Source organism: Ovis canadensis, chromosome X (assembly GCF_042477335.2).
Source record: "Ovis canadensis isolate MfBH-ARS-UI-01 breed Bighorn chromosome X, ARS-UI_OviCan_v2, whole genome shotgun sequence".
In the NCBI taxonomy this organism is placed as follows: domain Eukaryota; kingdom Metazoa; phylum Chordata; class Mammalia; order Artiodactyla; family Bovidae; genus Ovis; species Ovis canadensis.
This window is the reverse complement of record NC_091727.1, coordinates 103144243-103288421: the sequence shown is the minus strand read 5'-3', so window position 1 is coordinate 103288421 and position 144179 is coordinate 103144243. Positions and strand designations below refer to the sequence as shown.

The 144179-nt window shown below is 42.6% G+C and overlaps 1 protein-coding gene across 1 annotated transcript; it reads right to left on the bottom strand.

The window, feature by feature from the left end:
• Positions 1-33740: 33740 nt before the first annotated feature.
• GPC4 (glypican 4) lies at positions 33741-141099 on the bottom strand. Its single transcript, XM_070290722.1, has 9 exons — positions 140185-141099; positions 69710-69868; positions 55346-55737; positions 43553-43718; positions 38301-38431; positions 38070-38216; positions 37244-37380; positions 36426-36601; positions 33741-36313 (listed from the first exon to the last, which is right to left on the bottom strand). Exons 1-9 carry the CDS (start codon positions 140342-140344, stop codon positions 36111-36113), a joined length of 1671 nt encoding a protein of 556 aa, XP_070146823.1. The 5' UTR covers positions 140345-141099; the 3' UTR covers positions 33741-36110.
• Positions 141100-144179: the final 3080 nt, after the last annotated feature.

The window sequence follows — 144179 nt, the reverse complement described above, 5'->3', positions numbered from 1 at the left end:
TATTCATACCAGAAACCAACTTACTTCTATTTATTCAGTCTGTATTTCATTTGCTTGTTCATTCATTCAGTCATTCAACAAACATTTACATGCCACATGAATGGCTCCTTGAAGCCTTCCATGACCCATGACTAATTCAAGATCCCTCCAACCTTTAGACAATGTCATCATGTGATCTTTTGATTTATCTCATTGCATTTACCATAATCAGAAATTATCTTCCAGTTTGGGTTACTATCTCTCTCTTCCAACTAGCATGTAAACACTCTGAGGACAGATGTCCTGGCTGTCTTGTTCACAGCTGTATCCTATTACCTATGTTTTCCCTTCTGACACCTAGAGGTTAGCACAGTACCTATTACTATCAAACCATTACCAAACATGTTTTTGTGCTCAGTTGCTCAATCGTGTCCAACTCTTTGCAACTCCATGCACTGTAGCCTGACAGACTCCTCTGTCCGTGGGATTTTTCAGGCAAGATTACTGGAGTGGGTTGCCATGCCCTCCTCGGGGGATCTTCCTGACCCAGGGATAGAATCCTCATCTTTTATGTCTCCTGCATTGACAGGCAGGTTCTTTATCTCTGACCCATGTGGGAAGCCACCTGAGACATATAGGAGACAGTTACATATCATCTGAAGACTGTGCAATGGCTTAAAAGAATTGGGAGGGCTCAACAGGCACCACCATGAGGCTGAGGCCGCTGCATGGCAAAAGCAGAGAAGTCTGCCTGGTCTGATTTCGTTTCAGTTTTTTAAAAAAATATTCTAAAAAAAACTACAGATTACATATGAATGCTAGATTTTTCTGTTTATACAAAAATTGCCGTTAGACTTCATATGGGATCTCAAGAGACTTAGAATATCCAGAGTGATCTTAGAGAAAAGGACAAGCTAGAGGCCTCATGCTTCCTGATTTCAAAACCTATTACAAAGCAATAGTAATCGTTACAGTGTGGCACTGGCATAAAGACATATAGACCAATGGAGTAGAGAGCCAAGAAATAAATCCTTGCATATATTGGTCAAATGATCTTCAACAAAGGTGCCAAGGAAACACAAGGGGAAAAGAATGCTTCCTTCAACAAATGGTGTAGGGAAAACTGGATGTCTGCATGCAAAAGAATGAGGTTGACCCTTTCTTCACATCACATACAAAAAGTAACTCAAAATGGATTAAATGCCTAAACTTAAGACCTAAAACTATAAAACATAGAGGAAACATTTCAACAAATTGGATGTGGCAATGCTTTGTTGGATAGATATGACACCAAAAGCAGAGGCAACAAAAGCAAAAAGACAAATGGGACTACATCAAACTTAAAAATGTTTATGCATCAAAGGAAACAACTGACAGACTCAAATGACAACCTGTGTAATGTGAGAGAATATTTGAAAATCATACATCTAATACAACTCAACAACACAAGCTAAGCTGATTAAAAATGGGCAAAGTACTTCATCAGACAATTCTCTAAAGAAGATATACAAATGACCAACATCAAAAAGATGCTCAACATCAGTAATCATTAGAGAATTTTTTTCTCTAAAGCCATCGTGAAATACCACCTCATACCCATGAGAACTGGAGAAGGAAATGGCAACCCACTCCAGTATCCTTGCCTGGAGAATCCCATGAACAGAGGAGCCTGGTGGGCTACAGTCCATGGGGTCGCAAGTGTCGGACATGACTTAGCAACTAAACCACCACCACCGATGAGAAGGGCAACTACCAAAAGAACAAAAAATAAGTGTGGGCAAGGATGCAGAGAAAAGGGAACACTTGTTTGCTGTTGGTGGGAATGTAAAATGATGCAGGTGTTATGGAAAACAATACGATGGTTCCTCAAAAAATTAGAAAGATGATTTAGTAATCCAGTAGTGCCACTTCTGGGTAGATATAGAAAATAATTCAAGGCAGATCAAAGAGATATTTGCACACTCATGTTCACTGCTTTGTTATTCACGATAGCCGAGAAATGGAAGCTTCCCAAATGTCCATTGATGAATGAATGGATCAACAAAATATAGAGCCATATAATGGAATAATGGAATATTATCCAGCCTTAAATTCTAGGACTTTCGTGGTGGTCCAGCGGTTAAGCCTCTGCACTTTCAATGCAGGGGGTTCAAGTTTGATCTCGGGTCAGGGAACTAAGATCCCACATGTCACGCAGCATGGCCAAAAATAATTAAATTTTTTTAAAAGGAAGGAAATTCTGACACATGCTATACCATGGATGGACCTTGACATCGTTATGTTAAGTGATATAAGCCAGTCACAAATGGACAAATATTGTATGATTCTATTCATATATGGTACTTAGAGTAATGACATTCACAGAGACAGAAAGGAGAAAGGTGCCCAGGCCTGGGTGGCAGTGGGGGAGAGATAGTGTTAGATAGGCATAGCATTTCAGTTTTGCAAGAATAAAATGTTGTAGAGCTCTGTTGTACAACAGTGTGAATATACTTACCACTTTATACTTAAGTTTATATTTAATGATTAAGATGGTAAATTTAATGTCAGGTGCTTATAAACACAATTAATGATAAAATTAAAATTAAAAACAAAATAGAAGGATTTGGATAGCTGTGAAAGGAATGGGAATAGGGGAATGAACAGAAATGGTATTTTATCTCTATTTATTTACACTTTTTTTAACAATGAAATTGTTTCGAGATATTACTTGTGTGATTGAAATAGTTGTTATAAGTTTTAGAAAAAAAAAATTAGAGAAGGCCTCTGCCTTGGAGGCATTAAGCATCTCTGAAGAAGAGAGACAGGTACACAAATCATGTGCCGGGTGGTGTGATGGGGGCTGTGGGAGAAGTCACAGGGTGGGGACGGAGGGAAGGCCCATTCCTTTGGGCAATGGAGGCATGGCCATTGGGCAGCTGACTCCGAAGATCAATAGGCATTTGTCTGGGGGAGGCTAGTCTAGGCCCCGGACACTACATCACTCAAAACCTTCCATTTTAGTTCCAGAGGCTCAGCTGCAATATATTCAAAACACACTTAGCTCAAATAATAATAATGCCATGAAACAGGCCAGGGTTGGGTGGTGTGTGGAGTGGGCAAAGAAGTCTTTTAAAGGTCCCTTTGAAAGCAGTTGATAAAATAAGTACACTAAACATCAAGGAATGCTAAAGCCCTAAAGCTTATTCTATGCATACACAAAGTGATCCAAAGCAGAGATGGGGTGTGCCAGACACCACAAGCTGGTTCCAAGATTATTTTCATCCAGTCATCAAGTTCAGCCTAACAAAACGATTAAATGGAACTCTTTGATGGATCCACTGAATCATTTTTTTTTATTTAAAATCCATATTTATTTGACCAATTGGTTTTTATACAGCTTTATACTGCCAATCTCCCTTTTCTTACATCTTTCCTTTGTTATTTTCTGTCTTCATGTTTTAATATCCTTTTGACAAACCCAATGGGCACACTCTGGTCCTGGTTCTGGATAGGATCCATTTTAATCTCAAGAAGCCATGTTCTCCACTGGCAACCAATGTTGTCAAAGGTAAACATATTCTGAGAGTGGCAAAGGTATTCAGAAATGTGTCCAGTAAATTACTGATACACGTGTATTGCTATGTGGCCAAAGGAGACTTTAAACAGCAGTTTAAGATTTTAGTTCCTCATAGGTCGATGCTTTGTCAATAGCATAATGATCAATTTGTTGTCAGTTTTCACAGTTACAGAATGGCTTTTAATCAGCGTATTATATTTTTGTCAGTGCACACATCTGCAGTGCTTGTGGGGGATGGAGACATTCGTGCTCTTTCATTCATCCAGGCATTCTAGTTTACACCATGCTTTTGCTCGTTTATTCATAGCCATGGGAAAAGAAATCTTTAACTCAACCATTGTCTGAAATTCAAATGGATGGGGTTTCCATCAGAGGGTCCAGCACGCAGTCAAGATATGTATCCAGACAGCTCTTGCTTAACCTCCTCACAAGATGGGAAGGGTTCACATGGAGCGCTAAAAGCGTTTTGCCCCCATGCAGCAATACAGTGAATTTTTCTTTTCATCATCTCATTTAACCTTTCTATTTGGCCTTCCTTAGGTGAAACAAGAAAACTAGTTTTCAGTCCCAGAATTCCCTGGATAACAAGACCTCACAGTCCCCCTGGGCTACAGCACTGCTGAACTGCTCCCAGGAACCGTGTGAACTCCTCGCTGCCTGTGACAGCTCCAGGGCTGGGCAGGGAATGCCAGCTCCCAGGCTCCTGTGCAAGGTGGTTTTTGAGAACAAATTTTACAGGAACTCTGAGGTCAGGGGTGGGCTTCCCTGGTGGCTCAGATGGTAAAGGATCTGCCTGCAATGCAGGAGACCTGGGTTCAATCCCTGGGTTTGGAAGATCCCCTGGAGAAGGGAACAGCTACCCACTCGAGTATTCTGGCCTGGAGAATTCCATGGACAGAGGAGCCTGGCAGGCTACAGTCCATGGGGTCAGAAAGAGTCGGACACGACTGAGTGATTTTCACTTCACTGAGGGCAAGGGCAGTCCTACTTTGGTCCAAAGATTTACCTCAGTAATTGCAGCCCTCTGGGAACCAACCCAAGCATAGCATCTTCCTGTAGGAGGCATTATACGGGATTGCCTACAAAGTTCTTCAGATTTTTCTATAATGTCTTATGGAAAAATCCAAATGAACTTATGGCCCAACTGGTGGCTCCATCAGAGTTTTCTCAAGTATCAGGAAAAAAGTCTTCAGTTCAGTTCAATTCAGTCGCTCAGTCATGTCCAACTCTTTGAGACCCATGGACCGCAGCATGCCAGGCTTCCCTGTCCATCACCAACTCCCAGAGCTTCCTCAAACTCACGTCCATTGAGTCAGTGATGCCATCCAAACATCTCATCCTCTGTTGTCCCTTTCTCCTGCCTTCAATCTTTCCCAGCATCAGGGTCTTTTCCAATGAGTGAATTCTTCACATCAGGTGGCCAAAGTACTAGAGCTTCAGCTTCAACATCAGTCCTTCCAATGAATATTCAGTGTTTATTTCCTTTATGATTGACTGGTTTGATCTCCTTGCTGTCCAAGGGACCATCAAGAGTCTTCTCGTGCACCACAGTTTGAAAGCATCAGTTCTTCGGTGCTCAGCCTTTTTTATTGTCCAACTCTCACATCCATACATGACTACTGGAAAAACCATAGCTTTGACTAGATGCACCTTTGTTGGCAAAGTAACGTCTCTGCTTTTTAACATGCTGTGTAGGTTGTTCATAGCTTTGCTTCCAAGGAGCAGCTGTCTGTTAATTTCGTGGCTGCAGTTACCATCTGCAATGATTTTGGAGCCCAAGAAAATATAGTCTGTCACTGTTTCCATTGTTTCCCCATCTATTTGCCATGAAGTGATGGGACCAGATGCCATGAACTTAGTTTTTTGAATGTTGAGTTTTAAGCCAGCTTTTTCACTCTCCTCTTTCACTTTCATCAAGAGGCTCTTCATTTCCTCTTCACTTTCTGCCATAAGGGTGGTGTCATCTGCATATCTGAGGTTATTAATATTTCAAGTACCAGGAAAAAAGTCTAAATAGATAGCTACAGTTGATGGACAGCCATTTTTCTCTAAGGTGCTTGAGAAATAGATGATTTAAAGGAGCATGGGCATGGGCCATGCCCACTCTAAAGATGTCCACAGCCTAATCCTCAGAGCCTGTTATCTTATATGGCCAAAGAGACTTGGGAGATGTGATGTAGCTAAGGATTTCAAGTTGAGGAGATGATCCGAGGTTATCCGGGTGGACCCATTGTCATTATAAAGACCTTATAAGACCTTATATACAGAGAGGCAGGAGACTCTGAGTCAGAGAAGGAGATATGACAATGAAAGCAGAGGTCAGAGAGATTTGAAAATGCTGGGTTGCTGGCTTTGAAAGTGAAGGAAGGTGTCGTCCACTAAGACATGTGGGCAGCCTCAAGAAGCTGGAAAAGGGAATAAAACCCATTTTCTGGTGAAGCCTCCCAAAGGAACACAGCCTTGCCAGTTCCTTGATATTAGGAATTCTGTCCTCCAGAACTTGAACATCATAAATCTGTGTGATTTCAAGCCACTGCATTTGTGGTAATGTGTTAACAGTAACATTAGGAAACTAATACAGTAGGTGGAATGCCCTCCAAGAGGACCTGTTCTTTTCTTCCTAAGAACTAAGTTACTAGATCATGGCAATGCTTTTACTCCTCCAAACTGGAATCTCAGAGGTGGTGGACGAGGCGCATGCTATAGTTGATAGGAAGTATCATCTGATGTCTCTCGTTCCACTCGGAACTCAGGATCTTCTTCCAGCATTCTTAGTGAAGGCACTTTCCTCCAGCCTCTCCTGCACGCTTCCCTAAAAAGCATAGCAAGCCCGGGCAGTCCAGTGGTTAAGACTGGGTGCTTCCACTGCAGACGCCGGGAAGTAAGATCTTGCATGCCTCAAAGAGTGGCCATACTGACTCCTCCTTACCCACCAAAAAAGTGTAGCATGTTATATCCTTCTCTCATTTTTCTGCTCAAAATTATTCAGTGGTTCCCCATCATCCAAGTAATAAAAGTTCAACTCTTCAGCATTCCATTCAAGCATCTGGCCCTAAATTGCCTTTTGCCTTTCTGGACCCCCTTTTACTGTTTCAAGCTTCCCTATACCCTAGGTTCCAATCACATGCAGCTTCCTGCTCTCCCTGGCCTTGCTCTGGTCACATGGCCCCATGGCCCTGCCTTATGCTTAGGCTGTTTTCAGGGGAGAGTGTATCCCTTCCTCCCTTTCTTGCATTAAGCTGAGGACTGGCTCTCCCAGTAGATTATCAATCATTGTTGTTTTAGTCACTAAATCGTGTCCCAACTCTTTTGTGACCCTATGGACTGTAGCCCACCAGGCTTCTCTGACCATGGGGATTCTCCAGGCAAGGATACTGGAGTGGGTTGCCATGCCTTCGTCCAGGAGATAAACACGATGAGGACAGGAACAGTGGACAAATAAATTCATAATTAGTAAATAAGCAAATTTCTTAATGATCTCTTCTCTCTAACCTCTGCCCCTGCCACCATGTTCCCTACACAGACACAGACACACACACACACACACACACACACACACACACACACACAGAGCCATACATATAGTAGTCACTCAATAAATGCTGAAAGAAGGAGTGTATATTGGAGTCAAACATGACAGAGCTGCAATTACTACTGTCCATATTTCTCAAATGCTCTTTCCACTCTGCTAAGGAGAAAAGGTGATGGGATGGACGATTAGGGGTTGGAGAGGTCTGGGTTCAAATACAGGCTCTGACACATACTAGCTTGTGTGACTCTAGACAAGTGTGCTGCTGTTTCCTCATTTATAAACTGGGCAGAATGACAACACCTTCTCCCATAGAGCTATGGTTAGCACAATGAGGAAATATATTCAAAGCCCTTACCACAGTAACTAGCATGAAGGAGACAGTATATATGTCAGATGTTATTGGCAGGCTGATGATAATGATGATTGTATTATTGTTTTAAAATTTTTGTTGGCATAGTGTTGATTTAGTGTTGTGTCAGTTTCTGCTGGACAGCAAAGTGAATCAGTTATACATATACATATGTCTACTCCTTTTCAGATTTTCTTCCCATGTAGGTCATCACAGAGTAGAGTTCCCTATGCTATACAGTAGGTTCTTATTGATTATCTATTTTACATAGTCATTTGTACACATCAATCCCAATCTCCCAATTTATCCCTCCCCTCCTTTATGCCCAGGTAGCCATACATTTGTTTCCACATCTGCACTTCTACTTCTCATTTGTATCCCCAAAGAGTCAGACACGACTGAGCAACTGAACTGAACTGAACTGAATACATATAAGTGATAGGGCTTCCCAGGTGGCTCAGTGGGTAAAGAATCTGCCTGCAATGTAGGAGATCCAGGTTCAATCCCTGGGTTGGGAAGATTCCCTAGAGGAAGCATGGCAACCCTTTCCAGTATTCTTGCCTGGATAATTCCATGGACAGAGGAAGGAGCCTGGCAGGCTACAGTCTAAAAGCTCCCAAAGAGTTGGACATGACTGAAGTGACTGAGCATGCACATAGCTATAGTCCAGTTCAGTTTAGTCGCTCAGTCGTGTCTGACTCTTTGCGATCACATGAACCGCAGCAAGCCAGGGCTCCCTGTCCATCACCAACTGCCAGAGTCTATCCAAACCCATGTCCATTGAGTCGGTGATGCTATCGAACCATCTCATCCTCTGTCACCCCCTTCTCCTCCTGCCCCCAATCTTTCCCAGCATCAGGGTCTTTTCAAATGAGTCAGATCTTCGCATCAGGTGGCCAAAGTATTGGAGTTTCAGCTTCAACATTAGTCCTTCCAATGACCACCCAGGACTGATCTCCTTTAGGATGGACTGGTTGGATCTCCTTGCAGTCCAGGGGACTTTCAAGAGTCTTCTACAACACCACAGTTCAATAGCATCAATTCTTTGGTGCTCAGCTTTCTTTATAGTCCAACTCTCACATCCATACATGACTATTGGAACAACCATAGCCTTGACTAGACGGACCTTTGTTGACAAAGTAATGTCTCTGCTTTTGAATATGCTGTCTAGGTTGGTCATAACTTTCCTTCCAAGGAGCAAGCGTCTTTTAGTTTCATGGCTGCAGTCACCATCTGCAGTGATTTGGGAGCTCCCCAAAAATAAAGTCAGCCACTGTTTCCACTGTTTCCCCATCTATTTCCCATGAAGTGATGGGACCAGATGCCATGATCTTAGTTTTCTGAATGTTGAGCTTTAAGCCAACTTTTTCACTCTCCTCTTTCACTTTTGTCAAGAGGCCCTTTAGTTCTTCTTCCCTCTCTGCCATAAGGGTGGTGTCATTTGCATATCTGAGGTTATTGATATTTCTCCTGGCAATCTTGATTCCAGCTTGTGCTTCATCCAGCCCAGCGTTTCTCATGATGTACTCTGCGTATAAGTTAAATAAGCAGGGTGACAATATACATCCTTGACATACTCCTTTTCCTATTTGGAACCAGACTGTTGTTTCATGTCCAATTCTAACTGTTGCTTCCTGACCTGCATACAGATTTCTCAAGAGGCAGGTCAGGTGGTCTGGTATTCCCCTCTCCTTCAGAATTTTCCACAGTTTATGGTGATCCACACAGTCAAAGACTTTGGCATAGTCAATTAAACAGAAATAGATGTTTTTCTGGAACTCTCTTGCTTTTTCGATGATCCAGCAGATGTTGGCAATTTGATCTCTGGTTCTTCTGCCTTTTCTAAAAGCAGCTTGAACATCTGGAAGTTCATGGTTCATGTATTGCTGAAGCCTGGCTTGGAGAATTTTGAGCATTACTTTACCAGCGTGTGAGATGAGTGCAATTGTGAAGTAGTTTGAGTATTCTTTGGCATTGCCTTTCTTTGGGACTGGAATGAAAACTGACCTTTTCCAGTCCTGTGGCCACTGCTGAGTTTTCCAAATTTGCTGAAATATTGAGGGCAGCACTTTCACAGCATCATCTTTTAGGATTTGAAATAGCTCAACTGGAATGCCATCACCTCCACTAGCTTTGTTTGTAGTGATGCTTCCTAAGGCCCACTTGACTTTACATTCCAGGATGTCTGGCTCTAGGTGAGTGTGAGTTATCACACCATCATGATTATCTGGGTTGTGAAGATGTTTTTTGTACAGTTCTTCTGTGTATTCTTACCACCTCTTCTTAATATCTTCTGCCTCAGTTAGGTCCATACCATTTCTGTCCTTTATTGAGCCCATCTTTGCATGAAATGTTCCCTTGGTATCTCTGATTTTCTTGAAGAGATCTCTAGTGTTTCCCATTCTGTTGTTTTCCTCTATTTATTTGCATTGATCTCTGAGGAAGGCTTTATCTCTCCTTGCTCTTCTTTGGAACTCTGCATTCACATGGGTATATCTTTCTGTTTCTCCTTTGCTTTTTGCTTCTCTTCTTTTCAAAGCTATTTGTAAGGCCTCCCCAGACAGCCATTTTGCTGATTTGCATTTCTTTTCCATGGGGATGATCTTGATCCCTGTCTCCTGTACAATGTCATGAACCTCCGTCCATAGTTCATCAGTCACTCTGTCTATCAGATCTAATCCCTTAAATCTATTTCTCACTTCCACTGTATAAGGGATTTGATTCAGGTCATACCTGAATGGTCTAGTGGTTTTCCCTGCTTTCTTCAATTTAAGTCTGAATTTGGCAATAAGGAGTTCATGATCTGAGCCACAGTCAGCTCCTGGTCTTGTTTTTGCTGACTGTATAGAGCTTCTCCATCTTTGGCTGCAAAGAATATAATCAATATGATTTCGGTGTTTACCATCTGGTGATGTCCATGTGTAGAGTCTTCTCTTGTGTTGTTGGAAGAGGGTGTTTGCTATGATCAGTGAGTTCTCTTGGCAAAACTCTATTAGCCTTTGTCCTGCTTCATTCTATACTCCAAGACCAAATTTGCCTGTTACACCAAGCTATAACGTGTGATATAATTGATAAGTTTTTTAAAGAGTGAGATGTTTTAAAAATAGTTATGTATTTGGCTGCACCAGGTCTTAGTTGCAGCACATGGGATCTTCAATCTTCATTGTGACACATGGGCTCTAGTTCCCTGATCAAAAATCAAACTCAGGTCCCCTGCATTGGGAGTGTGGAATCTCAGCCTCTGGACTACCAGGGAAGTCCCTGAGGGTTGTATTATTAACACAGTAAAAATAACATTAAAATGGTGATTGTATTATTAACATTATTTTTAATGGATAAGCCTTGTCAGCCTTGTCACCTAGTCCCTTCACCTTTGGTGAGCTGCCTCAGTTTCCTCATCTCACCATAGTAACAGCCCATACCCGTTTGCTTACCTTGAAGGTTATATTTTAATTATGTGGAAAAAATGCTTTTTAAAGAAGGTGTGTCAAATGGAAATATTAGGTAAATGTTAGGCAGCCCCAGCCTAGTTCTGATGTTCCTTTACCACATGCCTCTCACTAGCACACACTCCTCCACCACGACCAAAATGGAATCCCATCAAGTTAATGAAAATTAATTCTAATAATTTTTAAATTACAAAAATCATTTTCTAAATCATAGTCATTTCTAAATCTTTTCCTTACACTGTAGATCACAGTGAAATTATCTTTATGAGTACCCATTTTGTGAACAGCCCAAGGGCTTTTTTTTTTTTTTTTTTCTCCTTTGGGTTTTTCTTTTTAACACGAGATCTGACATCAGTCTCAAAATTGAGACCGGGTGGGAACTTTGTCAAGTTCAAGTCATCCCTGCAGCACTGCTGCTTTGCTCTGTTTTTAATGAGCTGGCGTCCTCCTTTTAAGACCGACTGAAGTGAACTTGGATCAGACCCTTAGTCCTGAAACAATGCATCCTACCTTTGTTGAAGCCCAAAGAGCTTTTCTGTGCAAAGGCCAGTGTGTCTGAACAAATGGCATTCCGCGCATTTTCGCGGCCTCGGCTCCAGCCTCAGCGGGATTCCAGTGCATTCTTGGCAGTCGGGCTCCTCTGCTCTGGCAGGGGGTCAGCCCGGGGCCAGTGGGGTCAAGGAACCTCCACAGGCCGCTTGGGCTCCTGTGTGCACAACTGACAGCTTCAGGCTGTGCTGGGGACAGAGTGGGCCAGTCCCTGGCAAGTGCACGTCTATAAGGAGGGGCTGCCTGGGGGGAGGGGCTGGGACTCCCCTTCCCTAGGAAGCCCTTGCAAGCAGCCAAGCTGTGGGAAACTCACTAAGACAAGGTTACGGCCACTGTGGTCTCGGTCCCAGCTGGCCCTCCTCCGAGTGTCTCAGGCCCATCAAAAGGCCCCGTGCAGGAAGGAAATCCTATGAGCAGTGCTTATGCTTGGGGAGAGGGCTTGTGGGTGAGTTCCTTTTCTTCTTTAGAGTCACTGGATTTTTTCATTGATTGTAACAATGACTGTACAGGTTCCTGGAATAGCACTGAGCCACCCCACCCCAAAAGGCCATAGCCCTGATACATTGTTACCCACAAAGTGATGATAAGGCGTGATTTCCAGAAGGCCTCTTTGAAAATGTGGGAATGTGTGTGGAGTGGGTCAGGGTGGGGATGGAGAGGGTTTTGCACGAGAAGCCAGTAGCACTTATGAACTACTGACCTGGGGTTGGAGTGTCTGCTTTTTCTGTCTGGAAGGCTGGACCTGGGGGCAACAGGCCACAGGAGAGAGCAGTTTGGTTTGTATGGGGCTAGGAAGGGAATGTGGAAAGCAAAAGGCAAAGGATGTGAGCAAATACTCTGTGGGTGTATATGTGTGTGTGTGTCTGTCTTCTCTCCAAGCAAGAGAATAGTCACGCTGTAAAGGAATAAAATGGTAAGGATCTGACATAAGAATACAAAGTTTTCTGGGAAAGTTTAGGAAGACAGACTAGAAACTGTACCTTCCGGTCCTGGCCCTGTTTCCTCATTTACAAAATGAGAAGGTGAGGCCCGCGCAGTGCATTCTCGGCAGTCGGGCTCCTCTGCTCTGGAAGGCTGTCAGCCCGGGGCCAGTGGGGTCAAGGTTGCCACTGGTGACGTGTGGCTGTTGAATCCTGGGAAGGTGGCTGGTCTGGACTGAGACGTGTGGTAAGTGGAAAATACACACCAGATTTTGGAGACTTACTGTGAAAAAAAAAAGAAAGTGAACTATCTTATTACTAATTTTTAAAATATTGATTACAGGTTGAGGTAACAATATTTGGGGTATGTCACCTTAAGGTAAATCTATTCCCAGAATCAAGTTCACCCGTCCCGTTTCTCTTTTGAACATGGCTACTAGAAAGTTGAAATTACACTTGTGGTGCACATTGTATTGATATGGGACTTGGGCAGCACTGGGATGTACAGTCATCATTCTTAGAGGCCCTTAAAATTCCCCACAGAAATATCACCCAATACAAGTCCCACCGAAGGGAGAGGTTTGGGGGAGGCTGGCTCAGAGCATAATCTGAAGCAGTCTGCCATAAGCAGGGAGTTTCTTTGAAATCTCATGTTTTCATTTTATAAATGCCTATGTGTTTGTTTTAATATAGAGATAACAAGTCTAAAAAGGGAAAAACAAAGGTCCCTCCCTGCCTTCACTTTCTAATTAATATCTTTAAGCAAGAGACAGGGTGCTCAGGGCTGGTGCACTGGGATGACCCTGAGGGATGGGATGGGGAGGGAGGTGGGAGGGGGGTTCAGGATGGGAACACATGTACACCCATGGCTGATTCATGTCAATGTATGGCAAAACCACCACAATATTGTAAAGTAATGAGCCTCCAATTAAAATAAATAAATATATAAAAAAGAAGACATACGTTTTCTCCGCTGGTTTCAAGTCCTATCCTGTGGCCAGCACACTGTCTTGGAGCCCTAAGGGTCTGCGGGCCTCAGTTTGGGAAGCATGGGCGGCGATGTCTAAAAGAGCCCGGCCATCCTTTAGTGTCTATAGGAGGCTCCTGAGTTCTTAATTGCCACATGTCCCCTTTTGTTCCAGGGTTCTCACCTTTGCTCCCCACCCCTTCAAGTTCCCAAGGCCTTGGGAGTGGATTGAGCCAAGTAGAAAGGACAGAAACAGCCTTTCTTTCTCTTTTGTAGCCAGAGAACTATGCACACAGGTGCCCTGTAAATACTTGGCATATTGAATAATAGTTCAGTAACCAGAACTGGGGGCCCAGCCTGCCTCCTGCAGCCTTGCTGGCTCCCGCTGCTGCTGGCAGTGTGAAAAGGTCTTTCAAAATGGTCCTGTTTGAAGATTCACTAGGGAAGAAAGCCGCCTCCGATCCTTTGGGGGAAGCAGATAGGGGCTAGAAACCAAATGATAAATAAGCCAGTGAGGTAAGAAATCAATTTGGAACCAGTACAATTCAGAAAATCATGGCATGTACCATCACCAAACTAGACCGTAACCCTTATCGAAGTTACACCTCCATCAGTGGAGTAAGTCAGGATGGCTCTCTCGTGGGCAAATTTCATTTTCTCTCTCCTCACCCTGAATGAGCTCTCCAATGAGCTTGGCCGCCTCTTGTTGACACCTTTTTCCACTTTAATATTCCCGTTTAGACTAACAATCCTAACTGCCCTTAACTTTCAAAGATGCCAACAGTGTCCAGCTCTGAGCCACTCACCAGGCTGCAGCTTCCCCCACCCTTGGTGCAGGGGGCTCCTACATCCTGAAACAGAACCCTTGGAAGTTACAAATATTTTTATCTGGCTGATTTGATAACTGGTCTTGAAATGGAGCATATACTAATTCCAATCAAGCCTGGTAGAATTTTCAGAGCCCTGTTTCCACCAGCAGGTGGGAACTAAAATTAGTGCCACTGCCCTGTGGCTTGGGCTAGCCACTGAGCACAGACAAGCTTGTCAAGCTGCAGTTTGTTGCTTCAACTTGCCATCATTCACCCATCAATGATTGTTTCTTTCTTTTAAGAAATATTAGATTTGTTTATTTATTTTTGGCCACACCACGAGGCTTGTGGAATCTTAGTTCCCCAACTGGGAATCAAACCTGGGCCCTCAGCAGCAAAAGTGCCGAGTCCTAACCACTGGATTGCTAGGGAACTCCCTTGTGTGTGTCTGTTAATCAGTCAGTCGCAACCCATGGACTGTAGCCTGCCAGGCTCCTCTATCCATGGAATTCTCCAGGCAAGAATACTGGAGTGGGTTGCCATTCCCTTCTCTAGAGGATCTTCTCAACCCAGGGATCAAACCCAGGTTTCCTGCATTGCAGGCAGATTCTTTACCATCTGAGCCACCAGAGAAGCCCAGGGAAATCCCTTAAGAAGATTTTAAAACAATTTATTTGTTCAAATCAAGATCAACCTCCAATTCATTCATGGCAATTAATTAATAAATTTCTTAAGACTTTTAAAACCTCTCAAATTCCCCTTTTCTCTTGTTTTTCCTCTTGCAATTGTCTTGTCCAGTTTCCCAGTCTGGATTTTACTCATGGCAATGTACTGTGTTGTTTCCTAGATTTCCTGTCAATTGAAAGTTAGAATTAGAAGCATGATCCTTTTGACCGATTCCTTCATAAGTGGTGGCTTGAAGTTCATCAGGAAGCACTCAATGCCTGGTCATTCTTATTATGATGCTAATGCAACTGATGATCGAGGCTTGGATTCATCAATTTATTAGTGGATACAAAATCTTGACACCTCAATTCTGTCCATCTCTCCTCATTTATTAGCTGGAATGCTTTCAATAAAACAAATCTTCCCCTCATAATATTGTTCCCCTGGGAGTATGGTTTATATAGAAAACAAAGATAAATGCTTGATTCTTTCTTACGATTCACCATTTTCCAAATGACTTAGTTACCTAATATCTTCAAAGGGGACCGATGAGTTTATTGATGTTTTGTTCTTTAAACTACATTACATTATGATACTATGTATAGTTATGGACTTAAATAATTATTGGTCTCCTAGCCTGTGTCAGGCATTGTTCCAGGACAAGCGCCTGAACAAGACAAACCTAGGCCCCTTCCTCGTGGAGCTGACTACCCATGGCTTACTCTATCACCTGCTTTTCCATTCTGCTGTTAAACAGGGGATATTTCACTGGAGGCTAACATATGACCAGCCACATGCAGAGCTCCACAAATAAGCTGAGGATTGCAGCATCATGGAGTCTTCCTAGGCCCTTCCCGGAACACTCCCCTGATTTTGGAGGCTCAACTTGTCACATCCCCTCTCCTTGCTAATCTTTCCTGGCTGTTCCTTTTGTTCTTTTTAAAGAAAGGGCTAGTTTATTTTTATTTTGGCCACACCATGAGGCATGCAGGATCTTAGTCCTCTGACCAGGGATCAAACATATGCCCCCTGCAGTGGAAGCATGGAGTCCTAACCACTGGACCACCAGGGTGTTCATTTGAAGCAGATATTATGCAGGAAATTATTAAATAAAAGCATAATTTCCTTCCCCTTGTGGATTTCCCAGAAATAGTCTCTGTCACCAATCTCTGTCCCACTCAAATGCGTAGAGGGTTTGGCTTTTTCTAGAATGCTGTGGCCTAGGCATCTGTGACCAGTCCCCATCATGTCACCTGCACCCCTCTTAGAGAGGATGGGGGTCCTGCTGTGCATCTGTGGGCAAGCATTTCTGCTAAAGAGCAAAACCCAAGTTGCAGGTACAAGACCCTCAGCGACCCAAAGCCATTGAGAGGAGTTGTTCGTCTCTCTAGTGTCCCTGGCTCAGGTCCCAACTGTAGCTGAAATGAAATAGGTTGAGGAGGTTGCAGACTGTGGTGAACAGATGATCTTTTAATTATTTATTTTGGGTCCCATACACGGTTAGAACTTCACTGCAAGGTCAAAGCAACAGCCCACACAAAAGTTGGCTAAACATGTAAGAGATGGAAAATGTTGATGGCAGTGACTAAATATAGACACACATATGGGTGGATTCCGGAAACGGCAAAGTGCTGAACCTGACACTGAGCCCCAGCAATATTCTGGCCCACATTCTCAAACAGGTGGCTTCTGCATATTTAGAAAAGAATGTGGAGCCCACACACCACTGGGCTTGAAAAGGTTAAAGAGGAAACCTCTGAGCAGCTCTAGTCAAAGAGCAGTATTTGATGACGGGAAGCAGGAAGGACCGTAGTGTTCATGTTTCCATAACAATACCTGGAGGGGGCGTTAAACACAGGACATCACGAAGATTATGGAAAGTATTGAGAATGACTGAACCTACAGCATGGATTATATTTTGCAAGACCTTTCTTAAGCAAAAATAAAACCAATAGCCTAGAATAGCTTAAAGTGGGTTTCTGATGCTGACTTTTGTTAATAATGCCTTCATCACTCACAAAGTGAGCAAAGCCCCTGCTCCAGATATTCTGGTTCAATGAGTACTCTTCTTTACTGCATGTTCAAAGATCTGCTGATCTTCTGTGCATTCTAAACTGTACTGTCTTTCACGATACTCTCATCAATAAAATGGTGAAATGTGGGTGGACGGTAACAGTTAAGGAGGCTTGCACCTGGTGCCTTACCCTTCCAGGGAATTGGGTGATGGCAGCATGGGTTTGGGGGAAGAGTGGGACCCTCCAGCTCTGTGTGGATGAACATTCCTTGTCAAGAGAAGTTTAAGTAGAAGCCCTTGATCAAATTGATGTATGAGCCCAAGCTGAGAGGGCTAGTTGTCCAATTCTATACACGTAAATACACACAAATTCTCACCCAAATCCTTCAAGAGCTGGAAGAGTTGACCTGCTCACATTCCTGCTTTGAAGGGGAGTCCCTGCTGGCTGAAGACCCCTCGCTCTTATCTGCTTGATCTCTGCCCCAAAGAAAGAGAGGAGTACACTCTTCTATAGCCCCTCTGTTCTCCCTCCAGATAAGCCCTGGGAGAAAACAATAGTGGATCAGTATTCATTTCATTCAAAGATCCTGGGAAAATGAAATTCTTCATAGAGATCATTTCACGTTAAAGCCCTACATACCATACTCACCTGAAATCTGTAGGAAGTCGGTGTAACAAAATACAATTTGAGCCCAAATCTCAACATTCTTACTCTAATTGTTTGCTCAATAACAAGGCGTTGCTCTCAGGGAATTCTTTAGGTCAATCCTGTTGTTGACAAATCCATTACTGAAAAAGTAGGCAAGGAAGAAATGGCAACCCACTCCTGTATTGTTGCCTGGAGAATCCTATGGACAGAGGAGCCTTGCGGGCTATAGTCCATGGGGTCACAAAGAGTCGGACGTGACTGAGTGACTAAAGAGCAGGCAAGGAAGACGAAGGGAATGTGAATGCAAAATGCTGGCTCCTCTAAAGCTGCCTCACCTTCAGCTGCCTTCTAGCCCCCAAATGACTTAGGTTTATACAATTTAGATATACCATGGGACTTCCCTGGTGGTCATTAGGACTCTCAGCTTCCACTGCAGGGGGCATGGGTTCCATTCCTGGTTGGGGAACTGAGATCCCCAAATGCTATGTGGCCAAGAAAAAAAAAAGATATTACATCCTCCCTTTGTTTCAGAAGCTACTTCAATGACTTTGATAAATCTCCTAAAAGCTACACGGTGCTTTTCAAAGAAGATTCAAACAACTCCTTCACTTGACTTTTGCAAATTAGCCCTCAAACAATGCCCAAGGAACATTGCCTGATACTTGGTTGCAGCTTATTTCTAAGAAAGCAGCAAATGTTATGAAAGGTTGGTTTGGACTCACTCACTTCTCTTTTAGTAACTTGGGTCACTAGGAAAGTCCTTGGGTTGAGGACATAGGAACACACACATTCTTCTCCCCTCTCTCTCCCCTCTGCAACTCCTTATTGAACAGGTGGTTATATTTTTACTCCTGTATCTTATCAGCACCTTATTTGCTATGGAATGAAGAAGGCATTTGTTCAAACATTTCTGTATATACTGATCAGTTATGAGGAAAGTTGTGCCTTAAAATACTCTGCCTGGAAAATACTTTCTAAGTCTAAGAAGACAAAGTTGGCCTCAATTTCAATTCTAGCTTATAGTTATAGTTATAGTTAAAGTAGGAAACCCTACTTTAACCTGTTTTGAAATCAGAAAACCTAATTCAGTTCAGTTCAGTTCAGTCGCTCAGTCGTGTCCGACTCTTTGTGATCCCATGAACCGCAGCAAGCCAGGCCTTCCTGTCCACTAGCAACTCCCAGAGTTCACCCAAACTCATGTCCATTGAGTCAGTAATGCCTCTGAACCATCTCATCCTCTGTTGCTCCCTTCTTCTTCTGCCCTCAATCTTTCCCAGCATCAGGGTCATTTCAAATGAGTCAACTCTTCGCATGAGGTGGCCAAAGTACTGGAGTTTCAGCTTAAGTCATCATTCCTTCCAAAGAAATCCCAGGGCTGATCTCCTTCAGAATGGACTGGTTGGATCTCCTTGCAGTCCAAGGGACTCAAGAGTCTTCTCCAACACCACAGTTCAAAAGCATCAATTCTTCGGCACTCAGCCTTCTTCACAGTCCAACTCTCACATACATACATGACCACTGGAAAAACCATAGCCTTGACTAGACGGAACTTAGTCGGCAAAGTAATATCTCTGCTTTTGAATACGCTATCTAGGTTGCTCATAACTTTTCTTCCAAGGAGTAAGCGTCTTTTCATTTCATGGCTGCAGTCACCATCTGCAGTGATTTTGGAGCCCCCAAAAATAAAGTCTGACACTGTTTCCACTGTTTCCCATCTATTTCCCATGAAGTGATGGGACGAGATGTCATGATCTTCGTTTTCTGAATGTTGAGCTTTAAGCCAACTTTTTCACTCTCCTCTTTCACTTTCATCAAGAGGCTTTTTAGTTCCTCTTCACTTTCTGCCATAAGGGTGGTGTCATCTGCATATCTGAGGTTATTGATATTTCTCCCGCAATCTTGATTCCAGCTTGTGCTTCTTCCAGCCCAGCGTTTCTCATGATGTACTCTGCATAGAAGTTATATAAGCACGCTTGGTAAACTCAAAACTTCATTTCTCTTTTCAGAGTCTCAGGAAAAAAAAAAATCTGAAGCACATGCACTGTGCCTGTACCTGATCTTTTTCCACCCTCTCCCTTTCCTCTTTATTTCTCAACATTTTTACCTACAAATATGACTCATTTCTTCTGATTTAAAAATGAATGGCTAATTATATGGGGATTTCAGTATAGCATAAAGAGACCAGAAAAGGTTTCGAAGGGTCTCTAAGTTCATTACTTAGGTTAACTTTGGTGACTTCATGCTAACTAAAGCATATTCATAGGTATATTTTTACCCACACATATATGCAAAGAGAAATTGTTTTAAAAGGTATACAAAGCACTTAACACTCTGTTTTCCCTCCCTCTGGTCACATCCAGTGCAGACTACCTTCAGATCCGTGGTCCTCCCTTAACAAGGAAGTGTCCTCCAAGAATGAGCTTCACAGGAGAGTCCATTGAAAGATTCACAACTAAGATCAAAATTCCCTGTTCCTGCTCCATCCAGTCACGGATTAGGAGCAGGACTTTTTAGTTGCTTACCAGGTATCAGAGAAAATGGCCAAAGAATGGTCCCCTAAGAGCACTGTGGACAGCACCTTTATAGGATTCAAGTGAGAAAATCAAGTACAATCCTCAAGTAACCAAAACAAGAACATGAGACCCCAGCCAGAATGAAATGGAATTTGAAGCAATTACCCCACTAACTCAGCAACAAAATTAAAAAGACCCATTCAGTTTCATGAGGGTTTAAGACCCCCAAATGGTCATAAACTAAATGGCCTCCAATCTCAGGTCACCTTTGGCTCCAGAGCCATGCAGTCCGACTTGAGGCTCAGCCCCACAGACTGCAGAGAGGTGGAAAGACTCCAGGGCATTTCAGTGAGAGCCAGAAAGCCACAGCAAGTTTGCTCATGCTTTTACATGAAACAAAGTGCCAGGGTGGAACTTCCCAGTTGGGAACTGAATTCAGAGAATCGTCTAGCTTACTGATGAAAACCCAGCAAGCAGATACCCACCTGCAAATTCATCGGGATTTGTATATGTCGGTGATTCTGTATTCACCACATTCCAGTAAATATTTGAGATCACTGTGTAAAATCTTGCAGGTAATTTCCCCAGTAATTCCATAGATGGCCAAATGTGGCCCAACACATTGGAAAATCTCACATTAAATTTATTTTCTTCATTGTATTTGTAGTCTTTTAATATAAGCTACAATCAAAAGTGATGCTAACAATAAGGGCCACCTCAAGCCCTTGGCTACCCTCCCCAGCTGTAGGTAAGGTAATCCCAGCTAAGGTAATCTATTAAATTGTCTTCAAAACACTGATGTTTAGAGCAGGTAGTACTTTAGAAATTGCATTCAAGCATCCAAGAGTTACCTAAACATAATAGTCCTTTTGATCCAAAGGAAGTTTCCAGAGTGGGCTGGTGGTGGTGGGAGCCCCACTATGCCCTCCTTCCAACCTGTCTGAGCTCTTACCTTCACGTTGATGGAACCAGCACATGAATTGCACCAACCCACAAAAACTCCAATTAAGCCCTACTTTGACCACTTGTCACTAATATACAATGAGTGTTGTTTCTCTTTAAAAATGATAAAATATTACAGATGAGATGAGATGCAGGGTATTACAGGTTTGGCATATGGATGGAAACAGCTTTCTGTTTCACATAGCAACACTTGGACAGATCACTTTCTGACTGATTCTGGCCTGCACTTGAATATACACTCACTACAGGGTGAAGATGAGAGTATGGTTTGCAGAAAGGAAGGAAATTCATTATTTAAATAATAACCAGGAGCCCTCACTTAAAACACACACACATACTCTTGTGTGAATGACCTCTCTTTCCATGGAAGAAGAGTTTATGGATTGAATTAATAAATGCATCAAGGGACACACTAATGAATCAACCCTACTTATAAAACACTCCCAGTGCACTATAGTAAGCTTTGAGAGAACAGTCTGGAGAGCCCTAGTGCTTGATTGGCAGTTGTGTTACCTTCTACTGTTATCATTTTCTGTGCATATTATGCCTTGTGTTAGCATGTAAGCCCCATCTTTGTCTCTCCTACATGCTTACACTGTACCTGGTGTACAGCCACCAGGCTTCAAGTAAGTTTATTTTTGGCCATACCTCATGGCATATGGGATCTTAGTTCCCTGATCAGGGATGGAACCTGTGCCCCTTGCATTGGAAGCTCAGAATCTTAACCAATGGACCACTAAGGAAGTCCCCTCCAAGTAAGTTTTGCAGCTGCTTACTCACTTGCCCCCAGGAAGCATAGGCACACTTGATGACCAGCAGGACAGAAATTGGGCTTCCTGCTGCTCTTCACCAGAGAAGGCAATGGCACCCCACTCCAGTATTCTTGCCTGGAAAGTCCCATGGATGGAGGAGCCTGATAGGCTGCAGTCCATGGGGTCGCTGAGAGTCGGACACGACTGAGTGACTTCACTTTGACTTTTCACTTTCATGCATTGGAGAAGGAAATGGCAACCCACTCCAGTGTTCTTGCCTGGAGAATCTCAGGGATGGTGGAGCCTGGTGGGCTGCCGTCTATGGGGTCACACAGAGTCGGACACGACTGAAGTGACTTAGCAGCAGCAGCTGCTCTTCACTCTGGGGCAAGGTCTGTAACTTGACGAAACCCGATATCCTTGGTAAACTTCAAGGAGCCCCCCTCAGAACAGAGGCTCAAGCAGGCCTCATCCTTAGTGAAGCTCCAAGCCCCAAACAGGCAGACTTTGGAGCCAGAAAAGCACTGTGGGCCTCAGACAATCCATTTTCGGGGGTAAAATGGAGAGTAAAATGGCAAAAGCCCAAACCCCACCTGTTTCCAATATGACTGTCTCTATTTCCAAACACATATTTTTACTTAGGTCTCAGATTACGTTGACTGTTGAAACAGCCTCCAATTCCTCACCAGCCCAGCCCTCTCCAGAGCAGGGATCCGCCTGTATAACCAACCTGCCTGGGCCACGGTGGTCTGGCTGGTATCCACTCATGTTGCTCTCCACCCTGAGTCCTCACTCAGCTTATCTGCAATCTGTGGAGGCACCCAAGAAGTCCGGCTCATGTCACCAGACAGGGTCCTCCTGCCTGTTATTTACACAGTGAAGTGGATGGGCCAGGCCTTCCCTCGGGGGAAGCAGCTGAAAGTATAGACTAAATGGAAACCATCTTTCTCTTGGCCAAGCATTACAAGGTTCTGGAGACCATCTTGGTGGCACGTTCTCTTGAGGATGGGAAACAGTACAGTGGCTGGTGTTTTTCAGGGCTAATGAGTGACTTGTGGAACTTGGAAGCAGCCTCCAGGGCCCTGCCCTTCCTTGCCACCCTCACCTCAAATCCCTCAATGACAATGTCATTGCTTCCACTGAAGATATTGTTCCCTGTCAATGTCAGAGCCCCTAGGGTAGGAAGAGACTGATACTTGGGAGGCAGAGGGGGCCTGGGACAAACCTGGCTTCTCTCACTAATTTTTTTGAGCTTCAGAATTTGTCCCTGAGAGATCACACAGATTGAGGCTCTGATGGGTCTGAGCACAGATCACACCAGTGGTAATTGCCAGAGAAGAAGGTCATGGGTGACAAGATGACAACGGCCAACCTTAAAGTGAGCTGGATAAGACCACCCAGTTGATAGGACCTCCTGACGCAGCCTCACACCAGCCACCATGTGTCCATAGGGTCATGCAATCTGTGACTTTTAACAAGAGAGCAGGACTTTCATTTCCAAGCATGCCAGCTCCTCTCGAGTACAGACTTGAAGCAACTGTTCATGTGACCTGCCTTCAGAACCTGTTTCTGAGAGCCATATGAGAAAATCTCTCTCCTTTCATAATCATATCTCATTTCTGAGCAAAATTACTTACCTTGACACTGAGGTCACCCTACGAGAACTTGGCTTCCTTGGCACCCATATAGTATGCAGAAGGATCTGGTTAGTGACCGATTCCTTTGGTCAGGGCATCAGACTCGGCCTTTACCAACTTCTGGCTATTAAAAAAATTTATATCCATCATCAGAGTTAGGAGGTGGGCCCCTAAGTATGCCACAGCCTAGGAAGACACTCCCCAATGAGCCACAGGAGCAGTGAGTGGCTAGCCTCTTGAGGGAGCAGCCTGAACAGACATCATTGGAAAAATGAGGACATGTCTGTTAAAGGAGAATGGCCCATCTGTGACTACTGGGAATTGGGAGCAATCTTCTGAAGGTTGGTTCCACAGGCTATGTGAAGCTCTTGGTCACTGTTAGAGAAGTATGACTCTGCCTTAATCATATTTCTACGAAGCTGAAACCAAACCCAAACCCCATATCTGAACATGGGGTGGACAGTCCCAAAGAAGGGAGGTGGAAGGAAGTAGGGTTTCTGCAAGGATAGTGGCTTCAGAATTGGTGGTGGAGGGAATGAACATGAATCTGGAGAGTGGTGAAAAGAGGGGGTAACATTAGAGCTTGACATAGCCTGTGGAGCCAACCTTCAGGAGATTGCTCCCAATTCCCAGTAGTCACAGATGGCCATTCTCCTTTAACAGACATGTCCTCATTTTTCCAATGGTATCTGTTCAGGCTGCTCCCTCAAGAGGTTAGCCCCTCACTGCTCCTGTGACTCACTGGGGAATCAACCTTGAAATATTACTTTTATTTCATAATAAAAACTCTAATTTGAAGAGATACATGCACCCCAATGTTCATAGCTAAGATATGGAAACAACCTAAGTGTTCATAAACAGATGAATGGATAAAGAATATATGGTACATATATAGGGTGGACTACTACTAAGCCATGAAAAGAACGAAATTTTGCAACAACATGGAAAGATTGGAAAGGCATTATGTTAAGTGAAATAAGTCAGAGAAAGACAAATACTATATGATTATCACTTAAATGTAGATCTGAAAAAATACAAGCTAGTGAATATAATAAAAAAAAGATGCAGACTCAAGGATATAGAAAACAAATTAGTGGTGACCAGTGGGGTGAGGGGAGGGGTAGGGGCAATGAAGGGGTAGGGAACGAATTCTAAAATAAGCTATATGGATATATTGTGCAACACAGGGAATATAGCCAATATTTTATAATAACTATAAATGAAATACAACCTTTAAAAATTATAAATCACTCTATTGTACACCTGTAACTTATATAATATACTGTACATTGACCACACTTCAGTTTTTTTAAAAAGTAATATCATGTCTCTGACAATGCAGGCACACTTATGGGCAATCTTCCCAGCTGGACATAGAGAAAATCTTTCCATAACATCATATTGAGATTTAAAAACAATTGACTAGAATTTATGACTCTGGTGAGCCTGGGCAACTTCCTTTGGTTTGATCAGGGAAGGGTGATCCATGTAGTCAGAGAAGAACAGTTATTAGGGCATTAAGGTATTAAACATACCTTAATCTCTACCCTAGAATTCCCTTGAGACATTGTCCTCAACTTCCACCTGCTGTAGCACAGCCATCGATGCTACCAAGTCCTTGAGCAGTCACGGCCAAGGCAGAAGCCATTGCTATTTCCCATTCATCTGAATTCATGTGAACACACCAAATACACTATCTTACTCTCACAGCAAGAGATGGTACCAGGGGAAATGACCTCCTCTTCCCCAAGGGACAACCAGGAGTTCAGCTAGGCTTCTCCAGTCTAACTGGGGCAGGAGCTATGTGGGACTCACATACAATGACTACTTTCAAAGCTAATACCACAAGGCATTTCCTTAAAACATTTCCCCCCAAAATGTTAGTTATTAGGTTATGCTATGGTCTAATCTCTTGTTAAAATTTAAACCAGTCAAGCCAAAAATGGGTTTGAATTATGAAAAATATCTACAGATCTTAATGCAGACAAGCCAAAATTTTCCCAGAGTTACTCAGTTGTTTATTTTTTAAAATATCTCTTGGCAACACTTATGAATCTGCAAGGAAATTTTAGTTAGAAACATCTGAAAACTTCCATTTCCAGTAAACACTAACAGCAACTTCAAAGGCTTTGCCACCTAATCACTGAGCAAACAGTACATATGTGGACACTCTGGAGTCGGCAGAAAACCCTTTCTAATACTTAGACCTGCCTAGAGATAACACCATTTGTGAAGCGGTGAGATCCCTGTCACTGGAGCTGTTCAAGCAGAGGTTGGGCAACCGCTTGGCAGGACTATCGTAGAGGACAACCAATCACTAAGGATTCAAGATTCACCTGGAACTCCTTGAAGAGACCCTGGGAATTGAGTTGAGCTGGTATGTCTAGAAGGTGAATTTATGTCTGTGTAGCTCTGCATTCTGGAATCCCTGAAGCTCCGTGAAGTTTTCTATCCCTGTCAAAGTTGCTGATGCCTAATGCCCTTTTGAATCTGAAGCTCCAATACTTTGGTCACCTGATGCGAAGAGCCAACTCATTGGAAAAGACCCTGATGCTGGGAAAGATTGAAGGCAGGAGGAGAAGGGGACAACAGAGGATGAGATGGTTGGATGGCATCACCGACTCAATGGACATGAGTCTGAGAGTGGAGGACAGGGGAGCCTGGCTTGCAATCCATGGGATCGCAGAGTCGGACACAACTTGGCAACCAAACAACAACCATGCACTTTGCCATCCTGGATGCAGCAAGAGCACCCTACGTGCCTACTGGTGTCACCAACCCAGTTATCTGCCTACCCAATAGCCATTCCTCTCGTCTTCCTTGCTGATCAGCCCCTAATTTGTTCAGGGTAGTTTAGTGTTCATCCTCTTCCCTGTGGCCATGTCTTTCAGATAAGACTGGACTCTGCCCAGGGCACGAATCTTGATTAGCTTAGCTTTCTTACTCAACAGCTCAAAGTTAAAAGATGGAAAGGCTCTGGATCCTTGATAATAATGTTGAGAAATAAGCATTCCTGGAGCTTCCCTACATCATGGCTTCTTGTTACATGAGATGATAAATCCCTTGTTGTTTAGATCATTTTGAGTTGGATTTATCCTTACCTAAGCCAGGATGGGCTTAACTAATACCACAGTCTTTGATGGGATCTTGTCCTCTTAACATCTCATAGAGATATGGCGAAATCACTCTTTAATCCACATGGTCTGGGCCAGAAGATTACAGGAAAGACAGAACAGGGGATTACTAAGCATCACCCGTTCCCTCCCATACTGGTCTTCCAAGAGCAGCTTGGATTCTTCAGGGAGATACAGATGGGACTTTGATCCTGGAAAACACTTCTGCACAGCTTTTTCCTTTCTCCCTGTCAATTCTGGAATCAGAGAAGCTGGGGAAACTTCATTATGTGACCAGGAGAGAAAAGCGCTTATTTACAACAGGATTGTTGCTGTTGTTCAGTCGTGTCTGACTCTGTGCGACCCTATGGACTGTAGTCCGCCAGGCTCCTCTGTCCGTGGGATTCTCCAGGCAAGAATACTGGAGTGGTTTTTCTCCAGGGAATCTTCCCAACCCAGGGTTTGAACCTGCATCTCCTACATTGGCAGGCAGATTCTTTACCGCTGAGCCGCCAGGGAAGCCCTTTACAAAGGAGATGGCAACTCTCAAGGAACTCAGTTTGGTGGGAGAAAGGTGGAGAGAAGTCAGGTGGGGATGAGTAATTAAGAGGCTGGACAGGTGCTCGCCTAAGTTTTCTGTCTGCCTGCCTCCTAGATAGAAGGCTTAGTGTGTGGAATTCTCCTCTAGGGGTCCTGGTAGAAGAGTAGAGATGAGGCATGTTTTGGGGATGAAGAACAGTAAAAGGTCAGGGTGATGGGAGGTCAAGAGACACTTTGGATCTTCCTCTGTTTTGAACCCTCAAATCAGAATATGAAGGCAAAAGGAGAAGGGGGAGACAGAGGATGAGATGGTTGGATGGTATCACTGACTCAGTGGACATGAATTTGAGCAAACTCTGGGAGATTGTGGAGGACAGAGGAACCTGGCATTCGGCAGTCGATGGGGTCGCAAAGAGTCAGACTTAGTGACTGAAGAACAACATTATTAGAAAGCTAGAATCTTTTCTTGCCTGCAAGAACCAGGCTTCATTCTCCTTGCTCATTTTCCAGAAAACCTCAGCCTAAGGCTTTGATCTAAATGCAGCTTTCCTGCTATCATTCAGCAATGGTCGGTGTCCAGGCCAGCTCCATTCTAAATGTGGATAGCATGCAGCCCACAACGAGGGTGCCAAGAGGGCAGACGGAGCCAGGATCTCAGAGGTCCTGCAGCTGGGGCTCCTTCCTGTACAGGCTCTAACCTGGGTCCCCTGCCAGAGGTGGGGCTCTGTGTAGGCCTTGGGAAGGCGGTCATCCCGCCTCCAGGAACCTTAGTGGCCATAGAACCTGGTGAACAAGGTTTTGTAAAATCGCCTCTGTTCTAGGCAAAGGCCTGTGATGGATGAAGCAGCTCCTGATTCCTCATCCCTTAGAGGAGCACTCCTTACCCTTGGAACATCACTGTGTTTCCAGCACCCAAAGTCTAGATGCAAAAAGCCCATAAAGAAGTGAAGTGGAGGCTTCGTAGTCTTCAAACTGATTGACTACCCCAGTGGTAAAGTGACATAAGCCACCTGGGATGGCAGGAGGCAAGCAGGCGGGGCTCCTCCTTTGACCTGAGAGATATTTGGCCCATTCATCCCCCTCACTGGTTGTCTAATGTTTCAGGATGTTTCCTCACTCCCTTGCAATCCCAGGTCTGTGCAGGATGCTGTCTGGGAAACCAGACTCCTGGGATCCTTCTCTGTGTTTTTCTCCAGAGCCAGGCCAGAGCAGAAGGGCGTAGCTGAATATACCTGGGAGCTCTGGAGGGCCTGGGGGCGGGGGGCAGGGCCGTGCAGGTGAGCTGGAGGCAGTGCTCAAAGAAATGGAGAAGACCTGTGCAGGTGAATGGCCAGAATGCCAATGTCTGATGGGCTGGGAGGAGCACTTTGAATGTGTCTGACTGCATTCTGAGCGTGGACATCCAAAAAGTACTCCTTGAGTGGAACTGGGATGTCATTACCAGAGAGTTCCAAATCAAGATCATTTGGGGGAGGCCAGAGTGTATGAGTTATGAAGGGAAAAGAGTCCTTTCATACTATAGCCCTTTCAGGCTATATAGTGCTGAGCATGTGATTAAACCCAAGGGCGACTCATACTTAGTTTATCTTCTTTATACACACTGGGCAACAGGTCAAGTCCTTTCAATAACTTGCATTAGATTGTGCCCTCCTTGAATTTTATACAAATATTTATTTCTTTAGCTACACTGGGTCTTGGTTGTGGCACATGCAATCTTTGATCTTCCTTGCAGCATGTGATTCCTTGCAGTTCCCTGACCGGGAATCGAGCCTGGACCCTCTGCACTGGGAGCTTGAGTCTTAGCCACCCCCTTGAATTGAAAATTGCCTTGCCTGGCTCCTGAGAGCTTTCTACTAACCCCACCCTTGCCCCACCCTGTACTAGCAAAACTGTCACCTCTGCACTTTACACACCTTTCCTTTCCACCTGCTCACTACCTATACCTATCACACTACCATGCTCAGAACAGTTAGTCCTACATCCCTGTGTCTCCCCAGGGGCTTCCTGACGAGGACTCCATCTTACTTACATCCGCCCTCTTGTCCTCCAACACAGAGCAAGGCCAGACGTGTCAGAGATCAGATTATTGCCTCAAATCCCATGTAATTTGGGAGGCCCATATACCCAGAGCCATTGGAGACCTCTGCTCACCAAGGGCGAACATCTCTAGGTATTTCATCTTTGGAGTCTGTTTCAATATTACAAGGAATTTCAAATACTTTGGTTGCACATAGTTCTCCAAAAGGGAACTTAGAGGACAAATTATACAATGTGGGGCACATAAGGATCCATCCAGCTCTGACTTGTGTGTGGGCCAGTGGCCCAAGGGGCAAGGTGAACACCAACCTCTGGCAGCCCCCACAGTCGCTGCCTCTACACCACTCCCATCCACCATTTTGTTCATCATTAGCCTACAGCACCTTTGGTTTAACCAGTTACATAAGTCACTATTCATTGAGTAAAGGAAGAACTCCTCTTTCTTCAAAATGGACTATTTACACATTCTAAGAAGACGGTTTGTCTTGAGTCCTAGGAATTTGCTCTTCCCACAACATCTGGGGGTGGGGGTCACATGGCCTCTCAGCACCTCTCTCCGTAGACAAGTAAGGCCTTCACTTGCCTTTCTTTTAGAGGCAGAGCCCTTGGTCCCTGCTGGTTTTCAATGACATCTCTCTGGACCTCGTGTCAAGGTTGAGAACAAACACCAAAGCCAGAATACCTCTAGAGCAGGACCCTTCTGAAGCTTTATAGCACATACTGCTTGATGGGCACACTTGGACATGTATTCAGGAAACCAACCCAAGATCCCACAACCAAAAAGCAGAGAACACATAGTCCCCTTGCACTATCGTCAAAGCTCTGATTTGAAGTCAGCTGAGCAAGGAGCCATGGTGTGTGGTTAGAAAAATGTTCAAGAATTGTCTCTAGGTGGTTCTCGACTTCTCGCCTTCTACTCGGGCCAGCCAAAGTCTGCAGCCAAGGTCTGCCATGATCCTTACCCTGGTCCTTCCACAGGACCAGGAGAGCTCTTCATGCAGTAAGCCTGACAAGCATCATCCCTTCCTGCTGATTCAGATGTGAAATAAAGGGGAAAGGGTAATAGAAGGAAAAATAGCGCCCGAGATAAGCAGGCCTTTGTGGCAGACCAAGCTCTTGTTTTTGCATTTTTTACCTGTCACCCCTAGGACAAGTCACCCAACTTATCCCTTTGACACATCTGCAAAATGGAAGGGTTTCTACTCTGCAAGATCCTGTGAGATCATGGCCGTGGCCCAGCTTTAGTACCAGGTACGGAGATTCATCCTGCCTCACTGCAGGTGAATTAACAGAAGTACAAATGAATGACTTTGTTTTTTACAGTCAATGTGCTGTTTTTTGTTCATTGTTGCTGCCAAAACTTGTTGCAAAGTATTCAGAACTCCAACATCAAGAGTAACAACAATTTTTTCCTTATATTTAAGTGAGAAGTGAAAATACTGGCTGAAAACTCAGCATTCAAAATACTAAGATCATGGCATCTGGTCCCATCACTTCATGGCAAATAGAAAGGGGAAAAGTAGAAGCAGTGAGATTTTCTGGGACTCCAAAATCACCGTGGATAGTGACTTCAGCCATGAATACTTGCTCCTTGGAAGGAAACCTCTGACATACCTAGATAGCATGTTAGAAAGCAAAGACATTACTTTGCCGAAAAAGGTCCATATAGTAAATGCTATGGTTTTTTCAGTAGTCACGTACGGATGTGAGTAGGATCATAAAGAAAGCTGAGCACTGAAGAATTGATGCTTTTGAACTGTGGTGTTGTAGAAGACCCTTGGACTGCAAGGAGATCAACCCAGTCAATCCTAAAGGAAATCAACTCTTAATATTCATGGGGAGGAACAACACTGAAGCTGATGCTCCAATACTTTGGCCACCTGACTCAATGGACATGAGTATGAGCAAGCTCTGGGAGATACGGAACAGAGAAGCCTGGTGTGCTGCAGTCCATGGGGTCATAAAGAGTCAGACACAACTTAGTGACTGAACAATAACAACAAGGGAAGTGAGAGCAGGGCCACTAAAGACTTTTAAAGTCAACTGTAGTCAGAGAGTTGAGATCCTAGGGTGTGTTCAGAAAACCACCTGCTGACCATGATTCTTTCTTTCTAGCCAACTTGGCACAAACCGCCCCATGCAGCAAGTCACCAAGAAGAGAGGGTTATGGGCAACTTGAGGCTGTCGATGGTAAGGCAGAAAAGCAAATCCCAGGCAGTGGTTAATCTAAGAAATTCTATCTGGAATGCATTTTATATGTGCGTGCATTTCCCACCCCCCCCCCACCCTTGGCAGGAGACTTACCTTCCTAATTATGTTTCCCTTAGGCTATTATTAAAATTTGTCTGCGTTCCCCAAGCATACACCACTGCCAGCAGGGAGAAGGCAGCCCTAAGTGACAGGGTAAAGTCTAACTGGGATTGTTTGAAAATATACAAATACACCTGTGTAGATACACACTCACAAACACACAGGACTTCCAACTCTCTCAGGTAAGAAACACAGCAACACATAGTAGGGCAAGAAAGTTGTTGCAAAACTTCCCCAAAGTGCAGGGAACTTTGATTAAAGTCTATAAGACCACAAGCTCTTTATTTTCTTTAATGATTTTTATTTTTTCTGCCTGTGTCAAAGAGGCATATGGGATCTTAGTTCCCTGACTAGGGACTGAACCCATGCCTCCTGTGTGGAGTCCCAACCACTGGACCGCCAGGGAAGTCCCAGACCATGAACCCTTTAGAAAAGCATCTTGTGTCATCACACATGTGTTGTTTCTCCAATTCTTTAACCATACCTTTCACCTTTTATCAGCATGAACCTGGCAGGATTGATGCATGAAAATCTTTTTCTTTCCAATGATCCTATACTTTTCCCCACAGAACTCCTAATGTTTAAGAAATATCAAAAGTAGAGTAAAATTGGACATTTAATTCCACACATGGACCCTCAAGCTGAAAAATGAATTTCAGAATTTTTCTGATTACTTCTGAATTTAGAAGTCACTTCATGCCCTGATGAGTAAAAACTTAATTTTACATGAAAACTGAACTTGGACACGTGCATATCCTAATGATTCCTTGACCACTAGACAGATAATTCATGTGGTATCCCAGACAATCTAGTTACACATTTCCCTAACACTCTCATCTCCTTCCTGTGTGGTGGCTGATGCTATTTCAAGGCATTTGAGCTTGAGGAAACATTAAGAGTACTTTAATAGAATGAGTCCACTCTAGGGCATGACATTTCCTTCTTGAACCATTTCCAAGCATTAACAGTGGTATTAATGTGCTGCGCGCTAAGAGGATCTATCCAATCGCATTGCCCAAGGTCTTCTTTGCTGGTGATGATACAGAAACAAAGTGCCAAAGATAAACCTTAATGAAGCGCAGAGAGCATCCTAATTGTGCACTCTGGGATTACAGTACTACAATGCCAAACTGCTCAACAATTCCATGTTTATTTCTTGAAAAATTACTCAGATTAATCTGGGCCAAAATGCAGTAAAAATGCAAATTGTGGTAGCACAGAGAAGCCATGCCTTTTGAACAGGAGTCCTTTAGGGTCTCCTCTTCCTCTCAATACTTTTGAACATTATGAGAAACCTAAACAAATATGAGATGATTGGGCATAATATTCTACCTTTCAGGTAAAGAGACAAAAAAGAAAAGCCTCTATTCATATTTGCTTGTATTTGTATAAAGGAACTTTGGAAGAAGACATATAGAAATAACTAATAAGTTTATTTAGGGTGCAGGGATAACTGAGCAGATGAATGCAAGAACAGGATAGAAACTTTCACTCTGTACTTTTGTAGTACAGGTTTTTGTTTTTAAACCCCGTCCATATATGACCTACTTAAAACCTCAATTAGACAAGCGATTATTACATGGCCATTAGCCTTACTGATGGGCTTGAATCGCTGTATTACCATGTCATCTTTCAGGTAGTTTTCACATATACAAAAGGGATTTTTAAAAGAAAACAATCAGGAGTTTAAAGATAGAAACTGAATTTTTAAAGTATATCATAGAATGCCAAATTATATTTTTCCCACTAAGTTCTACTTAGAAGATTCTTCTCAGTGCTTTTTTTTATTTCAAAAAGAAAGTTGTATTTGATAGTGTGGTATTTGCTTGAGAGCAAGTGCACACACACACAGAGAGGCTTCCTGTAGTAGATACTGTTATTAACATATAGCTTTTAGCTATGCAAATAGACATATTCTGCCAACACAAAAGGGAAAGTAGAATTGTGTGTAGCACCATCTATACCTATTTTTATTGTGGTTTTGTAATCACATTCAGTAAGTTTTACTTTAAAGATGTAACTGTTAATTTTTGTAAAAAATTATTTGTATACTGTTAGGTTTCTAACACCCAGGAAACTAAAGTTCAAAAATCTAAGTCCATTGTACAGTTTTAGCAAAATAACAGGTGCTAATTACTAGTTTTGAAATAAAATACAATCTAAGAGTCGTAACATGTTTCTTAAGGTACAGAGTGGGTGAAGTGTTTGAAAATAACCAGTAATTAATTAATGACTTTGTAAAGCACAAACTCTTCACATGCTGTTAACTGAGGCTTTGGAAAAGTCAGGTCTCCTCACAAAGCTTTCCTTCTACTTCATATACTGAACTCTTAAGATTTTTAAAATATTCAACTTGCCTGTATTTCTGTTTTGGGGAGAGTGGGGGTGTGAGCCTGCCAGCTGGTTGGAAGCCAATAGTTATCCAGTCAGACCTGAATGGAAAAATCTATGATTTGTTTATTTCATAGTTCAAGTTCAAAGGCAAGAGACAATTTAAATAATAAAAGAGTAACAGGAAAAATTGCAAAGAAAGAAAACAAATCATTTAGACTCCAGAAGAACCTTCAAGAATATTTAATTCGGAAAATGTTATTGGTTTCGAGAACTTGACTGAAAGAAAACAGCTGGGCAGAGATCAAGGTTTTAAATTAAAAACAATCTAACAAGGTCTATGGGGATAACTCTCTGAGCCACATTTTGGAGACCAGATTCATTTCTACCAAGTAAAAGTAATAGCAATCTAAGCTAAAAAGGAAATTCCTCACAACTGAGGTAGTTACTAAGTATCAGCACATTTTCCAAGTTCTCACAAGGCAGCTTAGCTATTTACAATCAATTTTTCCTCATACATAAATGGAGCGCCTTCTCAATTTTACGTCTTCTGTGATTTAAGAGAAACAAAACTTATACACATGAGCCAGAATATGCCTATTTTATTAACATCATGCTTCAATAAATAACTGGCTACTTCTAATAAAATTAAGCCTCTGTTTATAACAGCCCCAATATTCCATTTGTCCATTCTGCAGAATTTGGTGTAAAAAGCTGAATGAAATGTAGACCCTGAGCTATCAAGTAATTACGTTTCAATATAAAAATAGAGAATTACTCTTATAACTGAAGATTGAACAATAACACAAACAACCTCTCTGTGGGTTTCAGCTTTTGGGGAATGGGTTGGGATCTGAATGGCTGTCTAAAGCAAGAAGAGACTTTGCAGAGTGTAGTTCTTTCTGAAGACTTCTGGAACTCCTTTTAACGTGAGTTGTTACATTCTCACAGTTTTATGAGCTATCATTTGGTAAAGACACAAGGAAACGGCCCCAAAGGGGCCAAGGCAGTGGTTACTCTTTGGTCTGGGACAAGAGTTAATGGCCTTTGTCAGTTCACCTGTGTGGTTAAAGATGTGTTCTTCTCAGTTTTACCTACTCCCATTCCTCCCTGCCCCCCACTCAAACGCCCAACAACATGAGAAGAAAAATCTGGACACTCAGAGCTCCCCTACTGGGCTGCTTGGCTGATGGGGTAGCACACAGCTGTGAACCGTGGCAAGACCTTTGGCTTTCAGATGGGGCAGGGCTGGGCAAGAAAAAGACTCAATGAGACACTTTAGAATCTCTTTTTTAAAAAACAAAACACTGGGATCCAAAACCAAATAAATGCAAATACACATGCATGGACAAACACTTTGCTTGAGTAGTGATACTTACTGCCTGCGCCCAGGCTGTACCCCAATTCTGGCTAGCCCCCCAGATGGCTATGACTGGGTTTGGAATCTGGAACTAGAGGGACCAAGTGAGATTGCTAGACACTTACTTCTGCTGGTGGGACATCACTTCAAAGAGGGTGGTCTATGGCCATACTACCCTGAACACACCTGATCTCGTCAGAGAGGGTCAAGTATGGACACAAAGACCAGCACAGTGGCTTGCTAACTTGCCTGTATTAAAAAAAAAAAAACAAAACCACACCACCACCAAACCAAACCCACCCCCAAATTAAGTGTGATACCCTGGGATACCCTGAATGCCTTATATCTTTCGAGGGAGATTAAGAATCTTCTAGATGGATAAGCGGCTTCCAGAAATGGACTGGTCTGTGATTGAAGTTTATACAACCCAGCTCAACCAACATGGGTAGTCTGCAGCCTCTTCCAGTCACCAGCTATAAATGAAGTATAACCTTCTTCTTGTATTGATGCCTGAACACAACCTGACAAGTGGCTCAGAAGCCCCCTTGTGCCTTCACATTGCAGAAGAAAAGATACAACACCTCCTCTTCTCTCCAGATAAGGCAACTAAAACAACAGGGATAGATGGCAATTTTACTGCTTGTTGGGCTTTTTCTTTTAATAAGATAACGTGATAAATAAAACCTGCTTCTGTACAGCTATTTAATATTTCAGAAATACGTACATGTTACATGCCAAGAAAGGACCCTGGTTTTCTTGTAAGAAACAAGGTGAGATCATATTGAAAGGAAAAAACCCCCACAAACAGAAAGAAAACAAACAAACAGAGTGATAAAAATCACAAATGCACAACTAACTACAGTTCTGTACCTACACCGTTAGCCACATTTAACATGACTCTGAGGAGGCCGGACTGACCTTACGTACAAGTCCCCTTCTCCCACAAAACTGAATGAAAAAACAAAGTCAGCATCCTTTAAACCAGTGGCCACATAGTAAAAACTGTACATTGTTGTCCATTCATTTAAAAAGCAAAGTCACTAGGATGGTATAAAAGTGATAACCAGTGCCTTTGTAACTGACGATGAACACTTGTTCTCTAAGGTTGAGAATTATCTCCACTCTCTCTGCATAACCAGGGATAAGATGCAGAAGATGGTGAGGAGGTAGGCCCAGGCCCCAGTGGGGACCCCAGCGCTGCTGGCTTTATCATTGGCGCTCTTCCCAGAGTGGTCAGTTGCATTATACTCAAACTCCGAAGGACACTGCTGAGACTCACATCCACTACCACTTCCTTCTCCACTGCTTTCGTCACCTATTTTTGGGGGAGGGAAAAAAGGAGGAATGTTTATTCTGTTCTTTCTCATCTCAAGGTGAGGTGTACACACAAACATAACAATCTGTTCTTTAGAAGCACACATGCTTACTGATATCAAAGAAGTCCACATCGTTCCCATTGTAAGCATTCTTCATCTTACTGGTCATAACTCGAAGAGCCATGACTTGACGAAGGATCAGTATGTCCGGTTTGCTGGTGTCAACCTGCACCTCTGGATTATTGCCCTGGTTGGCTAGACCATTTCCTGTCACAGCAAACAAGTACCTGCAATGAGAAAGGACCTTGTTAAGAGGATCAGTAAAACAAAAGCTGCTGAAGATTGGCAAAGATTCTTGCTAGGTTCTAGTATTTGCCACTTGCAGTGAACTGCAAGTGCTTGCCTTTTGAATAACTCAGAATCTCTCCTCTTCCTGGGGATACACATGTTCCTCCACTCTGGGACCTTTTTTGAAAACTACCCATGTTGTGGAGGTTGGTGGGGCAGAGTTAAGTGGACACTTGTCTAAGTTACTGGGTATGTAGGGGAGGGACACAGAGCACCATCAAGGAAGACAATGAGATCTTTTGAGAAGTGGTACTTGATGCGGCCATGCCATCAGGCACAGGATCACAGGTATTAAATATGAAAAATAATGACACTGTCAGAACAACTCAATCCTTGGTTGCAGCAGTAACGCTATCATATAACGACGGGCATAAACCTTTGCCCTGAGACTCTCTGCAAGTAGCTGGGGGCCTTCCCAACACTTCTACGCCAATTCCTAAGAATGCTTAGAAATCTTCCACGTTGTTGCCACCTGCTTGTGAAAGGCTTCACAATGCCTCGTTGAAACGACCGAGCAAACCTTCTCTGAAAGTTCCCCATCATGTAGGGAGAAACTGCACACTTGGTCAACGACGGCTCACCTGCTTTGGCCTTTCCCGTTCCAGCAATCATCTTCATTGCTGCTCCCTGCAGCCATCCTCTCATCGTTGCAGACACTGCTAGGAAGAGAGGACCAGAACTTCTTGGCCTGCTTCAGTTTCTCCTTGACATCAGTAACCTCATTAAGAGAAAGAGAGAGAACACAAAAACCTCTGTAAAAACCCCAAACTACCTACACATGTGCCTTCAGATCATGTCTAAAGTATCTCCAGAGCCTCTCTGGAGTCTGAAGAGAAAAATGCAGATTTTGGCTCGGCCAAAAATTCATTCAGGTTTTCCCACATCATGGGAAAACCTGAACAACCTTTCTGGTCACCCCAATACTTCTATGTAAAATGTATAAAATCACCACAAGAATTAACAGATGAAATGCAAGCTCTGAATTAAGTTGCCATTAAAAAAAAAAAAAAGCTGCCTAGTGCCTACACCCACTGTCCATTCCTGTTCTTCATTAGAACTATCATCTGAGGCCTACCAGGTCCCACGCCCCAGAGATACACTGGAAAAACACAGTATCTTCTGGCACAGCTTTGATGACTCAGAATCCAGCCTATGAGTTACCTGCACTGTGACATAAAAGGTAAGTGTCCAGATAAGCCTCAGAGCACCCCACTTCCTAGCTCTATGGATGAACTTTCTGAGCGAGGAAATCAGAGAAGCAGGTTCACTGACATTGCTGTGCAATTTGCTGGAAAAGTTTCACCTGAAAAGACCCTGTGCTTGGAATCCTCCAAATCAAACTGCATTTTGAGCAAATGTTTTCAGTTTTTTGCCATTAAACATGGCCATTCCTGCCCCAGGGCTCACCAATCGGTCCAAACTGGTGCCAGCTGCTGTAGTAGGGCGCTCCTCAGGATGGAAGGGCCTGAAGCGGGCACTGAAGGTGCCTTCTGAGATGGAACGGGAAATCCGACCAGCTGGGAGGGGCTTCGGGGGTCCACATCCCTGGAAAACCTGCATGGGCATAAATGTGGCCACATGAGGCATAGCAGGCTAGAGTGGGCCCCACCTCTCCAATCCAGGACCTGCCTTCCTTACCTTCTGAGATACCTGCACACTGTTCTCCTGCATGTTCATAATAGCATCTGATATCTTCACGTCGATGGGATCCATGACTGACTCAATGTTGAAAGGACCCTCTAGCCTCTCAGCCACCATCAGCATAGCATCTAACATGAGGTTTGGGGCAGAACAATACAGCATACAAAGTAAATCATTAGCTTGGCCTTGAGTGATCAGTCTGATTATTTTACTGTCTTTGTTTCCCTTGTGTGTGTCGGGGCGGGGGGGTGTTGGAGGGGGAGGCATGATCATCATTAATTCATGCAGTCGCTATGTACCACCAGCTCTCTAGAGTGGGAAGTGGCCAGATGAAGACTTTACTCCCCCAGCAAGAAAACACAATTGGGAACCTTCTATTACACTGATAATTCATCCCTCCACGTGTCAGTAGCTGTCACTGCATAGCTTTGACCTAGCTCCTGCCTGACACACCTAAGGCTGGGAGCAGAATAACATGACGGCTCATCCAGGGACTTCCAAGGCTCTTCCCATTTCATGTTTGATTTACAAGAGTCAAAAACATAAATCAGCTCAAATCCTGGCATACCAATTCTTTTCTTTCATTTTTTAAATGAAACCCTTTCAGATCCTTGGGTACGCAGTTAGAAAATATAAATGAAAGTGTTCCTAGGCACCTCCTTAGGAATTCTAAGGACTTCACAAGTAATGGCATTTTGTAAAATGCATTTTTGTATTAAGATAAACTTCCAATTTCAAATACAAGGGTCCTGAGTTATTTTAAAGCAAAAAACATGTGTCACTTTTTTATTCAAATGAAAAAAACAGAGACAGGGCACAAAATCTGTGTTTACAATGTGTATCCTTCACTAACTACTCAGCAAATCATTTCTACATTTTGGAAAAGTCTAGAATTTTTTAGGACACGGTGAATCTCTTAAAGAAAATCACCCCCTGTACTGGTTTTCTTGTCATCCATGGTTCTTGGGATTTAGTTAGTAGTTTTCCCTGATACTTATTGTGCAAAATTGGAAGAAACTGGAAAGGTTATATCCAAATGAGAAAAAGGATGCCTCATTTATGACAAGCAGTGAACTTTTCCATGTGCTCTTTCCCCTTAAAGGACAGTTAGGTCCACAGACTCCACAGCCTTCAGGTAGTCCAAGGACAGCTGCTGGAAAGAAGGGCAAGGTTCTAGAACATAGTAAGTCCCTCTCAAAGCATAGGCCACAGCTGAACTTCTACCTAAGCTCACAGGTGGTCAGCAACCTTCCACCTCCCCCAAGAACAAATGTGGCCCAATATTTTAAAGCTCGAGCTCATTTCTCTCAACCAGAATTCCAATGTCACAAAACATGAGCAGACTTCCAAGCAATGCATATTTGGGGGGAGAGTCATAATGAATGAAGTTTCAGGTCACATTGTGGTAATCACCAAAACCTGACGCTCCCAACCTCTAAGGAAAGCCTGCCGGCGTGAATATACCATTTTTCCAGGAGAGGAAAAATGCATTTGATGTGCTAGTGAAAGGGGAGCTCTGTAAACAAGTGGAGCAAAACCTAAACATGTTCATCACTGTCAAAGCATCAGTACCACCATGTCCGCAGAGCACAGACCTTCAGAGCCAAGAAGTCACCAGCTCCAGAGAAAAATCCCAAATACAGAGGTTTACATAGGAAGGAAACAGTGCATCCCCTCACTACTTATTTCCCTAGGGGTGAGGAAAGGCCAGATCACGAACATGCCTGTGAAAAGGAACACAAACCCCGATTCTTCTGGCTCTTTCAGTTCAGTTCAGTCGCTCAGTCGTGTCCGACTCTTTGCGACCCCATGAATCGCAGCACGCCAGGCCTCCCTGTCCATCACCAACTCCCGGAGTTCACTCAGACTGACGTCCATCGAGTTAGTGATGCCATCCAGCCATCTCATCCTCTGTCGTCCCCTTCTCCTCCTGCCCCCAATCCGTCCCAGTATCATTTGGTGTCTGTCAACTCCAGGCCAGCTGGCCATGCACAAGGGCCTAAGAAGGGAGTGGGGCTAAAACTGTCATACCAGCATTGCGTGTGGTGCTGCTGAAGAATGTGAGTGAGGCTGTGTTTTGCCCACAGCCTGCAGCCCGGGAGCCAAAGTCCCTGCTCAGTCCTGGGACAGGTCCTGCTAAGCCATCTACTGGGCGCCTCCATGATCTGATGGTATCAAATCCAGTGTCATTGCTTCTGATGACTCTAGGCTGCCTCCTGCCAGGAACTGGCTGATGGCCTAGCCAGCAATCCCAACCCCCTCATACTAAATCCCCAATGGCAGCGACACATGATATGAAGAAGGTTGGCTGGGAGTCATTCAAAAAGAGGGTTTCCTATAACCGCTTATAAACCAAGTCCAAGGTGTTTTAACTATTTGGATCCACCTTTATCAAGGTGGGTGACAGTTTAATAGGTGCAGTTCAAGAGAGAGAGGAGGGCACAATGGTAAGGCAGATTGGAAAACTCATCCTTAGTCTCTTTAAAGGTTCTAGTCTGACTGCAGCATTTCAGTGTTCATGACAGCTCCCTCCCACCCTGCAACAAACCAGCCCCTTCTCACAAGAAAGTGATTCCTTTTGCTCTGTGCTGCTGATAATCACGAACCCACATCTTTAGCCTCAAGACCAGACTGGATGAACAAAAGGCAGTTTTCCGACTTAACCCCGTGATCTGATTTAAAGAAGCAGGGGGGAAAAGCCCTCCTTGACCATTCATTAGCTGCAGTCATTTAAAGGAGGAAAAATTCCTTGTGAAGGGAAAAGAAAAAACTGAACTTATGGCACAGGCATGTAAATTGGGACTGAATTCGACAACCACTGAGCAAATTAATTAAACCCTTGTGAAAATCCATGAAAAAGCACTGGAGATTAACAATGTCTGTTGCTCCTGGCCTTTTATATCAGCTTATTAGAAATAAAGAATAAAATACCCATTAAAAATTCAGTTTAGATAGAATTATATTCCTCCTCCCTCCAAAAAAAATATTTAAAATAAATGAGGAAAATTGATTCTGAAATCCTACCAATTTCCACTTGAGTTTTGTTTCTAAAGATAACGAATGTAATTTGTAAAACGCACAGGAAGAACAGCAGCCATGGACATCCTCCTTGACTTAGAGTACATGGCTGAAGACGTAAATTAAGGAAGCCAGAGTATGGTATTGATATGGACCTGCAAGCTCTTGGAAAAATATATAGAATTTGCTTTTGTAAATGTTTATTTTTACTAATTTATTTGGCTGCACAGGGTGTCAGTTGTGACATGTGGGATCTAGTTCCCCAACCAGGGGTCAAACCCAGGGCCCCAGCATTGAAAGCTCAGAGTCTTAGCCACTGGACCACCAGGGGAGTCCCTAGAATTTGTATTTTAAGACAAATTTATGAGTTACACTTTCTCCCAGACACATCAGAATAACAGAATGGTTTACGTTATTCATGATGTGCCTGTAGAAAAGTTAGCCAACCTAGATCCCTGTGTGCAGGTGTTACTGCTTTGCCCAGAGAACTAGCACATTCGGTGCCACAGGGAAACGTGAAAAGGCAAACCATCTTGTTTCTTAAAAATGAATTAAGCAAAAGTGAATTGCAAACATGACATTTGCAGGTGGAGGTGAGAAGGCGAGTAAAAAAGATAGAGAAGAAAAAGTATATCAACTTTAATTTCGATCTGGAAATTATCTTCAAGTAACAATTTCTCCCATGGCTTCCTTCTGGGCATGATGTGCCACTGGTGTGTGTGTGTCTGGTCTTAGGCCTTCTCTTTCATGGGATTCTGCTTTTCTGTGTGTGGACTCTTTTTCAGGTCTTCTAGCTTTGAACTATTTAGCCTACAATAGTGCTGCGGTGTTTAATACTCACATCTTTGTTTCCTTGTGTCAGTATTCTCAAGAATCTGTTAGAGCCAATTGATTGATGCACTTTCAGAGTTAATATAATTAGATCTCATGCAGACTAAAAAGCATTCCCCAGCTCCAATCCCCTCATTCCCCTCCCCACAGCAAATTGCATACATGTTCCCAGGATGCGGACAAATAAGTGGAAAAATAGGTGCTTACAAAGACGCTCAAAATCTGCAATTATGCAAATGCAACTGCGGGGTGGGAGAGAGTTTGTTTTAGGGTACTGACAGTCTGTGTGTGCAGCCACACCGATAACAGCTTCAACACCTGCCACTAACATTCCAGGATTCCCATATGCATTAAGCAGGCATCCAGGGAGCTGATGACTGGATATTTCAATTATCCCTAATTTGTCATTTCCCACAAATCATACTTAACCCTCTTGGAAACGGGCTAGGTCACTTCCATCGCTGTCTGGGTTCCAGTAATAGGTTTTCTAGGTTTCAGGTTGTAGGTGAGAACACTGACCTCTGAAATTCTCAGGGCAAAAGTCCTTCCACTCTCACCAGAGCAGTCTGTGATCATTAAATCCTCTATAGAAATATAACTGCTAAATTTCCACAGTCAGATTACACTTGATCCAAATATCTAAGTGGTATCTGGCAGGTATGCAGAAGATTCAGTTGCAATGTCACAAACGTACCATTTGAAAAGCTCCTTCCACAGGTCAGTGATAGCTGTACTCCAGCGTTTACATGGATACAAGCCTACGATGTAGAACTAAAACTAACCTTTGGGGGAAAATGTCAAAAAGGCACTTTCTCATTATTGAAACTTGGTATTTGCTTGGTGTCCACTGTCTTCAGAAATACCACCATTAGTTCAAGGGAACATTTACTAGTAGAGCGGTATGAACTTTGAGTACGATCAGAACTCCGGGAATCACTATATAATGAACAGAAATTCCATCGCTGACAATTAAAACATCCCTTGGGGAATTCCCTGCTGGTCCAGTGGGTAGGACTTGGCACTTTCACTACTGGGGCTAGGGGTTCAATTCCTGGTCAGGGAACTAAGATCCCACAAGCCATGCAGCACAGCCAAAAAAAATTTTTTTTAATTAAAAGATAAAACATTTCTTGTGGCTGGAAGGTGAGCTATCCCTAATGAGTCATGTGCATGTGTGGGTGCTTAGTCGCTCAGTCGTGTCTGACTCTGCAGCCCACAAGGCTCCTCTGTCCATGGGATTCTCCAGGCAAGAATACTGGAGTGGGTTACCATGCTCTCCCCCAGGGGATCTTCCCAACCCAGGGGTCGAATCCATGTCTCCTCATTGGCAGGTGAGTTCTTTACCAGGAGGCCACCTGGGAAGCCCGGGAGTGACACAAACACATTAATCGCCTGCTCACCTATGAAATTGTTCCACTCGAGATCAAGATCCCCTTGGTTGGCCAAACAGCCTCTCATGATGTTGGAGCAATAGTTGTAACAGGGTTTCACGGTCACGAGACCTTGGCAGTGGGAGCAGTACATCATCTTCACCAGGGCATGGGTACACTGGGTGGTGGGATTCACCTAATTTGGGAGAAGAAATAGACAATGGTGGGACCAAGACAGAGACAGCAACTGCATATCTACTGCAAATCTATCAACTTGACTTTGAAGGCTTGGCCATGAATTTCACATATGAGTCACAACGGATCACATGTAGCATGGCCTGGCATGCTTACCGAAGAGGTGAATTACAGCAAGATTAGATGAAGAAAAAGGGTATGCTAGGAAGGCATGGGGAGGTAGGAATGAACATTCAGCAGCTCAGCTGCATATGACACACACACTCAACTACTCCCACCCATTTCAGATGGTCATCACTGTGTGTGCCATGCCAGACTGTAATCTGAGCACGTCTTCTTTTCAAACTGCTAGACCACCCTTTCAAATGTAAGCCCCCCAGTCAAGGTTTAGAAGGGTAGCTCGTGTGTACTCCTTTCTCTGCCCATAGCTGCACAGAAGGCAAAATGGATGTATCCTACATGGAAGAATATGAATAAATTTGAACTTGGGGTTATGTGAAGGCTGTCTGAGGCTTGAGAGCAGCAAAGCATGGAGTGCTCAGGGTCCACATGATAGAAGACATGGGACTTAGTTACATTCCGAAGAAGGGGTTGATTTATTTATATCTTAAATTTTATTAACGTATAGTTGATTTACCATGTTGTGCTTCATTTCTGTTGTACAGCAGCGGGACTCAGTTGTGCATATATTTATATTTTTCAGATTCTTTTCCATTATGTTTTATAACAGGGTGTTGATGTTGAATATAGTTCCCTGCGCCATACAGTAGGACCTTGTTGTTTATCCATTCTATATACAATAGTTTGCATCTGCTGTTCACAAGTGGTTTAGATTGAAATGATCAAATGAAGGGAGAACACTGCAGTTAAGGGAGAATGAAATCAACAAAAGCATACATGGTATGGAGCAGACTGTGGATGGGGTTGAGGGATTCTGGGAAATAAAGTTGCCTGCGTATAGGATGGACTGCATATGTGACCAGGCTATTAAGGGGCTTAGACAGCAGGCAGAAACCAAGACACCATATGGCAGGACACAGAGAGCTACTAAAAGTTCATGAGCAAGGGAAGCAGCAAGGATGAAGGCGGCACCGAAGTCAGATGTGGCTCGATGGCCTCTGCAGACAAATGAGACTTAGTTTCATCTTTCTACTTCTATAGGATGCAATTGTCTTGGGCATAGAAGAGCTGATCCCATCCTGTCATTCATTTCCATCAATGCTTAGAAAGGATCATGGCCAGGATCACGAGCTGGCAGCCCCCCAAGAGGTCCTGTCTTCTCAGTCTCTCAGCCCCACCCTCCCCTTTTGGAGTCAGTATCAGAGGATTACTGCATTCCTCTCTATCAGTACCAACCAGTTCTGCAAACAGGCTTGTGAAAGCAGATACCACCGCAGGGAACAGATGCTGGGACACGGGACAGTGCAGCAGTGTGCTTCACCTGCTCTGGAGTGTAACTTTGGATACCACTTATCAACAGTAGCCTTAGGAACAGGAATGGGGGATTAACACTGTCAGGAGAAAAACTTCACACCGTTAGGCTCCTATCTGATGTACACACACTCTCTCTTATCTCAAACAGAACTCAAGTGTAAAGGGGGACGACTGTCCAACAGGAGGTAATTGTATACACTGAAGTCAAGGTTCCCTAGGAAGAATTAGGACTTTTCCACAGTTTTAACCAGTGCCAAATGTTTTCCTAGGCACTAAATTGGTCCTTTTAACCACGTATTAATATACAGTAAAATCTTGGCTAACCAATACCCTTAAGGAATAGCCATGCTAGAAAGCTAGGTTTTCTGGACCAGAAAAAAAAAAAAAAAAAACAAGAGCACACCTTTAAAGTTACAGAGACTTAGGACTTTGATACTTTCTCACCCTCTCATTTGACAGAGGAACAAACAGGCCTGGAGGGAGGGTGGTCAGAGAATAATAGAAGTCTTAATAGTTGGAAGAGACCCTAGAGATCACCGAGCATAGCTCTCACATTTAAGAGATGAAGAAACCAAAGCCAGAGAGAACAATTGACTTGTGGACTTGCCACTTCGCTGCATCTGACTCTAGCACTGCACCTCAGCAAACACTGAAATCATTTTCCACATCTGTCATGTGTCACTGCCTCTTTAAAGAGAATAATATGAAACTTTAATGTTAAACATTGCTTGTTTTCTATCTTTAATTGGGTTCCACACTGGTGAGACTGCTAAAATGGCTGGATTTTGGAGAGGTACAGAGCTATTATAAAAAAATGTCTGTGAAAAGCAGGCTAGTGCGTGACATTTTTTTCATTACAATGTTTATTAGGGGCAAAAAGGACTTGTAGCAGAAAACAAGGTAGGAAGAGTTAAAATGTCAACAAGTAGTTACTGGGTACCTACTATGGGCCAGAGATTTTTCTGGAATGCATTTCTGATTAGGTAGCAAGGCAAGCAGGAATTTCTAGACTATGAGACTTGTTCTGGAAAACACAAAAGACATTTCAAAATGGTATAGACCATTAGGAAATAGGCAAAAACTTAAACTCCATAACCGTGCTCAAGAAACACTTTGGTCAAAGATAACTCTAGGATGGGTTCACCATATCCTTGGTTCAACTATAAGCTAAATCATTTAGGCAGCAGGCCTTGTAGTACTATCCTTTCCTTAAATAGGATGATGGAGGCTGAAGTTTTAAAAAGAGAGAGCAAACGAAGCGACACAGTTGAGTTTTATGAAAGGAAGATTATGAAGCTGGGTTTGGCAGAGCTTTCCCATTTCATACTTTGGCTAAGTATTGGCTCATGTTCTGCACATGCTTTGTTGTGTAACTACTAAAAATGATCACAAGTCACTCAGCTATAATATGCTATGGGAAACACTAAATACCAGACTGAGAAGAGAGACGGGGAAATTATAAGAAAGCTAGGATGAGAAAGGACATTGGAAACACCAAAGTTAGAGAAAATCTGTCTTTAGTCTGCCAACCACTACTCAGACCGCCATGCAGTATTCTACATGAAGGGAATTCAGAACCTGGGAAATAAACCCCTCGTGTGCAATGAGGCAACAGTAAAAGACAAAGGCTTTTAAAACAGTCATGAGAACTATAGAAATAGGGATCCCCTTCAATGCTCATTCCCCAAGAAGAAGTGATGAAACTACCCCACCTCAGGTGTTGGGTCCCCACTTTCACTGACCAGACCAAGCTCAGGATGGTGAATCCAGAGTACCAAGGACAAGTTCTACTTTTTGACTCAGTACTACCATGCTCCCTTACAAGCTCTCAATGGTCTTGCCAAGATTTCAAGGGCAAACCTTTCACCCATAGGCAGATATAATAGTGGACCAAGTCATACTTTGTTCTGGGGATTTATTAATTTGGAATATAAAATCAACTTCATTCACATTCTACTACCTTGTAACACTCAAAATCAATTACTTCTCTGAAGTCCTCAAAGAACTTACTTACTGAAGTAATTTACTCCAGAAGATCCAAGGCTGAGTGGTAGATCATGCCACGTGGGGATTAACAAAAGGGGTAACCATACTCTAAGATCTTTCTTTAATCCTCGCTTATGTACTGATTCTCTATGGCATGCCATACCACTTAAAATGATCAATCTGATTATTCCTTTGGGTCACTTGACTAACATTTGATATGTTTTATTTTTATTTAGAAGGGTCTCTTGAGTCCACTGGTGACTTCCAGAATCCTTGGAGCTGGAGTTGGAGTTGGGTGGGGGTTAGTTATGATGGCTTTTATAAAAGTCAGATATTTCAGACCTCTCTTAGTAGTTAATAGTTATTTCTCAAAATGATATTTGGAAGAAACAGAAAAACTATACACTCCTCTCTTCTTGCTCTGAACCACTTACATAAAGAATGGGTTAAAGGTCTCAGAGAGAATGCTTAATGCAATTTCTATGTTGGGCTTCCGTCGTAGCTTAGTTGGTAAAGAATCTGCTTGCAATGCAGGAGGACCTGGGTTTGATCCCTGGGTCAGAAAGATCCCCTGGAGGAGGAAATGGCAACCCACTCCAGCATTCTTGCCTGGAGAATCCCATAGACAGAGGAACCTGACAGGCTAAAGTTTATGGAGTGGCAAGAGTCGGACAGCACTTAGCGACTAAACCACCATGATCATGAAGGTTGAGATGTAAACATTGAAGAGAAAAATTCTCTTCAATGTTAGAATTCATTTTCTGATACCTTTTATTGGATTTCACAGGTTTATATGATAGTAAGTACTTACTGTGTGTGCCAGGTTCCGTTCAAAGTACTTTATGCGTATGAACTCATTTAAGCTTCAAAATAATTGTAGGAGATGAATATTATCATTTCATTTCACAGATGAGGAAGCAGGGACCCAAAGAGATTAAGGAACAGACACAAGATCTTCCAGTAAATGGCCAAGATTTGAACTCGAGCAGTTTTGTCTGGGAGCAGGTACACTGAATTTCCTTAATGTGTATCTTTTGAGTAACAGATTACATAGGAACCTTGAGGGAAGCCCACTGGGCTGGCCCTTCTCCACAGCTCCACGATCTAGCATAGGATATGCACACACAGTGACTATCTCAGCTCTGGGGCTGGTTTTCAGGCTTCAAATTTATTCACCAGTTTTTAAGGTGGGAGAGCAAGTTAGGACGCAACTGCTCTACATGGAACAGTATATGACTGGATAACTATGGATGAGAGGACACAGTTTTTAACAAAGATTAATGACTCATGCACTCAATGCTATACCCTTAAAATGCTTCAAGGTGCTACAGGGTGAGAAAGAAAATATTCACCAGCAGTAGAGATACAAAAAACTCAAAAGCTCAAGTAAACACTGGTAAACATGGAGAGAGAAGAGGTTACTTGAACAAAACCAAAAACAATATATACTTTGCCGAACTTTTCACATTTTGAAAAACTTGCAGCTAAATGTAGCAGAAATGATCAATCTCTAGTAGAACATGACATATCATTTACATGTGCTTAGTCACTCAGTCGTGTCCAACTCTTTGTGACCCCATGGGCTGTAGCCCATCAAATTCCTCTGTCCATGACGATTCTCCAGGCAAGAATACTGGAGTGGGTTGCCATGCCCTCCTCCAGGGGATCTTCCCAACCCTGGGATCAAACCCAGGTCTCCCACATTGCAGGTGGATTCTTTACTGCCTGAGCATAAGAAGAAGTTTTGGACATTATTTATAGAAGAATGGGATGGCTTAGTTTGTTTACTTTGGGGGACCTAAAAGATAGAAAGGGAACATCATCTGGACTCAATATTTCTTTATTAATGCAAATCAAAATCAATTTCAGCTACTGAGCATAATAATAATACATTAATAGCCAAATTACAAGCCTTATGAAATCCTCAAGACTGACTATGCTGTGCTTAGTCGCTCAGTCATGTCTGACTCTTTGTGACCCCACAGACTGCAGCCCACCAGCCTCCTCTGTCCATGGGAGTGGAGTGTCATGTCCTTCTCCAGGGGATCTTCCCAACCCAGGTCTCCCGCACTGCAGGCAGATTCTTTACTGTCTGAGCCACCAGGGAAGCCCAGGAATATGGGAGTAGGTGGCCTATCCCTTCTCCAGGGGATCTTCCCAACCCAGGAATTGAACCAGGGTCTCCTGCATTGCAGGTGGATTCTTTAGCAGCTGAGCTACCAGGGAAGCCCCTCAAGACTGACTAAGGTATTTCTAAATGGTAAGATAAACAAGCATTTAGATCTTAGCTGCTAGTATGTTTTATGGTAAAAGTCTGTCAGGGTTGGGGGTGGGGGGCAGGGTGGGAATCCTCTTTTCCCTTTTTAACTAGTAAAGACTCTTTAACTTAGTAAAGACTCTTGAAAATACTCGTTCCTACCTTCCTCAGAATATACACTGACAGCTGCATGCCATTTCTGCTATAAAAAGCTTTTGCAGAAATGTCCTTTTCTCTGCAAAGATTCTCTTAATATAGATCAGGACTTTCTACCAAATAACCTGCATTTTCAAAACACCACATTAAAAACTACTGCAAGCCGCCTTAAAAAAGAGAAATGCTGGAGCCAAGGCTCTTCACACAGCCTGGATTTCATTTCAGTAATTCAGAACGAGCCTTCAGCCACATTACACAGTGATGGCAGTCGACATGCGGCACTCAAGTTAAAAACACATTTCCTCCTAGTTTCTTCCAGTTCCTAACATACACTCACTACAACATTTTTCCCCTGTGCTGCCAATAGTACTGAACAAACAGAAAGGCTCTAGATTTTTATCTGTTGCTTGGTAACATAAGCACCCAATAAAAATAACAGGAAATCGTTTTCCAAATTATGGTTAAAGAAAAAGATAGGGAACCCAAACATGCTGTGAGATGTGAAGGGTTTATTTAACAATTTCCCAACTAGTTTTGGATTCAATACGCACACGGGCAAAGAAAGAAGGCGAAGATGCTCCTATTTCCCTAATAATAGAATTTCAAAGATGTAACAAAAAACATGAAATAAGCTAAGATTCATGCAGGAGTATGTAGGGCCACATGGTAGGTAAAACTGAAACTACATAAATGCTTGAAAATACGTGTTGTTGTGGTTTTAAGTAGACTTGTTAATAATAAGTCAAGGGGCTTTCCAGGTGGCTTAGTGGTTAAAGAATCCGCCTGCCAGGCAGGTTCAATTCTGGGGTCCAGAATATCCCCTGGATAAGGAAATGGTAACCCACTCCAGTAATCTTGCCTGGAGAATCCCATGGACAGAGGAGCCTGGCAGGCTACAGTCCATGGGGTCACAAAGAGTCAGACACGACTTTGTGATTAAAGTGAAGCATCTTTGTATTCCGCCCTTGTAGAGGGCTCTATTACCATTTTGAGAATCTTCACTCCGTGACACTTCCCATATCCCTACCTTCCTCATCTCTACCTCTGTATATATTATAGTGTAGAGAATATATATACCTCCCTCCTTCCTCTTTGCAATTCTAGTCTTTGTGACTGAAAACGAATCTTAAGGGCTGAATATATATGTACGCTTAAAAGCTTTTTTGTATTGCTCATTTTTAAAATAGACATAACAATTTGGGAAAACGGGAAAATAATTTGTATAGTACTCTTGTAGGTGTTGGTGCATTGCAAATAGACAGAAATTAAGAGGCATCAATGGATCTCGTTTTCAAGGCAGGATAGTTATTTAGACATCACAATGCTAAAAAGCACTGATTTCTAATTATAGTCCCCGTGGTTTGGGGTGGGGGTGTAGACATAGCCCCATTATGTCAGTGTTAATTGAAACCATGAGAATGCAACTCTCTTTGGCATAGGAGCTATTGATTTTCATGGTGCATGTAACCACTTGTGCATTTTTGAAAGACCACAACAGACTTCACCCTTCCAGGCAAAACTGCTGCTGCAAGCAGGTAAATAAGAAATGTATCATGAACCATGACAAGTAAAGATGGAATAAGTAATACAAAGATGTGGAGCACCGGGGTATTCTTTAACCATCTGCTCCTAATTAAAGGAACTTTTCTGCAGTTTGAATTGCAAAGCTCAATGGAGTAAGCTGAAATCTCTGGATGTCTGTGCCCAGAAAAACTGAAGCAAGGCAAGTATACTTTAAGAAGTGACTTCTCTTGCCGTCAGTTAAGCAGGCTGGTGCTAATGGCCTTTAAAAGGCTTAGTGACAATCAAATCATTGCTCAACACGTAACCGCAACCCTTTTGTTGCACAAGTAAACTGGAAAAGCAGGGCATATGCTCATGAAGAGAAAGTGGGAACATCTCTGAGTTAAGTAAGCAATAACTAGCCCCAAGACCGCAATGGTCTTCATATTTGACTTTACTGACCTCTTGTTAGATGAAGTGGGTGAGGTGGGTCTCTTTAAAAAGCTAATTAATTCTACTGGATACTAAAAGAAGGAAATATTTATTTCTTGGGTTGTTCTAGTCCACCTTTAAAGTACAATTGGATAACAGTTGGCAGGGGTGGGAATCTATATGAAAAAACATTCCCTGAGTCCCCAAACTGTTAGAGCTTACTTATTGTATTAATCAAATGTAGTTTCTTCAACATCTTCAATTTTAAATATACACTACACCTTAAATTAAAATCTCTGTTGAACTGGTAGTCATAGTCCAAAAACAAATGTAATGAATTTACAACCTTCTAAAAAGAAACATTACATAGATGATAGGTTTTTACATAATTTGTGTTTTGGCAGTTTCAGAAACTGATTTCATACTTGAGTGTCTTATTATTACGTAATTTAGATACAACTCAACCTAGTTGAAGAGTTTGATTTCAAGTCAGTCCTTAGGTTGAGAAGATGCTCAGTAGTGAAGCAAAATATTATTTTTAAGGTTTCTAATTATAAACGTAACATTTAGAATAATCACATTTCTCTAAGCAAGACATACAGATGGCCAATAAGCACACGAAAAGATGCTCACCTTCAATAATTGTTAAGAGAAATGCAAATCAAAACTATAATAAGGTACCACCTCAGTCCAGTCAGATTGGCCATCATTAAAAAGTCTACAAATAATAAATGCTGGAGAGGATGTGGAGAAAAAGGAACCCTATTACATTGCTGGCATGAGTGTAAATTGCTACAGCCACTATGAAGAACCATATGGCAAGTGAAAGTCGCTCAGTTGTGTCTGACTCTTTGCGACCACAGGGACTATACAGTCCACGGAATTCTCCAGGCCAGAATACTGGGGCGGGTAGCCACTCCCTTCTTCAGCGGATCTTCCTGACCCAAAAATCGAACCAGGGTCTCCTGCATTGCAGGCAGATTCTTTACAAACTGAGCTATCAGGGAAGCCCCATATGGAGGTTCCTTACAAAACTAAAAACAGTTACCACATGATCTTGCAATCTCATTCCTTGGTTTATTTATGGCAGAAACTCTAATTTGAAAACATACAGGCACTCCAATGTTCATAGCAGCATTATTGACAATAGCCATGACATGGCAGCAACCTAAATGCCCATCAGCAGACAAATGGGTAAAGAACACGTGGTACCTGTTCAATGGAATACTATTCTGTTATAAAAAAGATTGAAATAATGCCATTTACAGCAACATGGATGGAGCTAGAGTGTCATGTTAAGTAAAGTATGTCAGACAGTAAGACAAATGCCATATGGTAGTATTTATACATAGAATCTAAAAGATTATGCAAGTGAACGTATCTACAAAACAGAAACAGACTCATAGAAAACAAAATTATGCTTAGCAAAGGGAAAAGGGAATGGGGGGAGGGAGAAATTAAGAGTTTGGGATTACACACTACTATATATAATACATAATACAGATACACACTACTATATATAATACATAAACAACAAGGTCTTACTATATAGCACAAGGAACTATATTCAAATCCTGGGATAAATCATAATGGAAAAGAATATGAAAAATATGTGTGTGTATATATATACATAACTGAATCACTTGGTCGTACATGAGAAACTAACATTGGAAATAAACTATATTTTAATAAAAATGTTTTAAGTCATATCAGTATTTTCCACTAAACAATTGGTAAGTAATGTTTTATTCAAAGTAAACTGAGCTCTATAGCTTGTATTCATTGCATTCTCACATAATGATGCAAATATCTCTTAGGCAGACATGAGAATACAGAATAGGGATCAATTCTGAAAAAATCTAGGGTCGTATTTGGAAAGTAACTTTCTTATACCGCTTGTCAAAACTAAGGTACACAGATATTTCTTTCTTGCTTAAAAAAAAATTCTTATCAAAAGCAACATCGGAAATTGTGATTCTTTCCTTTTGGGTCACATACTCTTTACTGCATAGGTAAGTAAGGGTGAATGGTCAGTCTTACTGATTGCCCACAGTTAATTCTGAAAACTATGTCAAGACGAATGCAACACAGGGAAGCTGCAAGTGTTCATTTCTCTCTCCTCTGGGAGGTGGCATGACGAAGACTAGCCTTCTAGCCCTCAAGCTTCCAACCTGCTTCCTTGTTCTGACCACCACCTTCCTCCTCCAGTTAGGGGTTCTGGAATCTCAGTTCTCTAAAGGGGCCCCAACCTTGCTAAGTGAGGCTAACACCACAGCAGGCTTGTGTCAGCTTGGTCCTTCTTCCCAAGAGTAAACTCAAAGGGAAGGGGGAGGTTAATGTAAAGAAACCACTTTAAAACGCTTGCAAAGGGTTTTCTAGTCCTTGCTTTTCTCTCTGGCATGCACATGCACACAGACATTCAAAATCACACAGCAGTGCCTTACTGGCTACTCAGCTTAGGATAAATGCAAGGAATTGCTGAAAGAGGGTAGATGTGTGAGGGGAACTATGATGTCAATAACTTTGATCTGGACTCACTATGCATTGACTAGGGGCTCTGACATGAGCATCTCCAAAATTAATAATGGGTGCTGAGGTGGGCCAAAGTTCAGGAACCAGGCTATTCCTTTAATTATAACCATCATCTCCCTACTTGCTCCTACCCAACTCTCCTATGCCCCAACATTTCTTTCTTTTTTTTTTTTTTGCAATTTATGATGAAAATATCAGGAGGAAAAGGAGTGAACAAAATGTGCTATAAAGAATTGTTTCCTGTCATTTTAAGGCTGGGAAACGTGAACACACACAACTATAAAAATGAATGCACCAATCAACTAACACACCATGCAATGCTAAAACGAAACATCTGATAAGCACCTAATTTTCACAATACATAATTATCTTCATTCTCTTAAATTAAGTTTCCTCTATAATCAGGGGGGGCATGAATCCTGGTCTGCCCATGTTGTCTGGGTTATGACCCTTTGAGGGTCTAATGGTAATAGCACTAAGATCAGTCCTACACAGATAACTTTGCTCTGGAATTAGTTGTCCGACTTCACTGGCACTGAGTCATGGAAAGGTAGAGGCAGAAAGGCCTTCAAAATGTTTTTTCAGATTTCACCGTGGGGAGAGGATGGGTGAAGGAGGCATAGAATTTTTCCCTCCTTGAAATCTTGCTCAAAATATTTTCCTGGTGGTCCAGTGGTTAAGCCTCCATGCTTCCAATTGCAGGGGTCATGGATTTGATCCCTGGTTGGGGAACGAAGACTCACCTGGTGCAGCCAAAAAAACAAACAAAAACAAAACCCAACCAAACAAAAAACCCTACTACATAAAACTGAGGAGAGCAAAGGTTTCCTAGGGCAGCCAGGAGGTAAAGGCACAAATGCAGAGTCTTGCCCACTAAGTCTGAGTCTGCCTTGTCTCCTATCAAGGAGGCCCCTGAGGTACCCCCTTAGCTGGCTCCAAAGAACAGTCTGAAAAATACTGGTCTTGTTTGATTCTTGTAATTGACAAATGAGGAAAATATGGTTCATTGCGTCTGTTCTTTCCTGCATACTACAATTTCATTCTCTTTCCTGATAATTCTGCAAACCCATTACGTCAAGAGCAGGTAGTGCACATTTCTAAAAACGGCTACCAAGGAAACCATGGAAAGAATGATAACGATACATGAAGATGGTCATCACTGTATTGTTTATAGCAATACAGTGCTCATGTTATCAGGACAAAGCGTAGGTGACAAGAGGGGAGAGAGAGAAAAGATGGCAATGGAATTCTAGTCATTTATTTTCCCATACCTCCCAAACTTTCTTTTAACATGAAACAAAACAACATAGAATGTAAACAGTACTTACCACTGAGACTTTGCTCACTACATCTCTTGCAACTGCTAAGCCCTGAGCAAAAGTGCGGGCTGCCACAAATGCACGAGTGACCTGGAGCTTCAGTTTCCGAGGGACGTCTCCAAAGGGCTTCAGCTGCTCTGTGTACTTGCTCACGCACTCTAGATATTCGTCTGTGAAGTGGTACTGGGAGTTCACCAGGCGAAACATGCGCTCCAGGAGGCGGGCCCAGAAGTCATTCAGCATTTCCTCCAGGTTCACGTTCCCTGCCACATAGTAGCGCTTCAACTCTTCAAAGAGATCTTTAAACAGCTCAGAATTCTGCATGTACAAGTGGCCGTAGGTCTTCACAAACATGTCATTCAGGGACTTTTCCGCATTTTCAAGTAGTTCTTTGAAGAATTCTAAACACAAAACCAAAACGGAAAGGGTTCTCACTAATTAAATAATAGGAGTGCTTTGCAGGTAAACTTAAAACACTGAAAAAAAAATTCGGATATTAAATTGGAAAACATGCTTGTATATAGGGTGGATTTCTTTAGGGGAATTTGGCATCTCTGATAGTTTGTCACTGAAAGGAAACCTATGTCACAAACACACTTACATAAAAAAACAAACTTTAAACCAACAATTTCTCAGGACTCAATATAAAACTAAAACTGTCTCCCTCCCTCCTTTTCTCAGTCAGTCACAAGGTAAATAAAGAACTGGACAAAAATGAATACATAAAGTTTCCCTGAATTTTTTACTGTAAGAATCTAAACTGAGGTGAATAATGCCTCCTCATTGTAACCTGACACCAAGACAGGTGTTGTCAAGATGTGCTATTTACTTAGACATGATTTCAACTGCCTTTCTCCTCCTTACATCTACATGACATATAAGAAAACTGCATGGGAAATGCTTGAAGCCAAGAAACGTAATGAAACACCCCACATAAGCAAGAAAAGAAGTTCTCAGGTATTCCTTGTGACATCAGTATAAATTGGGGTAACCAAGGTGGCTGAGCATCGAAGAATTGATGCTTTTGAACTGTGGTGTTGGAGAAGACTCTTGAGAGTCCCTTGGACTGCAAGGAGATCAGCCCTGGGATTTCTTTGGAAGGAATGATGCTTAAGCTGAAACTCCAGTACTTTGGCCACCTCATGCGAAGAGTTGACTCATTGGAAAAGACTCTGATGCTGGGAGGGATTGGGGGCAGGAGGAGAAGGGGATGACAGAGGATGAGGTGGCTGGATGGCATCACAGACTCAATGGACGTGAGTCTGAGTGAACTCCGGGAGATGGTGACGGACAGGGAGGCCTGGCATGCTGAGATTCATGGGGTAGCAAACAGTCAGACACGACTGACTGAACTGAACCGAAGGTGGCCTTGGGCTCCTAAAGGATTCATACAGTAACACCATGAGATTCTTTTCAGTCCAGAAAGACAGAAATGAAATGCATAACAGATTCAACCATAGATCTGGTATATTTATAAGATAACACGGGAAAATAAATAGGGAAAAAAGAATACCTGTTCCCCCCGCCTCCCAGATTTACTTTTTGGCCATCACATACTGCTGCTGCTGCTAAGTTGCTTCAGTTGTATCCGACTCTGTGCGACCCCAGAGATGGCAGCCAACCAGGCTCCCCCATCCCTGCGATTCTCCAGGCAAGAACACTGGAGTGGGTTGCCATTTCCTTCTCCAATGCATGAAAGTGAAAAGTGAAAGTGAAGTTACTCAGTTGTGACCGACTCTTCATGACTCCATGGACTGCAGACTACCAGGCTCCTTCGTCCATGGGATTTTCCAGGCAAGAGTACTGGAGTGGCATCACATACTCCCACAGCCTAAGCCTAAATGTTAAAGACTTAATCTCTTAAATACAAATAGTAAATTAGTTTCTCCTGAATCTTTTCTCAGGAAGTTAACTGAAAAGAGGAGTTAACAGTCTTCTGCAACATTAATCATTCTTAAAGAATCTATGTCTGGTATAAAAATAAACACCTCATGGTATCACTTTTATAAGCAGGAAATGTAATAAATACCAAAGCAAAATATAAGACTGCATCAAGAAAGAAGCTGCCTCCAAGTGAACGTGGAGCAGAAAGAAAAATAAGACAACTCCTTCAAAGCCAGAAGAACATTAGTGAGCTTATCAAAATGGAATAGCACTACAAAACCCTTCCCTACTGTTTGCCTTTTATTTCCCGAGTTTTCTTCAGTGAGAGAAAGGGAAACCCCCATTATACTGTACAGCCTGGCATTTTTACCAAAATTCTCTCCCTGAAAGGACATAAAGTACAGAAGGAGCTAGGGGAACCATATGAAGAGAGTTACAGTTATCAGGTACTTGGGAAGGGCTCTCATTCTCAGCAAGATCCCAAGTGGTTCTCAACTGTGGTCCCATGGTATAGACATGCATCGACATCACTGGGTCACAAGTTCCTGGATCCCACCTTAAACCTACTGGATCAGAAACCCTGGGGGAAGGGGGCAGCCATTCGGGACTCCGCTACACCCTACAGTTTGAGAATCAAGACTCTCAATGAGAGGTGGGATGGGGCGGAAGATAGGAGGGGGGTTCAAGAGGGAGGGGACATATGTATACCTATGGCTGATTCATGTTGAGGTTTGACAGAGAACAACAAAATTCTGTAGAGCAATTATCCTTCAATTAAAAAAAAAAAAAAGACTCTCAATGAAACTTGTCCCATTTTGCCTCTCACTAGCAGTCACTACCAGTTCAGGAACTGTGCTAAATGTGAAGCATTCAGGATAAGGGTTAATGCTTTAATTAGAAGAAAATACATTTCCAATAAATTGGGTTTTAGCTTTTTTTGTTGCATTCTTGAGGGTCATTTCTTGAAGGTGGTCGGGGGTGAATTTCCTCATGTGGAAGTATCTCGAAACCAAGAGTCAGGATAGAGGTAGCATTTTTCTAAGACTTCAAAGCTGGGGAAAGTTGGGGTGAGAAAAGACGTTAAATGTCAGCTGGTCCACTTGCCATACCGTCCTTGAGTCACTAGCATCCTTGCCAAGTGGTGCTGGCTCTCACATACTGGAAAAATAAAGCCTGGTCACTGATATCAACATGGAAAACTTGTGTCAACCCAGTGGTACTAATATTTCACCATCCAGAAGAGAGGATGGCAAAGACAAGCATAGGTCCTTCCCTATGCTGGATTTTTACTATATTGCTCATAAAATTGGCACACATCATTTACTGTAGAAATGGGAAGTTGAGAATGATTTGACTTGTGTTTTCACGACTCATTAAATAATTCTGAATACTCGCATTTCTAATGAGTGGTTTTTAATGGTTTTAAAACCTTGGTTTTTAAAGGTGGGGGCGGAATGATATGGATAGCTTGGTTTTAACTGAATACTACTATGAAAGGTCAGAGTTTACTTTTTTAGGCTTAAAAGTTTCAAGGTCAAAGAATCACTAAGACACTGCAAATTTTATGGTAAAAATAAAACATTCTCAAGACTTCCTCATTTGTGTCAAAAGCCCGTGGATCGGTATAGATATAGTTATATAGCTATACTGAGGTACAAGATCAATGATCCAATGAAGAACAGATCTGATTTTAACACAGCATGTTCTCTGCCTAATACCACAATGGACTTTATCTCCCAGGACTCAAATTCTGTCTAGGAAGGGGTGTGTGTGTGTGTGTGTGCGTGCGTGTGCACGCATGCAGATGTGTGTGATGTTAGCTTATATTTTTCAGAGTTTAGTTTGGTGCTACATATTAGGCTCTAATTCGTTTTCTTCACATTTTAAAAGATTCTTTAGTGTGGCAATAACTTGCAAATAAAAAGGCTGAATGGATTATATACAGAAATTCTAAAGCACTGATATAAGGAGTTAGAAATCTGATAATTTCTCTCTCTGAACTATGCAATTTCACAAGTATGTACCAAGTGGTTGCTATGTGCTCAAATCAAAGCACATGGTTTTGCCATCCATCTTAACATTCCTGCCCAAGCAGACTGTAATGAAAATTTCTAGGAAGATGAATTTTCTCCATCCAATTCACCTTTACTATCCTGCTACTTTCCGCACATGCTTTTATGGAGGCACCAGATTTTGAAAGCATCTATAAAATCCTTTAATCTTTCATTTCATATAGCAAGTTTTTTTTTAATATTCATCTATTTCTCACCTACAAAGTCAACAGAACAAAAGTCAAGTGATCCAAGAGACTCAATCTCATTTCTCCTTAGACATGTTCTTTTCTAAAAAATATTTAGTTTTTTATCTGGCCGTGTTTGGTCTTAGTTGTGGCATATGGGCTCTTTAGATGGAACATTTGGGATCGAGAGCCCTGACCAGGGATCAAATGCAGGATTGTTAGTATGGAGTCTTAGCCACTGGACCACCAGGGGTCCTTCCTTAGACATGTTCTTGATCAGTCGTTTCAGTCATGTCTGACTCTTTGCAACCTCTTAGAGGAGCCCCACCAGGCTCCTCTGTCCAAGGGATTTGTTAGGCAAGAATACTGGAGTGGGTTGCGGTGTCCTCCTCCAGGGAATCTTCCTGACCCAGGGATCGAACCTGCACCTCTTATGTCTCCTGCATTGGCAGGTGAGTTCTTTATCACTAGCACCACCTGGGAAGCCCCAGACATGTTCTTATCAGCCTGGTAAATAGGACTATTCCACCTATGTTTTTTTTTTTCTCAAAGAGATCTTTTAAGGATATGGCAGACATAATTTAGATTCTAAAATCCATACCAATTGGGTACAATACCAGTCAAAGCATAACAATTTGCTGTAAGGAAAAAAGCGGGGAGGAAAGCTTTTGCATCTGTTCCTCTTACCAAACTGGCAGCTCTCATATGTTATTGTAGATTCCTTCACATCCCCATCCCCCCCCCTCCTATATTTCCTTCTACAGTGGGGTGCAGAACACAAACTAGACATTCAGGACATGGTCCCCAGCCATCAATAGCAACTTCATTCATTGCTGCAAAGCTCCACTTTCTACCCCATTATTCAAAATCAGATCCTAACTCCCGAAGGAAAACCGCGTGGGCCTGAGATTGCAATCATTCCTTCATAAACATTATGCCTAAAGCCAATTAGAAGACAGTTGGTGGCTAAAACAGAACCAGTCAGGGGCAGTGTCAACCAGAGTTCCACCACAATCAGAAGCTGAATTAATTGGAAATCAGATCTCCCTTGTAGGAACTGCTTGTGTTCATGAAAAATGCTGCTCAGGGAGTCAGTTTTAAGTGATGCTGTTGGTGCCTGAAAGAAGAATCAGAGAGGAGACAGTTAATAAGCATTTGAAATACGGTATCTCTGATCAGGGTTTATTTCTCCTTCAATTTTCAGTTTGGCGGCTTAAGGGTTTATGTTCTAAGGATAAAACAGCTGCTACACCTAGGGCTCATGAATGACCACTTAACATAGCAATGGAAATAAAGAGTGTAACATGCCAGGATCTAAAGCAGCATCACACAGTGGGAAAGGCATGAGACCTCTCATTTATGAGCTATGTGACCTTGATGGGACAGAAGATCTAAACCTCAGTGAGCCTCTGTTGGTTCTTCCTCCATTAAATAGGACTATCACTGCTCCCCTCATTATGGATCATGCCTCACACATAATAGCTGCTCAATAAATGGACACCATACGTGATATATGAAATGATACTGTCACCTTTAGAGTTTCTTTATATATACAGTCATAAAAAAAAAAAAAACTTTCAAGGCTGGTTTTTATCTTTCTTGGCAGAGTCAAATATTATCCCTCTTGGGCGAACATCAATTAAGCCAAAGCTGCTGGAGAACAGTTAAGACCCAAGACCTTATAAAACTGGGAGCAATTTAGCCAAAGATAAAGATGCTTAATGGCTGTAGCTTACAACGCTGTAAAATGTCCCAGACATCCACAAGGGTGGAGCAACTCCTGAGTGAAAAACATGGGATGGAGAAATCCAGGGAAGAGATTACATGTGATATTACAACAGAATATCATATATAGCGCACACACATATATATATATATATATATATATATTGTATAGGCCAAAAAGGTCATTCAGGTTTTCCTGTAAGACAATATAGAGACCTGAATAAATTTTTTGGTTAACCCAATACAAAAAGATCAAGGCAAAGAATCAGGGGAAGGAAAATTAGGAATTCAGAAACAGTAGGTCAATGCCCCACCCCTACGTATTTCACCTATGTTCTTTGCCAGAAGCAGCTCAATGCAAGGGTTGAGCTAAGAGACTGGGACTATTTTCCACCTTTAAAAGTGATTCCTTTTTGTAAAGGTGATTATTCTTCTTGTCAGTAGTAGCCATTCAAGATGGGAAAAACTACCAGAGTGAAAAGGCAAAACTTTTCCATATAAAAGTTTTCTATGTAAATATCCTGTCTTTTACAAAAAGAACATCGTGTGCTTTTGGAACTTCTATCCACTGCCACTTGTCTTGCATCAAATAAACATTCAAAATTCTTGAAATGGGTCAAAAGGCCTTCAGTTCTGCTATTAAATGCCATTAGTTACTACTTTATAAACAATCGACCGGCTATTGATTAATGAGCTAGAATGCATTTTAGAATTAACCCGTGACCTGAAGAGACTGGGAGCCCTCTCTATTCAATCCATTTGCTTGGTGCTATAAATTACGCCCTTGTATTTATGTTATTGGGAAGCTGCCTTTTACATATAAGGATTAATTTCCTCTTTACTGTAAAGGCCTTATTTCACAGCCCTGGTGTGGTGTGCAAACAGTAAGTTACCACATCCACAAAATTCCTGAGAAAGAAACCTCCTGGTAAATGCTACAAATCATACTTCTCACAGTTAAGAAAACTCAGAGAATTATAGCTAGCTATGCTTTCCACCCAAGGTCTTAAGTATTTGTTGAAGAACAGCTAACATAGGTATCTACAAATGGAGGCAGGGGGGAGGAAATTAAACAAGCATTTAACTGACCAAACCAAACTGAAACTTTGGCTTCTGACTATCTCCTCGGTCTTGCTTTTCTGGCCAAATCCACGTTAAGTTTTTAACAGGCACTGTCCTCCAGCTTGGTATAAGGTCCCTCCTCAGGAGTGCCTGTTATGGAGGGCATGGTGCACTAAAAGGACTTGTACTTGACTAATGTTCCTCAGCTATCGGCCAACAATGGACCTCTCCTAGGATGACAAGGCCATTGCCAGCTGCGGCCCTTATTAGGGGCTGTTAACATATGAAAGGGGCTGGGGGATCCAGCCACAGTAGGAGCAGCCCTTTCTTCCCAAGGTTGCTTTCAGTAGTTAATGCATGTTGAATGCTAAAGCTCCTTTCCTTTCTCTCTCCCGGGTAACTTGGCCCAGGACACAAGGCTCAGTGCTGTAAGCCCTTCCCGTGTTCCATTTCTAGTAATGATCCTCCCAGCACCAGATAGCCAAGTCACCTTAGCACAGCTGTATCCCTTCTCGCTGAGAAGGGCCCATGGGGGCAGGTTTAAGAAACCTCCAACAAAAAAAAAAAAAAAGAAAGAAAGAAAGAAAGAGGCTGGAGTAGTGTTCCAAGTGCTCCATATACTAACCTCCATGTCTATCTATTGTATGATATGACCTTATACACAAACCTCATATACAGTCTATCTGATCTAATATGAAATGAAAAATGAGGATACACAGTAGCATAATCAGTTATGATTCTGATTTCTATGTACATATATACATTATCTCCCTGAGCAAAAAAAGATGAGGTGTACAGAGGTGATGGTCGGGTATTGGGGAATCAGTGTGATGTTTTTCAATATGATTCTCAATTTTGTTCACTCCAATTTTGCAGTGACATAATCAGAAAAGTAATCCACCTCATGCTTTCAAAAATGACTTTTTCCCTTATCATATTCATCCAACTTAAATGCTTCAACGCATTTTTTTCTACTTTTTCCTAATTGTCTACAGTGAGTATCATGATGCTGAAAATAACCCAAAAGTGGCAAAACACCAAAGTAGTTCTTACATTTTTTGTTAAAAAATACTTTTTCCTACAAACTATTCCTTTGAAGTCACAGCAATGTGGAAAATATGGCAAGGTATGAAGAAAATAAAAATTACCCATAATCCCACCATTAAGAGAGAACAACAATGGTTTATTGAATTTCTTTCCTGCCTTTTCTACGAAGGAATGTGTTGTCACACGGTTGAAGTCATACTGTATTTATACCCTGTTCTCATGTAACACTGTATGGTTAGCACTTCTGATGTGATTAAAAAGCTTCCAGAAATATCATTTTTAGCAACTGCATACTATGACACTTTATGGCCAAATCATAATGTAATCACTATGGGATGTTTAGACTGATTTCCTATTTTTCATTAGTTATAGATTCAGAGAAGGACATGGCAACCCACTCCAGTGTTCTTGCCTGGAGAATCCCAGGGACGGGGGAGCCTGGTGGGCTGCCGTCTATGGGATGGCACAGAGTCGGACACGACTGAGGCGACTTAGCAGCAGCAGCAGCAGCCACACTGTGATGAACATTCCTGTACATAAACCTGTATGCAGATTTTTCTTTCCTGTGATCAATACCTAGAAGCAGAATTATTGAATCAAAGGGTATAAATGAACCTATGTGACACGTCTGACACACTGCCAAAGTGACCTACAGAAAAGGTGTGCCCATGTAGCACTCCCTGCTTGAGTCCCCTTTATTATGAGACAGAGAGAGAGAGAGGTGGAGATGGGCCAGGACAATGAACAAGAAAGGCCTGAATGGCTTGGGAATTCTCTCAATCAGAATAACTGCTAGATCAAATAAGCCCTTTTCTTTGACAGGACAGACAGATGCATGGAAAAAAAGGGTGAGCAGAGATCATCAACAAGGTTCTCAACTCCCAGGCTCAAAGCACAATGAACCAACAAAAACAGATAAAAGCAGTTTGGCTCAAGCTCTTCTGTGTATTTACTCGCCTCCAAACAGATCAGCTGCTGCTTGAAGCCACAGCTAATAGCAGAGGCCCGAAGAGAGTGCTCAGGGCGCGCTGAAAGCTGCACAGGCATTTCCAATGAGAGAGCCAACGCCACAGTCACAATTGGTCACACCTGAGGTAACAACTCAAAAGGCAGAAAACCTTTGTCAATACAGAAACGTGTGTGTTTTGTCTGAGCTCTTGATTACAGTAAACTAGTAGTGGCTCGTTCTAGTCACATTTCAAGAGAGATTCTCAAAGAATTAGAAAAAATATGCAGCTTTTTAGTCTCTTTTGTATGGAGGGAAAAAACAAAAGAAGGAAAATAGAATTGTAAAACAGAGTAGCCGTGCTTTCCAAGCACAGTATGATCTGAAAGGAACAGTGCATTTGCAGGAAGGCTAGAGGCCTCATGTCTTTTTCTATACTTTTTGTGGCTACTCATCTTGCCTCCTGTGCTTTAATAGAAGTTTTAAGAAGCAACAAATTAAAAAAAGACATCTTAATGAATGAGACCCGAGGTAAGGCTTAAAAACACTATGTTTTGTGTGTGTTACACATTTCTATGACACATCTATTTTAAGGATGTCTAAGACTTAAACTAAAGACCCAGGAAGTCCTTAGTAAGTTGGTATGGCCTTGCAAAGGACAGTAAGAGAACTATGCAGTTGAAAAATACTTATGGTCAGGGGTCAGGAAAATTCCAGAAAATTCAGCTTAGCTAATGGCCATGAGGTTTAGTTGGCTATATATTTGTTTTTCATGGGCATGTGAATTCGAATGCCTTCAACTCACTGAATCTCCACACTGCTTTGCCTATTGGCCTAATGAAGTAATGGCCAGGATGAACGATGGAAAATTTTTAGTCAGTGATTAAAACACAAATTTGGCTCCATCTGAAGAGTGGCCACCCTTCACTTAAGCTCTCCAGCCCTCTTGTTTTCTATCATTTCACAAAAGCAGGACATGAAGCACTCTTCAGATAGATGGGACAGACAATTATTTCTTTTATGTGCATTTTAAGCTAATTCAGAACATTTCTACTATTATTCGAGTTAACAAGCTTCAGGCCCATGAGAGGGTTTTCAAAGACCTGGTGAAAGTAGCGGAGGGTTAAGAAATGATAGGAGGAAAATAGAGGGGACCATGCAGACGCCTAATTAACATCTTGTAAGACCTTTCACTGAAGCAGCTGGTCTGGTCACATGTTTAGAAGATTCACAGAATTTGTAGAATTGAAAGGGTCTTTAGAGAGCATCCAACTCAACCCCTTCATTTTATGGATGGGAAAACTGAGACCAGTTAATTGCCCCAGGTCACAGTGGGTTCACAGCAGAACCAGGCTGATAACTCCATAGGCTCCACCTCCTGCCCAAAGTTGCTACATTTGCTCCCACAATGGCAAATGAAAGCAGTTTCCCCAATGGACTACCATCAGACAACACTGCAATTTCCTTAAAAAGTCTTTTTGAACCTGCAAAACAACGTGCAAATAATTTGATTTGAGGAGTCTGTAAGCAAGAATTGATCTTTGTGGTTGTTACCATCAATTTTACTATGTCATTTGGAAATACATTTAACATGGCAGCTCTAATCTTCTTAATCTATTTGGGTTGTTTGATTTAGCTCTGATTCTTTTAAAAACAACTAGCCTCACAAAATGTGACATTTGGGGGCGGGTCTTTATGTTGTGGTCCCCAAACACAGATTATGCCCTACTTCTATTATTTCTATTCCTTTTGCCAAGCAATTCTTTCAAAGCCCCCTGAACGGAGTATCTGATTAGCATATTTATGAGACAACTGATTCAGCTATGTTAATTAGCAGTTCTATACTTCAAAAAAAGAAAGAAAGAAAAATTCCCAGAACTGACCAAGAGGGGGAGCAGCTAACTCTGTCTGGCTCCATGTCTCTAGCCCAGGATAGTAGATTTCTGGTATTGAACATTCTAAGTCAAAGAGTAGATTAAAGTATAGGAGAATACAAAGGTGAGTCCTAAATTCAGAGGTATGGCTTTAATATATGGGATATCTGAGAATGGGGGGGGGGGGGTCTTTAGAGAGTGGGTGGGGGGACTGATGCCTAAGGAAGTTCTATATTTCAGCCAGGTCTCAAAACACATACGTGTTTTACAACTTAAAAACTGGTTTATATACTGTACAGGTGCAAAGAACAGAAAATTAAACGTGTAGAACAATGGACCTTAGAGATAAGGGGACTAACTGTTTCCAAAACGCCAGGGCTGGTGCTCGGACTCTGCCCAGAGCTCACTGAGGCAGTATGATAATGGGATGCTTTCTGGTTAAAAAGGGTGAGTTCCTGAAAAGCCTCAAAAAAACCTCATTTTTATTTGAAAATTTATTTTAAAAAATACTTATTCCTGCCTTAGGAAAAATGGTATCTCATAAACATGACTGAGGTTTTGATGATAGAGGAAGTTGCCTGAGTTCAGGATAGCCACTTTGAATTTATACTATAAGCTTGGAGATGGCCAAAGATGCTTCTTTAAAGTAGTCTGACCTCCTCTGTTCCCATGTGTCCTTCACTATTTACTTAGTACTTACTGCTAGCCTTCTTTGTACCACCTTGCTGCCCTATTTTGTCTTTCCAGTTGCCATCTTGTTACTCTGCTCAACTTCCTGCCTTCCATTCACATCAATAACCCTTGGCTTGGCTTTTACAAAGGTGGTGACCAAATCACCCCACCCTTGAATTTCTGAGAGTCAGAACAGCCTCTGCACAACTTCACTCAACATCATCTTTAGGCCTTGTGGAGTACTGGCAGGTCATAATTGCCAACCTTAAAAATCAATCAGTAAATGCAGCACCCACCAGAGGATGATGGTTTCTTGGCTACCATTCAATTTTTACCATATAGAAGCAGTTAATTGTCTCAGAAAACCTAACTTGGTTGGGGACGGGGTGCGGCAAAATATCCAAGCTCTGTTTGGATCTGCAGGTCAAACACATTTTAGCTACTACACCTTCAAAATAATTTTAAATCTATGCTGCCTACCTTTATTGTCTATGCCATAGTCTAATGTGAATTCAGAAGAGACAAGCTGGAGTTTCATAATAATTTTTCATGGCCAGTTTTGAAACTGATAATCAAACACATATATATTGAAGGTGAAGCCTGGTACGGATGGCCAAGAGAAACTGTTTTTCTCTACGTTTTTAAAAAACATGTTAACACTTACTGATAAAGTTTCTTTGTATGGCTTTTTAAAAACTAACACACTGGAGTCATACGAATTACGCTATAAAACCATGGGGAATGTGAAGGTGAAAGAATAGGAAAACCAGCAGGCCCATCGGCAAGAGAAATCACTAAATGTCTGTGCTCCACACCAGGAGGATACATGTCTAATAAGAAATGGGGTGATCTGGAGGTGGTGACCTTGGAAGTTAACAGCCTCATCTCCACTCCAGCAGGCTACAAACAGGCTAGCCACTTCTAAAGAGCTGGAATTTTCCCTTTTAAGTCCCATTAGTAAACCCCCAAGTAGTAATTTTTAATGATCATCTCATGTTTGAAAGATGACCGTCTATCTTCCTAAGTTTTTCTCAGTTATTGTCTTGAATGGGAAATGCCATAGTCAAGAGAATACCATTCTTTTCAATGACCATACTGATAAATTTAGTGACCAGGAGGAGACACAGGTGGTCTAATGATGTCTTTTGCCAATAACACTCATCTTCACGTGGTGTCAACAGGATACAGAAATATGTAAATTATTTCCATCTATTTAGGGAAAGGAGATACAGACTAAGCATAATTCTTCATACAAAGTGTTGGGGAAAGTGGGCACAAAAATTGGTACATAGAAAAATTTAGTTCACCTACATTACAGTTTAATTATCCATTTGTCATGTAGCCTGGGAACCTACTAACACTTATTAAATCAGTTATCAGTTTCAAATAACTAATCTCAAAGCCAACATTTGAAATACAACCTGTTCTTTAACTGGGGACTGCCTTATCAGCTAGATCAAATCTAATTTAGTCCCACTTCTCACCATGGTAATGAGCCCTTTGCAGAAATGCTCAAAGACATTTCACATCTTGAAAATTTGCCTTATACTTCTTCACCACACAGAATGTCAGGAAAAGCATGCTTCAAAGGTACTATGTAATTAGAATGGCCTTTACAACAGGCGCAAAGGAAATTATTTCTATTAAAATTAAATCTACTTCACAACAATCTTCAGACTGAGTGAACAGCACCAGAGAAAGGAATCCTGAGGTGTTTGGGACCACATAACTCTAGTTTTGAAAGTCTGTTATCTATTACATTGCTTCAGATATGTTAAAGTCCCTCTCATCTAACTCAGATTGGCTATTTCTTCACTCTGAAAAGATGAAGTGTGCATCTGAGAATCCGTATTTGGCAGAGGGGACATTATGAAATCGGTTCGTTCGTGGCTTTGCTATGGATAGACCATAAGATCAAGTGTCACATAGATAGACCAAGTGTGAAATTGAAAGTGTTAGTCACTCAGTCGTGTCCAACTCTTTGTGACCCATGGACTACAGCCCACCAGGCTCCTCTGTCTATGGGGATTCTCCAGGCAGAACACTGGAGTGGGCTGCTATGTCCTATTCCAGGGGATTTCCTAACCCAGGGATCAAACCCAGGTCTCCTGCACTGCAGGCAGATTCTTTACCATCTGAGCTACTGAAGCTCCAGCTAAAATGAGGCCCTGGATGGAGCCCAGTATACTGAAGACTAGAGCCCAGGAGCTATCTCTGGGTCGCCGCTGCATGGACACTCGAGAGCTGAGCTTCAGTCCTGTGTTCTACAGGGTTTCTAGGAATTCTGGTTGGCTTTGGGGGAGCCATTTTGAAATTAAATTTGAAGTCCAGCATCTGCAGAATATGGTTATTTTGGCTAAGTTTTCAGATGCCTGTTTTTTATTAGAAAGCTTTTTTTTAAGTGATTTGCGTCAACAACACTATTGTGTATTCACCCAAGAAAATAAACGAAAGCATTCAAACTACTTTAATCTCTTCCTTGGCTTCTTGTGACCATATTTCCATAATGGCTACCAGACCATACAGATTCTAGTGTATCTGGAAGGATTCTAGCACTAAAGCTGTAAGGCTCACTTGCCCCTGGGATCCAGGAAAGAGAGCATCTTGAGAGAAAACGAGCAGTGAGAGGAGAAGGGCGCTCAGGGAGAAGCAACTGTACAAATTTCACTGGCAGCTCATGGATGTGACTTGACTAAAAGGTATAACATGAATTCAAGGGAGTTCCCTGGCCATCCAGTGGTTAGGACTCAGCACTTCACTGCCGTGGTCCAGGTTCAATGCCTGGTCAGGGAAATAAGATCCTACAAGCAACATGGTGATAGATAGATAGATAGATAGATAGATAGATAGATAGATAGATAGATAGATAGATAAATAAGCAAGCAAATGACTACACTTACTGAGACCAAAGTTCTAATACATACCATCAAACTTCTTGTAGCGGGAAGCAAAGACAGCTTGTAAATGATTGCACTGTTCGCTGACCACACTTTTGAAATCCTCCTTACTTTGTAGGCTGTACTTCTCCTCCATCTCTTGAGAGCAGCAGGTATAACCCTGGAGACAGATTTTCAAATGATCACCTGGAAGATAAAATGAACGACAATCAATCTCCACCATAAGTCATCAAGTTCAAGAGGGAAGAGGTTGATTTAGGTGCCCATGCTTGGCTTCATCTCTGTCTGTGATATTCCTGCAAAAGCCCAGCTGTCAAGATTTTCTTGTCCAGCATCTTCCATACAGGTGTTAAGACACTAGAAGACTGACCTTATGACTGTGTGTGGTGTAGTCACTCATTCATCCAAATAGACTAATGGCTTTCAATAAATGTAATCTTCAGGTAGCTCAGAGTCAAGGAAAATGTCTAAGACACATTCACTCCATAGTAGCTCAATGCACAAACCATCTGCCTCCCCTACAGCAACAGCATTCTGTTTGTGATTTTGACATCAGAGTCTAGAAAGCTTCTTTTTTGTAAACCCCAAACTTCACTCCTACCTTGTTCTTCCTCTGTCACAGACCAAAATTTACCCTTTGAACAGACCATGCCTTTCTCATATAATGACCAAGAGATATGGCACCACTCAAAAATAATCCCACCAGGTACCATCACATTAGTTATGCCAATATTAACTGTGTGGTATAGGTATCCTTGTATAATTTTCTACTGATGTTTACAAGGATCTACCTTCACTGTTCCTCCTGTTGCTGCAGTTCATGTTCCATGATAGACAAAAGGGTTCTGAAAAGACCTAAGGTCTCAGGAACTCACACTTAACCTTTCAATGGTTAAGTGTGAATAATAAATCAAGGGATGAGGAATGAACAGTAAAATCTATGTAACAACACTAATCGTGGACATGAACTGGGCCAGAGCCGACCACTGCTGCTTCTTGGCTGTGGGTGCTTAGAGGAAATAAGTCTTCACCTTGGACAGATAGCAAAGTAGCCTTGTGGCAGGGGCAGACTTCAGATAACATGGTGTTGGCAATTTATTTGACTAACACTAGTGTTGTCAACTGCACAGATGCAAATAATTACATAATCAGATATATTCCTGATCATTCTTCCTTCCTGGCAATTAAAAAGTAGGGAGAGTGTTACTGCCAGACAAAAATGGGTTTGCAGCAGTAAAGGGCTATTTAAAGAAGAGGAGAAGGGAAACAATCTTCAAATAACTTCCTCATCCAGAAACTACAAAATGCTTCTTTTGCCATTTTCAAACCTTTGGGGTGGGGATGGGGGTGGGGTGGGGGCTAAGGAAGGATGTGAAAGAGTTTAGACCTGTGAGGCTGCCAACCATCTTAGATCTCATTAGTGGAAGAAGCCCAGTTTTCTGGAAACACCTTGTTATAACCAAAAACAAAACTGCCTCCTCACTGGCTTATCAAGTTTACAGCAGGTCTTTGGTACTGAGACATCTAATTACCAAAGAGATACCCAGTTGTCTCCTGGTTTCAGGGTGGAGGATTCCTCCCCCAACACAATCTTCACACAAAAAATAATGCAAAGGTCCCCAACTACTACAGCAAGTACAAGTTACAGTACTTGCTGTAACTGCGTTTAAAAAAAAAATCCGTATCACATTCATACCCCACATAGAAAATGAATTGAAATACAATGAGAACTTAGGGTGTACAAAACTACATAAATGAATTATAATAAGAGTAGCTACTTTTTAAGATTTTCACAGGCTAAAAGTCATCACAGAGCCACTTCTGCTCATTTGAGCCTTGACTACACCACGTTATCTGTCTGCATTTCTAAAAAGTGTTACTTGAAAATGTAATGTGACATTCTTGCCAGAAGCCCTGTCCAGGACACACTTGTGAATTAAATCCCAAACCATACTTGGGCTACTAGGGATTTGGTGCCATAACCAGTTTTGGCTGATGAGAAGTTCAAAGGGAGGAAAAGGGACAAGTCTTGGTGCATCTGAAGAAGAATTTAGAGCCCTGCACACTGGTAAGAACTCAAGCAACTCGTCTGCTTTTTAAAACATTAACAGTTCTACTTTAACACCAAAAAATGGTTTCTATGATTCAAAGCCAGGCCATACGTATCGACGGAAAGACATTCCACTTTGTTGGAGACTGCTTCTAAAATCCTGGGTCTGAATGAGAAATGTCTTTTGTTTCTGGAGATCTCCTCTAAACTTGGTGATCCTATGTGCTTCTCATTTAAGAACCATGTCACAATTTGGTCTTTAGGCTGAAAGAGCAGAGGACAGGCACAACAGGATCCAATGTGGGACAGGCAGACGACAGCCACTGCTGGGGTCGGGGGTGAGCGTATGAGAGGAGCTGCGGACACACGCCCTTTCTGAAGAACTCTAGCTTCAACGCCTGAAGCATTAGAGCCACAGAAGCCTTGGGAGTCTTAGTTCATCCAACAGTACAAGTAAACAGGGTTATGCTCTACAACCGTCATTTGCCTCCTCTACGTCCCTAACTCAACCTCCTGCTTCTGGGACCCTGGCTGCGTTCTTCATAGCCTTCTTCAGGTCCCTTACCTTTTCACCCCTTTTCACTCTTCTCATCCTATTCTCTTAACCCACTCTGCCTCTTTTAACAGCACGTAATGAGAAACTGAAGGACTTTTTATATTTGTTATACTTGTTGAGAGTTCCCTGTTCTTAAGTTCAAAAGCAGGTGTATTGAAGGCTTTATGGATTTCTAAGGAAGCACCTAAATTAAGTTGCTTTTTGTACATGGCCCTTGATTAGGTTTTTTTCTTTGTGGGTCAGTGGCCCTCAAAAGAAAAAAGGTCCCTTAGCCTTGTCCTCAGAGGCTTGGATGAGAGTCAATGAAGCGTGCTTTTAAAGCCTAACTCTGCGGCATTAAAAACAAAAAAATCACTCGAAAGAGCCAAACTTTTTTCAATCACACCAGCGATGTAATTTCTCCTTAGTCCTAATATCAATGCCTTCGTTTTTCAAAGCTGAACAAAGACAATCACAATAAATTTCTACTCAATCCTGCCGAGTGTGGATTGGCTCTTTTTTTCCCTCTGTAGCCCTTCAAATCAATGGTGAAAGGAGCAGGCATTGAGTATGAGGAATCCAGTCCATCCTTTTTCACTCCTCCCTCCAAAGCTGGCTCTGATGTACAGATGAGGTGCAGCTAACGTCCATTTACTTCTAATTATTCATAACCCACCTATCTATAGAAAATGTTAAAAATGATGGTTAGGTTCTTAGCCAGCTCCCAGCCTATTTACTATAAACCTAACTACTTCTAATTGTAATTTCATTTTGAACTCCAACTAGAAGGCAAGAAAATGTCTCTCAGATTCTCACACATTTGGAGGGAGATGGTTATACAGGAATACTTGTAATTACTACTAGGGTGTCAGCTTTCTGTACTGGTAAGAGACAGAATAAGTCTATTCAGGATTACTCTGCCAGAGTCCTAAATGGAGGAAACAGCAGCCAGTGTATGGGACACAATGCAGAAAACTCAGGCTTGCCTGTGCCAGCACAATTTGGAAGGCAGACATTCTCTGATGCCCAACTGAGTTTACTCAAAACGCAAACCAAATGCCTTTGGTAAATAACAAATATACAAACTGCACCCTAAGGGTGAACACTGCAATGAGAGGCATTTGAGAAGAACTGACTGGAAAGTCCTTAGAAAAACTGCCAATGTAAGGGGATCTGATTTTGCAAAAGCCTTTCAAGCAAAAAGGAATTTGGAGAAAACTCAGCTTTTTGTTTATTTCTGGGTTTTTGCTTTATTAATTTTATTGAAGTATGGTTAATTTACAATGTTGTATTTAATTTCTGCTATTGAGCAAAGTGACTCAGTTACACACACACACACTCAAGCATACATGTATATTCTTTTCCATTATAATTTATCACAGGACACTGAATATAGTTCCCTGTGCAATATAGGGAACAACCTTGTTGTTTATCCATCTTACATAATAGTTCACATCTGCTAATCCCAAATTCCCAGTCCTTCCTTCCCCCTTGAATACAACAAGTTTGTTCTCCATCTGTGTCTCTTGTTTCATAGATATGTTCATTTGTACTGTATTAAGACTCCACATATAAGTGACATCATATGGTATTTATCTTTCTCTTTCTGGCTTAGTGTGTTAATCTCTAGGTCCATTTGTGGCTAATGGCATTGCTTCATTCTTTTTAACGGCTGAGTAATATTTCATTATATATAAATACCACAACTTCTTAAACCAACAGTCTACTGACGCTCACTTTGCTTCCATGTCTTGGCTATTGTAAATAATGGTGCAATAAACGTTGGGGTGCACGTATCTTTTTAGGAGTTTTTATCTTTTCTGAATATATGCCCAGGAGTAGGTGTGCTGGGTCATATGGTATGTTTCCCCCGTTTTTTTGTTTGTTTTTTTTTTTCTGAGGAACCCTCAATTCTCAATAGTAGGAAGCCTACTATTCTCCATAGTAGCTATAACAATTTGCATTCCCACTAACAGTGTAGGAGGGTTCCCTTTTCTCCACACCCTCTCCAGCATCTATTGTTTGTAGATTTTTTTATGATGGCCATTCTGACTGATGTGGAGTGAGACCTCATTGTAATTTTGATTTGCATTTACCCAATAATTAGCAATGTGGACTACCTTTTCATGTGCATATTGGCCATCTGTATATCTTCTTTGAAGAAATGTCTATTTAGGTATTGTGTCCATTTTTTTAAAAAATTGGTTGTTTGGGGGGTTTTCTTATGGAATTGTGGGAGCTATTTGTATATTTTGAAAATTAGGCCCTTGTAGGTTGCATCATTTGAAACTATTACATCCCAGTCTGTAGGTTGTCTTTTTGTTTATGGTTTCTTTTGCTGTGCAAAGGCTTGTAAATTTGATTAGGTCCCATTTGTTTATTTTTTATTTCTATTGCCTTGGTAGAGTGACCTAACAATGGTACAATTTATGACAGATAATCTTTTGCCTATATTTTCTTATAGGAGTTTTATGGTATCTTGTCATTTCTGTGTATGTTGTAAGAGTGTATTCTAGCTTCACTGATTTACATGTACTGCCCAACTTTCCCAACACCACTTGAAGAGAATCTTTTCCCCATTGTGTATTCTTGCTTCCCTTGTTGAAGATTAATTGTCTCTTTAAGTGTGTGGATGTATTTCTGGGCTCTCTATTCTGTTCCACTGTCTGCCTTTGTGCCAATACCACTCTGTTTTGATAGGTGTAGCTTTGCAGAATTGTCTGAAGTCTGAGAGGGTTATGCCTCCTGCTTTGTGCATTTTCCTCAGAATTCCACTGGCAACTCTAGATCTTTTGTGCTTCCATATAAATTTTAAGATTATTTGTTCTAGTTCTGTGAAAAATTTCAAGGCTAATTTGATAGTGATTGCATTAAATCTATCAATCACTTTTTCGTCAGTTTAACAACATTAATTTTTTCAATCCAAGAGCATGGAATATCTTTCCAATTCTTTGAATCATCTTCAATTTCCTTTACTAATGTTTTATATTTCTTTCTTTCACCTGTTTGATGAGGCTTATGAAAACTTAGCTCTTGACAAGCAGTTTTAAAGAAGTGAATTTTAAAAACTTCCAAATACTTGATACTCTGCAGGTCTAATGGTAGTCTGGGGATAAGAAGACTGCTACAGGGAGTTGGAAATATGGGTTTGAATCTCAGACCTGTATGATTCACTGTAAGCTCTAGGAAAAATCACTTACCCCCTGGAGGCTGAGCCCTTTGTAAAGAAGGAAGCATTATGAATATGGTACAATAATACAAAGACTTACATGCAAATGTTAATAGCAGCATTATTCATAATAGCCAAATGTCCAACAATGGATGGATAAACACAATGGGATGTATTTGAACAATGAAATATTATTCAGCCATAAGAAGGAAAAGAAGTTCTGAAATGTGTTTCAATATGGTGAACTCTTGAAAATACTATATTAAGTGAATGAGCCACTTGCAAAAGTCCATATATTGTATGATGCCATTTATGTGAAATGTCCAGCCTAGGTCAATCTATAGAGACAGAAAGTGGTTGCATGGAGCTGAGGTGGGAGGGTGGCGGTCAAGGGTGAGAAGTAAGGAAGGGGTTAAAGCTTAAAGGTATGATTTATCTCTGGGATAATGAAAATGTTCTAATTGATGTTGGTGATAAACACAATTCTGTGAGTATATTAAAAGCCACTGTATACTTTAAATGCATGAATTGTTCGGGTAATAAATCATATCTCAATGAAACCATTAATTTAAAAAATTGTACTGGTTGTTATTAATGCATCAATATTGGTTTATCAATTGTGTCAAGGTACCACAGAAACATACAATGTTAATAACGGGAGAAACTGGATGTGGGGTACAGGAAAACTCTGGGCTCTATCTTCCCAAATTCTGTAAATCTAACACTTCTAGGATAAAGTTTTCTTTTAAAAAAAAAAAAAAGCAAGCTTCAGTTTTCAAAGTAAACAGGATAAATATGTGGGGGAGTTGCCTTTCATCAGTATTACATCAAACACTTGATTTAATCCTAATATTGGGGAATCACATCAAGCTATTATTTGCTAGGGTAATTTTCCTAATCCCTCAATTGCTACTTTACTCTTTTCCTAATTTTTATTTGTTCTGAAGTAAACAATTCCTAGCCATTGGTCTCAAGGGTTACCAAAATAGTTTCTGTTCACTTTCTCGATCTAAATTCATGGAGCCACAAAGTGAGCTAAAACACAGGTTGCTGTATAACTCCAGCCCCTCCAGGATACCTAAGAACCCCAGGAGGAATCTACAATGCTCTGCTTCATGGGAACAAAGAAACAAAATCTCTAAAGGTTTTAATAATCCCAGGGGGGTGGGGAATGTATATATTAATCCATCCTTCCTCCCTTGCAAAGCAGCAGTGAAATGACTGCAAGTAAAGTGCTATGCACATCCAAAGCCTGAAGTCACTTGGCCTAAACCTTAATAATAAAGCACATAAATTATAGTCATTATGGAGATGTATGATTTGAGATCACCTACCAATCAGTAGGAGAAATGCAGCTAGTGAGCATTTTGCAAAACCTTGCCAAAATATAGCTCTGGATGGCTTAGCTGCCAATTATTTTTAGGTCCACTAATCCTGCAAGGTACTCTAGAAGGCCAATCAGAAACATACATTTCAAACGTCAGTTTTATTATATTTTTCTAAGAATACTTCATGTAAGCGTAGTTGGAAGAGTTAGGGTTGCTACTTTCAAACTCCATACTTCATTTCAGGGAGCTTGCAACAGCTTTAAAACCCACTCCAGACTGAAATCAAGCAGAGCTTTTTATTGCTTTATACTGATAAGCAAATTATGAACCTAAGTTTTTATCCGACAATCTTAAAACCCCATTTTAACTGTACCAAAGGTTTACTAAAGAAAGGCACATCAACCAAACTGAGTAAATGGCCTGAAATGCATACTTTGACCTTATGTTACCATTACTTTAGAGCAGCCAGAGTGACTGCATCTATTTTGCACATTTCCAACCACTTCATCCAGATCTAGGACTCAACAGGAATAATAATACTGGCAATTAACCCAAATCTCTTCAACAATTCTGAGGATCCAGTAAATACCACATAAGCAGTCGTTTCTAATAAAAGGCTCACTGAAATGTATTGGGGATCTTGGATCAGGGGAGGGGGAGCAGGAGGCAGGAAAAGAACGTCTCTTATTCGTTTTGTAAGTAACAAAGAACTTTCATGTCAATGAGTCAGGTGCACATACCTAGGGTAGCATCATTTCAGAGTTTCTTCATTTAACAGAATGCCTGAGACCAAATATGTCTATTTCATATTCAACTACAAATAAAAAGTGGCCTAGAGAGGAAACACTACTGGCTATAACATTTTTTTTTTCCTTTGGTGCCCAATGGTACTTCTTTCTGGAACCTATGTACCCACACCGTGTGTCCGAATTCCTGGTAGACCAAGGCCTCGGGAGGGCCATTTTTAAGACAGTTCAAAGGTCTCAGACATCTCTAAGACCAGGCTCAGAGGAGTCTCAGGATGGGATTCTCAGAATGGGGCGATGCTGGCCACCAGCATCTTGTCCTTTCTCTGCACCCCTAGTGTAAGTCTTAAGATGGTCTCTGTGAGCAGTCTCCTGCAGGCAAGCACATGAGACCTCAGAGAAAGGCAAGGAAGAAGGCATCCTCAGAAAAAACACTGGCTATGTTCCTTTCCCCCTCCTCCCAGGGGCTGATTGAACACCACACTTCTAATAGCGAGTGATTTTCCTTATTATTTCCCACTCATCTCTAAAGAACCCCCCAAGAGCCTCATTCTAAGATAATCTGCCACAGCCATTGAGGTTTCACAACAAGATGAGAAAGGGTCAACATCTGGATACCAACTTTATTTCCATGTGTAGGAGAAAAATGCAGTTGGTGGGCATCCCTTATATAGTAGGATCTAAAAAGAAATGACACAAATGAACTTACTTACAAAACAGAAAGAGACTCAGACTTAGAGACTGAACTTATGGTTGCTGGCGGGAAAGATGGGGGGAATGGATAGTTAGGCAGCTTGGGATGGACAGGTACACACTGTAAAATGGATAACCAACAATTACCTACTGTATGGCACATGGAACACTGCTCAATGTTATGTGGCAGCCTGGATGGGAAGGGGGTTTGGGGGAGAATGGATACATGTATATATATGGCTGAGTCCCTTCACTGTTCAACTGAAACTATCATAACATTGTTTGTTGACCAGCTATGTGTGTGTGTGTGGGGGGGGGGGGCGTTAAGTCCCTTCAGTTGTATATGACTCTGTGTGACACTATGGACTGTAGCCCGCCAGGCTCCCCTGTCCATGGGATTCTCCAGGCAAGAAGACTGGAGTGGGTTGCCATGTTCTCCTCCAGGGATCTTCTGGACCCAGGATTGAACCCATGTCTCTTTTGTCTCCTGCACTGGCAGGTGGATTCTTTACCACTAGAGCCACCTGGGAAACCCTGATCAGCTATACCCTGATACAAAATTAAAAGTTTATTTTAAAAAATGTAGTCGGTGGGGAGGCTTATCAATTCCTGACACTTGATCTAATACAAATATTAATACTTTTTGTTTTATAGACATGTCACGGGTCGTGTGGGTCATGACTATTTTTAACATTATTTTCTCATGCTTCTTTTCAGCTTGGTTAACTAGAAAAATAAAAACCCTCCTAAGCTTCTCTTTACTCACCCCTTTTCAAGACATATCTAAAATTCCTCTCTCCAGAATAGTGTGAGAATAGGTTTTCAGTAAAGCTACTTTCTAGTGAAAATAAAGAACAACACAGTCATTCATTAGGAATTCTCCCAAAGATATTTCTCCAAATGGCTATTTAGAATGCTTTTACTTTGAATGATAACAAAGTTCACTGACTCACATAAAGAAAAATTATTCTCTAACGACAGATTTCAAGCCACAAGAACCAGTCTTTAAAATTCTAGCCAGGAGACTTTCCCCAGTGAAGGGGGGCCAGGTTCGATCCCTGGCCAGGAAAATTGATCCCACATGCCACAACTAAGACCTGATGTAGGCAAATAAATAAATAAATACATTGAAAATTCTAGCCAGATATCAATGAAATCGATTAGTTTGCACTTCATTACAACCCTTAAAATCCACTTTCACAGTAAGTTACATGTTACCCTAATACAGAATTGATGCTTTCAAACTGTGATACTGGAGAAGACTCTTGAGAGTCTCTTGCCCAGCAAGGAGATCAAACCCATCAATGCTAAAGGAAATCAACCCTGAATATTCACTGGAAAGACTGATGCTGAAGCTCCAATACTGTGGCTACCTGGTATGAAGAGCCAACTCATTGGAAAAGATCCTGATGCTGGAAAAGATTGAGGGCAGGAGGAGAAGGGGTTGACAGAGGATGAGATGGTTGGATGGTATCACCGACTCAATGGACATGAGTTTGAGCAAGCTCCAGGAGATGGTGATGGACAGGGAAGCCTGGCGTGCTGCAGTCCATGGGGTTGCAAAGAGTCAGACATGACTGAGCGACTGAACAACACTACAGATCTGCATGTAAGGACTCTTGGTCTCCGTTCCCATGGACATGGGCATGGACCACAGTTCAATAGGGGTTCATTTTTATAACATGAGAGAAAAACTCAGCCTTAGCACATCTTAGCACAGGCAGATGGAAGAAAGGCAGAGCCCTCGTTTTGAGGGTTTTCCTCAACCCTCAAAAAAACTCCTCTTCACCATTATCTAGTATCGTAACACCTGGGCCTGCCACCCTTGGGACAGACCCCTAGAATTCATTCCCATTTTGTTGCCAAAAGTAAAGTACACTTCCTTTCCTAGGCCATTTACTAGAGTTTTAAGCAAAATTTTCTCCATCCTAATTTTGGAGAGAATGCCACTTTAATGTAGCTATACAGAGACTTATCATCCCTAACCCTCTGCATCCTGCCTCTAAGCCAATCGTAGTACTTGGTGAAACAGTCCCACAATTCTATGGTGATGCCAGTTAATTTACATTGCCTTGGCTTGCCGTGCAATCCCAGAAGCTTTTTGAAAGCCTAGATAGATCAAGTTCGCTGGTTTCCCTTCATCCACATATGCTTTAGTCTCTGGTAAAACACAAGGTCATTAGTCAAGCAGAGACTCCACTTACAGAAATGATCTTGGCCTTCCTACAAGATTAAATTTGCTTAACTTTCCATGGTCCCATTCTTTATTATATCTTCTACCTGCTTGTCTTTATAAGTGAGGCATCCCAGGTCTAACTGAGATTTATTTTAATGGCCATCTCCCTATTTATTCTAATGACTGTCTCCTTGACACCATCCAATTCCCCAATCTCACTTTTCAGAATCTCTCCTTTAGGCTCAGACCTGTTGATTATATTTTGTTTGTTCATTAAAATTAGAAAATTCAGTATATTTACTACTTCAACCTGTCCACCTCAAGAGATGAAACCCTGTCCTAAAATTTTTCCCAAGTCTATATCAAAGTATTGATTCACTTCTCCAAAACTAACCTTTGGCCCAATTTGGCAACACAAAAAATTGGGGGTGCTTTCAGTTCAGTTCAGTCGCTCAGTTGTGTCCAACTCCTTGCGACCCCATGAATCGCAGCACGCCAGGCCTCCCTGTCCATCACCAACTCCCGGAATCTAGTATTTTTACCCAGCGTGTCTTACATGCTAGATGCCACTCCTCAGTGCAGAGAAGGCAAAATGCTTGGGCTCCACCGTCTTGAAAATGACAAGATAATCTGATGTGGACTTTATTGCTGTTCTATAGGCTTTTTCTCTCTCCCTCTTACTGTATATTCTGAATTACTCCACTCCTCCATGCCCTCCCCAAAAGATCTCTGTGGTCTTCTGATCTTATCTAGAAACAACTCAAGTTCAAAAGACAGGAGAAGAGTTGATTCTATACCAGGTAAATCCACCACAACTCATGCATCTAACACTGAGGCTTCAAGAGATGTGCCTTATAGTAGGTCCTTTGGACAAGCTGGGAGAAAGTTACATGCTCATGATATAATACATTGCCAGATATGCTGTGGCCATTTTTTGAGTCCTCAACAGTAACAGAAGATATTAGTTTAGACTCAAAGCAAAACCTTGCAATGAGCAAATTCCTTAAGGATCTAGTTCTGCTGCCTTTCTTGGTCAATAAAGCAAAATCCACAAAGGAAAAGCTTCACACAAATGCTTTAGCTATTCGGCTTGCCAAATCAGGTCACTAACCACTCAAATTAATTTTAAAACCCCATCTTTCAGACAATGTTCATGCTTTGATTTTTGAAAAGTCTGTGAATCTAAACCTGATCCCTTGATGATGAACTTCCCTAACCTTAATATCCAATAGTCAATAAATCACTGGTGTGACACCCCATTCAATTTTTGCTGTTGTGGTCTCAGGAGAGGAGCTTCTATGCCCTCAAGTGACTAACACACCAAACAGCAAAGGAACTGAGATAGTACACAATTTCTTTCTACCATGCTAGGAAAAATCTGTTTGTTCTGGGCTCGGAAACTCCAACAAAAAGGTACTTAAATGTAAGGTATCAATTAGGAAATAATTCTTCGGCTGGGCTGCCATGCCAGTCACCTACCATTTTCCTCTGGTTTAAGTATCACAGAGAAGGGAAAAATAAGGGCAGATCTTGGGCACTAAATTAACGGATTAACGTGATTACTTATTTATGACACAAGCAAAAATTTACTTCCTTACAGAAGAAGATGGAAAAGTGATTGCCCTTGCCAGCAAGTGACAAGGAAAAGAGAAAAACCAGTCGTTTGCTCTGTGTTCAAGTCCTCACAGGCCTATTCAATTCCTGACCATCCTCAGATATAGGCCTGCCAGATCCGAGGCCACAGAGATAGATATGAATGTTCCAGAAAGCAACTAGTATATTGGAGGTGGCCTGGCCCTGTTTCCTGTAGAACTGTCAGAAAACTAGGTATAAAGGGGTTTCCTGTTCCCAGTTTTTGCTTTGGGTGGGGATGAAAGGAGAGAGGCCGTTCTGGTTTGAGCCTCAAAGAAGACAGAAGGTTCCTGCCCTAGAGCTGCCACTGGAGCCACTGTCACAGGACCTAAGAGAGCCACCAGAGCATCAGAGTCTGAATCTGGCCAGGACACAGTCTGGAGGCCTGAAGTTCACAAATTCAAAGCATCAAACAGCTTTCCACGGCCTGGAGCAATGGGAGAGTAAGCATCTGTTTCATTATTTCAATATCCAACTTGTTTTCCATCAATCTTTGGGGCCATGGGCCAACTCACTCATAAAGCAATTGATCTGGTCAAATATCTGATCCCAAAGAAGTTCCAATTACTCCTCCAGTCTGAGAAGGTATCAGTACTCCTTGGGGGATGGGAGGGGTGCTGGTGGCAGGGGTAGAGAGAGAGAGAGACAGCAAGAACTAAAGAGAAATGGGTCCAGGGGAAGACAAAGAAAAGGAAACTGGTAGAGGACCCAGGGCTGAGGACCAGGAGGGCCACCTAAAGCTGATGCTAGTGGCAATCTGGCACCAGAGCCTCAAGTTCACGGCAACTCCCATCACGCAGAGGGACATATTTTTCTCTTTAGTTTCCATTACACGGAGTCTGCAGATGGCATACTGCATTACTACTGCAATTATTGACTATAATTATTGTGAAAAGTCTTTGAAGTGATAGCAAAATTATTAAAATGGCCCCTCTTAGAAAAGAAGGGCAATAAATACAGTCTCCTTTGGATAATTCAAGGACCCAGTTTCATACTGGGACTTTCTGCCAGAAAAGAGTATGTCACTTTAATATACTTGTTTTTGGCTCCTTTCCTTGAAGATGTTTTATCCTATGTGAAAAACAATGGTATGTGGTTCAGGATATATTTTAAGAATATACTTAAAGGTACTTCAAAGGAAAATAAAACTAAAGTAACCTTCTCCTTGCAGACACACATATATTTGTGCAAGTTCGTAGTTTTTCTGGATCCCACAGTAACCCAAGAGAGGCAATTTTTAAAACTGTCTTTGAGGATGAAAACAAATGCCAAGTGACATTAAATGTCCACCTCTTTTAAAGATAACACCATGCTTATCTGTTTGAATTAGAAAACATTTTAGTGTACTTAAATGAGTATTGGTAACTAGAAATAATGAACAGAAAATAGCTTTGTCCCTTTTCATTGAACCATAAATTGTGCACTTGAAAGATTTTATTTTTACTTTTCACTTGAAAAATAAAATCTATTTAATCTTACGTTCTAACTCTGAGCCAAGGCAGCATGATCCCAAACTACAGCCACTGTTACAGGAGCACACACATTGTCGTTGTTCATTCGCTCTATCATGCTGACTCTTTGCGATCCCATGGCCTGCAGCACGCCAGGCTTCCCTGTCCTTCACCATCTCCCAGAGCTTGCTCAAACTCATGTCCATTGAGTCGGTGATGCCATCCAACCATCTCATCTTCTGTTGCCCTCTCCCACCCGCAATCTTTCCCAGCATCAGGGTCTTTGCCAGTGGGTCAGCTCTTCACATCAGGTGGCCAGAGTATTAGAGCTTCAGTTTCTGCATTATCAGGTCAAGATTTTCAGTCATATTCTGGAATCTATTTGAATGTAGTGAGGAAAGGCCATTTCAAAAGCTGAAGCCCACTCAATGTCCAGCAACTATTTACATAATATTTACATTGTGTAAATTGTATTATAAATAATCTACAGATGAGGTAAAGCATATGGAACGATGTGCTAGGATGTGTTGTGGATTTTGGTTTCCTGGGGGATCTTGTTACCATAAACCCCTCATCTATATATACAGGAATGGCTGTGTATTTCTCAGAAGGGTGATCCTTTCTATGCCTTGGGGTTCAACTATATTTAATTAAAGGAAGAGTATTTTCCTGTTGTGATTATTACTGCTGCTACTACTACTACAGCTACTATTATTAGGCTTAGGAACCATTATTTCTAAAAATTACAGAAAAAAAAACAGCAATTTAGCTTTATTTAGCCAAAACACAGACTGTCCCTTGGTAAAAATTCAGGCTATAGCAATATCACTTCGGGATTACAGATTAGACAACCTTTTTTTAGTTTTAAAGTGACTCTGTTATACTGCTGGGAGATTAAAAAAAATAATAAAGGTTGATTCATATGAAGCTGCCATTATTTCAAGTCAAAAGGGTGAAATACCAGCAACAGCCTAGCCTAATATTTTGAGGAATCAACTCTGCATCAATATCTAAGTATTCTTACATGTAAAGTATGAAGCATTTGTATTCTAAGACTCCTGCACTCACAAATACAAATCAAAAGGTTGAAATAAGACACTCCTATTTACTTAAATAAGCATCTTACTTAAAAAAAAGAATACGCACGCCTGGAGTACGTACTGCACTATGCTGACAAATGATCAGTTCTTTCTTACTAGCCAATCATTCTGTTGAAAGAACACTCTGCTCTGTAAGATAAAGGTGGATGATTCAGAAATTTAGAATATCTAAGGATAAATGTGTGTCAAATAAAAACCAGGAAAAAAAAAAAAAAACACTCACCCTGAGATGAAGGGAATTCGTTCCCTATCACATCAAAGCAAGGGAGAACAAAGATGGAAATGACAGCTCCCTGCACAATTGTGGTGCATTTAACTGCTGATTTTTTGATGTTGCTGATGAGAGTATATTGACCTCAGAGCATCTGTCAGTTTATTACCTGATCACCTCCTTCTACTCGCTTTATTTCTTTGCTATTTCTGTCAAACAGGTCTTCCTCTACTAGGTTTTAAACTGGGACCATAGATTTCCCTCCATTACACCTCACAATCATGCCTAAGATTTATAGACATGAGTAAGAAAAGGAAAATTCATCACCATAATACTTACTTGCCAGGATGTGTAGGCAAGGTTTGGAGAGATAAAAAATGCTTCCTGAACAAGTGTTTTTATGGAGGGGGGGGGGGTGTTGCAGGGAGGGAGGGGAGAGCAAGGGCCTGAGATACCCTTGGCCTTGATCCTGAGTAGTATACAGAACTCAGGCACTGAGGAACAGGAGAAAGAGTATGTAATGGGGATCATAGTCCTGTGCAACTCAACAACTCATCGGGAGAGAAAAGCAAAACACAATGCATGGATTTCCGCCCCCCCCCACCCCCCATTTTAGAGTAAGAAACTATGACAAAACCAGGCATTATTTAGGGAGGGGAAAAAAAGAGCTCAAAAAGTAAGCAACATGCAAGATATCTGGAGACTAGTTTGAAAATTGGGGGTGAGGGGAAGAGTCCTTTACCTGTTACTTCAGAGATAAGTGCTCCCAAGCACTTATATTTTGAAAGAGGGCTGCAGAGAGAGAGAGAAGAGAGAAACTTCAGCACAGCTAAAAGGCCAGAGTGAAAAAGAAGTGAAGGTATCTTTGATGAAATAAAAAGCTAATCCCAGACTGGGTATAGAGAAAAGCCCAAAAGGCATGGAGGTTAGACACAAAATCAAAATTAGGCAGGAGCGACTTGCAAGAGATTGCCAAATCAACAGAGTAAGAGGCTCTTTCTCTCTATCAAAGGGAGGAAGCCATTTAGAGCATCCAAGGACTCACTTAATCACAGTCACAGAGCTAAAAAGGAGACAGGTCGAGAGACTGAATGAATTCTTTGTCTCGGAGGTTCGCATTACCAAACCAGAACACTGAACTCGGCAGGTCAGAGGTACTAGATCAAATAGTGGTAAACACGACGCTATGCATCTAATCACAAACCAGGAGTAGATAAATCACTGGGACCAGATGGTATCCACCAGTCAGTTTTGAAGTAACTCAAGGGTGAAACTGTTTTGGCCAACATGTGTAGGCCATCTTTACAAACAGCCACTGCCCGAGAAATTGCTGCTTGTCAATGCAATTCCTATTCATAAGAAGGGTTCTGAAGGGGACCCTGGGAAGTAGAAACCAGTAGGGCTCATTCCCGAATCAAGTAGGCTGGCCAATTTTATGATAAAGGTGAAATCACTGCATATTTACAAAAATAAATCCTATGGAGGAGACAGAACATCAAATATTTTGGCAAAGGAGAAAACTCCTGTTCATCTAACAAACCAGAGCTTGCCGGGTTGGTGAGGCAAGGAGAATATGCATTTGAATAAATGGGACCCTGCATATACAATTTATGGAGGGTGCTAACAGAAAGCATTATCGTGTACCCCTGCTCCCGTATACTACCACTGAACCTTAAAAGATACAAAAGAAATAAGCAGAATTCCAAAGTTTTAAAAGAGGCTTTAAGAGTATTCTTTTTATTGACTTCTCATATACTAAACCCATTCAATAAACAACCCCAGAAGCATAGCAATTTCTCACTTACACACTGCTTCAACTTTTGAGACAACCCAATGAGCAAGAGAAGGCTGACTTTAACAACAACAAGGGGGGGTGGAGGTGGGGTGCAGGGACAAACGTCTGTGAAATTTACTGTAGAATATTGGAGCCACCCTCTGGGACGTAGCCTTTATTTTGCACACAAATATTCCAGTTGCCTATTTAACCCACTCTGCTGCTGCTGTCTGATTTCTAGACATTCAGTTCTGCCTTGGGTGAAAAAGGACAAAGAGTGAACCCAAATCAATGACAGCTCAAGTGACGGCTGAAAAGGGAGGCAGAAGCAACAGAGGCAGAACAGTATGGGGCCATTTAGCTTAGGGGCAAAGAGTTCCCATCCCTCAAAAAGCCCTAAGGACATGACCACGTTAGAGTATCATTTATTAAATGATTTCCATGATGGCCCTGGGTCTTCTTTAACTAATTATGATTTTTTTTTATCATTCTAGTTAATTAGGCAAGAGAATAAATATTTCCAAGATATTTTCACAGAGATGTTTAGAACATTTTATAAGTTTGTTTGATGTATAAAAGAATAATTATCTAGAAAAATCTGTTACCCCAAATATTTCCTTTTCAGAGAAAGCAACACAACCAACATATAACATTTTAATGTCACAAGGGTAAGGTCAACAGTTGTCTGAGCATACATCTCAAGAGCTTCATGAAAAGTTCTAGATGTGTTCAGAAAGAGATCAATGGGGCAATTTATTAGGGAAAACTGGCTTATTTTGTATACATTTAAATCCTTAGTTTTTTTTTTTGTTTCAACAAAACATTCCTCTTCCTTTCAGCTGAGTGTGGTGTCCATACCAGGGATACAACTGACCAGAGTGCTGTTTTCTCCTTTCAAAGGACATCAAACGGCTGATTCATATTACCAAAAATATTAATCCCGGAAGATTTAAGAGAAAAGAGTTAAGCAAACATGAAAATAAGGTTTATTTCTCAAAGTGGGCTTATTTCTTCAAACACCTACTTTCTCATTTGGGGAGAGAGACTCTGCTATCTGCACTTCAGATCGTTCTTTCTCTCAAGGCAACCCGATCTTAGTGAAGGAAACTGATCTGAAACATCCAAGAAGAAAGCAAAAATAAGATCCTGAAGTGGAGTAATCTCTCAAACCACATGCCTTTAGAAGAAGCACACACCAGGAAAAACACCGCTGCTGTCTGAAGTACTCTGGGGAAATGAAATTGGAAGAAAACCTGGGTAATATCAAAGACCAAAATAGCCAAAGTTTCTGGAAAACAAAACTGCATACGTTTTCTCATTCATTCATCTTATAGTGCCCAAACAAAAGTTGCTCATGTCTCCCAAAAGAGAACAAGCGACAAGGCAGGACTCAGCAAGGAAAAGACCCCTAAACAAATTAAACACAATTTGAAAGTCACTCAGTCAACCCCATGGACTCTACAGTCCATGGAATTCTCCAGGCCAGAATACTGGAGGGGGTAGCCTTTCCCGTCTCCAGGGGATCTTCCCAACCCAGGGATCGAACCCAGGTCTCCCGCATTGCAGTTGGATTCTTTACCAGCTGAGACACAAAGGAAACAAAACAGAAACCGAAACCATGAAGAAAACGGACAGAGAAGGGGAGAAGCTGGAGCAAACAGGAACTCACTATTTCTCATTCTAAAACTGCCAGGACCAAATGTCACTTGCCATACCTGTACCCTACATGTAACACAAACACAACACAAATGCTCTACACTGGTAAGAACAAGTTCAGAACGGTTTTACAATTTTAAAGGACCCTGATTTGGATGCTGAGTAATGCCTTGCTAAAGAAGGGATGGAAAGCCTACATGCTGCCAGCACTTCTGAGGGGAATGAGCCTCCTCAATGAGAGATGTCCTGAAAACAGTCCTCTGGGATGGCTCGCGCACACAAGCTTTATTTCCTGAAAACCTCCACGATGATGACTCTTCAGAAAAAGCGTATCCACTCCTTGCTTCCTCTCAGTGCAATGAATGGGTGCTGCTGCGGATCTGCACAGCTGTCTCCACTACACAGAACAGGTAAGTCAGGGACTTCCCTGGCAGCCTAGTGGGTAAGACTTTGTGCTTCCACTGCAGGGGGTGCAGGTTCCATCCCTGATGGGGGAACTAAGATCCCACAGGCCCCTTGGCCAAAAATAAAGAAATTAAAACAAAGAACAGGTAAGTCAAGTCAGGCAAGCCAGCCTAAGGGCAGAAGGAGTTTGGGGGGGTGGTCCCCAGAGACGACGCTCCTATTGGTAAAAACAAATGGTGATGAGGGACAGAAAACTGAGGAATGACTGAGAGCTGGGAATGGCATGACAGAGAGGCCAAGGGGTGCATGGGTAAATTATTGTCAATTCCTGGCCTGGATCACTAATACGAATTACCCTGACATTCGTGCCCTTGCCTACCAGTCTGGAAAACCATATTTGTTTTTTTAAACCTATAGCTCTGCTATCAGCTGAATGTTTGTGTACCTCCACCTCCCAAACTCCTATGTTGAAACCTAACCCCCCCAATGTGATGGTATCTGGAGGTGGGGCCTTTGGGAGGTGATTAGGTCATGAGGGTGGAGCCCTCATTAACGGGATGAGGGACTTTATAAAAACACTCCAGGGGCTCTCACTAGACAGTGACTCTAATGCTGCTAAGTCGCTTCAGTCACGTCTGACTCCGTGTGACCCCAGAGACGGCAGCCCACCAGGGTCTTCTGTCCATGGGATTCTCCAGGCAAAAATACTGGAGTGGGTTGCCATTTCCTTCTCCAAGACACTGACTCTAGACACTCACTAGACTCTGCTGGCACCATGGTCTTGGACTCCAGAACTGTGAGAAAAAAATTCTGTTAAGTCACCGAATCTATGGTATTTTTGTTATAGCAGCTCAAAGAGACTAAGCCAAGTTCTTTTTCTTTCTTTCACCCTTCTCCAGACATCCTCAATCCTTTTGTTATGAAAAAGGATATGCTGTTTTTCCCACTGCTCATTTCCCAACATCACCCTTCATTCTCTGGGAATGGAAAACGGTAAAATAAGCTTGTATGTTAATAATGCTATCAAAGTTTCCAAGCACTAAAACCTAGAAGGGACATAATGATCTTGAGATCGCATTTCCTCGGTCTATAGAAGAGGAAATGAAGTTCCCTGCCAATGTGGATGAACTTGTGCAAGGTGGCACAAGTTCTTTGGTTATGAGGGAGCCTGGTGGGCTGCCGTCTCTGGGGTCGCAGAGTCGGACACGACTGAAGTGACTTAGCAGCAGCAGCAGCAGCAGAGCTCTGCTCTCCTGTGGTCCAGGTTGTAATTCTTGAATCCCATCAGTCACGTGAACCCTGACATTAGCCATTTGAGAACTAGACATCAGAAATGACACTAACATGCTTCTTCCCACACCCACCCCTCCAACCTTATACACTTTGCCCATTTAAAGCGTACAGTTCACTGGGTTCTGGTATGTTCATAGAGTTTTGCAACCATCACAACTATTTAATTCTAAAACATTTCCCTCGCCCCCAAGAGAAATGTCATGCCTATTAGCAGTCACCATCACTCTCCCCCTGCCAACTGCCTACACACATCAGCCCCCAGCAAACAGTCTATTTTCTGACTCTATGGATCTACCTATTCTGGACATTTCATATGGAAGGAATCATACGATATACAGTCTTTCTGTGCTGGCTTTTCTCACAAAGCACGAAGATTTCAAGGCTCATCTGTGCTGTAACATGTATCAGTGCTTCATTCCTCTTTGTGGCTATATAGTATTTCATTGTATGGATATAGCAAAGAAGAATATCTCAGAAATACTGCAGCTTTAGTGCCAGACCACCACAATGAACTGAATTACTGCCTGAGCCACCAGGAACCCCATGTTTACACTGTACTATACCTTAATTTTGCATTCCTTCTTTAGTACAGACCTTAATTTTAAAATACTTTACTGCTAAAAAATGCCAGACCCAATTACAATAGTAACAAAGACTACCGTGAAATATTGTGAGAATTACCAAAATGTGACACAGAGACACGGAGTGAGCAACTAATGTCAAGAGAATGGCACTGACAGACTAATCAACATGCGGGATTGCCACAAACCTTCAATTTGTATTACAAAAAAAAAACCCCACACGCAAGTATCAGTGAAGTGTAATAAAGTAAAGCACAATAAACTGAGGCAGGCCTGTATTTTGTTTCTGCATTCATCAACTGGTAGACATTCAGGTTGCTTCCACCTGGTGACAACCAACTGTGGATAATGTTGTCACAAACATTATATTAGGTTTTTCTTTTGATACTGGATACAAACATTAAATAGGAAGCCATCTTTACAACACTAAAATCTCAGTAATCCCCAAATTTCCATGTTTTGTTTTTCTTTTTTCTGCCCAAAAGACTTCATTTCTCTCAAGTATACCTAGGAGTGGAATTACTGAGTCAGTCAGATAGGCCAAAGAGTATGCTGAATGCCACCCAGAGACATCTTAAGAGTTAAGAATACCATCTGAAATGGCCTCACATACAAGTTTAACACAAGTTATTGGTCTCCACAAACTGCTCTGGCCACCAGAAAACAACAATGCCATTTAAATTGGGAGTGATGACCAAAACAAACTCCAAAACATGGGTTTTAATCCCTCAAATAAGAAAACACTTAAATATAGTCACTACTTCCTGTTTTCATCCTAGAATTTAGCCAGAGAGAGCATTCTGAACTTCCATACACACACACACACACACACTTGTAAAACTGGAATGAAATAGTAAATAAGAATCAGATAACACTCTCCTCGTTTTTTAATAACTCTCATGTGAATCACATCTTTCAGAAATGGTAAAAGGAACACATAATCAACTTTCTGGATCAGAACACAACAAATTATCCCAAAGATATCCAGATATGAATGCTGTTGAAAATCTAAGAATATCCACTGCTTCTGACACAGCTAAAACCTGAGTAAGAAATTTACGGCAGTCTCATTCTCTAACAAGAGATACTACTAAGGCAAACATTATCAATTCATTTTAGAGGAGAATGGCTTGGGTGGGTAAAATGTCATTCTTAAAGATGCTGGGAGGCAGCAATTGGCCTTGCAGTGGAGGGTCACAGAACTTGTTGATTTATTTTCATTCTGAAAAATTCTTTTTATTCATTACTCAGGCTGCTGGGCTGAGCTTTTCCCCTGATCACAGCTGTAGAATTTTAGCCCCAAAGACAAATTAGTTATTTTTTCAACACCCCCAATTTGTTTTTTCTTAATCTTTCATTCTATTTCAACTGTAGTTTTGGTGACTGCCTACAGATACAACCTGTGGCTTCCACCTAATTTTGAAAACTTCTCCTTTTTAATCCCGGTATCATTAGTCATTCACCACTACCTTGCTTGCTGTACCTATCTCCACCAGTTTTCTTTCTCTAGTCACTCAATGAACATTTATTGGGCACCCAGTATATGTCAGGCATGGTGCCAGATGGTGAGAAAAAAAAAATGAGCATACTCTCTGCCCTAAAGGAGCTCGGAGTCTCTAGTATGGATTATTCCACCAACCCACCCCACCCATTTCCATTTCCAGTGCACTTATAATATCCTACCAAGCTTCCATGTCAAAACCATCTGTTAGAAAGCCTGTTGAATTTGAGGTTTCTTGCCAGAATATCCTCTGACTTACTGATCTCTCATACTCAAATTACTCCATTTTTATTCTGATGTTCAACAGAAACACTGAGTGGTAAATCTCTTCAGAACATGAAAGTCTTAAGAATTTCCATCATTTAATAAACCAAAGTTAGAGTTATTTTATTTTCTAAAGTCTTCCAAACCTACAGACTGATTATTTTCCTTTATTTTTTGTTAGAAAAGGAAACAAGTCTGTTAAAACCTACAAATATGCACTATTTTCTGCATTACTCATCTTTCCTAAATAGTTGCAGCTGTTTCACATGCTTTTTCCCTGCAAAAAGATGGAGCAACATCCTGTACTGGATGTTAGGTTAGAGGGTGTGCTTTTTAGACAGTAAGATCAGAAATGGCAAATGACTGGCTGATGAAATGTTAAGAAGCAATCCCTCAAGAGCTGGACAGCAAGGATACAGCAGGACATTCATCAGCCCTCCAAGTGTTTACATGCTATCAGAGCAGCCTTCTCAAGTCCTTATCAGCTTTATGTATTTCAGGTCAAAAGTATGTAATGAAGGCATGCATGGCTCAGGTATGCACTGAGGTGACTCAAGTTTAAAAGCATTTCAGATCATAACATGAAGTTCCAAGACCAAAGCGCCAAACGTTATCATTACATTAAAGCACACGCTCATTTTCAATGGTTCAGTTCAGTGGTTCCCAACCTGTTGGTCTTAAGAGACATTCCCAAACATCTATGGATTTATAAGTCTCCCAAGTTCTCTTGAGGCCAAAAAGAGAGCACCAGTAGCACAGTATCATTTAAAGAGCAATAAAGATGAGCAGCCTTGGTCCTCGAACTGGCTCTGCAACAAGGCAGCTGGGTGAAGTGTGGCAAGTAACCGGCTATCTTAGTCTCAATGACCTCGTATGTTAAATGACTTTTGACCTCCCCTCTGGCTCTAAGATCTTATGTTCCCATGATTCTGCTTCTCCGGGGCACCCGGGGACTTCCAGTGGAGGGCAGAGCTGAGGAACATCGGCCCCCAAATGAGCTCCTAGACTTAATGCTCCTCTCGCAGTCAACAGTTTCTTTTATTCTCCTGAGTGTCCTTAGGGCCGCAGTACCTGGCTGAGTTCTCAATGTGTGAATGAATAGGAGGGCTGGAAACGGCCTTCAGACTAAACCTCTGACTTCTTAGTCAACGGAAGTCCTTAGAGGTTCTTAGGCAGATCTGACCACTTTGAATTCCTTCTGCAGTGTACTTTCTCTTCTCCAAGCCCACTTCTCTGAGTTCAAAGGCAACTTCTACATTCTGCATATAGTAGCAGGCCAAACAGAGTAGCTGTATTTTTGTAAATTATGAGACTACAGTTTTGTCTACCTCTGTGGGGGTGGTTCAGTTTGTACATTCCAATGTATGAATGCCAAAATCTGGGAACTAGCAGAGTTTTCGGTCCATTACGTCTGCAAGGCTGGAGGCCTGCCAAGGCTAATGGGGGGACATTTCTAGACAAATAAATGGAGCCCCTTTGCAGACTTGCGCTTTGGAAACGAATTTTAAACTTCTACCACAGACAAACAGAAAATGATTCCCATTCTGTCAAAGGGTAGAGGACTGAAAAGCAGTGACGAGTTAAACGGTAGTAAACTAAAGCAAAACATTCTTCCCAGGACCATTGCCAGACTAATCTACTCTCACTGCCAGCCTAGCAGGACAGCGGTAAGTCCCTAGGACCAACTTCATAAACTGTGTCCAAGCAACAAACTTTAAGTTTTGGGCTAGCTCCAGGTCTAATATATATGGTCTTTCTCTATTTACTATTGAAAAGAATCGAGGCCAAATAGCTTGCAATTGATTAAGGTAAGAAAAGCCTAAAAAATGTTCTAATCACCACTGACAGTCAGCAGGATGAACATAACCTGTGCCCATGACCATAAAGGTCCACAGGTGAAGCTCTCTGACAATGAACTCCAAGGGGACAGGGCTCCACAGAAAGCAGGCTGAGATGGTCCGAATCTGGACTTAATGAACGAAGGTGCTTTTAAAACATGGGGATCTGTGGGTCTGTCCTTACTCCTTGCCCTATTCTCTCTGTCATGTCTCTCTGAACCACACTGCTTAAGAAGCACTTTCCAACTGCTCCAAGGTAATCCAGGTTTCTCAACTGAGATACTCTACTTGTAAATAACTTGTAACTGACCTACCACTGCCAACCAAACTGTTTTCCTATCGTCAGCCAGGGCTGGACTGGGACCCCATCCTGGCCCAATTTAAAGCTTCCCCAGAGGGGCCTGCCACTCAAGGCTCTAGTTTAAAACACTGCCCTGGAACAGGAGCTGACCCACCCTTAGTGCCCCAGAACTAAAAATAGTCCTGCAGGCAGGCCAGTTCCAGGCCCTCTTACCTCCCACTGCACTTAGGTTGCACATTCCTGTCCGGGGGAACTTTCCGCATTCGGAATCTCATTCTGCTTGGGGCAAGGGTTAGAGCTGAAGGCACTTACAAAGCCCTCCATGACCTCTCCTGTTTTAGCAAGTGAGACACTAGGCTGAGTGAGTGAATACATCTCCTGGAAGCCAGCAGTTCACTCCTCCAACCCCAGAAGAGGATTTCTGTAGCCTTGTTAAGCCTCAAGAAATAGAAAAGGGACCTAAAGCACAGAGGGATTAAGTGACTTATCCAAGGTCATCCAATGTAGCCGGGAAATCAGTCTCCCAGCTCGAAGTCCACTAAACTACATGCCATCATAATAAACACATAAATCTGATCAAAAAAACACCTCCTCTGCAATGTTTGGATATTTCTGTACAACTTGGGTATTATGGTGTTTGCTAGGCTGAGGATATTTGATCACTGGGCACAAAACCATAATTCATAGTTTCACCCTATACTATCTTAACCAGTTTTTTTTTTTTAATGTACAAATAAAACACAAAGAGCACTTCTTTGCTGTTCTTTGTTGTTCCCTGGAAAGAGGTTCACAAAGAAGAAAAGATTCCCTTTATTGGTCATTTCAAAAACAAAAACAGTGGCAAGCCCTGGAGGAAGGCAGTTGCATATTCAACTCTCAGGCAGAAGCACTACGGAGGGAGGAAGACGCTTGAGAGCCCACAAAACCCCTCCCAGGACATAAGCCCTGACTGTTTTGCGCCTACTGCACCTGTGTGCGCAACCAGCGACAGAAGTGCTATTCATAACGGTGGCCTTGGAATGTCATCAGAATCAATTCTGAGTGATTCTTTCTAGACATCGTCTACATGGCTTTCTTGCCTCTAGTGCTCTTCCTACATACACAGAACCTGCCAGGACATCAATCTGCTCCTGCTTCATTCCTCAACCTTACGCTAAGTCACATCTCGAAAAGATTTGCAAGTTCACTTACCCACTTTTCTTTTGGAGCAAGACTCTTTTAAATCATTTTAAATTATTGAGTTCTTTTTGTGAATATACCATTCCCTGTTCTTAAGGTGACGGTAAATTACAGTCTGCACCAGGACACATTAAGAGAGTGAAAAGAAGTACTATTAACAATCACGCTGGCAACAGGTATGAACCTGGCTGGACTGTGCTGGGCAAACCGGAAAAATGAGCCCCTCTCTCACCTATAATATTTCAAGTAAAGTATTTGCTGAGATTTTCAAATAAAAGGGGTAAAAAAAAAATGCCTAGTGGTTAAACTCTATGCTGTCTATCTTCCAACTCTGAATCATCTTGAAACGGAACTGGGGATGAAATGTATATGCTATTACTTTTCCTGGCAGCATCTGAAGTCTTAATTTAATCTCAATTATCTCAATTATCTGGATGGCCAAACCATCCTTCAATCTCAATTATCTGAATGGTCAAACCAAACCCTTTGATAAGGATGTGTGCGTGCTCAGACACTAAGTCATGTCTGACTCTTTACCACCCCGTGGACTGTAGCCCACCAGGCTCCTCTGTCCATGGGATTTTCCAGGCAAGAATACTGGAACGGGTTGCCATTTCCTTCTCCAGGACATCTTCCTGACGTAGGGATCGAACCTGCATCTCCTGCATTGCAGGCGTTCTTTACCACTGAGCCACCTGGAAGCCCCGGGGCCAGTGATGTAGCATATTTTACAGAACTTCCAACATCCATGCTGAATACATCACATTCTTTCCAGCCACCACACCAAAGTCTAATGGAATGTCTTCATTTCACAAAAGCACTGTTAAGAAAAGTATTCACGTTTCAACATCTTTTGTCCTTTCATTACTTATCATCTAAAAGACTTTATTGATTCACTTAGAGCTTCATTCTCAAGATCTTCAAGATGGTAATTTTGCAATCTAAGAAAATATTGACAGCATTACTTCAATATTAAGGGATATAAGAGCAAACTTCCATGGCAAGCTAGTGGTTAAGACTCTGCACTTCCAATGCAGGGGGCAGGGGTTCAAGCTCTGGTCTGGGGAACTGGTGTGGCAAGAAAAACAAATATTGGATCTTTAGACTTTGACATGGCTTCTTGATTTTGCTCACATATCCAAGTGTAAAATCCTACTTATGTGTGCTCAGTCATGTCCGACTCTGCGACCCAGGGACTGCAGCCCACCAGGCTCCTCTGTCCATGGAATTCTCCAGGCAAGAATACTGGAGTGAGTAGCCATTCCCTTCTCCAGGGGATCTTGCCGACCCAGGGATCCACCAGGGTCTCCTGCATTGTAGGCAGATTCTTTACCATCTGAGCTACCAGGGAAGCCCAAATCCTACTTATACATAGATGTATACGTGCAAGATGTCATAAAATACAGTAAAGACCGTTCCCAACTTACAGTGGTTCAACTTACCATTCTTCTACTTGAAACCACACTTCAAACTTTGAATGTTGATCTTTTCCTGGGCTAGGGATATGTGGTAGGTGATGCTGGGCAGTGGCTGCCACTGAAGCTCTTGTCAGCCAGGCATTCACGAGGGAAACCATCCATAAACCACTGTACCCAGACCACCATTCTGTTTTCCACTTTGGGGACAGTATTTAATAAACTACATGATTTTTCCAGCACTATCATAAAATAGGCTTTGTGCTAGATGATTCTGCCTAGCTGTAGGCTATTTTTAAGTGTTCTGAGCATGTTTAAGGTAGACTAGGCTAAGCTATGATGCTCTGTAGCTTAGGTGCATTAAATCCATTTTCAACTTATTGTTAAGTTGAGGAAGATCTGTACCTTTTTGATATGCAAAAATAGGACATTTTTGGCCTACTTATAATTAAATAATTTTACATAAAACTGCATCCTTTAATCTTCCCCCAAAGCAGGACATACAACTGATTTAACCTTTACTACTGCTATATGTTTGCTTTCAGTCCTGTTACTACATTCCTTCATGTAATAAAGTGCTCTTCAAAAACTAGTTTATCAGTTAAGTTTGCCTCCTCTGAGAAAGGTTATGACCTTTTTATACCCTGTGGGGCTTTTGACCCTAGTTCCTGTTTTTTCTTATATTTCTATGAAGTTATAGTTCTCACAGAGCCACTGTCACTTACATGAGATAACCAGAGTCTGTCTTAAATGATATTAAATGTATTCACATTAGACCATTTGAGCTAAGAAACCTAATACACTATTATGAATGACAAGAAACTTAGTCAAGAATGTCAATTTTTTTTTCAAATGCTTCGTTTGCATAGTGAATTATAATGCAGTCACTCCATCCATGGTACTAGTCTCTCCTAAATGAATTTAAATTGAATTAAACACCTCAGTATTTACAAAGCTTTCCTTCCGGGATACATAATTCTTTCTGCATATGATATGAACACTGAAATGAGGAATTCTTGAACAGCAAGTAACTAGAGGTACAGTACTGAGCATTTAATTATCCTAAGGCACTGGGGGAAAAGAGAGGTCAAGAATTAGGCTTTAAATAAATCATTTTCATCATAAAATTGTTTAGTGACCTATGAAACATTCAACCAAGGAATCTGGAATCAAGCACTCACAGCCCAGCTGTGACTAATATTACTATTAACAACCCACCATTCAAGAGGCAGATCAAAATAATTAACACTCGACTTGATAAAAAAAAAAGGCCAAATTACTCCCATATGATTGCTTTTAAAATAAGCAAGTTATGTCAACCAGTTGATTACTTAGTTAAAAATGAAAGCTGACAAGGTGGATTGAGCGGAGGTGGGAGGTCAGAGTTCTCAAGCCAGTACATATGAAAATAAAATTTCAAAGTCAAGTGTCTTCTTACCAAATGCTTTAAAACAAAAACAGAAAAGCGCCTCAAAACCCACCCACATTGCTCCCAAAATAAGTGTTTTCGCCCTGAGAATATGGGACATGCAATCTGAGGTTTTTGTTCACCTCACAGCTACAGCAGCAAAACCTGTCCACAGCGCTGCCCCCCACCCAGCCACCCCGCAAATTTTCTGGTAAAGTTAACAATCTGTCTTGTCTTTTACTGTCAACCCAAAACAAACTATGGGTGGAAGGGAGGGAGGGAGAGGCTATTTTGCAAGAGTCGGTTAAGGGTTCTGGGTTGGTTTACTTGATGGAAAAAAGCAATTTTCTAGAGAACCACTTGAAATAAAGAAGCCAACCAGCAGACGCTGGAACACTGGGCAAGCTCATCATTTGGACTCATCTGCATCAATTCAGAGTTCCCATATGTAAGTTCTTCAGGTTGCTTGGAGATCCTTTTTTCATACCTTCATTGTTCCAGGTGGACAGTTCCTTCTCTACTTTTCGACTTGGGTCATACTTCCAGTCTTACCTAAGAGATGCTTTAAATGCTCCAGTTGTAATAATCCATTTTTTCCTCCTTGGATGTTCTTCAGCCTCCAGAAGCCACTTACAGATTTAACTAACTTCCCTTTCGAGGACTGAACGACCACTAGCTCAGTAACTATTTAAGGACCTAGTCCTACATTCAGAAAAATTCCATAGAATTGCTAACCAAAAGAGAGGTTCTTTTAAGACTAGCTCTTGGGGTGAGGGGCGGGGGTTTCGAAGCAAAAAGGAAGTTTCAATTACTTTGTGAAGTGAAGCAGAAAAATTAAGTGAGATCCAAGCAAACTTTATTAGCTATGACAAGCAATCCTTAGCTTGTTTCATGAGTGCTCTGAAACCTTTGCTAAAATATTTGAAAAATTCATCAAGCTGTGGCATCCCAATTTAGCTGCTGTGTGTGTGTGTACACACATATATGAAATTAATCTTTCAGCAAGTTCCTCTTCAGTGTGTTTTATGAACATCATTTTTCTTAAAAGTCCTAAGCCATCTTCGTGTTCAAATAATAAATGTAATTGGAAACTATGGCACATTTTGAAACTGTTCATTAAAAGCCTACTTTATTCTTGACTTCCAGGCCTAAACTAGCCTCAATATCTCTTCTCTCAGAGTCTGTCATGACCCCCACAACAAACAAGACAGGGCAGAACTACAAAAATTGCTAAGAAGCAACTCATTCTCACTGATATTCTTAAGGGAAATATGCAGTCCTTTGAATCACGGTGTTCATTATCTTAAATAACTTTCAGTTGCAGGACTAAAAACTCTCTCACACACACACACACATATTACTCAAACTTCTGCTTTACTCAAATCACTACTGTCTTTTGCGGGGAAGTGTCAGTGTCCTCCCAACTCCAGTGCTGAAACATGCTCAGGTTTTGGAATCTAAATAAACTCAAAGAGAAGCCTGCAGCCATCATTTCTAAATAGAAATAAAGCCATCTTCATACACAAAGTTTGTCTTTAATGGGCATACCCTTTCTTTGATAGGAAAAAAACAAGCTTGAGTTGATTTCTCTTTTTCCAAATTGGTTCATATAAATCTAAGAAAACCCTTAGGCCATTATATGAGTTACAAGGTTTCTCACAGGGAGAGGCAATTCACTGACCCAACAGAAATTGAGGTCCCAAGATAATTTGCTTTCTAGAACATTCTAAAAGTCGTTCTAAGATTGAGCCAAGGGCTGCAGGTGCTTTCAAAGCAATGAATGAGGCCACCTACCCTAAATAAGCACCTCCATTCCCTCAACACCCAAGGCCAATACCAAGCCACTCTACCCAGACTCTGGCTCAACAGTTTGAGGAGTCTCCACGAAGCCCAACTTTTGCTTTTCAATTTATGTCTTTTTGTTTTTTAAGGAGGCCCTAAGGGTACAAATTAAGGGCAATCATAACATGCTGGTGTTCATTTTCTGGAAAGAAACCTCCTGAACCACTCTCAAGCTTAACACTCGGGCCCCTCTGAGTCATCTACCCCTACTTGTGACCAACGACCCCCACCCCCACAGTCAGTCAGCTTCAGGACTGCTCCTGACAACCAAAACTCTCACATGTTTATGGAGAAAATATCAGCAAATGTGGTTTCTGGTTCAACAGTAACACCTAACTTACTAGTTCCTTCAAAATTCTTCCTGTTTCTTACATCTTCTGAAAATGAATAAAGATTGAAACATATGGTATAAAGGAAAATGTGTTCCCCCTCCTCACATACACATGCACACACACACACACACACACTCCCCACTCCCCCAAAAAGCAAATTACAACATTTTCCTAAATGCCAAAATATAGTGAAAGATTTTTATTCCCCTGTCACATGTTAGAGAAAAACTGCTGTGGCCCCCATTTACTGATAAACACTATTTGTTCAGCCTTCCTGAGGAAGATGGAGTTATTTCAAAATTCTTGTTGCTGACCATTGTATTTGCAAAGTTATAGATACTCTGCACCTCTGAAAATATTCCTCTGACCTGCTCTTTCACAATCTACTTAAAAGCTTCTCAAGAAATACAGATCCTAATTCTAGGAAAAACAGTCATTACTTCAAGGTCACAGACACCCAGATATGTGTCACTTATTTTCCTAACACAAAATTTGTCTTCTGGACTGTTAAAAAGTCTTTAATAAGAATGAACAATGAAAGCAATTTCTTTAGAAAGGCTTGATTCCTAGCGTTATCAGGCTCCTAAATGGAGCCTAAGGGTGGGAGCAGCGACAATCCAAAGCTTAACACGAAGCCAAGTGTTCACCGATGGGGTTAACGTTGTTATTCATAAATTATGAGCTCTCACAGCCTGCCCGGTGGGGACAGTGCTCTTGGAGGGAAAGTTCTGGTGGCTCAAAAAAGAAGGTCCTCTCAAATTCCTGCCCCTTTGCTGCTCAGTTCCTTTTCCACTCTCCGTCCACCTGACTTGATGAGAGTTGCATGAAATGCTCATTCCCCACCCCTATCCCACGCCTCAGAGGTTAAGCTCAACTAATACTCATAATTGCCAAGCTGGAAATTTTGCCAAGGCCTTTGATAAGGTCTCTGGTACAAATTAGGAGCATTTGAGGCGTTTGCTTAAGAGCAAGCACATGTCTTTGGAACTGCTGCATTCCTGCTTATCACGTTTTGAAAGTTGCCGGGACAGCCGAGATAGCGGGGTTTGCAAGTTCAAAGCAGTTTTCAATATTGTGCTCCTTAGTGTGTGGCTTTTCATATCTTATTGCAGGACAACATTAAAACCACATGATCCTACAGGTTTCACTTTGGAGTCTTCACCAATTTTAGAGAGATGCAAACATGTGCTGAGCTTCAAAATGCCCTGAACTTCTGCACTCTCCCCATTAATGTTTTATCGACACCAACTTGGACGCCAGGCCTCCTGTTACGGTACTCAGAGGAGTTTATAGAATCTCTCAATACCACTTATTTTCTGAATGCACAACATGCATGTCCTCAATGGCAAGTAAAAGCATTCCTTACCAGATGCTCATCCTCAGATAAAGGAGAACAATGCTAAAAAGAACCAAAGCAGCTACGTGGAGTATAGCACTAGCTACATGGAGTATGTCTATAGCATTAGTCTAACTGTATCCTCTAAACCTTCTGTTTTTCCCCCTTCAAACAGACAGAGCACCAGACTCACAAGACAATACACAAAACGGCTGAGAGAAAAGCACCCATGTCTCACTAGTACACAGAATGACATACATTTCAAATTTGTTCTGACAACAGCTGTACATGCTATTTTAAAAATGATTCCAAAGTTGGGTTATTTAAAGAAAACACACATACACACACAATGGCATTCATCTTTGTTAATATCAGTGTATAAGTTCACTTATTTAGTCAACACTGAGCATCTCCCATGTGGCAAGCATGCACTGGGCTCAGAGCTGGGGTCTCCAAGTCCCTGCCTTAAGGAAGCTTCCAGTCTTGGGCTTTCCCATTACCAGGGCTCCAAAGCAAAGGGGATGCCATCATCTGACAACAAGGTTGCAGAAGTCAGACATCAGAAAGGGAGGCTCTGCAAAGTCCAACTGTAGAGCCTATAGAATAGGAATTGGAATACAGGGCACACTCATCCCAAGTTACTGAGGCAAAATGGGCAAAAATCAGGAAGGCCACTGTCCACGACTTCTCTTATCACAGGGAAGGGACTGGAGACAGGGCCCTCAGGACGTCCCTCTGTCCACAGAAAGCAGATGTGTGGTTACCTAGGACTAAGCAGGGGCTAAAAGGGAGACTGATGGCTAAAGGGGTTTCTTTGGGGAAGGTGACAAAAATGTTCTAAAATAGTTAGTGATGGTCGCACAACTCTGTGACTGTATTAAAAACCGCTGAATTGTACACTTTAACATGATGACTTTCATAGTATGACTTGTAGAGCTGGCGGAAAAATACTCCAATCCATGAGACTGCTGTGGTTGGGGAAGGCTTTGAGAAACCAGAACAAACACTCCCCTCATAGCCACCAAAGGAAAAAGAAAGTCCTACTCTTTAGACAAACCAAAGGGTAATTCATTTGTTCCTGGAATATCATCTGCTGTTCTGAAACTACTGAACACTACCTAGAGACTTTCTAGAGAAGGGCGACAACAACAAAATGAAAGCAACAAGAAGGGAGAAGGCAGATGGGAGAAAAAGACAACTGGTGGAAGGTGAATGGAGGAGAGAGAAATGTGGAAAGTCACAAAGAACACGGCCAGGGTGAGCCAAGGCTTTCTTTCATCATAGAAACCTTCAAAAGGGTGAAAGTATCCAAGGTGGGGGAGGTGGGTGGGCAGGCAAAAGCAACCTCTATACAGACTGTTACATATGTTGCAAGGAAGCAAGGCTGACTCAATCTAACTCTATGACCTTGAGGACAAATCAGTGACTCTTCTTGGGCTTCCACTTCCAGTCTTCAAACAATGTGATTCCTAATTACGTTCAAATCCTCTCCCATTAATCAAGCTGCTGCTGCTGCTAAGTCGCTTCAGTCGTGTCCGACTCTGTGCGACCCCATAGATGGCAACCTACCAGGCTCCTCCGTCCTTGGGATTCTCCAAGCAAGACCGCTGGAGTGGGTTGCCATTTCCTTCTGCAATGCATGGAAGTTAAAAGTGAAAGTGAAGTCGCTCAGTCGTGTCCGACTCTTAGCGGCCCCATGGACTGCAGCCCACCAGGCTCCTCCGTCCATGGGAGTTTCCAGGCAAGAGGACTGGAGTGGGCTGCCATTACCTTCTCCGCCCATTAATCAAGAAGAGCCCTTAAAGACCCAGGAGCTCCTTGTAGCAGGGCTATCCTATTCCACAATACAGAAATTGACTAAGCAAGTCAGTCAACAGGTAGGTGGATGACAGAAATGAACTAACATTTTGATTCTCCAGGCAAGAGTACTGGAGTGGGCTGCCGTTTCCTTCTCCAGGAGATCTTCCCAACCCAGGGATCGAACCTGGGTCTCCCGCATTGTGGGCAGACGCTTTACCATCTGAGCCACCGGGGAAGACTCTAACATTTCACAGCAGATATCAAAAACCCATCCATAGGGAGTAAGACCCTGGTGAAACCTTTGACAAAACATTGTTGGTTTAGGCTATAAAAACTCTCCAGGAGCCTTCAGGTTTGTTAGGAGATTGCTGCAGCCTATTAGGAGACTGTATTTTTTGCTGCCCGGTTAGCCAATAGAGTCTAAAACAGTTCCACTTTCACATACTGCATAATAAAACATCTTCAAAGCTTCTGACCATTCCAGACCTCAATTTGTAAATATCAGCTACCATGCATGATGGAGAGCTCACAGGATTAATACAATCATGGAAATTCTGCCAACATTTGTGTATTGCGGGATTACAGAAACTGAACTCCACACCTCTGGTATGTATATATGCAGTCGGTTATAGCTTTTTGATTTGTTAATGTGTCCTCAAGGTAATAAATCTAACAGAAGCAGCTCACAGTTAAGTTCTCCCCAAGATACCAAAAGAAACATGGTTAACAAGATGGATAGAGGCATTTATCTCATATTTACACCAAAGGACAGTTAAGGAAAATGGAAAGGTCTGTCCATCTATTTTAATAATCAGATGCTCAGAAAACAAGTTATTCATAGTCATGGAGTAAATAGCATTTTTAAAAAAAGCTAAAAGCCATTAACACTAGTAAAAAAGCTTAATACGAAACCACTTTACAACAGAGGCGATTTCCATTTCTTAAGAATATTAAACCGGGAAAAGTACAAGTAGTTACACATTCTGGAAAATGGCCCACTTGTACTTGGGGATACCATAGCTTTTGGCCATTTAGTGATCCGATTGTCAAGCTCTGTTCAGGGGAGCAAAGCATCCCTTCTTTTATCAAGGCACTGAAAAGCAGACTTCTCGTTTTCTTTTAAAACAAACAAAAAAAAAGAATAAGAAATCCTAACCTGGAAAAGTTAGCACTGATTCTAACTAGTCCAAGTGTTAAAAACAAGCACTGAGATTTGAACTTTCCTTCACATTGTCCATTTCAACAGTCCTTACCATATTTTATTGGTCCAGATACTGGTCTAATCCCCTCCATAGCTGCAAAATCACAAAAGTACACGCAGGGATTATGCTGTAGTGTTTGCAACAGTAAAAACCCATTTAGGAAAGTAGAGAAGAATGTCACTTGAACTAAGACAGAGAGAGATGGCCCCTCTTCAAATTTCCCAGCACAGCATTGAGAGCTGTCCTATAGCCAAGTCTCCCCGGGGTTCTCCTAATCCTCCGCAGCCACTGAAGAGAGCCAGGATGAAACTTCTTTCGGAACAAAGAGAACTGAAAAGGGCCAAGTCTCAAAGTCACAGGCTCCTAGCTCACCACTGGCTTGGTGCCAAGGAGCAGCCCATGGGCACCAGCCAGCGGTCCTGCAGCTGACGGACAGACAGCAGGCTGGGGAGGGGCTGGCGAGCAGGCAGGAAGAAGCTGTACATCTGAGCCCACAACCACCTTCCCCAGGGGAACAGGGCTGCACGCTCCAGCCCCTGGTCCTTGCCAATGGCATTTCACACTTGCCGGCATCCTGGCAATGTATCTGCCGTGACGGCCCAGGGCCTGGGCTCGGGCACGGCGTGTGCGTGTGTGGCTTCAGCTGGCAGAGGCAATCTACCCCGATGATGGAATCCAACACAAATACCCTCGCAGAAGCAGACAGCAATGCTGAACCATCTCTTGGTGACAAATCACTTGGCGGGTCGGGAATCCAGGGTGTTCCCAGCTGTAAAACATGATCAGTCCATGTAGGACGCCGGGTTATGGAAAGGAGGTGCAGAGGTAGAAGGAAAGCACCCGGTGAACCTAAACGCAACCATATTGACTCTCTGGGCACTTGATACACTCAGTTTATGGCCAGCCTGTGGCACCTGTGAGCTTGTTCTCTGGACACGATCTTCAGTTCCTTTATGTGTTTACTCTGAGTCTCTCTCAAGTACTGGGGGGAGGGTGGCTGTCTTGGCTCTTGTGTGCCCCTCCTACAGGAGGCTGTCCCATGCCTGGAGTCTGCAAGTGTGAACACAGATGATGGCTCGGCTGTCTCTGAAGGCCCTCCAGCCTGAGAGCAACTGGCAGAAGCAGCTCAGCATTTTGTTCAGCTTTCTTTTTCACTCACAGGTCCTTCACTGTCCTTTAGGTGCCTGCCTTCCATCCCATTCCAGCCTTTTCCTCCATTGCTCTTGAAAAGTGGCTGCTTTCTTTGCTAGCACGAGCACCTACCACCTCCCAGGTTCCTGGGGATGGGATACATTAGGCGAAGCGAGAAGAAAACCTATCCAAGGGAGCTACTCTATACCACGACTCCTCCACACGAGGACTCCTCCAACTATCGGATCGTGACCTCCAAAGGAACTGGAGAGAATTCCAAGGGGGTCAGAGGCCCTGGAGCTCAGAGCCCGAGACGTCCCAACATCTGTTGTCAGTGAAGGCAGAGCAGCCTTTTTAATACAATTTCCTCCCCCACATCAGCACCAATATTCTTTTTCTAGCCCTTAGGTCTACCCAACACCCCCTGCCACATGACCTCATCTCCCATTACTATCCAAATTATTGCCTCATTACACGGTCCTGTGTTGCTGATTGCCCTCAGCAGTAGGGTTGAACTAAGAATTCAAAATTTAAGAGGAATTCTACCTAATTCCTGTCCTCATTGTCCCATCATGAACACCATCTATCAGTTGGATCTTCAGAAACTATTTTATGATGCTAATATTAATAGTTACCAGCATGCACCAAGCACTGGTTATATGTCAGGCACCATGCCAAGCACTATATTATGTATATTAGCCTCTTTGATCTTCACAACTCTATGAGGTAGGTACAACTATTATTTTACCACCTTTTATACATATGAACCCTGGAACAGAGGCACTAATGAACTTGTCCCAGGCCAGAGCTAATAAGCAGCAGTAAGGCTCCAGAGCGAACTCTGGTTTTTAATGTTTTAATGAGATGTTAATATAATATGTATCCATTTAAAGTAAAACACAGGGAATTCGCTGGTGATCCAGTGCTTTCACTGCTGTGAATGCAGGTTCAATCCCTGCTCAGGGAATCAAGCCGAATAGTGTGGCAAAAAAATATATACCACACAATGGTTTTCAGTAGAATTACTGCAACCATCAGCACAGCCAAGATTAAAATATTTTTGTGACTCCTAAAAACTCCATACAACAGTTGTGTGTTAGTCACTCAGTCGTGTCTGACTCTTTGTGATCCTATGGACTGTAGCCCACACCAGGCTTCTCGGTCCATGGAGTTCTCTAGGCAAGAATACTGGAGCGGGTTGCTATTTTCTTCTCCAGGGGATCTTCCCTACCCAGGGACTGAACTCGGGTCTCCCACATTACAAGGCAGATTCTTTACCATCTAAGCCACTAGGGAAGATACCACAGTTATCACTCCCTAAATCCTAGGTAGTAACTGATTTGCCCATTCTGGGTATTTCTTCGGCTTCCCTGGCAGCTCACACAGTGTGTGGTTCCAGCACCTACACTCTTCACTGTCTGACACAGAGGAAGAGGAGGATGGCAAACACCTGTTCTTTACCCCAAGCCCAAGTTGTAATTACAAACAACAACTTCCCCTCACAACACAAGACCCCCTGAAACCTGCTTCTGTTGTTGGCTGGAGGGGACACCTGGCAAGGGGCTGCTGGAACCTTTGGGGACTTATTATGAGATGGTATGGCTTAAGAAAATGAACACAGCCTCTGGCTTCAAAAAGACCTGCGTGCACCTCACACCTGCTGATGGGAGTATGAAACAACACAGCCACTGTGGAAAACAGTTTGGCAGCTCCACAAAAAGTGAAACATAGAATTACCATATGACCCGAAACTCCACTCCTCCATATAGACTCAAGAAAAATTAAAACAGGTGTTCAGACAGAAACATGTAGATGAATGTTCATAGTACCACTATTGAAATTGCCAAAAGGTACAAACCACCCAGGTCATCCATCAAAAGAGGAATGGATTACAAATGCGGTATGTCCGTACAATGGACTATTATTTGGCCATATAAAGAGCAAAATACCAATAGATGCAACTGTGTGGATAAACTTTGCTAAGTCAATTAGTTGGACACAAAAGTTCCAACATTGTATGACTTCATTTATAGGAAATATCCAGATTAGACAAGATGCTTACAGACAGAAAGCAGATTAATGACTGCCAAGGGTGGGGGGGGGGGCGGCAGATGAATTTTTGACGTGAGAAAATTAGAGTGTTGACTGTTGCACAATATTGTGGAATGTACTAAATGTCACTGAACTGTGACATTTTAAAATGGTGAAAATGGCAACCTGTCTGGTGGTCCAGTGGTTAGAACTCTACGTTTTTATTGCTGAGGGCGTGGGTTTGATCCCTGGTTAGGGAACTAAAATCCCACAAGCCACACGGTATGGCCAAAAAAGAAAAAAAGAAGGAAATGGGTGAAAAATGGTAGATTCTCTATTATATGAAATCTAACACAACAACAAAAAGTTAAAAACAAAAGTTTTGGGTTCAAACTGCATGTTGCTTGATCCAGTGCAAGGGACTTGGAGCTAAGTCCCGTAAGTGGAAAATTGTGGAGAAGAGTAACTTTACAATGTTTTGTGAGGATGAAAGGAGAAACACATGAAAAGCAGTGCTGAAATGGAGTTTCTGTAGAGAAGAGAGTGGTTCTAAAGAGCGAGTAATAACAGAGAAACATGAGCCTCCAGGAGAACTACAAAGCTTTGACCCGGAGATAGGATGGTCTTGAATTTTGTTCACAAAACCTTTTTAAAATGTTAGCTCCTAATTCCAAGGACCCATTCCCAATCAAGCAGAGCAGTGCCATACCTTTGATGTAGCTCCCAGGTAGCAAGAAGTTTTAAGGCTACAGACCTATCTGTCTCAGCCAATCTACAGGAAACCCCAAAGCTCCCCAAGAATGATAGAGCCATGGCATCTTTAGTGAGGGGGATCATTGGAAATACACATAGAGCAGAGTGTCTGTCTTTTACAAAGAATCCCTCCCTCCAAACTAACAATAATGTATTTATTCCCCAGAACAGAAGGGCAACATGGTGTTGTTAGAGCACTTGTCTATATGCAAAGTGAATGTCTATTTTTGAAAATAAATTCCTCTCTAAGGTGTTGTTTTCCCTTGGAAAATGAGGTTTTGACATGATTGAAAGTTCTCCTTAGCAAGAGATGGTTTCTGTAATCCATAAGGGGAAAAGTACACAGGAAAGACACTTGGAATCCAGTCCTGTTACAATCCATGCCAGAGACTGCAAAGAAGACCAACTTTCAATATGCTTTTAATTATTCTAGGAAGACAGTCCACTCCAGCGAAGCCCGTTCACCACTCAGTGCTGGCCAATGCCTCATCCACACCAGCAATTTGAGTAAGCTAGAGGTCTTAAACAACCCAGCATTCTCCCATCAATATAAAACCAGAAATCACTCTTTGCATGCTAACCAGCTTCCCCAGGCAGCACAAGAGGCCTCTCGTGGAGGGACTGACTGGTGATAAGAGCCTTGGTCGGTGGGCTGTCAAGAGCAGCTGGACAAAGGAGGTCATATGTGAGCAGTTATTCTGAGGATGAAATTAACCCCCCCTACCCTGTTCAAGAAACTGACTAGTCTAATAGGGTACAATGCTTATTTTGAAAATGTAAATTTTTCTACTGCAATTGTTATATTAGGAAACAATTTGGGCATAATGTGAATTTCACAGCTCCCACATCCTTCCTTCACTGGTGATTTCATCAAGAAACCCTAGGTTAAAAAAAAAAAAAAGAAAAAAGAAAAGAAAGCAAACAATTCCACCAGCTGAAACAAATCATGTAGGAATCCACAAAATGTGTATGCAAGCACACACATAAACACACAAACATCGACCAGTTCCCTCAGTTCACTTTGCTGAGTCACACCCATTCACATTCATTTACCATCTGATTTCAGATAACCTTCCATTCACCACTTTACCACAAAGTGGCAGAACCAACTGGGCTTATACGTTCAACAAGTTTATACATTCAACAGATTTATACATTCAACAGGTTAACTGGCAGCTGCACACTGAGTTGATCACTAACTTTTTACTTGCCCTTTCACCAGAATCGTGGTAATAAAAGTGAATCCTTCAGCATACCCAGGGGGAACATTTACCAGGCATGATCTGCCTTAAAACCTACATATCTTAGGTGAGATATGTAACCAAAATCAAAATGTCCAGCTGCCAGTTAGAAGAGAACAAATGAACATCATAGGATGAAAAAAATCTTAATGAGAAAATGAACAACCTGATTAAAAACATGAGACCTAAGAAGACACCTCACCAAAGACACACAGATGGCAAGAACACATTTGAAAAAATGTTCCATGTCATCACTGGAGAACTGCAAATTAAAACAACAATGAGATACCACTACACACCTAACAGAATGGCTAAAATCCAAAACACTGACAACACCAAATGCTGGTGAGGATGTGGAACAAAAATAACTCATTCATTGCTGATAAGAATACAAAACAGCACAGTCACTCTGAAACAGTTTGGAAGTATCCTACAAAACTAAACATGCTATGGAGAAGGAAATGGCAACCCACCCCAGTATCCTTGCCTGGAAAATCTCATGGACAGAGGAGCCTGGTGGGCTGCAGTCCATGCAGTCACACAGCTGAGCCACTAACACTTTCTTTCCTACTTAGTGACCATGTAACATCCAGCTGAAGACTAGCAGGGGGGTACTCTTTCTGCCCCCTTCTGATGCCTATGTCAGAAGCTTTCTCTATCTCCTTTATACTTTAATAAAACTTTATTACACACACACACAGACCAAAAAAAAAAAAAAGCTAAACATGCTAGATGGTATTTATCCGTGAGCTGGAAACTATGTCCACTCAAAAGCCTGCACAGGATGTTTATAGATTTATTCATAATTACCAAAATCTAGAAGTAGCCAACACATCCTTCGGTAGGTGGATGGATAAGCAAACTGTGGTCCATCCAGACAATGAAATATTACTCAGTGCTAAAAAGAAATGAGCTATCAAGCCATGAAAAGACATGAAGGAAGCTTAAATGCGCATTACTAACTGAAAGAAGCCAATCTGAAAAGACCACATACTATCTGATGCCAATTATAGGACATTCTGGAAAAAGCAAAACTATGGAGACAACTGGAAGATCAGGGATTGCCAGGGGTTGGGGGTGGGGTAGGTGGGTGGCAGGGAGGAGGGAAGGATGAATACACAGAGCACAGAGGATTTTTAGGGCAGTGACACTATTCCATGTGACATTGTAATGGTGGATCCCTGTCATTATACATTTGTCAAAAACCCACAGAATGTACCAGAGAACCCTAATGTAAAGAAAAGGATGGGCTTTGGCTGATAATGCAGGCTCACTGATATAGCAACACAGGTTCAGACTGCAACAGATGTACGACCCTGGTGCAAGATGTTGATAGTGGGGGAGGCTGTGCATGTGGGCAAGGCAGGAGCTATATGGGAACTCTTTGTACTCTGTGCTCAAATCTGCTGAGCCTAAACTTGCTCTAAAAAATAAAGTCCATTAAAAATATTACGAGGTGCTCTTAAAGTTAAAAAGCCCTTTCAAAATCATGTAGCTTATTATCATGATCATGCAACATGAGAATTTTCTTCAGAGAACTAAAAATGCACAAAGAACTGCACTTTAATGTGTCCATAGGAACCTACCACCTACAGCAAATGGCCATGCACAAAATAAAAAAGCCCTGATTGGGACAATTTTGACTCCTTTATGAGAAGGACCCATACAATCTTTCTTTCTCCTTTTTTCCTGGAAAGGATCATGCTATCAGTTTTTTACAAGTTAATAAGTCTTAGGGATCTTTGTCAAACAAAGGCCATGTCCTTCAGCTGAAGCTGGGAGCAGGGCCATACCCTGTTGTTAAATCTTCAGTGAATTAAACTCATTTCTTTAAAAAAAAAAAAAACACATCCCCACCCTGGATCTCAAAGTTCAAACTCTGAAAGGGGAAAGACAGAGGATGAGATGAGAGGAACTTTAGGGTTGCTATAAATGTCTCAGTGTTCAGTTTGAAAGGTTACTTAAGGATGCACAATTACCTGAGTGGGAGGGAGAGCCCAATCCAAAAGCAGACTCTGGCCCTGTCTTTGGCACATGGAAAGCCTTTCTGGAAGGCTTCAGACCTTGGGCTATATGTACAAGCAGGAACCTTGAAAGGTCCTAGGTCAGACATCACTCCCCGGGGGTGTCATCAAAGACCTTACCAGTAACCAGGAGCCCTAAGAAGATCCTGGGATTCCCTGGTAGCTCAGCTGGGAAAGAATCCACCTACAATGCAGGAGACCCTGGTTCGATTCCTGGGTCGGGAAGATCAGCTGGAGAAGGGATAAGCTACTCACTCCAGTATTCTGGCCTGGAAAATTCCATGGACTGTATAGTCCATGATGTCGCAAAGAGTTGGACGTGACTGACTGAGTTTCACTTTCACTTTAAGAAGCTCCTAGCACAGATGTCAGATCTTGGGCACAGGGGTATAACCCCAACCCCTGAAAAACAGGAAGACTAACTGGATCCAACTTGAAAAGACTAAGTCCCTCTCTCTCTAGTCTCTAAGAGCCTCTTGGGAGGCACTGCCCTTGAGGATCCCTTCAGCAGCCCTTCTGAACCCAGATCAGGGCCAGAGAACCCTAAGCCAGGACTCATAACAAATGCACATCTGTGTGCGAAAGAGTATCAGAATGTACCTTAATGCAGGTAATTGATGCCTCCAAGAGCCTAGGATTACTTCCTTACCAAGTCCCTGCACCTTTCCAACTTGTAAGTGAATAAACAAAATGTATTTAGGGGTGACACAACCTCTGCCTCACAGGAATATGTCCTTAAGGACTCAATATTGCTCACAAATAGGGTGATCCACAGTGATATTTACAAATCAATTTTTATGGGGTGGCAGGTTGGGGAAAAGGAGTCTAAAAATGTTATCGAGGTGGTCTTAGGAGAAATGTCAGAAATGATTTAAAAATTTTAATTCTGTTGTTAAACATCAGAAACAGTCAAAAGATTGGGCTCGTTTGGTTGTGATCTTTACTTGAAACTTGCTGTTCAGCTGCTAAGTCATGTCCGACTCTTTGTGACCCCATGAACTGTAGCACACCAGGCCCCTCTGTCCCTCACTACCTCCCACAGTTTGCTCAGGTTCACTTCCACTGAGTCAGTGATGCTATCTAACCATCTCATCCCCTGTCGTCCCCTTCTCCTGGCAACAATCTTTCCCAGCATCAGGGTCTTTTCCAGTGAGTCAGTTCTTCACATCAGTTGGCCAAAGTATTGGAGCTTCAGCATCAGCCCTTCCAATGAATATTCAGGGTTGATTTCCTTTAGGATTGACTGGTGGTTTGATCTCTTTGCAGTCCAAGGGACTCAGAAAGTCTTCTCAAGCACCACAGTTCAAAACCACCAATTCTTCAGCGCTATCTTCTTTAAGGTCCAATCCTCACATCCCTACATGACTACTGGAAAAACCATAGCTTTGACTATAGGGACCTTTGTTGGCAAAGTGATGTCACTGCTTTTTAATATGCTGTCTCGGTTTGTCATAGCTTTCAAGGAGCAAGAGTCTTAATTTCATGGCTGCTGTCACCAACCGTCCCCAGTGATTTTGGAGCCCAAGAAAACAAAATCTGTCACTGCTTCCACTTTTGTCCCTATTGCCATAAAGTGATGGGACACCATCATGGTTCTCCAGGACATTAAGACCTTTTCTGTATAGTTCTGTGTATTCTTGCCACCTCTTCTTTAATCTCTTCAGCTTCTGTCCTTACCATTTCTGTCCTTTATCATGCTCATCCTTACATGAAATGTTTCCTTGGTATCTCCAATTTTCTTAAATGGATCTCTAGTCTTTCCCATTCTAGTGTTTTCCTCTATTTCTTGGTATTGTTCACTTAATAAGGTTTTCTTATCTCTCCTTGAGGAAATGGCAACTCACTCCAGTATTCTTGTCTGGGAAATCCCATGGACAGAGAAGCCTGGCAGACTATGGTCCATGGGGTTGCAAGAGTCATACATAACTCAGCAACTCAACCACATCTCTCCTTGCTAATCTCTGGAACTCTGCATTCAGTTAGGCGTATCTTTCCTTCCTCCCTTGCCTTTCCTCTTTCCTCAGCTATCTCCCTCTTCAGACAACCACTTTGCCATCTTGCCTTTTTCTTTGGGATAGTTTTGGTCCCTGTCTTCTGTACAGTGCTACAAACCTCCATCCATAGTTCTTCAGGCACTCTATCTACCAGATATAATCCCTTGAATCAATTTGTCACCTCTACTGTATAATCCTAAGGTCATACCTGAATGGCCTAGTGGTTTTCCCTACTTTCTTCAACTTAAGTCTGAATTTGGCAATAAAGAGCTCATGATCTGAGTCAGTCAGCTCCTGGTCTTGTTTTTGCTGACTGTATAGAGCTTCTCCATCTTTGGCTGCAAAGAATATAATCAATCCGATTTTGGTATTGACCATCTGGAGATGTCCATGTATATAGAGTCATCTCTTGTGTTGTTGGAAGAGGGTTTTGCTATGACCAATGTGTTCTCTTGAAAAAACTGTTAGCCTTTGCTCTGCTTCATTTTTTTACTCCAAGCACCTGTGCATAATCAGAAGTAGCTGTCTCAATAATGGCGCCTGGTATGGTTCATATGGTTCTTGAAGCATTTTTCCATATATTGTTTTATTCCGTCATCGCCAGAAGCCCTGAAAGTAGTATCCTATTTTACAGTTAGAAAAACTGAGGCTCAGTTTCTGATCAGAAAAATGAAAAAAAAATAATAATCATCTTCTAAGATGCTTATGAAGTTGATGAAAGATTCCCTGAAGCTTATCCCAGAATAGGTGCTCAGTACTAGTCACAATGCAGGTCATTTAACTGCTGAGGTCTTTCTGCTGCTCTGACCTACATCTCCAAAAGTGAGGGAGCCAAAACTCCCTCATGTTTGATTTGTGGATGGCGTATCTTATTAGGCTAATGCTAAAATTAAGGGCAATTTCTAAAATAATAGTTGGGCAGAGGGGATAGGATGGGGGTTTCAGCTTTGTGCAGCAGATTTTTGATACTGGGGCCCCGTGGGGAGGTAGTGGGCTGTGAAATAGCAGTAAGGGCACTGGCATCCATTTTACTTGTGTTTGGTGATGGAGGGGTGTTATTTTTTTTTTTTTCCAAAATCTCAGCAGTTCTTTCAGAGGATTCTACCAGGGCAAAATGGAACTGGAAAATGTTTAAACAAAGAATACACAATTTGCTTGTTTAAATTAAAATTCACTTCTAGGCGATTATCAAGAAACTTTATCTGCAAAAGTAATTGGGCAAAAGCACCACGGCTCTTAATTTTAACACGTCATGTTTTAGGGAGAATGAAAAGAACATGATTTTATTCCCTTTCAAAGAACAGCCATAAAGAACCCTGATGGTCCTGTATTACACACGATACGCAGCTCTTAATGACGTTAATGGAAATGGGAGGCAGGTGCACATGCTCAGAGCCTAAAGAACAACCTGAGAAGTGGCTATTAAGTCAGAGATCTGTCTATTCAAATCCCCCTCGCCTCCCTTGTTTTAAGGGCCGGCTCAATAACTAGCTGAGTTGTGAAAGCATTAATAGTGCTAATTCACGCTGACACATTTGAAGTAAAAGTACCTATTCTCTGAGTACAAAGGACATCCCCCCCAACCCCGCCCAGTTTCTACTCCGTTTAGTTTATGTGTTTCAGACGAGGGCTCGTTTTATGCAGAAATTTGATTTTAGGAAGAAAGAACTCACACCCGGTGCTTCTGGACCCCAAGCTAATTCTCATGGCGATTAGACAGCAGATTCTATTGTAAGCCTTGAAGGGGGACAGCAGCCAGAAGCCCCCAGCACCTCCCTCTGAGGGCTCAATCAAGAAATTTCATGCACCCCGGCCTGCTAGTGGTAGCAGAGGTTGGGACCTGCAGCCCATAAAGGCAGATACCTGCGCGGCTGGCCAAAGGGCTGTTCAAGTCTGCTGTGTGACTTCTGACCAACTGTGTCTTGACAGGAGCCTGTTTGCACAGATGTCCGCTAAATCATCCTTGGCCAAAACACACCGGCCTCCATTCACGAGGGCTGAGCAGTTTTATGGGAGAAGGCCTCCAGTTATCCTTGGGGTGGGCTGAGAGTGTCTCCTTTGGTCTCCCAGCATTTCCTGTTATTGCAGTCATGCCCTGTGCAAACAGCAGTGGGTTTCAATTATATGCTGCAAATAAACCATTTTGTAGTGATATTAATTCTGTGTTATTTATAGTTGTCTGCCAGAATGGAAACAGCAGAGAACTGGAAGCAATTCTGGTGAGTAAAGGTTAATTTTTGAACAATAAAATAAATAAATAAGCAAGCAAGCACAGACGACTAAATGAAATTTCCACCTTGTTAGTGAATTATAGCTTATGGGTTTCAAATATTATTTCTCAAATTCTTTCCTGAAAGGTTTAGGAATAATTATATAGCACTTAAAGGACAGGCCTTGCCAGATAAACCTAATAAGTCTATAATCTGTACTAGAGGCAGCATTTCCTGTAAATGAGAGCTGGATTTAATTTTATCATTGTACTTCGAAAGGCTTGCTGATTATTAATCATGTGACCTGCGAGGTAACAGCCCTTCAAGTTCCGTGCAGCACTTATGCTTGAATTAAAGGGCTCCAATGCTTGAATTGAATTCCCCCAGTAAGTTCTTCTGTTGCTAACTCTGAACACCCATTTACCCTCAGCGTAAATTATCCCTAGCTATATTATTTTCACGCTAGACTTAAGCTCAAGAACTAGATGATTAGACGTTTTTTCCAACACTGCTGTGTGGTCTAAAAGCCTTATTCTTCCTGGGACAATTCTTCTGCTGGGCTTTCCTACAGCTGAGTAGATGGCATCAAATCTTTTCAATAGATGCACATGTTTGTAGCTAAAGCACTTTAGGAACTCTGGGCATAACAAGATTGGTGGTGGGCTGGAATGTGCACTTATCCAGGAGTACGAATGGGCAGAAGTCCTTACTTTGAAGGCTTCACAATAAAAAGAAGACCCTTTCGGTACCTGGCTGACAGTGATCAGTGTTTTCAGTCCACTTGATGTCGAGGGCAGTGTGTGCTTCAAAGACTAACATGCCTGCTGTTATTAGATCAAAGAAAGCATCAAGCCAAAGACGATGGTCTGGAAAAAGCTTCTGGGAATGTAAGCCTGTTTTGTTTTTTTTTCCCCATGGGCAAAAAGTTGGGTGTTTTTCAGATGAAGCTAATAAACACTTATGGAGCCCCTGTACTGTGTGCAAGGCAAGATGGGGAGATTATAGAACTGAGCAAAACAGGGTGCCTGACTTCAAGGAGCTTCCAGACCTGGAGAAGTAATAAAACTGATAGCCAGTTTTAATAGGTGAGGATTATTTCCTTGAGGACTGAGATGCAGTCTTTTTATATTCCTAGTAACTGCCACTTAATTGGGCACATAGACGATGTTGCATAAACACTTACAGAATAAGTGAATGAATATTCATTATTCTAATATCCACTCATTCGTCCTTCTATTTCTTCCTCACAAAATGCTACGGGTAAGCAGAAGAGCTGTCCAACTGTGCGTATCAGAGAAAATGGATGCAAAGGTCTGAGAGAGATGCAGAGACTTCATTGGGCAGAAACAGTGACCACAAAATACACTGTGTGGCTAGCACCCTCGACTGTGGGTTATGTATGCTACTGTGCCATAATGATGAATCCTTTGACTTCAGAATAAGGAAGCATATCGGGATGTTAATGCCTAGTCGTTGAACTTGCTGAAGGGTTAACTTGATTCAAACTCCCACTCTGGGACTACGCCCTGAGTCACAGGGAGCAAGATGTCTGTGGCCTTTCAGAAGCTCGCATGAAACATTCCAGGCACCAGCCAGACAAGCAAACCCTGAACATACACACATTTGCTGGGGCAGCCTGCGCTTGCCAGCATCCTGCTTCAAGCAGAGAGGCACGCCTGGGGCATGTTTCTCTTTAGAATCCAAGCATCCAAGCTACGTGACTCCAACTTTCTCAAATAGCTCCTTAGCCTAGCTCTTCACCCCAAACCACTTTTTTTGTCTTTAAAAAAATTTTTTTAAGCTTTTAATTGGAGGGTAATTACTTTACAGGGCTTCCCAGTGAATCAGCAGTAAAGAATCTGCCTGCAATGCAGGAGCTGCAGGAGACACAGTGTTCGATCCCTGGGTCAGGAAGGTCTCCTGGAGGAGAGCACGGCAACCCACTCCAGTATTCTTGCCTGGCGAATATCCATGGACCGTGGAGCCTGGCGGGCTACAGTCCATAGGGTCACAGAGGTAGATACAACTGAAGCAATTTAGCACGCACTCACGCATACATATATACCCTCCCTCTTGAGCCTCCTTCCCACCTCTCCATCGCGCCCCACCCCAGGTCATCAGAGCACTGTAGAGCAGCTTCCAACCAGCTATCTATTTTACACACGGTAGTGTATATATATCACTGCTAATCTCTCAGTTTGTCCCACCCTCTCCTTCCCCTGCTGTGTGTCTTGCCACAAGTCAGTTCTCGACGTCTACATCTCTATTCATGCCCTGCAAACAGGTTTATCAGTACTATTTTTCTAGATTCCATATATATGTGTTTTTACATACACAATTTGTTTTTCTCTTTGTGACTTACTTCCTTCTCCAAACCACTTTTTTGATCTTTTACAAGATGAGCCGTCTGGCTAGGCCCTGGGATACACACTGCCTTCCCAGCCCCTTTCCAGTCTCAGTGCATCCTAGCCTCCTCTCATCCACCTACTCTTATTAGTTAGCTTAGAGAAGAAATGTGATTATTAACTACACTAATGTCTAGCCTGAGACAAACAGTGATAGAGTGACACACAGCCTATCTGGAACCTAAAAATAAGCCTCCAAAGGCTCTGATCGGCCAAAGTCCATGGGCTAGGGTCATAGGAGAGGCCCTCCCCCCATGGCTTCTGTATGCTTACTTGGCACAGAGTCCTGATGAGCGTAATGCTATGGTTCCTAAGACCACAAGGGAAGCAGCCAAGACGGGGGTTGGGGCGGGGGGTGGGGGGGACGGACAGGAGTTGCTAAAAGCGGGCATGCTGACAGCGGTACAGAATGACAGCTGACAGCGAGCAAGGAGACAAAAACCATTCAGAAAGCTCAGTTACCCAGAACTGCTCATTTCAAGGTTTTATTGTACTCAAGAATACATATGCAATGAGGAAAGGGCTTTCCTCATATTCCTCTCATCTTTCCAGATCATCTCATCAGCTCTCAACACATCTGCAGTGAAATATAGAGTATCAGAGCTGGAAAGGATCTTAGGGATCATCTAGTTAAATGCCCTCCTTTAATGAACCCCAGGGACAAACAAGGCCCTGATATGATGAGTTATTGAATGCCCATCACCCTGCTGGTCAGGGGCCAAACAGGGCACAGGACCCAGGCTTCCTGAGTCACACATGGTCCAAGGAAGGCTCTCTCCTGCCTGGCAGTGCTATATTTCTGTGCTTATGTTATAGTTTGTGTCCACTTAGGGGAAAAAATCAAACCAAACAAATTGGCTTAAAGTCTAATGTAAATATTGAAATTGAATAGCATAATGAAATACCTTAGAACTTCCAGAAAGGTCAGCAAAGGAATTAAAAGCCATTAAAAGCATACTGTCAAGTTTCTTGAAACCTCTCCATAAAAAAATTTATTATTACTGTTGTTGCCAGCACCTGCCTTCACTTAGGAAACTGAGCCATCTTCTTTAATATCAAGACTCTTTAATTTACAGTGAATTCCTAAAACCCCAGGTAACAAGCATCCTCCTTCATGATAGAAGGCTTATGCTGCCTCAGCAGATGGCCCTCTTTCCAAGAGGCCTTTGTTATCACAGTATTCTAGTACAAAAAGGCAACATGGACCATCTTCTGCTCCCTCCTTTCACCCCAACTGATCACTTTGTATCCTCCCACGAAGCCACTTGGAAGCCTGAACTGGCCTAGAGCAAGAAAAGGGGTTCTGAAAAAGCACCTCCGGGATCTCGAATCCTTTCAGTTCTGAACTGTCTGAGCTTCACTTGTTTTACTAGTTAATTTTTTAGACCGGTTTACATCTTACATCTTGTTCTTAATTATTAACAGGACTTAATCTGTTAAATGTAGTCGAAAACACCAAAAATAAAACTGTTCCTGTTTTAGGGAGGCTGTAGGAATCAAAAAAGAAAATACTCTCCTCCTTTTCCTCCAACCACCTGAAATATTATTGTATAATTCTGAGTTGTGCAAATGAAACAAGACATAAACTGAACTGATGGCTCAGGAAAGAGAAGCTGAAGTGATAAGAGTCGGATGTAGAGTGGGAAGAGGGGTGAGGGCAGTCTGGTACAGGAAAGAAGATGTAAGGAATCCACATGTTGGTCTAACGTCTCAAACATCACAAAGACCCATGAACCCTATAAGTGGCAATCTCTGGAAGTTACAAATAACCCAAATTTAAATGACCTGGGGAGTTGCTTCAGTTATAACAAAGAGGCACTACCTTATCCAGTGGGCAGTCAGTAATTAGCCATCCCCAGGGGTGCTATAAACTAAAGTAAGCGTGGCTAAAGCAAGTCAGCACCACTGGAAGATATCCCAGAACACCAGGGTCGTTGAGACCACCTGAGATACCATGCTGGCCTGGCCTCTGGGACTGATCCTAAGTGACAGGTCCTCGGGAGAAGGACACCTTTTGAATGATTCATCACTCCTGTGCATCACTGCAGCCAATTAATCTACACAGTTGCATCTTCTACAGATCCTAATTCTGTTCCCAAAGACCCCAAAATGGTTCTAAAAAGGGTACAGCTGTCTTCCAACTGGAGGACTTGTTGGCAAACTCCTCCTTCAACGCCCCATTGAGGAGAAAGAGCATCATAATTACTCGCCGCTGTGTCAGAAAGCCCCAGAAGCAACAGCCAACCATTCTCTTCCTGCACTTAGACGCCCCTCCTTCTTTACCCCACCCTGTAAGCGCCTCTTTCACCAGCCACCTGTCAAAATAAAGCAAGCCCTGGATCTTTCAAAAACTGACCCTGGAAAGAAGCCGTTGGACGATTTTTCTTCCAGGACCTGTTGAAAGATAAAAGATGAAGCTGACAATTTAAAAGGCGAGACTGTACCCTCCCAAGCAAAGCTGAAAGCAGACAAACCGTGGAAGCCAATGACAGAGGAAACGCCCTTTGACCAGAGACAGACACTAGGCATAGCAAAGTTATTTTCCATAAAGAATAAGAAGCTGAAGTAAGCCATTTCACGACTAATAGTCATAAAATCTTTTCATTGTCAAAAACTGGGAGAGCAGTGAGAAGGAGGGTTATTACGAGCCCCTCTTTTGAGAAACAATGGCACTGCTTTCTAGGAAGTTCTGTTTAGACGACAAATGTTTTTAGAATGGGTTTTGTTTGGGTTCCCCCCCAAATACCTTTTTTTAAAATATCACGCACAAACATGTGGGAAACTTTCCTCCAAAGGGCATAAGAACCACAGAAAAATGCCCTGCAAGCAAAAAATCCATACTCTCCTTCAGGTTTAATCCCCATCCCCCGACCAGCCAACATTTGAACTGTTTCTCGAAATATTGCTGAACTACGTTTTTAGGAAGCAAAGTACATGTAGGTTCCTGACAAGAGCTGAGAGAGTGCATCTGGGAAATGCTGGAATAAACTGAACTCTTAGAGCTGACCAAGTGTCAGTAATGACCAAGTCCCTAGGTTAAATCTCAGATTTCCTCTCTCCTCTCTTCCCTGCACACCTGAAACAGAGGAGTCTGGTGTGTGCTGCCAAAAGGTTTTAAACACCAGAGGAATGTGTCTGGGTTTTTTCCTCCAAGCTTTCTGAAAGTTTTTTTTAAAAAAAACAGATTTACATAAAATTTAACTGAAGGAAGTTCTTCAACAGAAGCCAAACACATAGGTATGTAGATGATCACTGTTGCGTTCAATGTAATACCCACCACACATAAACACGTGCATCTACAAACCGCCAAAAATAACTACACAGTCGCATGGCATAGGTAAAATAGATTCAGGTGCATCAACTCCACAGACATCTATGTGGCCATTAGCAAATCTGCACTGTATAGAGCTACAGAAGCACTTTCCATGTTCTGTTTCAAGTAGCAGATATAGGACAAATTGGATGAGGGTGGTCAAAATGTACAAATGTCCAGTTATAAGGTAAGTACTAAAGATGTAGTGTACAGCATGATAGCTGTATATTATATATAAAAGTTGTTAAAAGAGTAAATCCTAAGTGTTCTCATAAGAAAAAGTTCTTTTCTATTTCTTTAATGTTATATTTACATGAGATGATGAATGTTCACTAAATTTGTGATAATCACTTCATGGTATATATAAATAACATCATTATACTGTATGTCAATGATACCTCAATAAAACTGGAAGAAAAACAGCAGATACACCAAGCACTATAATTTCAATCACATAAAAACGTGTTCATGTGAATAGGGTTTGAACTATGATGTGAAAAGGACATAAAAGTTACTCTTTATTATTGTCATATCATCTTTTCAATTGGAAAAAATTTAGCCTACTATAAACAGTATCTCTGGAGACCAATGGGCTTCCATGGTGGTTCAGACAGTAAAGAATCTGCCTGCAATGAGGGAGACCTGGGTTCGATCCCTGGGTTGGGAAGATTCCCTGGAGGAGGGCATGGCAACCCACTCCAGTATTCTTGCCTGGAGAATTCCATGGACGGAGGAGCCTGGCGGGATACAATCTATGGGGTCGCAAAGAGTCAGTCACGTCTGAGTGACTAACACTTTCACTTCTGGAGATCAAATGACGCTGTGACAATTCTGAGGGCCAGGTACAAAGTCCTAAGAGCAGAGTCAATCAGGACAGGGAGAAGGAAAATGGCTGAAGAATCAAAGATGCTGTCCACCTTCCCTCAAATGGTTTCAATCCCTAGATCTAAAGTGGCTTCAGCCCACAGGCTCTCACTTCCCTTGGTGTGTAACTCTTCCTGGTTTTCTGAACATTTCAGGTGGTTGTAATAGCTGCTATCGGGGGCCATTACAGGAGAGCTCTGACTCAGAAACCAAGAGATATGAATTCATACACGAAAAGGAAGCAGTTATCTAGAATGATAGAAGAGTTGAATTCTTTCAACTAAAGATAATCCCATGGATCAAAAGCCAGACTGAATTTCTCAAATGTTGTTTCTTGGGGTTTTATGGGAGATCAGTACAAGAAATGAAATCATGTTGACAACACTGATTATTACACTGTTTGATGTCTTTTACTTAAGAACCTATATAATAAATTCTTTCTAGGTTTAGTAACAACAAGGAAATGTCTTGCCTTAAGAACTGTCAGGTTTCTTTTTTTCAATGTGATTGGATTTATATTTTTTTTTTCTTGTCTTTATTTTTAATTGAAGGACAATCGCTTTACAATATTGTGTTGGCTTCTGCCATACATCAACATAGGTATACATCTGTCCCCTCCCTCTTGAATCTCCTTCCAACTCCCACCCCATCCCACTCCTCTAAGTTGTCACAGAGCCCTGATTTCAGCTCCCTGAGTCATACAGCAAACTCCCACTGGCTGATAAAAGCTACCTAGAAAGCCTATCAGCTTGCCCATTCACTGGCATAAGCCTCTCTCTTAGAATTCCTTATTCCCCTCTCCTTCCATCATGTGTCTTTTTATTTTATTTATATAAAATGGGTTAATCTACATAATGCTTTCTAAAAAGACCGAAGGCGAGTACTCAGTATATGCTATCTATTGTAACTAAAATAATAATGATCACTATGCTTGTAGGAATCTTACTGAATATGGATTAAATGATCTTAAGTAGGTAGGATTTATTTTACAATTAAAATTTTAAAGCCTTGGAAGAAAATGACATGACTTCTCAAAATTTCAGGCCCTGCCAGATTTTTAAAAATTAAAGACATATGGCTGAAGAATCGGTCACCAGCTCCTTTTAAAACTGCACCCTTGATGTTGAAGGGACCAACAGATTCCCATTAGTAAAGCAATTAGAAAGCTGATGAAATCATGTTAGCCTCTTCTCGGCTGTTTTCTTTTTTTTAATGGGAAAATATATCAATATTGACTGATTAAACAAAACAAATATTAGGAAAGGAAGAGAAGAGAAAGGAGGTCAGAAAGGTCCCATCAAGGTTACAATAAATTGTTTAAAAAGGAACAAAAGCACAAAGTCAACTGCTTCAGTGGACAGAATTCAATAGAACCAAGAAACATACTAGAGTGATGTGCTATTAAAAGAAATTGCCAGCATTTTACATTTAGCTGGAGTAAAATGCCCTATACTTCCTTTTTTTAAGGTTTTTATTTATTTATTTGGCCACTCTGTGCAGCATTGCAGGATCTTAGTTTCCCAACCAGGGATTGAATCCATGCCCCCTGCAGCAGAAGCAAAGTCCTAACCACTGGACCACCAGGGCAGTCCCTATTCTTCCTTTTTAAAATTAATGATCAAGATTGTCCCTCATTTCCAAGAATGACTATCATAAGTGACATACCTTTAGGAAGCTGTCTACAGTTGGCATTCTTTCTCCCACAAGAGTGTCTACTACTAAACATACACTATGATAAAAATTGAGGGTTTGATCACACATCAAATAAACTGAAAATGGTGAAAAATTCCTTTACAACCAATTTCTGTTAAGAAAAACACTTAATATTAGAGGCAATTTATATTTGGCAAAATACACAATCTAAGTCTTACACTTCTTAAATGTCACCCCAGGAAGCCACAAAGCTCTGGCATAACACTCCAGCATATAGCACAGATTCAAAGACATTTCTGAAATTAATAACTATGCCAATGCAATCATTTCCCTTTATTCTTAGTGATCAGCTTGCATTCCTCTCACATGAAAAACACATCTCAATTTGGGGGGCTGTTTTTCCCTTCTGCAAACTCTGAGGATACAACAGCTGCTGGGATTTCAAGAAAGAAAACAAATATCCTACCCTAACAGCAGAACTGCCATTAGTCACTCATGTTGCTATGGTCAATTATAGAAATGCCTTCTATAGATTTGACTAATTGGAGGGAATATGGGTTGAATTATACAATATTTTAAAGAAACGCAGACTTATCACTTTTTAAACACAAGGTGACTTCTCCCCACCCCAACCCCACCAAAGTTTTAAAGCAACTTAGAGACCTACTTCAATAAACAGACATATTTGTAATGCACACAATGGTCTCAATGAAAATGGCTGTCCTTGAGGTGTTTGGTGATAACTCCCTTCCCCTATGCAGGTGTCAAACATCTCCTAATGTACTTATTCATTAGCTTAGCAAACCCTTTTATTACAGACCCAGCAGAGATAAACAAGCTTAGCCTCAGCTTCCTTCATCCCAGAATCTCTCATTCTAAAACTTAGAAGGAACCAAGAGAAAATCTCCGGGCTCCAAGAGAAACACTAGGTTATTGGCGAAAACGGTCCATGCTGTGTCTGTTTTAAAATAAAAGCAGAGACAATTAATCACTTCTCCCTAAAGGTAAAGCTATGCTTAGAGAGCTAATGATTGGTTTGCCTCAACATGAACCTACATATCTTAGTCCACACCATGAGTACTTCATAGCATATGAACCATTTGCTTGCTTGAACAACAAGAAACAAAATGCTTATGTCTATTTTTAACCAGGCAACTTTTTCTTACATAGTGACACTGCAAGCCTATATTATTTAGAATAGGACATATACCAAAAGCTTCATATTTTAATCCATATATAAAACAGGGCACACGTAAATCTGCATATCTAAACAAGATTTGGTCCTTGCATACAACCTATTTACTAGAGATACAGTCAGTTCACTGCAAAACACTGGTAATATTGGGATCTCATGACTACTTGTATACCAGTACGTGAAACTGCCAAGCATGCAAGGTGGTGCCTATGCATAATTCAGCCTCAGGGTCCCTCATTAGAGCCTGGAATTTCTGAACATACTAACAAAAATAAGGCCCTATTTTTATCCAGAGCACTCATCCAAAATTCTGAAAACTATCAATCCTATTTCAATTTTTTAAAAAATAAAATAGTATCAAACTCTGAAATGGAGTCAACCCTGTTCTGAGGGGCACGGTGTATGGCAGGAAAGGCTCTTTCCCATTCTGTTCCCTTGATAACTGCAGGGAACACTTATCACTCAGACTGCATTTGCTTACAATCCTATCTTCCTGGCCAGCCTCCACGCTCACCACCCCCACCACCCACACACACAGCCAGGGAGACATGCACACTTGGTTGCCATTCATAAAGGCCTGCAGAGGTAAGGAATCCTGCTGCCGACTGGCAGAAGCATCAGATCCATTTCTGCTGAACCAGAATTCTACTGGAACAGTCACCATGAGGCCAGGGGGCTTTGTTCTGAGCCACTTGGTCAAAAAAAACCCTAGCATTTCAATTATTACAGAAAGGCAATTCAAAACTAAAATGAGGCACCACCTCACACCAGTCAGAATGACCATCATTTCAAAGTCTACAAATAATAAATACTGAAGAGGGTGTGGAAAAAAGGGAACCCACATACACTGTTGACTGGAATGTAAATTGGTGCAGCCCCTATGGAAAAACAGTCTGGAGGTTCCTTAAACTAGTAGTTGACATGAAAAAGTGAAAAGTGTTAGTCGCTCAGTGGTGTCTGACTTTGCAATCACATGGTCAGTCCATGCAATTCTTCAGGTGAGAATACTGGAGTGGGCTGCCATTTTCTTCTCCAGGAGATCTTCCCGACCCAGGGATCGAACCTGGGTCTCTCACACTGTAGGCAGGTTCTTTACCATCTAAGCTACCAGCGAAGCCCCAGAGTTGCCATATAATCCTATAATGCCATGCCTGGGCATATACCCAGACAACAGTATACTAATTTGAAAAGATACATGCACCCCTATATTCACTGCAGCACCATTTACAATAGCCAAGGAATCTAACCAACCTAAACATCCATCAACAGATGAATGGATAAAGAAGATGTGTGCACACACACACACATTTGTTGTTGCTTTAGTTGTTAAGTCATGTCCAACTCTTTTGCAACCCCATGGACTGTAGCTCCTCTGTCCATGGAATTTCCCAGGCAAGAATACTGGAGTGGATTGCCATTTCTTTCTCCAGGGGATCTTCCTGACCCAGGGATCAAACCTACATCTCCTGCTTGGCAGATGGATTCTTTACCAACTGAACCACCAGGGAAGCACCCCCTCCGCCCCCCCACACACAGAATATTACTCAACCATTAAAAAGAATGAAATAATGCCATTGGCAGCAACATGGATGGACCTAGAGGTTATCATACTGAGATAAGCCAGACAAATACCATAAGATATCACTTATATGTAGAATCTAAAATACAACACAAACAAACATATATACAAAACAAAAACACAAATATAGAAAATGGACTTGTCAAGGGGGAGGGGTTTCTGAGGGAAGAATTGGGACTTTGGGATTAGCAGATGGTTCAATGGACATGAATCTGAGAAAACTGAGAGATAGTGAAGGACAGGGAAGCCTGGCAAGCTGCAGTCCACAGGGTCGCAAAGAGTCAGACGTGACGGAGGCACAATGAGATACAGATAATGTCAAAAAAGCTTAGATAATATCAAACCAGTCAATCCTAAAGGAAGCCAACCCTGAATATTCATTAGAAAGACTGAGACTGAAACTCCAATACTTTGGCCACCTGATGCAAAGAGCTGACTTATTGGGAAAGATCGAAGGCAGAAGGAGAAAGGGACGACAGAGGATGAGGTGGTTAGATACCATCACTGACTCAATGGACATGAGTTTGAGAAAACTCTGGGTGAAGGACAGGGAAGCCTGGTGTGCAGCAGTCCATGGAGTCAGAGAGTCAGACACAACTGAGAGACTGAACAACAAAAAAAAGATGCAAACTATTATATATAGGATGGATAAACAACAAGGTCCTACTGTATAGCACAGGGAACTATATTCAACATCCTGTGATAATCCATACTGGAAAAGAATATGTATAACTGAGTCACTTTGCCGCACAACAGAAATTAAATACAACATTGTAAATCAACTATACTTCAATAAATGTTTTTAACTTGCACTTCTGTGGTCTCTACAGGATTAAGAATGGACATTGAGCTTTCACAGAAACCTGGAGGGTTCAGTACTCAAGAGTGTCTAGTGGTTCCTCTGCAGAGCACGCCGAGGACAGAAGACAATGGTGCAAAGTGACACAGAGTTCTCTGCATTTCCTGGTGCCACGGAAACCCTGACTCTAAAGTGATGGCCAAGGGACAAAACCAGAGAAGAGTGCTAATGCAGCCCCATCTCCCCCGTGCTGTCCCAAGTGCTGCAGACTTACATTTCAAGACCCTGCCATTCAAGTGTATGTGTCGGGGGGGCGGGGTGTGATGGTGTAAAACACACACCTCCTAGGAAGTGAGAAGAGCCCTATGGGCCTAAGTGCAGGTTCTAAAGTCCCAAAACACTCTGCTTCACTCTGATCATCATTCACCCAAGCCCAAGGGCTTCTCCTTGGAAGAAGTTATCACAGCTGTCACTAGATACTGATTTGGAGATTTGTCAAGTCAATATCAGTCTCCTCATCGAGACCGTGAGCCCCATGCGTGTGAGGCCAGGACTGTATAAGGCACTAGTGGCTGCCTTACCCCCAGTGCCCAGAATGATGCCCCTCAACTCAGAGGCACTTGGTAAACAGTTGTTAAATAAACCTTTAGCCTAGGCACTCTCTTTCTACAGAGGGAGGGTAAGGTATGTAGTAGCCTCACACTCACAAGTAGGATGTTCTTAGGAAAAGGCTTTTGGAGGGTAAACCGCATGCTACTTGCCAGAGTACTCACTCATGCATTCATTTATTCAGTGAACACCCAAGTACCAAGCAATGTGCTAGACACCAGGTGTAGATAGGACAGTGACTAAAGAGGCAAAGTCCCTGCCCTCGGGTCAGATTGTGAGATCTGAATAGAGCAGTGAGGGAGAGAGACAAAGTTTATGTGGAGGTGGGCATTCTAGTTCCTGACAGAAGTCAGGAAAGACTTCCCCATGAAGATGACAGGTAAGCAAAACCCAGAAGGAAGACAGACCAGCATGTGGAGACAACAACAAAAAACACAAAGAAGACAGTACCATCTGGCATGGGAGGGGGCAAGAGGCAGACCCTGTAAGGCTCCCTAAGCTCTGGCTTTCCGTGTGGGTGGCAAGGGGAGTCACTGGAGCTCTTTGAGCAAAAGTGATAAGATCCCAGTGAGGTTTAACAGAATAGTATCACACTGGCTGATGTGCTGGGAATAGACTGATGGGGAGGAGGAGGGAGTGAGAGCCAGAGCAGAGATGTGTCAAGCCAACTGTGATAATCCAGGGAAGAAGTGATGGGGGATGAGATCAGGACTGTAGTTATCGGGGTGGTAAAGAGGAAGACAGATTCTTGGATACATCTTGAAAGCAGAGCCCAAAGGCAGAGATTCTGAAAGAATCTAAACAGAAACATTTCCCACAGTCATCTCAATCTGTGTGCTGATCACAAGGAAATGGACAGTCTCTTATTTTGGAAGGTTCTGGTTTCCTCATTTGCCCTCTGAACTGAAAGTTACAAGACCATCTTCTCCCATCGCCACACGGCTTAATGGTCAATCCACCTCCCACCAGTAGAGCCTTCCTCCCAGAATGTATCCAGGCCCATGGGACCTGAAGGGGCAGGGAAAAAAAAACATTAGTTCCAAACTGAGGATAAACAAGGCAGAATATTAATGAACCAGCCAGCTGGGGGCATTTAGCTCAGATTCAGTTTAAAGTGAACCCACCACACACCTCCCCTTAAGACAAAAAATGTCTCCCCATAAACACACACAAAAAACTATTCCTCATCATAGTTTCTGACCTTCTTGTCAGCAAGTGATTTTTAAGGACCATTTCTGAAGTACACCAGTGAAAAGTTGTCTTGCATTGCTTTTTAAAATCTTCACATGGGGAAATATTCTATAATTAAGGCAATTTTAACAATAGTAGATAATAATTTGACTATAAATTGTCAGGAATGTAATGACTGCTTATTCTGGCACCAAAGAGGCAGGACTTTCTGTGAAGTGACTGCCAAGAAAAATGATACTCCCACTCAGGCTGGACCATTGCAAGTAGTAACTGTTAACCACATGCTTCACACTGCAGTTTGCAAGGACACAGTGCTTTGTTTTCATCTCTAACCAAACACCAGACTGAAAACTCAATGGAGACAAACCCGGGTGGTGGAATAGAAACAATAACTAAAGGGAAAAAATTTTTCCTGTGGCTTGATGCTTGCTGGGATGCCGACGTCAAGGGTTTGGAGAACTAAGGAAACCTCTGCAGTCCAAGAGAAACCACTTCCCAGGCTGCTCCTGTAGACAGAAACCCAACATCAAGAAGAAGCCAGGCTTAAAGACAAAGTAGCTGGGAGGAGAAAGGACTGGCATGAAAACAATGGCCGGGGGGTTGGCGGGAACCAGGTGACCTTGAGCTAGACTAGACAAAGACAGGCAATCCTGCCTGGGGCCCAACCTGAGCCGCCTGAAGAAGGGGAAGGACATGAACACCAGGCTGAGAAGCCAAAGCAAGAAACAGGAGCAATGGTTCTTTTTCTCTAGAAGCACCTCGACAGGTACCGTGGAACTCCTGTTAATGTCTGGAAAAGACAATGTAAAAAGCAGCAACCATTTGTCTACCAGGATGAAAACAAAGCACATGAAATACTTAGCTTCCATCTCTGGACGTACTGAAAAATAAACACTACAAGTTGGTTTTTGTTTTTTTAAAAAAAGGTTATTTCTTTTTCTCACTTAGGCATCTAGTACTGAATGTATTCGAAATTTTAAAATAGTTAAAATTAATTGAATTAAAAGGGATGGATGAATAGAAATATTCATTCCTTGAAGGAATTTACCAAAGTCACAAATCACGCTTGAACTTATTCGTCAATGACAAACATTTCTGTAACACCTATCATGTGCCAGGCAGTGTGATAGAACCTGGAGCTACACAGCCTCTCAGAGCACGTGTGATCCGTCAGGAATGGCTTCTTTTTCTTTAAAGGTTCAAACAGCCACCTCATCAGAGATGGGAACCCTCCAATGTGTCCTCACCTTTAATATAGTACCCCGTCCTTAACTTCTACTGTTTCTTTATATATGATTATCCATTTACTCAGCTTGGTAAATGTTTACAAGGGAAACCAACATACACAAATTTAAACCTGTCACGGGTTTCCTTGGTGGTCCAGTGGTTAAGAATCCACCTGCCAATGCAGGGGACATGAGTTCAATCCCCAGTCTGAGAAGATCTTATATGCCATGGGGCAACTAAGCTGGTGTGTCACAACTACTGAAGCCTACGTACCCTAAGCCTAAACGCCACAACTAGAGAGTAGACCCCGATCGCCCCAACCACAGAAAGTCTGTGCAGCAGTGAAGACCCAGCGCAGCCAAAAATAAATAAGAATACATTTTTAAAAAGAAAGAAAAGCTGGCTGATGAAAAAGGAATATCTACACTCAATTAAATTTTAAAAAAAATACCTGTCACCTCTAACTCAAAACCAACCCTTGCCTTTGATGACTTCAGGTCAGAATGTCAGTTTCCCAAGGTGAGTTTAGCAGGTGGAGAGAGTATAAAAACAAAATCTACCTGGGACGTTCCAGGGGGCTTAGAAGACAAAAGTTCAGAGCAACAAAATCACCAACCAAAAATTCTGACCGTGAGTAAATCCTGAATTATTAATGGGCTTCCCTGGTGGCTGAGATGGCAAAGAATCTGTGTGCAATGCAGGAGACCCAGGTTTGATCCCTGGGTCAGAAAGATACACAGCCTTTAACTTTTTTTTTCCCCCTAGAAAACGACAAAGTGACACACAGAATTGACTCCTTACTGACCCAGCACTGTGGGGAAACTAGGTGCTCTAAAAAGGCCATATGCTTTCAAGGGCAATTTCTGTATTTTGAAGGCATCCACTTTTTCTAAAATATACTTTCTGGGACTTTTCTGGCAGTCCGGTGATTAAGACTGTGCTTTTACTGCAGGGAGATGTGGGTTCGATCCCTGGTCAGGGAACTAAGATTCCATAAGCTATGCAGTATAGTCAAACATACACACACACACATACACACTTAAGTTTTAAATCAGAATATTCCAAACACAATTATTTAATACTGCCCTGAAATATACCAGTGCCCTCAATGGTTAGAGAGGTGTCTCTGAGTATTCACCCATCCTAATAGGGCTCCAACTGCCAAGGATCAGCAAGTTCTGGGTCTACTATTCAGCCTCTGGCCACCCAACCTGTTTCACACTGTCATCTCTCAGTCCTCCCAGATATCAAGCCTCTAAACTTACCCATTCCTCTGACCCATCCACTCTCTAACCGACACTACTGGCTACTCCTATACCTACTCTTAATCAGTTTTGGACTGGGAAGCAAGGTAACTTAAGCTTTTTATCTTCTTACCTATAAATCCTATCTACCAAATTTGAATATAAGTGCCTCCAAAAAGCTGAATTCTGGTTTTGAACAAAATCTTTGAATCCCCAGCACCTAGCATTCTGCTCGATACAAAAGGCATTCAATCAATGATCGGGGATGATAAATTTCTGAAGGCCTTTTCTCCAAGTAGAATGCATGGGCTTTATGACAGCTGTTTCCATCATTTAGCTTTTCTGCTTACTTCCACATTCCCAGCTGCGTTCTGGATGACTATGCCGGCCAGAAGCCTAGGGATTTACTGTACTTCTATTTCTTGATAAGATACTTGAAGAGAATAAACACATGGCAAAGAGGACATTAAAGTAAGGGATAAAGAGATTTTTTTTATTTTACCAATAAAGATAAAGGGAAGAAGTATCACCCAGCACACTGACACTTAATCAATAAACAACAGCTAGGCTGGATTCTTGTCTAAATCTCTCCAAAGTACTTTCAATGTCCTAGTCTTTATTTCTCAACCATCAGCAAAGCATCACTGGTGATGGCATGTACTTGCATCTTGACTACAAAATATTTTCCCCAAGTTTAACAGATCCTTCTCTTAAAACCAAGTTAACCAAAATCAAAACAAGCATGCACTGGACCTCAATCAAAGCACTCTTCTAAGTTTATGATGAAATTTATTTATTCAAAATCACAGAATCTGAAGTGAAAGGGACCTCAGATCATCTAGGGCACTGTTTCTCAACCATGGCTGCTCATGAGAACCACTGAGGAGCTTTGAAAAAATTACAAGGGGCTTCAAACGAAGGGGGTGAGGGTTCAACCCCTGCTAGGGGAACTAAGATCCCACGTGCTGGGCAGCATGGCCAAAGGAAAAAAAGAAAAGAAAAATTGAAAACTTACCTAGCCCTACTGCCAAAAAGTATGATCTAATTGGCCTGGGGGTAGTGCCCAGGCACTAGTAGATTTTAAAAGCTCTCCAAGTGGTTCTAAAGCATGGCCAGGGTTGAGAATCCCTGATGTAATCCAGTCTTCTAACAACCCCACACCCATTTTTCAAATGGAGGTGAAAGAACCTGACCAAAGGGATCAAATAACTAATTTGACACAGAGATAGGCTAGACCTGCTCTTGCTAAGAAACCATGGTCTTTCCATGTAAACTACTCTACCTAGGACAGTGGGGTTTCTTCCCTCTCCCCCTCCCTTCCCTTTTCCTTTTTTCAAGAAGCAAACATTCTCACCTATCCCAAAGTAAATGAATTTCCTGAATATACTCTGCCTTGGAATCCCATTGCTTAATTCTTGACAGTCTAAACTAGGTCTGTTTCCCTGCATGCACTTGATTCTTTTCTCTCAAAGAACTCTGGGAGGTTAATCAGGCATGGCTGCCCCTTAAAGAAGCCATATTGCTTTTCCTCTGAGAGGCTGGACTCACTTAGCCCACGCTTTTCACCATTATCATCACCTGGGCCCTCTTTCAAGTCCCTGGCAAGGCTCACCTCCGATTCTCTTTAGACTCACTTAATTTCTAGTTTGTACCTGCCCTGCTATACCTCATGGACTTCCTAAACTCTTCCCATTTTGTGAAAGATGCCTTTTTCCCTGAAGCAGCCTCTTTCACTCTGCCAGTTAGTCATGCCGGGTTCTTTTTTTCTTCCCCCAAGCAGCTGGTCTTTTTGATGTTTGGCACACATTTATCTGGGCTTCCAATAAGATGTTTTTACATAGTTTCCAGGCTTCCTGGAGGTTATTGACTTTTTTTTTAACTCTTCCATTCAATTTTTTCCCTAATTTCTAACATTTGTTAGAGTTTCTTTTTCAAAAGTTGAATACCTGGCTGATGGATCTCTTTGATTTTTCTCTCCCACCAGATTGCTGAATTAAATGCATCAGAAATTAAATATAATATTTCAAATTACCTCCAGGATGGAATCACTTCATGAATTTTCTGCACTTTCATGTTCTCTATAGTAAGAAACAGATGTTTAACCAAGTGGAATTGAAAATGCTAGTTTTTACCTGTTCACATTTTAGTGTGTCTGCTTATATTAAAAAACATTTTTTTTTTTGGTCACACTGCATTGCTTGTGGGATCTTAGTGCCCTGACCAGGGATTGAACCCAGGCCCTTGGCAATGAAAACATGGAGTCCTAACCACTGGCCCACCAGGGAAGTCCCTGCTTATATAAACTATCGATATTCTGAAGCCTGTGTTGTTCACCTTGGTAAAGACAACAAACAAGATTCTTTTTAAAAGGTCACTGATGTGCATCAAACAGCTCTATATGCTGAATCTAAGGTGTTCAATTACTCTTCTCCATTTGCTTTAAATTGCCTAATCACAGGTCTCAACTGTTTGTTTCTTAAAGAAACCAGGAAGAAAATCAGAATTCTGAATCCTTCTGAAAAATCCGTATGACACTCAGTTATTAATGAAGTGGTAAAGATGAGTAGTCCCATCAAAAAATAAAAACAGTCTCCAAGTTATAATAACATTTCTAGGAGGTTTACTCTACATTCACTGCTTTTCAGAATGTTTAGACCTAAAAGTTTCCCAGGAGAGCAAGAGAACATGGGATGACGATCTATTATCAAGGCAGCATAATCTGATGATTGCCCTGGTGTCCTGCCAGACAACGCAATCTAATTGTCTATGTGACTCCCTCCCCGCTCCCACCATACACACAACTGTTTAACAAATACTTCACTGCACTCCTGTACCTGGGACCACTGGGCACACAAAACACCAGGAGCTGCCATTTGCCCTCGGTTTACTTACAGCTGAGGCAAGAAGACACACATGTGCCTACGCACACGATGAACTAGGATACAAGACAGCTGGGGTGCAAAGACCATGGATCCGATTCAAGCCAGGGTTTCAGAAGAAGGCACAGAACCCTGGGGGGTTCAGGAGTGACTCAATGAAACAATCATTTGAGATGCTTGAAGCCAGGGAAGCTCAAAGCAGAGGAATGACTCCACTCACAGCACTGAAGGGAAAGGAAGCTGGTGAGACTAAGGATGGAATGGGGGAGGGGGACAGACAAGAGGCAGGTAGACCAGTTAAGAACTATTTAAAACAGCCTCCCTACCTTTATCCCCCTTGCCTCACCAACCCTGAACTCCCAGTGCCATTAGTTATCTTCCAGAAACAGTGTGACTAATAACATTCCCCTCCTCGGAAGCTATCTTTGGCTCCCCATGGCCCAGGAAATACAATTTACAGCTAACATTAGATTGTCTCCATTAGGGTACAGCATCAGCATAGTGCTGTGATAATGATCTTTCACTAGTTAGTTACTAGTTCTTTCATGGGCTTCCCAGGTGGTTCAGTGGTAAAGAATCTGCCTGCCAATGCAGGAGACACAGGTTTGATCCCTGGGATCAGGAAGATCTCCTGGAGGGGGGCATGGCAACCCACTTCAGTATTCTTGCTGGGATAATCCCATGGACAGAGGAGCCTAGTGGGCTATAGCCCATGCGGTCGCAGAGAGTGCACAAGTATAGGTTCTCTCATAGCCTATGTTTTCAAAACCAGCCCTCTATGGGAGTTGGGACGATCATGCTTAGGATCAGGCCCAGAGAAAGCACTTAATAGCCACCCATCTTTTCACTCAGACCAAAATGCATTTTTGGAAAACATATATTGCAACCAATTCAGTGCTAAAACAGATGATGTTATTCAGGAGCCAACTGACTTAGATGAACACTGATGCTGCTTCCCTTGTTGAGACAACAAAAGAAAACTTCCTTTTTCATTCCTCAGTCTAGTCTCCAGCTAATCCTGAAATTGCATGCAACCCAATGTGAGTCAAATCAAAAAGGAAAATAGTAATTATGCTGAATCAAACATTTTATATTTGTATGTTCTAACTAGAGACTGGGCTGCGTAAGCTAGAACTTTTCCTAAGTTCTTTTCTGAGCATGTCCAGGAAACTTGGGATAACTTCTATACTGACAGGTGAGAAAAATCACAAGTTCTCAGCAAAATCTAACCCACAGAGTTTAAGTATTTAAGAGGTATTACAACCTTGAAGACATGCTGTGTGTCTTACATGTAATAATCAATGCAATAGCAGAAAGTATTCCTACTTCTCCAACACACATTCTCCCACGTAATCCTAGCATAGCTTATGTGATTCCCTTGGAGATATACGCATGAGGCTGCGAGCACACTCACAGGTGCGCTGGTCATAAACCCAAATGGGAACAGGGAAGCAAAAGCTCCCAAATCACAACTATGATGCCAAGTTCTCCTTGGTAGCCTTCGATCTCACCTTGGCAAGCTTAAGGTTTCTAACCAAACTGGTTCACTCCTCAAGATAATTTCAAGCAAAGATTAGATGAGTAATAAAATGTCAACTGTTACATGTCCTTTATCTTGTCCATATAGAGAGAGGCACAATGAGAATGCTAAGATTTTACAACTTTTCACCATAAATATTTTCTTTTTTAACTACTGAACTACCATTAGTGAGTTAATACCCTAGTCCCAAATCCCTTCTCCCCTGAACTCCCAAGACCCTCCTTTTTCCTCACCTGTACCACTCATATGGTACTTATCACACACCATGTTGTATTCCCATCATGTATATACACAGCTTATCTCCCTATTACCTGGGAAGGTCCTAGTGGCAGAGCCCTCCTATCCTCTTTGCTGCCTCCACAATGCTGAGTGCCTCCACGGAAAATCGCACCTAGTATGTGCTCCAGAAGGTATGCCCTTTGAAAGCTGAATCAAAATCTATATTTTGTGTTAAAGATGTCTTTTGATCATGGCATCTGAGCTGCCCATTATTTGGTAAGTACAGGGGTCAAGTGGATAGGCAATGCAAGAAAGACCTAGGTAGGAGGCCCTGTCAGTCTGATGTGTTCCCTGACACCCTTGAGAGCACATCAAATTATCTTAATTATGATCTTAAAAGACTGAGAGTCCTTAAGAACGTGGAGTAGTCTCAAAGCCTGTTCAAACATCTAGAAGGCAAGTGCAAGGCCGTTGGGAATCAAACCTTCAACTTGGGCTAAGCCTGGGGCTAGGCACTCAGACGCCCGTGACCCTTTGCCTGGAAAACAATCTCGGACTTTTTGCACTTAATACACACACCTCCCGCCTCAACCAAGGAAAGTGCTTGGCAGTTAATTCATTCAAATCACCCCATTGACTATGGTCTCCCAGATGACCAAAATTATCTGAGTGGAGCATAGGGGAGACAAGGACAATGTAGGCATCTGGAGAGACCAGGGTGATAGTAAAGATTACCCCTGTTTCTATACTGACCATCTAAAGGTATTTACTTGGGTCTGTCTGTGTTGTGACAGTGTCCTAGACTCAAATGAATGCCTCTAACACTCCACATTTTTGAGCCATTCAGTCATGCATTTTTGTTATTGTTGAAAGTGGTGCGAAATTGCACTGCATGAGCTAAAGTCCTTGGTGGTCTTCCAAGGATTCCAGCTAAAAAGGCACTTCCTTTGTTCCTTGGGAGAATGCAGTCCAGTAGGTCATTCAAAAGGGGAAATAAAAGCAGCAGCCCTGGGAGGGAGATGAAGGACAAGACAAAAAGAATAAAATGTTTTGGGTGTGAGCACATTAGCTTCCATTTCCTGCTGCTGGTCACTAATAACGCTCCTATCTTTAGGGGGGGTACGTCCAGAGAAACATCTATGCAAAAGTATTCCTCAGGTGTTTTCTGGGGACCATGACAATCGAAGGGAACACCTAGCACCGTCCTTGAGCACCCTGCAAACTTCCTTTTTCCTGAGATGCTGGCTGGGAAAGATGTCCCTCCCTTGCAAGGCTGCACAGAGCAAAGCTTGAGAAGGTGGGGAGGGCAATTTCAGCATCCACTCCCTTAACGCCTCCAGTGCACCTCAAAGGCACATACTGTTTTGCATGGGCAGAAGATGAAAACTTGTCACATCCCCATTAAGTGCATCGCTGCATCTATCCCTTCAAAACGTGGGAATGACAACTGTAACCTTCACGCCAATCATCTCCGCTGGGCCCCGGGGCCCAAACCGTGCAGAGCACAAAGACCCCAGGTCTGACCTGTGGAGCCTCCAAGCTTCAGTGGCTGCTGGCTTAACTTTACTTTTTCAAGAGGGGCGGGAGGGAGAGGGGAAAGAAAGAGGGCTTTTTTAGGGCTCTCCAGCCAATAAACTCGTCCCGCTGAGAAGACAGACTTGAGCTCCCCAAAAGACAAGCAGCTCAAGGGCAAACAGTCTCTAATCAGTAATGTGCGAGTTACTTGATAACTGCCCAGGTGCCGTGGGCTCCTAGGCTGCTCCACCGATTTCTTGGGTTCTATTTCTAGATAGATGCCGGTCACACTCTTAAAAGTGCCCAGCAACTTCCCTCAATTACCTTTGTAATTTATGTGTAATTGATGACTGCACTTAATCTCCAAGGGTATTAATAGCCCTTTCCAAAAAATGACCCCCAAGTCTTCCTAAGTCTTTGGAAGCGCCTGGTTGAAATTACAGTATTTCCTCTGGGGCTGCCGCCCCCCTGCCCGCCCCACCCGGGTGACCAACACCGCGAGGCAAAGGCGCGCTCTGCTCACTTCCATGAAAGGTTCGGAATGGAGCTTGGCCCCCGGGGCTCGAATCGCTCACTTCTCCGTTAGGTTAAGCTGGCCATCGGCCAGCTAGATTCGAGATTCTTTCTGAACCCTCAGGGCGAACAGGCTACCTGCCCCGGCGCGGCCCGCGGGGCTGTGTGGAACAGTTGGCCTCTCTGCGAATGCTTGAGTGCCACCCAGAGGGGACCCGCCCGGCCACCGCCGCCCGCCTGGATAGGAGGGCCGAAGGACACCCGACGCAAACCTGTCTCCCCGGCGCTCGGAGAAGGGCTTTCACAAACAACCCACGCATCCCCAGCGCCGAAATCCGGGTAACTTTTTCACTGGCTAAACCGTCTCTATTTGCATAACCATCTCCAAACTGAGATTCAGGTTTCCTGTAATCAGTCCTTTCAAAGGTTTGTAATTGAAAGTGCAATTAACCCTTAAAATGAGGTGAGAAAAAAAGAAAGGGGGGGATACCCTTCTCGTCCAACACCTTCCGGAAAGCAGGAGAGTTCCCAAAAGTCAGGGTTTGGAGGGCTGGAGAGTCGTTTTTCTTTTTAAAGGCCACTTCTAAAGCCGCTGGAGCTACTAAAAATCCTAATCCATGTCAGGGGTGGGAGAGGCGGGGAGTGGAGAGAGGCGGGGAGATTTTAAAGAAAATCAATGAAACATCAACTCAAATTCCATGTTTCGCGCCCCCGGGATTCTGGCAAGCTCTAGAAACCCCCCTCACTGGCGGCCCCCACCCCCACCCGACCTCTAGTCACCCTGACAACAAAGCGGGGAGCCCAGTAAGGAGTTCAATCCGGAAAAGGCGAGGGAGCCGGTGACATGCACTTTGCGGGCCAGAGTCCTCTGGGGCTTCCTGGGACCCGGGAGACCGTGGGAGGGGAGTGGGGGATGAAAGCAGAGCGGGAGAGTGACACCGGGCAACTCCGGGATGCCTCTCCGCCCGCGGCGCACCGGGGGCCGCCGCGCCGCGGGGCACGCTCTGCACCGGGGCTCGCTCCAGCGCGCCCGTCCATTTCTCCGTCTCGACTACCTGCGTCCCGCGGCGCGGAGACCGGCGGAGCAAGGGGGCTGCCGCGGCCCCTTCACGGGGTGCCCGTCTCGGAGCTCGCCTCCCGGGGGCTCCCACCTACCGTTAATCTCGTGCATGGGGGCATCGTTCTTGTCGAAGCCTTTGGACACGTAGAGACGTCGCACTTCCGAGCAACTTTTCGACTTGGGCTCAGCAGCCAGCAGCGCGGCGCTGAGCGCGGCCAGGGTGCAGAACAGCGCGGGGAAGCCGAACCGTGCCATGGTGCGGGCCGGGGCGGACGCGCTCCCACCTTTGGGACCGGACAGAAAGTGGCGGGCGGGCGGGCTCGGAGACAGGGGCTCGAGAGCGGAGTCAGAGGGCGAGGGAGTTGGAGGAGTTGGAGAAGGAGAGCAGGAGGAGGAGACGCGGGGCGAAAAGTGGAGCTGGGCCTCGCGCGTCAGGCAACGGTCCCCGGTGCCAGGCGCCCGGCCCGGGGAGCAGGAGGAGGAGGAATTCGTGGAGGCGCTGCGCGGCCCAGAGGGAGCGGAGGCGCGGGCCGGTGACCTCCGGACTCCGCGGGGACAGCGACCTGGGCGAGCTGGTCGGCGGCGGGACAGGGGCGCGGGGAAGGAGGGGAAGGTGGCAGGCGCCGCGGGGGCCGAGGAGGGCGTGGGCGGCGGCGGGCGCTCGCGGCGCGCGGCTCGGGCTGCCCGGCGCTGGTCCGCTCCGCTGGCTCGACTCGGCTCGGCTCGCTCTGCCCTCGGCCGCGCGGCTGTGCCCTCTTCAGCTTTACCGCTGATTGACTGGCCGGCGTGCGCGGCGACGCTCGACAAACTTGGCCCAGCGGGCGGCACTCAGGGGGAGGGGGCGGGCGGCAGGGCGGGGGGGGGGGGGTGCCGGAGACGGGCGGGAGCACGCAGGGCCGGGACGGCAGAAAACCTGGAAGCGGGGTTGGATCCGGAGCAACCAAATCCACTTCCTAGGGGGCCGCACCGGGCGCGCGGCGCTCCCTCGCGCGACACGCCCCGCTGGGCTCCTCCCTCCTCCCCTCCTCCCGGGAGGCGGGGAGCCTGCCCGCCGCCCCCCACCCGGAGAGGACCGGCTAACTTCTCCGTGTCGAAAGGCCCAAGTCCCTGGGGACCAGGCCGAGAGCCTGGGACTTGAAACCCACGTCCGAGTCCTAGGCCTTCTGCCCGCGGCCCCCTGACCCGCTGCCCGCGGGCCAAAGCCGGACCGAGCCCTCTGGTCTCCATACCTACCCTCCTCAATCCATCCCCCCCACCCCACCCCCGCTGCCGCCCCGCAGCCAGGAGGACGCCCCTCACCACCCAGCTCCTGGGCTGGGAATGGAAAACGCTGGCATTAATCTCATTGTTTGCTGCAGGCAGCCTAGGGACTTGTGACTACGAGCTGGCCCTAGAGCCTCACCTGGCCTCCTCAGACCTGCTTTCCATCAAATGGTGCTCACCTGTTTGGAAACCTGGCTGGCATTCTCAGCCCACCCACACACCCCCTGCCCCACCCCCAAGCTGGTTCTGCTACAAGTCTAATCAAACCCTAAACCGGGAGGTTCTGGACCCCCCCCACCCCAACTGCCGCGTGGGCGGGGCGGGGGGTCCGTGCTGGCAGATTCAGGGTTGACCTTGGAAACCTTCTGGCCCAAACTCACTTTCTGGCCCCAAATGTCCTTCTGTACGAAGGGAAACTGAGGCCGAGAGAAGGAAAGTCACTTGGCATACGGCTGGGGGTGCCCCCAGATCCAGAGATGACTCCCAGGTCACATGGAATAAAAGTAGCCAAGGACCCCCGAGTTCCCCTCTGCCCTTAAGCCTCGTGACAGAAACTCAGACCTCTCTAGGACCCCGTCTCCACGTAGCCACCTGAAAACTGGAAATGGGTGAGTCTTCCCACCTTCTAAGCTTCGTCAGATTCCATTAATGAATGTTTTTGAAGCTCCCAGGGCTCCTTAATGAAGGGAACGGTGCAGATTGGGAACTTGTCATTACCCTTGTTGTTGTTACAATCTGCTGTAAGAGGTTAGGGTGAGAAGTGCCTCAGACACCTCGGGAGTGTGCTGGGAACTGGGCAGATAAAAGGGGCTGGAACTTATTATTTGGCTAGACTCTCAATTCCCATAAAATTACATAGGGTGAAGATATGAACCATCATTACAATTATCACCCTCATAGGGTTTGTTGAGACTCCCCACACACACACACTGTTGTTTGTAAACCTGGTTGATGTGGTTGGCTGTGAGGAGCTGTAGAAAGTAGCTAGCTGTTGTTTTGAAAGCTCACTATAGACTCTTCTATATTTTACTAACTCTTGGAGATCATCAGCATAAACAGACGGATTGTGACCCATCTGTAAGTGGGACTTCCAGTTTCTGTGGGTTGGCAGAATGGTTAACTCTGCAACTGTGAGAGGACTCTTTCTAAACATGCAAACTCCAGCACAAATGAATTTTCTGCCATTTTCGAGGGACTTTCAAATGGTCTAGGTTTTCCTTAAACTGATAATCATCAGGTCCTCAAGGCATTTCTAGAATTTAGCCCAGCAATTTTAACTTTCATTCACTGATGCATTTGCTTAAAGATGTTCTTTCCCAAACAGAATACGATCTGAGATGGGACCAACGTTAATAATAAATGAAACCCAACCTCCTTAAATGAGAAAAAGATACTCCCAAATTATGCAGCCCAAATCATAGAAAACTTCCTTTCACATCAAGTACAGGGTGAACTCATTCCTTGTCCCCCATTTTACTCCAGCTCTTCCTGTTCATATATTATTAACCAAAACCTGAGCCTTTTCCACCAGAAACAGTAACCTCTGGCTAGAAACGAATCTGGACAAGTCTGAACTTTACCACATGAAGCAGGAACCCCAAACCCTGCTCAGAGGCAGCTCCCACTTCAAAGCCTCCTTTCATTTAAATACAAACAGGGTGAACAACTGGCAATCTGCGAAACAAATAACCATCTAGCTTCCCTTTTCTGATGGCCTGTAGCTCTCCTCCTCCCCATCCCCCTCACTCCCATTCCAGTTTTTCTGAACTCCTTAGTGGAGGTGCACCTACTCCGTAAGTTCTCTGAATGCCAAAAAATGGACTGGGGGCTGACAGGTAGAGTGCAGGAATCAACAACTTCTCAGGATGATCAACTTTCATATTGCCTTTTGGATTTGGTTTTTAAATTGAGATAAAATGCACTAACCAGGAATTGCCCGGTGGTCCAGTGATTAGGACTTTCGCTTTTACTCATGGGGCTGGGTTCCATCCCAGGTCAGGCAAATATGATCCTGCAAGTCACCTAGTGTGGCCAAAAATAAAGTGTACAATTTGGTGGCATTTAATTCATTCACCATGGTGTGCAGCCATCACAACTAACTAGTTCCAGAATATTTTCAGCATCTCAAAAGAAAACACATTGAACAATTAAAGCCCATTCCCTTTTTCCCCCTAACGCCTAACAACCACTCATCTTCTTTCTCTCTCTATAGGTTTGCCAATTCTGGACATTTTGCATAAAAGGAATCGTATCATATGTGGCCTTTTGTGTCTAGCATCATGTTATTTTTTTTTTTTAAAGATCCACCCATGTAGGGGCATGTGTCAGCATTTCCTTTTTGTGGATGGATAGTATCCCATTTTATGGATATGCCACTTTGGATCATAGAGTACTTTAGAGTTTGCAAAGTGCTTCTAGGCACACTCTAATAGAAAATTTTAGTGATTTTGAAAACAGATCAGCAAACTGAGTCTCACTGAAGTTATGTGGCTTATCCACAGCCACAGAGCTCTTAAGTAGCTGAACCAAGACTGAAAACAATGTAAGACCTTTGACTGAATCCCATATGTGTTCAATTCAGTCGCTCAGTTGTGTCTGACTCTTTGCGACCCCATGAACATGCCAGGCTTCCCTGTCCATCGTCAACTCCCGGATCATCATCAACTCCTGCCTCAAACTCACGTCCATCAAGTCAGTGATGCCATCCAGCCATCTCATCCTCTGTTGTCCCCTTCTCCTGCCTTCAATCTTTCCCAGCATCAGGATCTTTTCCAATGAGTCAGTTCTTCTCATCAGGTGGCCACAAGTATTGGAGCTTCAGCATCAG

Coding starts and splice junctions, on each gene's coding strand:
- GPC4 (XM_070290722.1), bottom strand. CDS start 140,344: ATGGCACGGTTCGGCTTCCCCGCGCTGTTCTGCACCCTGGCCGCGCTC. Junction 38,217..38,300: donor GTGTGCAGGTATCTCAGAAG/GTAAGGAAGGCA, acceptor ATGCCCATGCAG/GTTTTCCAGGGATGTGGACC. Junction 36,602..37,243: donor AACGGGAAAGGCCAAAGCAG/GTGAGCCGTCGT, acceptor TTCTCATTGCAG/GTACTTGTTTGCTGTGACAG.